This window comes from Phoca vitulina, unplaced genomic scaffold (genome assembly GCF_004348235.1).
Source record: "Phoca vitulina isolate PV1807 unplaced genomic scaffold, GSC_HSeal_1.0 scaffold89, whole genome shotgun sequence".
In the NCBI taxonomy this organism is placed as follows: Eukaryota; Metazoa; Chordata; class Mammalia; order Carnivora; family Phocidae; genus Phoca; species Phoca vitulina.
In genome coordinates this window covers 1,201,881-1,325,249 of record NW_022589792.1, presented here as the reverse complement: position 1 = coordinate 1,325,249, position 123,369 = coordinate 1,201,881, and the positions used below count along the sequence as shown (strand labels likewise).

Sequence of the window (123,369 nt, the reverse complement as noted above, 5' to 3'; positions counted from 1 at the left end):
CTCGGAGAGCGAGGCACGTGAGTGTCCTCATAGTGGCCGGATTTCGGTCGGGGAGGTTAGACGTCCATCCGAGGTTACCTGGCGGAGCTTCCTCCTCTCTCTCTGCATCTCTCGCTAGAGGCCAAGAAGACCCGAGATGCGGGTGTCAGCAACGGCCGGACAGATCTTGTTGCTGCCCCGGGACCGGCGCCGGTGAGCGCTCCAGTTCTTTGGTCCTGCAAACCCCCAATGTAGCGTCTGGCCGCCCTGCCGGGCCCGGTCTCCAGAGGACAGAGCCCAGCTGCTAGGGGTCTTCTAGTGTCCCTTTCACAGGTGGAGAAACAGGCCCAGCTGGAGGATTCACATCCTTGTCGTGTGAGAGCCGGGTCTGCGGTCACAAGCTCGGCCAACCACAGCTCGGGGTTGTTAAGTAAAGGCGCCGGGGACCGAGCGCTTTCTCTTTTCAAGCCCGTTGTTGTTGCATCCTCCCGGAGTTTCGTGAGATCCCCGATGTACATACAATCTGCCTAAAGTAAGCCCCGCTCCCCTCCAGTGTCAGAATCAAGCTGGCGCTTAACAGACCTCGTTATTAGGAACGTTGTCATGTGCGAGGTGGTTGTTCAGAAACTGCCGGGACTCGGAACAAGGAATTATTGAAAACGTTTCCTTCTTGAAAGTGAGTTAAAGACTTAACGGCATAGTAATGGTTTTTCCTAGCAGAAATGTAGGGATGTAAGCGCCTTTGTTAAGGATGCAAGACCCAGTATCTGCTCTAGGTTTGAGTCCCCCCGGTGTGACCAAAAACAGCCCACTTCTCTTGAGCCTCCGTTTCCTTATCTACAAAATGGTTACGATTTTTCTTTAAAGCACTTGGCACAATTCTGTGTGCGGAATAAATGCCTCAAAATGATGACTATTATTTAAAAGGTAAGATGTGGGACGCCTGGGTGGCTCAGTCGGTTGAGCGTCTGCCTTCGGCTCAGGTCATGGTCCCGGGGTCCTGGGATCGAGCCCCGCATCGGGCTCCTTGCTCGGCGGGGGGCCTGCTTCTCCCTCTGCCTGCCGCTCCCCCTGCTTGTACTGTCACTCTTTCTCTCTCTCTCTCTAGCAAATAAACGAATGGGATCTTTAAAAAAAAAAAAAAAGTAAGATGTAAAAATGTTACAGAAATGGGTGCATACTCTACCTACTGCTTTTCTCCTATTTACCTTTTATTTAGGGTTTTGAACAGATAATCTGTTCACCTGATACAAAATGTCAAATGTTCAAGAGTGTGAGGACTAAATCAGCCTCCCCTCCTTAGCAGCCAGTGTTAAGTTTTGTGTGTAACTCTACAACTGTGTTTTATTCATAGAGTTGCTTAGATTTATTTTTTATTTATTTTTGGCCGTTTTGCACACAAATGTAGACATTCTGCGTCTTGCTCCCCGCCCCCCCTTCCCCAATTTGGAGATCTCTCCTAAATAGAGTTTGAGACTGAAGAAAGTTTTGGTAAATTTAAGGGCCCTTGTATTCAGGTAAAATTGGTTAAAGTAAATTTAGATTGTTTAGGGTCATCATGACAAGCAAGGTGATAACTGGCTTTAACAAGTTGGAGACCAGCAATTCGGGACACTTCAAGGAACAGGCTCAGCGGGTGTGCCGACTTGACTAAGCTAACAGCGCTACCAAGTGGCAGAACGCGGAAGGTTTCTAGTTTTCCAACTCCCAAGTCCATAGATGGTTTTTGGGAGGGGCCAAAGATTAGATTTCTGAAGAACTTGCTTTTGAGGCTGTCAAGGCAGCCCCTGTCGAGGCGGCCCCAAACACAGAAAGGGGTAGATAGGATCATGGTTATAAGCAAAGGCTTTAGATCAAACTGCAGTCTTCACAGAGGAGCCCAGGACAGATTTGAGGAGTTTTTCAGTCTCAAGGGTTTGCTAAGGATGCATGGAATGAGTGCCGGGGAAGCTGGTGTGGTTCTGATTGTTACCTATTGGACTGGTGGCTCATCCAACCTGGATTTTGTAGTAAGAGCTGCCGGGCAGCAGTTGGAATGTCAAGGAAACCAGACTCCCTTAAAAAGTGCGGTCTGGGGGCGCCAGGGTGGTTAGGTATCTGATTCTTGGTTTCAGCTCAGGTCATGATCTCATGGGTCCTGAGATCGAGCCCCGAGTCGGGCTCTGCACTCCACGGGCAGTCTGCTTGAAAATTCCCTCCCTCTGCGCCTCCCCCCACTCACACATGCATGTGTGTGTGCTCGCTCTCTCAAATAAGTAAATAAGTTAAAAAAAAAGTACGTTCTCTTGGAGCCACCCCAACCCCACCCACGAGGAGTGGCAGGATGAGAGGTTTTCAGCCCAATCTTCTGACAAGCTACAATCCATCCTGCTCCTTGTCTATGTTCTCTTTGGTCACCATGCAAGATTGAAGCCCCAAGGTGCCACCTGCCCTCTCTTGTCCCTTCATCTCCACCCTGACGCAGCCTCCCACTACTGCCCTTGCCTTTCCAGCACTACATGGTTATCAATCCCTGTATGCACAACCATTCTCTGACTTCCCTGCCCTGACATGCCCTGTCATCTGGCTATGCACCCCCTGTCCCCATTACAGCCTCTCCCTCAACAGTTGAAGAGTAAGGTCTGTCCCCTCCTCTTGCCTTCCCTCTGTCTAGCCAGGTTCTGTCTTCCTCAGGGACTTCAGTGTTCTCATGAACATGCTCTCCATTTCTTGCCTTCCTCCTCTTCAGAGATTTCTCACACTTCAGCCCCCTACCCCCAATCACACTGAGGAACTTTTCCTTCTGAATCCTTTTTGACCCATGCCTGTTGCCTTCCCCTCTCAGCGGAGTGGACATGGGTGGACCACAGTGCTTTGGGGAACTTCCCCTCTTCCTTGCTCAGTCTGGAGTTCAGTTGACGAGTCCCTGCTATCATACTCTGAAACTAGGTCCATGGCATGGACACAGTGATTGGCTTAGGAGTAAGGGACCCAAATCCAGCCAGTCAGAGCCAGTGAGCCCCAGGCCGGGGACTCTGGGGCATGAGAAGCCCTTGTTCTAATCTTGAAGCCAGGGAAATACCAGGTGGGGTGGGGGTGCAGCTGGGAGTAGACCTTGATGAAAGAACTTGACAGAATGTAACCAACCAGGAAGAAAGCTCAGCTGAAAGATGGAGCAAGGAAACAACATGGTGTTTTCTCCCAAAATTAAACAACATATCCAGCAATTCCACTTCTGAGTATATGCCCACCAGAAATGAAAGCAGGGACTCAAGATACTTGCACACCCCTGTTCGTAGCAGCATGATTCACAATAGGCAAAAGGTGGAAATAACCCAAGTGTCTGTCGATGAACACATAAACAAGTTGTGATATATGCAGACAAGGGAATGTTAAATATTATACAGCCTTAAAAGAGAAGGAATTTCTGACATATGCTACAATGTGGATGAACCTAGAGGATGTTATGTTAAATGAAATTAGCCAGACACAAAAGGCTAAATACTGTGTGACTCCACTCATACGAGGTCTCTGGAAGAGTTCGATTCATAGAGGCAGGAAGTAGAATGGTGGGTGCGTGTGGGAGGGGGAGTTTGTGTTTAATGGGGACAGAGTTTTCATTTGGGAAGAACAAAATGTTCTGGATGTGAAGGGTGGTGATGGTTGCACTAAAGTGTGAATGTACTTCATGTCACTGAGCTGTACACTTAAAAATGGTTTGGGTGGTGATTTTTATGTGTATTTTGCAGCAACATATATATTTTAAAGATTTTATATTTGGGGCGCCTGGGTGGCTCAGTTGGTTAAGCGTCTGCCTTCGGCTCAGGTCTTGATCTCGGGGTCGTGGGATTCCCTGCTCAGTGGGGAGTCTGCCTCTCCCTCTCCTTCTGCCCCCGCCCCGTTCATGCTAGCGCTCTCTCTCACAAAATAAATTTAATTTTATAAGTAAACATATTTATTTTGACAGAGCACGCGCGTGCGCGCGTGTGAGCAGAGGGAGGGGCAGAGGGAGAACGAGAATCCCAGGCAGACTTCCCGCAAAGTGCAGAGCCCAATGCGGGGCTTGATCTCACGACCCTGAGATCATGATCTGAGCCAAAACCAAGAGTCTGACACTCCACCGACTGAGCCGCCCATGCGCCCCAGCAATATTTTACATTAAAAGAACGAGTAGTGAAAGTGGAGCCGTATCATGGCCACATCAGTTTGAGCCCCAGGATGTTGAGACGTGGGGAGAAAAACCGGCATGGCCACACAGCGATGCTGTCATACGGGCCAAGTGTATGTAGGACCCCAGCCACCTGGAGTTCATCATCTTCGCCTGTCAGGGCCCTCTAGGCCGTCCTGAAGTTCCTGCTGTTTTAGCTAGTTCTTGCTCTTGCTCTCATCCCACAGAGCAGCTGGCTGCCGGTGGCTTTGGCCTTCTGGGTCTCCATTCCCCCTTTGTTCTAAAAACCAAGGTTTTCCCTTGGGGAACCACCTCTCCCTCACTGTGTTTCCACCACCCAGTCTCTGCCTTGGATCTGGCTGATCAAAACCCCACTTCTTTCCTGGTCCAGTGACTGGTGCAGAAATGGTGTTTCACCAGAACTGGCCAAAGACTAGGCCACTCTGGGACTTGCCTCTAGTCATCTGAGAAATAGAAGGTCTTTCTGCTCGGGCAGCTGGGCTGGGAGGGTGTGAGCCTGGGATCTACCGTTTGACGTGTCCTTTCACACCTTCCTCCATTCACTCAAGCATCCTGTCACCTCGGGGCCTTTGCACTGGCCATACCCTCTGCCTGAAACACTCTCTTCCCTCAGGTATTCAGAGCTTCCTCCCTCACTTCTCTGAGCTCTCTGCTCCAGCTGCCCTGACCACATTTCTCAAACAGCACTGTCAGATTATCCTGCTTTATTTTTCTTCAAAGTGTCTATCACCACTTGTTACATATTTAGTTATTATCTATCTCTCTTGCCAGAGAGTAAACTCAGACCAGGGAACATGGTTCTGGTTCACCCTGGCTTGGAGCACTCGATACAGTGAGTAAATGCATGAGTGGGTCACCCACCACACCTGGCCCCCACTGTGCCCAAGTCAGTCCAACCTCACGGACAGGAGCCAAAGAGGAACTCCCCATTTCCCTGAAGCCACTTTTTTTTTTCAATGAAGGTATAATACAATCATTTACGTGTACATCTTGGTAACTGTTTACGTATGCATCTGTGTGAGCACCACCCGAATCAAGGTAAGGGGTGTCGGCACAGCCCCAGGAATCTCACTCCTGTCCCTAGCCAATCCCTGGCCCTATTACATCCCCAGGATTAGCTTTACCTGTTCGAGAATGTTACAGAATTGGAAGACCTCTTTGTGTTTGTCCGTTGCCGGAGCCACTCTGTTTTCCGCCAGCCTGTAACTAGCCCGCACACCCACGCCTGCAGGCCTCCTTTCCGCTGGGGCAGCAGGCTCCCTCCCCTTGGCCTGGCCGCACCACTTGGAGTATTCTGGATTGGTACCTCTCAGAGCTGCAAACCACAGAAATGAATGCTGGCCAACCCAAGCAGAAAAGAGCTTGCGTACAGCCCACCGGTGACACAGACCATCTGGGAGGGTGGGAGGAGCTGGCCTTGAAGCTGTGCAGCGCGGAGCTGCTGCTGGGGACACAGCGAACAGACCATCCCATGGCCCTGCCCTTGTGGAGCTGACCTCGCTGGGGAGGCAGGTGATAAACAATAAGCAAGGTAGTGGCGAGTGCAGTGGATGAAAATAAAGCAGCGCGGTGGTGACGCGGGGCTGGGGCAGGTGACATTTTGAGTTGGGCAGTGCACAGCAAAGTCCTTACGGGGAGCAAGGCACTGAGGCCACGCAGCTTGCTGGGAGATGAGCATTCCAGGCAGAGGGAACAACCAGTACAAAGTCCCAGAGGTTGACCGTGCTTAGGGAAGGAGCAGCAAAGAGGTCTGAGGCACTGGAAGGGGGCTAGGGTGAGAGGTGGGAGGGAGGGCCATCCAAGAAAGGGTGGATAGGTCCTGCAGGGCCCCAGAGACCTTGGCTTTCACCCCGAGTGCTTTGAAAGCTGTGGGCGGTTTTTGGACAGCAGAAAGCTAGCATCCCTCCTGCATCTCCCCTCGCACATACCCTCACCCTCACGCCCCTGCGCCTCTTTGTCAGCCCCAAACTAAATCCACCTTCTGCCTGCACCTCCCACCTTGGTGAGTTTGGGGGAGAAAAACCCCACAGTCCTAACATTGCTCATTCATGCGGTGTTCCCCCAATTTTTCACACCTTGTTATGGCTTCCAACATCACACGCTCTGCCCTCCGCTGACGTCCTTCTTCCCGCGCTAGAAAATAGTCGCTCCATTCATTTGCTCCCACACTAAAGCCAGGAGCACTTATGCCCACACTTTCTGCCTTCCACGCAGCTCCAGACGCTGCCGCTCTCTGGCTCTCCCCTGAGTCCACTTTTTTTCCTTCTCCCCGGGGCTCAGACCTCGCCTTTCTGGACACTTAACTCCCCAGGTGATCTCAGCCATCCCCACGATCTCAAAGACCATCAAAACACACTCCCGATCACATGCCTCCAGCCTAGAATTCTCCTGTGAAGTCCCGACACATCCAACCATCTACGTGACCGCTTCCCTTGGAGATTTTGTATGAAGCAAGTCAAAATACACCGACCTGCCTGGATCCCTTCAGCCCGGCTTTATCATCTCTTTGCCCGGGCTTTACGGGCTTTTGCACAACTGCCTGCCCACCAACTCTCTTCAGAGAACTACCCTGGGCTTGGGACCACGTTGCCAACACTCCCAAGAGGATCAGACTGGGTCATACTGGACACTTTGCCTCCACGCCCAGGAGAATCAGATGTGCCTGGGATCGTAAGCTCCTGGGCCACCATTAGTCCGTGACCTACCAGTTCAGGACAGCTCTGAGATGTCACTTATTCTCCCAAGCTCCCTGCGGGCTCAGGCAACAGGTGCCCGCCACGGGACTCTGCCTGAGCTTGCCCCCCTCAGCCCTGCTTCCTCCTGCTGCTTTGAGTCCTCTCTCTTGCACATGCAATCAATCAAGTCGAGCTCCGTCTTCAAATGACATGCAAAATCTGCGTGCTTTTCATCATCTTCACCAAGACCACCTGAGTCCAGTCCACCAGCAGCACGTGCCCAGATTAGTGCAGTAACCTTTTTTTAATTTTTTTTAAAGATTCCATTTATTCATTTGAGAGAGAGCGAATGTGCATAAGCAGGGGGGAGGGGCAGAGGGAGAAGCAAACTCCCCACTGAGCAGGGAGGCAACATGGGGCTCAATCCCAGGACCCCCCGAGATCATGACCTTAGCCAAAGGCAGACGCCCAACTGACTGAGCCACCCAGGCGCCCCAAAAATCTTTTTTTTTTTTAAAGTAGGCTCCACATCTAACCCAGGGGCTCAAACTCACGACCCTGAAACCCAGAGTCACAGGCTGTACTGACTCAGCCAGCCAAGGCGCCCCTCCAGTAACCTCCTCATTGGCCTTCCTGCTCCCACTTTTGTATGGTACCATCTCCACACACAGCAGCCAGAGAGTTTCGAGCATGCATAAAAGACTGGAAACCTACATGCTGGCGTATGCTAACACACTAGTAACAGTGGACACGCTGTGCACCAGGCCAGGCACTGTGCCAAGCCGTTTGCAGTCATTCAGCTGTTCTGTGCGCGTTGTGTACCACGCACTCTGCCCTGCTCTGGGATAAGGTGGCGAAAAAAGGAGGCCAGATCTCTTTCCCCTTTGAGCGGACACGTTGGGTGGGGAGGCTAACCATTATGAAGTGAAAAGACAAACACTTGCAGATTGTGACAAATGTCATGAGAAAAATAAAGAGGGTGATGTGTGGTCACCAAGAGGGGCCTTTGATGAGCCCAGAAGCCTTCCTGGAGGAGGTGATCCCTGAGCTGAAAGCCGAAGGATGAGGAGCTAGCCACACAAAGAGCCAGGTGGGGAGCATTTCAGGCACAAGCCCTGGGGCCAGGGTGGCTGGACGAGTCAGCAAGGGGGAGCCCCTGAGGCAGATGGGGGCAGGGCCTCATGAGCCGCAGTGAAGACTTGGGCTGCTATGCTGAATAAGGTGTGAGCCATGGAGGGTTCTTGAGCAGAGAAGGGGTGTGAACTCACTAGAGTGTTTACAAGCACCCTTTTGCACCTGTGTGAGGAACCGTGGAGAAGGGGAGGTGATGGCAGGAGCCAGGGACCTGGGTAAGGGACTGCGTTGGTTCAGGTGAGTGATAATGGGGGCTGGGAGCTGAAGATGGGGAGGAAGTGGGTAGGTTTGGGAGGTATTTTGGAGGTGGGACTAACAGGAACTGGGGATAAGGAAAAGAACAAACTCAAGACAAGGAGGCGACACTGTCTGGGGTCTGTACAGGGTAGCAGGTAAGGGCTTGGGGTCAAGGAGACCTGGGTTCAAGTGCCTTCTAAGCCACTTTCCCACTGGCCACCTTCAGAAATGTAACCCAACCTCCCGGCCTCAATTAATTATCGAGGAGAGTAAGGGACGCCTGGGTGGCTCAGTCGTTAAGCGTCTGCCTTCCGCTCAGGTCATGATCCCAGGGTCCTGGGATCAAGTCCCACATCGGGCTCCTTGCTCAGGGAGGAGCCTGCTTCTCCCTCTCCCTCTGCTGCTCCCCCTGCTTGTGCTCTCTCTCTCTCTGACAAATAAAAATCTTTAAAAAAAAATTATCGAGGAGAGTAATAAAAGTGGTATATATGGTATGCAGAGAGGAAGTACTCAAGAAATGGTGGCTATTGAAGAAAAATTCCAAGGGTGGGAGTGCAGAGAAAGGCAGTGGCCCAGCTAGCTGACAGTGACAGATAGCTGGCAGCAGGGGGCAGCAGCGAGCCTTCAGGCAGCAGGGCAAGGCTCAGCTCTTGGCAGCTTTATAGGTTCAAAGAGACTGCACTAGACTGTGGGCGCCTCAGGTGCCTGGGCCTGGGGACAAAGCAGGCCTGGGGGCATGTGTCCAGGCCGTGGGACTGAGGAGGTGGGCGGGAGGTGGACAGGCCGTCACCGCCTTCTGGAGTCTAGGGATCAGACCCTAATAAGAGGCATTTTGGGGGCACGTGGGTGGCTCAGTTGTTAAGCGTCTGCCTTTGGCTCAGGTCATGATCCCAGGGTCTTGGGATCGAGCCCCGCATCGGGCTCCTGCTCCGCGGGAAACCTGCTTCTCCCTCTCCCACTCCCCCTGCTTGTGTTCCCTCTCTCGCTCTCTGTCAAATAAATAAAATCTGAAAAAAAAAAAAAGAGGCATTTTGTTCAGGAGAAACCTGAGCTGCCTGCGTGGTGGGATTCAGGCAGAGATGGGGCCGGCAGTCGGAGGGCTCCCCGCCCTCCCTCCTTCCCCGGGGAGACTCGCCCCAGCTCAGAGACTCAATCCCAGGGCACTCGAAGCCGGGGTTCCTCCCACCAGCCTCCTACTCCCTCCACAAACACTCCAGGCCCGGGCTCTGTACAATAGGCACTTTATTAGTGGTTGGAATGCAGTTAACACGCAAGAGTGTGCAGACAGAACGGGGGGCCTGAGGGCTGGCGGGCAGGCACAGGAGACTGGGACCCCAGGCTGGGTTTCTCCCTCTCTGGGGTGCCGCCGTGGTGCTGATGAGCAAAGACATGAAGTCAGGGGCCCGGGGATAGGGCGAAGGGGGAGCCGGGAGACCAGGTCCCCGGAGTTCAACGAATTTGGCAAAAGGATCCCTCAAAGTGAGGGGACGGGGGGGGGGCCCGGGTTTGCCCACAGCATCTGCGCCAACCCCTTCCCCTGACATCGTCCCTCGGGTGGATTCAGCTGCTTGCTCTCTCACGGAGAGAGCTGTCGGTGCTGGCAGGAGAAGGGGGGACACTGGGCCGGACGCCTCCAGCCAGCCAGCAGGTTTCCATTAAGCAGCTGTTAGCAGGCTCCTCCCTCCTGCTCTGGTCTGTCCACACCGGTCTGCTCCCCGATCCCAGCGGCCCTCCCCCGACAGACTCACTCCCTCTCCTTCCAGGACACCCCTGCCGTGGCCTCCCATGCCAGGAGCCACCCCCACCCGGCCTCGCCACTCCCACCCCAGCAGGGAGGGCACGACACAAGGCACTCCGCAGCTGGCCCCATCTCAGCCGTGGAGACAGACAGAAAAAAGCTAATAGACCCTTTAATGCATGTCCGGGTTAAAAAATAATAATAAAGAAACGCGTATGGCAGCCTGTGAGGCAGCTGTTCAGCCGTCGAGAAGGTGCTCGGTCCTGGCCAGAGCAGACACGAGTGAACGGGGGGCCTCAGGGGCCGGAGCTTGGTCATCACTCTTGCAGACACAGATGCTGCCCCATCGGAGAGGAGAACAGGAAGCATGAGGCGGCCCACAGAGGTCGGGCCCCCCTGCCTGCCAGACCTCAAGAGGCCTCACCGGACTTCTCCCCATCCGGGCCAGCGAGGGCTGGAGTGACCTATGCGTGCAGTCCTGGGGCGCCGCCTGTGAAAACTCCAACTGCCTCTTGGCATAGGGAGGAGAGGCCCCAAATCTTCCAGGTCCCTGGAATCCAGCGGTAACTGGATGGCTGGGGGGGGGGGGGTGGGGGGAGGCGGCAGTGATCGGACTTCAGGTGAGCCCAGGCGGCCAGGGGTTCTGACCCAGCTGCCGAGCACCCAGTGTGAGACTTCTGGAGAGGTGGGGGGAGAGCGGGGGGCCTTTAGGACTCAGCCAGCTTCTTGTTGGTCTTGTTCAAGAGCCTCTTGAGGTTGGGAGACATGAAGTAAGGCCTCTCGGCTGAGCCATCATTCCTCTCCAGGTCCTCCACTGTGGAGAGAGGCCCCCAAGACGGTGGCATGAGGGGAGCCCATGGGCAGCGGCCTCCGGGGACAGGGTGGGAGGATGAGGGCCACAGAGAAGGCTCAGAGGGTTAGGAAGCAAGACACACTGGGACTGGAGAGGGGCAGGCTGTGGTGGGCTCGGGAATGGGACACGTACACGCTCCCCACACTCCCCCGGCAGGGTTGCCCCGCATGCACCCCCGGTCTACAGGGAGGAAACGAGGAGGCCTGCCTGGCCCCCACGCCTCCCTCCCTCTCTACTCCTCAACTTCTGCCCGCTTCCCCTCCTCCGCACTCCCCTTCAACAGGATGTCTCTCAGCTCGGGCGACATGAAGTAGGGTCGCTCCTGAGAGCCGTCATTCCTTTCCAGGTCCTCACCTGGGCTCCCCCCAGGAACCGGCAGGGGGAAAATGGGGTGGTCAGGAAGGGAGGGAAAGAGGGAGGCAGGGAAGAACAGGGAAGCCAGCAGGCATGGAGTAGAGGAAAAGAAAAAAAAAACAAAAAAAACAGACAGATGGAGAGACCAGAGTTAGTAGCGGCCACAGACCCCCCCCCCAACAAAGCCGGAAACTCCAAAGCCGAGGGCCCAGGGGCACAGCGTTCTAGCTGCAGCCTGGACCAGGGGGCAACAGGATGGAGCAGCTCCGAGCAGAGGGAGGAGGCCGAGAAGGCATGCCAGGGCCCTCTGACGCGGAACAGCCAGTCCCCGGGGAAGCTGGGGGGCTCCTGGCCGTTGAATACATAGCCCCATCAGATGTTATGCCCAGAGGGGAGAAGGCTGCCAGGGCCTGGCAAGGTTGGGTTGAAGGGTCACTCACAGAAGCAGAGGAACAACGTGTCCACACACATGCCGTAGACACTGAAGAAGCCATGGGCAATCAGGTAGGAGCCGATGATCACCGTCTAGGCAAGGGGAGCCAAGCTGTTTCCACCCCAGCTCCTAGAGCAACTCCCACTCCCCACACCCTCCCAGGCTCGGATCCTGTCATTTCCCTGCTGACAAGCCCTCCTTAGAATAACATACTAAGTCCTGCCGTTCACTCCTTGTTTTCTTCAACCCCAGGGCCTTTGCACATGCTGTTGTCCTGACTTAGTCAAGTTTTTGTCTTCTTAGTCCTTCTGTTTTCAGTTCAAACATCAAGTCCTCAGATACCACCTCGCCAAGAAGTTGCTTCTGACATCTAGACCCCGTTTTATGCTCTCCTAGCACTGCGTGCCTGTCCTCTGAGACCTTTGGCTGGCTGCAATTTTATGCGTGTTTAGGGCGTTACAGGCATAATGCCCTCATCCCCACTAGACTGTATCTGTCCCACTTACGGCCACACCCCCCAATAATTTGGAGACTCACAGGGCCTTGGCAGGTATCTGATAAACACTTACGGATTGAAGTGAGTGGACCATGGAGAGATTAAATAACTTGCCCACACTGACTCATCTTAGAGCGAGCAAATAGAGAACTCAGATAAAAATCTAGGTCATTGGGCTCCAAGGCCTGCACTGCTCTCAGGGTGATGACATTACCCCTTCATGGCCCCACCACCTCCCTGCCCTTATCCCCACCTCCTCCCCCCTACACCAGTCTCCTCACTATTCCTGGCATAGGCCCACCTCAGGGCCTCCGTATTTGTGGATCCCTGTGCCTGGAGGTTCCCCGTATCTCCCTGAGATCTTAGATCCGACATCACTTCCAAAGTGAAGACACCTGGCCTTCCAGGCCTGCCCAGATCCTCCACCACAGGCTCTAACAGTTTAACGGTTCCCTGTAACTCTCCCTTGTGACACGGATCAGTCTGTAATCATGAGGTCTATTTGCCTCTGAAAGGTAAGGTCCTCTGGAGGGAAGCCTTTCCTGCCACCCCTCCCCCCCGGCCTGGTACACAGTAGGTGCTTACTACATGTTTGCGGACTGAATAAATCATCAATCCCCCACCTGTGATCTCCATCCACATCTGTCTAGTCAAAAGAGACCAGGAGGCCCCAGCACCTCCTTCTCCCTGGACCCCCACGCATCCCCAAAGGTCCATACCAGTATAGGGACCCAGTAATAATTGAGGGGTGGTGCTGTGTCCTGCACAATCCTGATCCGGTGGGTGAAGAAAAAGAAAGCCAGGATCCCTAAAGAGAGGGAGGAAACCAAGATGGATGAGGGTTCTGGCTAAAGGAAGCCCCCTGCCCACGACCTCAGAGAACATGACACTCGTCACAAAAGAAGGGGCAGGCCAACAGCACTGCGCAAGTCACCCCGAAACGCTTGTCACAAAAGAAGATGTGGGGGCCCAAAAGCACTTCGCAAGTCACCCCGGCAGGCTCCCACAGCCCCATGGGCTGGCCAGCAGGACTCACCCACACTACCCACGATCAGAAGTTTGCCCAACAGGAAAAGGAAGTCGGTAACTTTGTCTAGGACGGCCACTCTGCAGGGGACAGTGAGAAGCAGGCATGAAGGCGGGCTCAGGGACTAGGGGAGGAGGGAGGCAGCCCGAGGGCCATGCTTTCCCTGACCTGATGATGTTTCTCATGAGCAGGAAGAAGGCATTCCTGGCCGAGGTGCAGAAGTTGGTGCCATAGATTGCAATCTGGGGGGAGGAGGTGGAGGGAGGATCAGTCCCACTGGCTGGGAATGAGGGTTCCTTGTCCCCAGCAGGAGCTGGTGGGCTGGTTCTGCGTCCCAGGCCTCCTCACCATGATGTAGGCATTCCTGTTGAGGAATCGGATGAACTTCTCCAAGCACCAGAAGCAGCATTTGAGACAGGTCATGAGGAACTTAGCAAACTTGTTCTCGGCGGCTAAGAGAGAAGGGAGGGATGCAGAGGTGAGGGGAGACCCCTGGTAGGGATCCACCCCCCCACCTCTTCGTTACATGCACACAGTCCAGGATTCCCGGAGCCCACCTACTCAAAGAGACAGGGAGAGGAAACCTGATGCAGAACCCCCGGGGTCCTGCCCCTCACCCAAGTAGGAACCAACAGGGCCCAGGACTCTCAGCCCAGACCCCGAGGAAGGGCCCTACCATGAAGCCTTTCAACCCAGCCTCCAGGGAGGAACCAATCACAACCCACACTACTGCCCTGGCCCCGCCTCCCAGGCAGAAGCCAATCATCGCCGCCTCCTTGGCCCCACCCCAAAAATAACCAATCCCAGCCCCGCCGCTGTCAAAAAGAAACACGCCTCGGCCCCGCCCTCCTCTACACAAACAAATCTTTGCCTCTTCAGGAACCAATGGTGGCCCAGGCCTCTTGGTCCCGCTCCGCCCCCATCCCCAGAAGTAAGAACTCCACCCAATGGGCTCCCTCAGCCATTCCTCCACCTTGGGAACTAATTGCTCAAACTCCCCACTCCACCCTCCTCACCCCAAGCAGAAGCCAATCACAGTCCCATCGCCCTAACCCCGCCCCCCTTAACCAATCCCCGATCTGCCCATCAGCCCTGCCCCCCAGCAGCCAAAGCAAGCCACTCGAGGGCCGCACCTTTCAGGCGCTGATCCAAGTACTCGAGCATCACTCGGATGATCTGCACAATGGCCAGAATGAGGGCACCAAAGGCCAGGGAGCCTGTGTGGTACCTGAGGGCCAAGGGGGTGGTCAGCGGCCGCGCCAAGGCTCCTCAACCCGATCTCGCCCCCACTCCCAGGCCACCTGGAGTCCCACCTGAGCGCCCGGCCGAAGGCAGAGAAGAGTGGGAAAGCAGGGAGGTCGTCTGGCTTGTGCAGGGCCCAGTAGTAGGAGGCGAAGGCCCCAGCTAGCGTGACCTGGCCCAGGGCCAGCACAAAGTTGGCCAGCCAGAAGAACATGAAGGCATTGAAGATCTGCAGGCCCAGCAGGGCCCGATGGTAGCCCGACTCACCCCCGTAGAAGGCGAACTGGCAGTGGGCACCAGGGCACAGGCGGGATTCATTGGAGGAGGCGAAGGTCTGTGGGAGGGATGCAGAGCTGGGTCACAACACAGGGGCCGGGGGTCAGAGTGGCTTCTGGGCATCGGGTCTGGGTCAGATAGACCGTGGGGTGGGACAGGAGTCGTGGGAATCAGAGGTAACTCAAGGGACTGGGGGTTCAGGATAGGGCCTTCTAAAAGGGGTTCTAGAAGCAAGACAGGATCGTTGACTTCATGGGAGGTGGTTAGTGAGGCAGGATAAGCTACCCTGGGGATCAGGGCTGGGTCATGCATCAGGAGAGTGGCCACATGGACAAGAGTGGCAGAGATCGGTATGAAGACCACAGGGATCAGGAGAGGGGCTTGTGAATGGCAAGGAAGGGGATCTAGAGGCAAGACCTGGCTGTCACTGGGTTAAGGGAGGGGTATGGGGCAGGAAATGAAGTCAACGGGAGAAAGGTGGGTGGTTCAGTAGTCAGGGTGGGCTGGGGGCTGCCAGGTTGGATCTCTCCCCCACCCTGCTCCCCACATCCAGCACTGGGCATACAACAGGCACCGAATGTTTGCTCAATGGTCCCCAGGCAGGGATGAGAGGTTTCAGAGAGTCTGTGGGCTGCTGGGGAAACAGTCGACCCCCACCTCAGGGTTGCAGGTTTTCCCAGCAAATTGGCAGGTGCCGCCATCAAAGATCTTATAGATGGCTTCGTTGGAAGTGGACAGGAAGCTGGAGGGTCATTAAGGAACCTGAGGTTTGGGATTGGGGCCCCGGCGGCTTGTGAGAAAGGATCCATTCCCCTACCGGGTTCTGGTCTGCCCCCACCCCCCGAAGCTGCAGGTCACTTCCAGGCCAGTTTGGCCCTTAGCCAACCCCCGGGGGCAGGGATCCGGGTCTGAGGGTGGATACACAGCAGTGCTAGCCCAGTAGGCGATGCAAAGGCACAGCAGGAGGAAGGTGACCAGTGGGTACAGCAGGGAGCACATCACGTATCCCACAGCCCTGGGGAGGAGTAGAGACACAGGCATCAGGGCCCAAGCAGCCCCGGGACCACCCCAGCCCAGCCCCGGGGCACCCTGGCACCCACCTGCTGGCTTCTTTGATGAGCGCAATGGCGATGAGAATTCTCTTCCGCAGGAAGATGAGCAGCAAGATGATAATGGCCTCAAGGATGCTCAGAATGATCACTGTGGGGGGCAGAGGGGGGCCAAGTCTGCCAGCCGCCTGTCCCCACTCCCTCCCAGGCCTCACCGGGGCAGGATGGGGGGAGGGGCTGGGACTCACTGAAGGCCATCCACGTCTGCCGCAAGTGCAGATACACGCGGAGGTCTGTCTGGAAGCCAAGGTCCACCAGGGAGATGTCGGAGCCAGCCTCGCCCCGCAGTCGCACGTACTCCATGTAGCAGTGAAATATTCCTGCACAGGGGACCGACCTCAGCCCACTGGCTGCTCCCCCAATGTTGCAGAGCAGGTGGGAGCACCCCCATTTAGCAGAAGCAAGAACCAAAGCTGAGAGCGGCTGCCATTGCTTGCAACTGCCTCCGAGCCTTTGTAAAGATTGATTGATTGATTATTTGTGAGAGAGAGAGAGAGAGCGGGGGGAGGGAAAGACGCAGAGAGAGAATCCCAAGCAGACTCCCCAATGAGCACGGAGCCCGATTTGGGGCTCGATCCCAGGACCCTGAGATCATGACCTGAGCCGAAATCAAGAGTCAGATGCTTAACCGAATGAGCCACCCAGGCGCCCCGCCTCCGAGCCTTTGTTCTTGCTGTTCCCGCTGCTTAGTACTGGATTTCTCACACCCTCCTGTCTCTACTCAAATATCACTTTTTTTTTTTTTAAAGATTTTATTTACTTATTTGTCAGAGAGAGAGAGCACAAGCAGGGGGAGCTGCAGGCAGAGGGAGAGAGAGAAGCAGGGTCCCCACTGAGCAGGGAGCCTGACGCGGGACTTGATCCCAGGACCCTGGGATCATGACCTGAGCTGAAGGCAAACACCTAACCCACTGAGCCACCCAGGCATCCCTCAGAAGTCACCGTCTAAAGAGACCTTCCCAAACCACTTCTCCCATTTCGAATTACCCCCCCTCACACTCAACCTCTTGGCCCTTCTCTCTGCTTGGACCTTCTAGAGGGTTTTCTGGTTTATTATTATTATTTTTTTAAGATTTTAAGTAATCTGTACACCCAACATGGGGCTCAAACTCACGACCCCGGGATCAAGAGTCACACACTCCCCCTCGTTTATTATTTCATGTCCATCTTCCCCACACCCCCAGGACCTAGAAAACTGCCTGGGACACACAGGCACTCGATCCAGGCTTGATGCACACATGCATAAATGAGCGGCTGAATAGGTGCCAGGTTGCTCTGTGACCTGAGGCTTTCCTTCCCACCCGGTAACAATGATTCATGGGTGGGGACCAAGGATGTGGGTATTAACATCCCGTGGGGTGGCATCAGGGATTTTCAATATTCCCCTTAGTTTTTTGTAGAATAAAACTGTAAAATGCAGATAAAGTAAAAAACAAAACAAAACAAAACAGGGGTGCCTGGCTGGCTCAGTTGATAGAGTATGCGACTCTTTTTTTTTTTTTAGTATGCAACTCTTGATCTGGGTGTCATGAGTTCGAGCCCCACGCTGGGTGTAGAGATGACTTAAAAATAAAATCTTAGGGGCACCTGGGTGGTTCATTTGGTTAAGCATCTGCCTTCGGCTCAGGTCCCTGGGGTCCTGGGATCGAGCCCCGTGTCCGGCTCCCCGCTCAGCAAGAGTCGGCTTCTCCTTCTCCCTCTGTGCCCCCACCCCAGCTCATGTTCTCTCTTTCTCTCTCACTCACTCTCTCTCAAATGAATAAATAAAATCTTTTTTAAAAAATAAAATCTTAAAAACAAACAAAAACCATTTGCCTAAAACGCCAGCACCCAGCTAGAAACCATCATTAGCGTGAATATTTTAATATCTGTGTCCTCACGTTGGGCTGCCTATGAGACATCTTTCCCCCTGGAATGTTTATCTGAAGAATCAGAATGTGAAGCACTGGGTTTTGTGCATTGCCTCTGGGCTGCACGGGCCTGAGACCTACAGGGCTCTCCCCCCATCTCGTCTGTACACTTTTTCCCATTAAGCCTCCTAACTAGTAAATACTGATTAGCCCCACTTTATAGAGGAAGAAATTGAGGCATGGGGAGGTTGAGTCACCTGCCCAGGGTCACAAAGGAAGGAACTGGCAGAGTCGGCCTTTAAACCCCAGCTGCTGGGGCGCCTGGGTGGCTCAGATGGTTAAGCGTCTGCCTTCGGCTCAGGTCATGATGATCCCGGGGTCCTGGGATCGAGCCCCATATCGGGCTCCTGGCTCAGTGAGGAGCCTGCTTCTCCCTCTCTCTCTGCCTCTCTCCCTGCTCATGCTTTCTCTCTCTCTCTCTCTATCTCTGTGTCTCAAATGAATAAATAAAATCTTAAAAAATAAATAAATAAATAAACCCCAGCTGTCTGGTGCTAAAGCACACATCTTTAACCATGTAGTCTACTTGAGAATGCTTTTGGATGTAGACAAAATGCAGATCCAGGTCCCACCTGGAAGGCTATGATCTAACTCATCCTCCGTCGATAAACACGGAGGTTATTTCTAAGTGCCTACTCCCATAAACAAGGCTGAGATGCACATCTTGACAAATACGCCAAATAAAAGACAGATGGCTTAGGACAAGATTCCGGATGGCCACTGTCAGATCAGAGAGCAGAGGCATTTTGCGGGCTGTGGGGTGGGGAGGGTGCAGGGAGGGGGAGACGTACCGTAGCCCAGCACCAGAATCACCATGATGATCATCACCCAGACCATAATGCCGGCCAGGAAACGGAGCAGGACAATGAAGAGGAGGCTCATCAGCATGGCGATGACCAGGCCTCTGGGGATAAAATGGGGGCATGAGCAGACTGCACCCTCTCACCAGCCCCAGGCTACACAGACTGGGGGGGCCACTTTCCCTCCCAACTTACATAACTATCCAGTACCAGGAGACCGTGTAATCTTCAAATATCCGCATGGCCAGCTGCCGTGCCTCCAGGACCCCGTTGGCCTTCCTGGGACAAGCAGACAAGGCTCATGTTGGAGCCCCTCCCCGACTGGGTCAGCCCCAGGGGACACCCTGGCCCACCCGGGGAAAGTAGGACCCCGAAGTAGGACCCCGATGTGGGCGGGCTGCGGTCCTCACTTGGCGCCCTCCACCAGCTCTGTGATGTTCTTTCGAGAGCCGTGCCCATCCTCATAGGTCGTCTCGTTGCCCACCATGAGGACCCCCTTGTGGGCGTGGATGGCTGGGAAGCATCGCTGGGCCACTGCGTGGAGCAGGGAATGAGACCAGTCAGGCTGAGCCCCTGAAACCTCCCCCCCCCCCTCCCCCCCCCCCCCCCCCCCCCCCCCCCAAGTTTGAGGAACCCCAGACTCACAGGGTTTGCTGGGGATGAGGACAGCAGGGCAGTCACCATCCCGAAGCACTTCAGCTACACCCTAGCAAGAAAAGGGGAGAGGGGTTCATGCCCCAGGCCAGGACCCTCCACCCACCCCCCCTCCCTAGGCTCCCCTCACCTTGGTGTTCTGGAAGCCAGGCACACAGAACTGTTTGTAGTACTGAAAGTCCTGGGATTTGTAAGCGTTCAGGTAGGTGAGATAACGGTCGGGGCATTTCTCCACGCAGATCTTGGAGGGGCAGGAGGCAGGGGTTGGGTGGGATCAAGACAGACACCCGATCCCCACACAGGACAGAGGCCCCACCTCCCATTCACCGGGGAAAAGAAAGGGCTGAGAGAGAAGCTGTCCCTCGGGAAAGAAAAGGACCCGGTGATGGAAAGCAGGGGTAGCAAAGAAGATAGGGGAGCGGCCGAATTACCTGAGGGGTGGGACATTGGAATTCCAGCAGGACCAGGGGGCTGGCACACTTCACAATGTTGAAATAAAACAGGTAGGGTTTGTTCCTAGAATTGGGGAAGGGAGATGAAAACTCAAGATTTCTCAACCTCCCTATGTGTAATATCTAATGCAAACAACTCTAGTAGCAGCAACCCTATTCTAAGCTCTGCCTGGTGGCTCATCTAACCATCCCAACAGCCTCATGAGGGTGGGACTGTGATGAGCCCCATTTCAGAGATGAGGAAAAAAAGGCCCAGAGAGGTTGGGACACTCGTCCTAGCTCATACAGCCAGGGAGTGGCACAGCCTGGATTGAACTTGCTTTTAGCTCACCTGTTTAGCTCACCTAGCCTGACATCAGATCCAGGACGGTCTCCTCTCTGTCCCTCCCCTAAATCGTGAGCTCCCAGAGGACAAGACTCTTAATGTCTCATTTAGTATAGTGTCCTCAAGGCCTAGAACAGCGGCTGGGGATGGTGGGAGCCTAGAACCTTCTCCCCAGTGCTCATGAAGCCATCCTGCCCACACCTCTCCAGTCCCACCAGGCCCCAAGGAGCCAGACTCACGCATTTTTTGTGCCCTTCTGCCCGCAGAACTCGCCTCGGCTATCAGTGGGGTAGATCACCTTCCGAGGGTCCCCATGGGTCCAGGCTGTGGAGGGATCCAGGGACACTGAGGCACTGTCATTCCTCACCACCATCCCCATGTCTGCCCTAGAGGCTGTGGCTTGTCCTCCCACCTTGGAAGCCCAATCCTGTGCCCTCCTCCACTCACCTATGATGCCCACTGCCACGTAGCCCACAATGGCCAGGAGGAGGAACACACAGCAAATGATATCTGTGCAGCCCCTGGGGAACAGAGAACAGCATCAGGGTGGGAGCCTTGGGGCCCTGTGCATCACGGACCCCACCCTGCCCTGCACATACACCCACATTCATGTGTTATCTGGACACGTGTCCTTAATGGCGTGAATGCTGTACCAAAGAGCACGTACATTTCACTTTTTTTTTTTTTTTTTTTTAAAGCAAGCTCTACGCCCAACACCGGGCTGGAACTCACAACCCTGAGATCAGGGGTCATCACCTGCTCTACTGACTGAGCCAGCCAGGTGCCCCTTACATTTTGATACCTAATGCTACACTGTGTTTTGTTTTTTTTTTAAAGATTTATTTATTTATTTATTTGAGAGAGAGAGAATGAGAGACAGAGAGCATGAGAGGGAGGAGGGTCAGAGGGAGAAGCAGACTCCCTGCCGAGCAGGGAGCCCGATGCGGGACTCGATCCCGGGACTCCAGGATCATGACCTGAGCCGAAGGCAGTCGCCCAACCAACTGAGCCATGCAGGCGCCCGCTACACTGTTCTTGAAGCAGTCGGCCACAATGTTCAGCTCTCCTTTGACTGAGAGTGCCCATTTCCCCCCACCTTTAATAGCAATAGGGATTCATGTTTTTTAAAATTTAAACTATTTTATATTTTAATTTTTATTTTTTTAGATTTTATTTATTTATTTATTTGAGAGAGAGGGAGAGAGTTGAGTGAGTGAGAGAGCACAAGCTGGGGAAGAGGCAGAGAGAGAAGCCGGCTTCGCCTCAGTCATGATCCCAGGGTCCTGGGATTGAGTCCCGCACTGGGCTCTCTGCTCAATGGGGAGTCTGCTTCTCCCTCTCCCTCTGTCTACTGCTCTGCCTACTTGTGCTCTCTCTCTGTCAAATAAATAAATTAAATCTTTTTAAAAAAATTCATATTTTGGGGCACCTGGGTGGCTCAGTCAGTTAAGTATCAGACTCTTGGTTTCAGCTCAGGTCACGGTCTCAGGGTCATGGGATCGAGCCCCAAGCTGGCTCCTGGCTCAGCATGGAGTCTGCTAAGGATACTCTCTCTCCTTCTCCCTCTGCCCCTCCCCCCCCCACGTGAGCCCACATGCATGCTCACCGCGAGCGTGCTTTCTCTCTCAAATAAATAAAATCTTTTTAAAAATTTTCGTATTTCCAAATTCCCTCCAAAATATACTGAGCCACTTAGATTCAGAGCAGCCTATGTGCCAATCTTTTTAATCTTTGCTAATCTGTGATGGGGAAACTATTTGGTTCCTGTTTTAAATCTCATTCCTTTACCTTTCAGTGAGTTTGCACACTTCCCCGTAACTTCACTGTCTATGGTATTTCTTGTTCTAGAAATTCTCTCTTCCAGTCTTTTGCCTGAGTTTAAAAATTCATTTGTGGGGCACCTGGGTGGCTCAGTCAGTTAGGGGTCTGCCTTCAGCTCGGCCATGATCCCAGGGTCCTGGGATTGAGCCCCATGTTGGGCTCCCTGCTCAGTAGGGAGCCTGCTTCTCCCTCTCCCTCTGCTTGCCACACCCCTTGCTTGTGCTCGCTCTCTCTCACTCACTCTCTCTCAAATAAATAAATAAAATCTTTAAAAAATAAAAAAAAATAAATAAAAATTCATTTGTAAAGACTTTGGGGGTACCTGGGTGGCTCAGTTGGTTAAGCGTCTGCCTTCAAGCTCAGGTCATGATCTCAGGGTCCTGGGATCGAGTCCCCAGTCAGGCTCCTTGCTCAACAGGGAGCCTGCTTCTCCCTCTCCCTTTGCCCTCCGCTCCTGCTCTCTCTCTCTCACTCTCTCTCTATCTCAAATAAATAAATAAAAATCTTTTTTAAAAAAGACTCTATATTTGGGAAATTAGTTCTTTAATTGTCAAGTCGCAAATATCGATCACCAGTTTGTTGGAGAGCAGATGTGGTAAAGAAACATCTGGGGCGTAAAGAAATAGGGGTTGAGGCAGTGCTAACACAGACCCTTCTCTCCCAGGAACCCAGAGCCCTTACCTGTGGTAAATGGGTCCTTTGAAGGTAGGGTCATACTTCTGTGGTGTTCCTGAAAATCGGCAAGATTGAGCAGGGTGACCAAGAAGGGGCTGCAAGACTACCCTCCCCCAGAAGCCCCTAGGGGTATCTCTGGCCCAGAGGAAGAGTGAAGTCCATAGACCCAGTGGATTTTCTGCCTCACCCCACCTCCCGGCGACCACACCCCAGCCCCCAGTACGGGCAGGCCGAGGCAGGGGGAGCCGTGGCTGATGGAGACCAGCCCCGAGTTACCACCTGACGGCCACCCACTGCGGAGGGGGCAGGACTGGGGGCCACCTACTGAGGAAGGGGCTGGACCGGGAACTGGGAACGGGGAGCCAGGCAGGGAGGGGGGGTTCCAAGGTGGGATCTGGAGAAGGTTCCTGCAGGAGTACAGGGGAGGGGGCTTACGAAGACAAACCCTTCAGTGGAGGGGGTCTGGAGGGGGCTCTGAGAGGCAGCTCCCGAAGAGGACTAGGGTGAGGGGCTACCCGCAGAGATGGGCAATTCTGCTCCCCACTCTTGGCTCCCGGCCGGGTCTTCCCGCTGCCCCCTCCAAGTGGCCAGGCCCGGGGGCGGGCGGGGGGCGCTGCCTACCGTGCTTCCCGTAGTAATGCTGCCGCTCGCCCCCCATCCCCGCGGGCGCCCAGCCCCGGCGGCCGGCTGCCTGCTCCGAGCCCCCTCGGTGCTGGATCTGGAAGCGCGGGCGTCCCGTGGGAGGGACGGCTGGACCGACGGGCGGCGGCTCCTCCCAGCCCGGGGCCAGGCGGGGCGGCCCAAACCGGTCTGACCGGCCCTAGCTGAGCTGCAGCCTCGGGACGGACTGGCCGACGGATGGACGGAGGGGGGAGGGCCGCGCGGGGCGGCAGCTGCTCCCGCCGCTCACCCGCCACCCGATTTAGCCCTCTCCGCCCCCCCCCGCCCAGCCCCCACCCGGGCAACTGCGGCTTCACCCCGCGGCCTCGGCATACGTCCCAACCAGGCGACGCCGCCTACAACCCCTCTCACCCCGGGAAGGGCGCCTCATGTTGCCCCATTCTCCAGGTATGGAAACTGAGGCGCGCAGGGAGGTAACTCTAGATATAGGCGCCGCAAAACAGGCAGATGGCTGAACCCAAACTCCCAAATACAGAGTATTTGCGCTGAAAACTCTCAAGCCAGTGGACGCGTTTTATTTCGGTCTGCATTTTTTTTTTTTTTTTAATGAAATGCCAACAGTGAAACATTGGGAGACTCCGTATAAAGACCCACATCGCTATTCTCTTGAAGACTGGCAAAATGGGACTGGCAGCCCAGATGCCCCATCCCTGCCTGGCACTGCCCTCGGTGGCCCCCAAGGCTAGACAGCCGAGCTCACCACCCCTTCACACATCCCAACCGTGAATCCTGAAGCCATTGTTTTGTAGAACAAGGATTTATGGAGCACCTACCCGGTGCTGGCCCCGGGCTGGGCACTAAGTACGGTGGCAAACGAGAGACCCAATTTTGTGGGTCTGTTCTCGTGGAGCTGACATCCTAAATGCATGGCCTAGATTCAAATGCTCCCTCGGCCCCATCCAAGCCAGAGGACAATTCAGCCAGTGTCTTGCCTGCCCTGAGCCCCCTCAACTGTGAAATGGGGCTAAAGTGTCAAACCAAAACTGGTCACAGACCAATCACAGGATACCAGGAGGCATACAGTTGGCTTGGCAATTTATGGCCGGCACGGATACACTGCAGTGAGTGTAGGGGTGCTTCACGGATGTGGGGGCACAGGCATGCAGGGGCCACGGCTGGTGTGGAGGCATACAGCCCGCAAAGAGGGTGTTTAATCAGTGTGGGGGTACACAGCAGGGGTGGGGGCGTATATAGCTGGGGCAAGGTGTACAGTCAGCTGGCTATACTCCCCCCCCTTCCTGTATTCCCCCACACCAGCCATCGGCTCCCCGAGCCAACTGTATGTTCCCTCGATCATGTGCCTGTTCGCACTGCACCGCCCCCAACAGCTCTTTGAGGCGAGCTGTATACTTCATAGTGTAGTCGATTACGTAGTTGGAGCCGTGGCATGATCAGCAGGAATATATATTCAGTGCGAAGCGTACAGTCAGCGATGGGGTTCTACAGGGTGGTCATATACACCTGGTGCTCAGTAAGCTGCTACCTCAGAGTCAAGCATCCCCTGGCAGGGCTCTGGTCACTAAGTCAGCTTATCCCTAGAGGAATGCACCTCCCCCAAGGGGCCTCCAGCTGTGGAAGCCCCACCTGACCCCTAGCCCACAGGCTTTAGCAAACAGGGGAGGTTCAAGGCTCCAAGCCATGCCCTTGGGTGACCAGGCCTCCCAAAGAAACCCTGTGGTTCCCGTGGTCTCTGCCAACCCCAAGGCTGGCTGGTCCCACCCACCCAGTCCAAGCAGTGGACAAAAAAAGCGGGCCCGGCACAGGCTGCGGCCTCTTCCCAACTACACTAGGTCCCTTGGGGACACTCCCGCAGAGCCCGGACTTCAGCCACCAGCTCCACCCTGACGATCCCCCAACGTTGGTCCCCTGAGCTGCACATCCCTGTGACACCCGTCTCCTGGAGGCTTCATGGGTGTCTCATACTCAGCACAGCTACATCCAAGCCCCTGATGGGTCCCCAACCTGCCCCGGCTCAGAAAAGGCAGCTTCCAGCTCAGAAAAGGCAGCTTCGTCTTCCCAAGTGCCCAGACCAGAAACCGGAGACACCTCGCTTTACTTCACGCCATCTCTGCCTTCAGAATCTATCCAGAATCCAAGCACTTCTCACCCCCACCCTTGTCACACAGCTGTGGTTTCCTGCCTGGACCAGTGCAGGCAGCTCCACCCTGCTCTAGCTCCCACCCTCCCCCTCCCCTCACTGTCTGTTCCTTCCGTGGCAGCCCGAGAAGCCTGTGAACACCTCTGCCCAGAACCTTCCATGGCTCCCGCCTCCCTTGGAGGAAAAACCCAACTCTTCACCATGACCTTTAAGGCCCCCTACGCTCTGCCAGGTCTCCTCCCTCTCTCCCCTTCACTTGGTTCACCTTCACTGGCCTCATTAACTATACCACAAACTCACGCGTGGTCTCACCCCAGGACCTTTGCACTGGCTGTTCCCTCTACCTCGAAATCTCTTCCCAGAGATGTCCATGTGGCTCCACTTCATTCAGGCCTCTGTTCAATCATCCCCTCCTCAGCGAGGCTTTCTCTGACCATCCTATCCAAAACAGCATCCCTTTCACCTCTACCCCATCACCCTATTTTATTTTGTTTTTTTTTTTATCACCACCTGACACATCACACATTTACATACTGCTTGTTTATTGTCTGCCCCCTTGCCTGTTCCCAGCACAAGGGCAGGGATTTATGTCTGTTCTGTTCACAACTGTTTCCGGGGCCCAAAATAGCACCCGGCACTTGGTGTTTGTTGAATGAATAAACACAGTACACAAACCATTTATAGATAGCTAAGACTGGGGGCGCCTGGGTGGCTCAGCCAGTTAAGTGTCCAACTCTTGATTTCAGCTCAGGCCATGATCTCAGAGTCCTGAGATCAAGCCCCCTGTGGGCTCTGCGCAGCTTGGAGTCTGCTTGGGATATTCTCTCTCCCCCTGCTCCCCACCTCCCTCCCCGGCCCCTGTACCCAGCTTGAGTGTGTGTGTTCTCTCCCTCTCTTTCACATAAATAAATAATACCTTTTTAAAAAGATAGCTAAGGGGTGCCTGGGTGGCTCAGATGGTTAAGTGTCTGCCTTCGGCTTAGGTCATGATCTCAGGGTCCTGGGATCGAGCCCTCCCTCTCCCTCTACTGTTCCCCCTGCTTGTGCTCTCTTGCTCTCTCTGTCAAATAAATAAATAAAATCTTAAAAAAAAAAAGATAGCTAAGACTGAAAGTAAAAACATAGCTTAGAGTTTTCCAGGTGCATGTATTTAAAAAATTAATTTGTGAATTCCATATGTAAAGAATTTAATACATGATAAATGTGGAATTTTCACTGGGCAGGGAAAGGATAAATCAACCTGTCAGTAGCCTTGATTGCATTAGGAAAGAAAAAAAGTTAACTTCACCCCCAACCCATAGCAAAATAAATTCCACACGCATTAATCATGCAAAATAGATAAAAACTCAGAACTATTATGAGTATGAAGGGAAAACACAGGAACATATTTCCACCATCGGATAGGAGGCAAGACCGGTAAGGGTGGAGAAGAGATAAGGGAGCACCGGAAGTTTCTTGTGTCCCCTGAATGGCAGCCAGACTGGCAAAGGGGAAGCAACCATATAAGAATGGCTGGTGCTGGGGCCCCTGGGTGGCTCAGTTGGTTAAGAGTCTGCCTTCGGCTCAGGTCATGATCCCAGGGTCCTGGGATCGAGCAGAGGCGCCCCCCCCTCTCCGTGCTCAGCAGGGAGTCTGCTTCTCCCTTTCCCTCTGCTCCTCCCCCTATTCATGCTCAAGTTCTCTCTCCCTGTCTCTCACTCTCAAATAAATAAACAAAATCTTAAAAGAAAAAAAAAAAAAGGTGCCTGGTGCTGACTGAGGAGTATCTTTCAGACTCTAGCTCTGTCCTCATTATACTGAAGGTCCTATCATCAACCCATTTTACAGTGGAGGAAACCAAGGCTCAGGGACGGGAAGTGGCTTGCCCAGCCACCTAGCAACAAGTAGAAGGTCCCTACTCCAGGTTTGATGGGTGAGTGGAAGCCACTGAGAGTCTCTGAGCAGGAGCATGACCTGGCCAGGCCGGGGAGGGGAAGACACAGAGAGAGGTTTCAGCTCTCAGAGAAATTGGTGGCTATGGATGGGACAGCGGGGCCATGACCTTGCTGCATGAACCTGAGTTGTCCCTCTGTAAGATGGAACTAAAGACACAGGGCAGCGCCTGCCAGAGGCTTGGTATTGGTATTAGTATCTCTCAAGAAATACCAGCGAGAGGGACGCCTGGGTGGCTCAGTGCGTTAAGCATCTGCCTTCGGTTCAGGTCATGATCCCAGGGTCCTGGGATCGAGTCCCGCATCAGGCTTCTCGCTCTGCCTGCCACTCTCCCCGCTTGTGCTCTCTCCCTCTCTCTCTCTGACAATTAAATAAATAAAATCTTAAAAAAAAAAAAAAAGAACTTAAAAAAAAAAAAAGAAAGAAATACCAGAAGAAACATTGGTACAGCCATCTGATGGGTTCCAGTAGCTCTCATTAACTTTAGCGGGGTGGGGTTGGGGGGGCAGGTTGAATACTCCTGGATTCTATCACTGAGCCCGATCCAAACCTGTAGGGTGAGAACTTGCTGAATCTTTGCAACAATACCGCAAGCTAATAACAGTACAGATGCCCGGATGCCTCCATTTCACTGCCCTTTACCAATGCCAGGCACTTTTCCAGAACGTCACATGGTTTCCCTGGGTTCCTCCTTACAGCAACCTTGGGAGATGGATCCCATCCTTACCTCCATTTGAGGGACGCAGACCCGGGGGCCCCCAGCGAACCATGTACCCATGGTGAGCAGCAGAGCAGGGCGACCCAGCTCGGGAGTGAGCATCCAGATGAGTTGCCTGGGGCTGCTGCAGCAAATGGCCACCCACTTGGTGGCTTCCAACAACACCAACTTGTGGCGCCGGGATGGCTCAGTCGGTTAAGGTCTGACTCTTGGTTTCAGCTCAGGTCATGATCTCAGGGTCATGAGATGGAGCCCCATGTGCTCAGTGGGCTCTGTGCTCAGTGGGGAATCTGCTTGAGATTCTCTTCCTCTTCCCCTACCCCCCCCCCCCCCCCCCCCCCCCCCCCCCCGCTCATGCTCTCTGTCTCTCTCTCAAATAAAGAAACCTTAAAAAAAAAACCCACACAGACTTATTATCTTATGGTTCTAGAGGTCAGACATCCAAAGTGCATCCCACTAGGCTAAAATCAAGGCGCTGGCAGGGCTGTGTTCCTTCTGCGGGTTCTCGGTGAGAATCTGTTTCCTTACCCATTCCGGCTTTTAGAGGCTGCCTGCACACCCACATTCCTTGGCTTGTGGCCCCTTCCTCTGCCCATCCAGCCCACATCCACGGACACTGCCATATCTCCTTCTCTGACTCCCTACTGCCTCCCTCTTCCCTTTATAAGGGCCCTTGTCCTTGGATCCACCTGGATAAGCCAGGATAATCTCCCCATCATAAGATCCTACATTTATGTATGTATGTATGTATGTATGCATTAAAGATCTTATTTATTTATTTGTCAGAGAGAGCACAAGCAGGGGGAGCGGCGGGCAGAGAGAGAAGCAGGCTCCCTGCTGAGACTTGATCCCAGACCCCGGGATCATGACCTGAGCCGAAGGCAGATGCTCAACCGACTGAGTCACCCAGGCGCCCCATAAGATCCTACATTTAATCTCAGCTGCAAATTTCCTTTTGTCCTGTCAGCTAACATAGTCACAGGTTCCAGGAGTTAGGACATGGACATGGACATCTTGGGGTGGGGGGGGAGGCATCACTCTCCCTATCACGCTGCGTAACCAGGGGTTGAGAAATTGTAATGGGACGGCGGGGGGTGGGGGCTTGAGGGGGTGGGTATGGGGGAGGAATCCACCCACTCCATTTCCAGATGACCCAGAACTAAGAATGGTCTTTACATTTTTAAAGGGCTGAAAAACATCAAAAGGGGAAGACTAGTTTGCCATGTGAAAATTACATGAAATTCAAATGTCAGCGGCCATAAGTCCATTTTTCTTGGTACACAGCCATGCTGGTTCCTTTTCATGTTGTTTGCGGCTGCTTTCAGGCTATGGCAGTGGAGTTGGGAAGCCGAGATAGACCGTACGTGGCCTGCAGAGCTGAAAATGTTTACTCTCTGTTTCTTTGCAGAAACAGTTTGCCGCCCCCGGTCTTGAGGCCACAAACCAAGTGTTGAGCCCCATTCTGTGCCAGCAGGTTTCACATGCTCTCTTTGTTTTTTTGTGGGTTTTTTTATTTTGTTTTTTTAAAAGATTTTATTTAATTATTTGACAGAGAGAGAGAGACAGTGAGAGAGGGAACACAAGCAGGGGGAGTGGGAGAGGGAGAAGCAGGCTTCCTGTCAAGCAGAGACCCCAATGTGGGGCTCGATCCCAGGACCCTGGGATCATGACCTGAGCCAAAGGCAGACACTTAACAACTGAGCCACCCAGGCGCCCCTGTGGGTTTTTTTTTAAAGATTTTATTTATTTATTTGAAAGAGAGAGAGGGCACGAGTGGGGGTGGACAGCAGAGGGAGAGGGACAAGCAGACTCAGGGCTCGATCCCAGGACCCTGAGATCATGACCTGAGCCAAAGGCAGATGATTAACGCACTGAGCCACCCAGGTGCACCCACATGCACTCTCTGTAACAACCAGGAGTGGTATTATTGCCCTCAAAAGGGCTGGGGGCATGGACATGCCCTTTCCCTCTCCAGGCTGCTATTTTCCTGTCTGGAGAGTGGAATTAATACTTAACATTTGCTTCGTGGGTGTTAGGATTCAATGCTCAAATAGCACTTAGCACAGGTCTGGAATTCAACAAACACTAGCCAGGGGCGTGGTCCCATTTGACAGAGAGGGCAGAATGACGCCACATGCTCAGACCACGTAGCTGGTGAGGGATGGAGCTGTGTGAATCAAACCAAGGCCCCCCTGGCTCCAACCCAGGCCTTTTCCTTGGCAGATACTGAGAGAGGCAGAACTAAAGATGGGCTAGCGGGGGGAGCAGGTGGGGGAAAGCTAGGCCAATAGACCAGGCTGGGTGGGGGAGGCGGCCCTTGCTAAAGGCCGTCCCAGCCGGTGCAGTGGGTGTAGAAGATAAGGAGACCGATCCAGGCTGCTGAGGCCCAGTGCTGGTGCCTGGCATCAAGTGCCACCCAGCCCCCACGGCCTCCAGATAGCGGCCAAGTCCCCAAGGCTTACGGCGGCCCAGGGCCTCACCCATGCAGCCGGGCCAGCTCACCCCTGCCTTCCCAGAAGTCTGTGCCTAGGGAACGGGATCCCAGCCACCCACATGAGTCCCTTTGACAAAGAGTTTGGGGATAGCGTCCGGGTAGGAAAGCCAAGTGTGACATTCCTCGTCACAATGCTAAGAGCAAAAGATAGAGCTCCTACTATGTGCCGGGCCTGCGCTGGGCACCAAACCAGACATTTATTTCTAGAAGCTCATGTCATCCTCACAAGGTTCTGAGAGTATAGGGCCAAATACAGAAACCAAGGCCCAAGGATGCTTCATGACTTGCCCCAAATCGCACAGCCGGTAGGAGCTGGGATTGGAACTCTGCTCCTGACAACCATGCTCTTGAACTCTATGCTCCGTGATGACCCCCACCCACTGGGCATTTACCATGGACCAAGCTTGGCAAAGTGCCGTACCTGCATCAGTTCACTGAACCCTGGAGGCAGCCCCAAGAAGGAGCCAATACTGTTGTTCACCCCATTGTATGGATGGAGAAACCAAGGCTCTGGTATATGAAAGGTTCAGGGACACAAAAGGTACAGGTGGTCAAGGGCGAGGAAGAATGCAGCTGGACTGCAGCAGAGGCGATGCCGGGTTCTAGAACCTGGGTGAGAGTCAGAACTCCGTGGTGAGCTTTTCTGTAGATGTGCTTGTTTACTTAGCAACTCGGTGCCAGGTGATTCAGGCGTCTGGATAAGCGCTATCACCTCTGTCCTGGTCTCCCGGCTTCTGCCATTGCACCTCATAGCGGCCAGAGGGCGCCTGTGAGCACCTGAGTCAGGCCAGTTCCCTCTGCTCAGAACTCTCAATGGCTCCCATCTGTCTCAGTACAAAAGCCCACGTGCACAGGCCGTACCCTCTGCCTGAAATATTCTACACGGCTCCCTCCCTCCTGCTCCCGTCACCTTAGGATGGTCTTAAAATTTTCAACTCTGCCTCCGGGCCCTGCAGATGACTCCCACCCCTCTTTCCTGCATTATTTTTCTCCTGAGCCCTTCTCTGCCATTCTAAGAATGTCCCTCATTTATCTTAATACCTTGTCTGTTTCCCTTTCCAGAAAGTCAGCTACCCCACTACAACACCTGCTGTGTCTCTGGGGTCTAGAACACAACCTGGCCCACGGTACCCGCACAGTAACTGTTTGAAGGGAAGTTATGAATGAACTCGTTTTTAGTAAGTAACCTCTATGCTTATCAGGGTAACAAACTTCAACCAGAACAAGCCTGCAGACCAAAAAAATCACTCTCCCTCTCACCATTGGCCCAAAGCCCAACTTCCTCTGCCTGGTTTCCCTTTCCTCCTTCTAGACTGTGTCTAAGTACACATGCATAAGCAAACTTGTAGCTCTTTACCACCCCCCCACCCCCTGTTTTGTTACACACACTGTTCCCAACTTTGCTATTTCGCATGCTAACATAATCGGTCCTTGTTTCCCATCAGGGAAGTTCCTTAGACCTACGTCAACTATTTTACAAGGCAACATAGTATCCCACTCTGGGAACAGTACCATTTTTCATTAAACCAGCCTGAGGAACTTTTAAAAATACTGCCCGGAAGCCACACATACACACAGAAATTAATAGGCTAAGCTCGTGCAAACGACTTCGTGGTCATGTTACCTCTGGGATGAGGACAGTTGGCCGAGGGTATGTAAAGGGCTCTTTTCCTTGGAAGGCTAAAATTTTCCGTGTGGTTGAGGGCTTATTTTTAATTTTCAGCACCCCTCTGCCCCCAGAGAGAGAACATACTAATTTTATTATATAAGAGATTAAAATCATATGTAAAAACAACTCCCCCGGGACACCTGGGTGGCTCAGTCAGTTAAGCATCTGCTTTCGGTTCAGGTCATGGTCCCAAGGTCCCGGGATCGAGTCCTGCATCGGGCTCCCTGCTCAGCAGGGTGTCTGCTTCTCCCTCTCTCCCTCTGCCTCTGCTCGTGCTCGCTTGCTCTTTCTGTCAAATATAATCTTAAAAAAATTTAAAATAAAAACAAAAACAACTGTCCCTCTGGGGATTGACTGGGGAGGAGCACAAGAGAACTTTCTGGGGTAATGGGAAGGTCCTTACTTAAGCTCTGCAAATTTTCTTCTGTTAAAGGACACATATTTAAGATTTTAAGCTTTGTGGTTCACATATCATCTCGGTCACATATTCCTTTTAATTTTTTTTAACAACAACTTATAAACAATGGAGCCATTCTTAGTCTATCGGCTTTACAAAAACAGGCCTCAGCACAACAATGAGAATATACTTAGCACTATTTTTTTTTTAAAGATTTTATTTATTTATTTGACAGAGACACAGCGAGAGAGGGAACACAAGCAGGGGGAGCGGGGGGAGGGAGAAGCAGGCTTCCCGCCAAACAGGGAGCCCGATGTGGGGCTCGATCCCAGGACCCTGGGATCATGACCTGAGCCGAAGGCAGCCACTTAACGACTGAGCCACCCAGGCGCCCCAGCACTATTTTTTTTTAAGTAGGCTCCATCCAGCATGGAGCCCAACACAGGGCTTGAATTCAGGTGACCCTGAGATTCTGACCTGAGCTGAAATCAAGAGTCAGAAGCTTAAATGACTGAGCCACCCAGGCACCCCTATACTTAACACTATTGAAACATACAACTTTACAAATGATTAAGATGGTAATCATTAGGGGCACCTGGGTGGCTCAGTCATTAAGGGTCTGCCTTCAGCTGAGGTCATGATCCCGGGGTCCTGGGATCGCCCCGCTTCCGGCTCCCTGCTCAGCGTGAAGTCTGCTTCTCCCTCTCCCACTCCCCCTGCTTGTGTTCCCTCTCTCGCTATGTCTCTGTCAAATAAATAAATAAAATCTTAAAAAAAAAAAGATGGTACGTTTTATGTGATGTTTCTCACCACAGAATAATTAAACCTAAAATAACAATACTGATTGGCCCCTCCCTGGACATGAGGGGCTTTTGGGGGGCTGTTAATATTTTTGTTCCCCCCAAACAAAATCTGGGTGCTGATTCCACGGGTGTGTTCACCTTGAGAAAATCTCTGGACCCTCATACAGTTAGGATGTTTCCTTTTATGTATGAATTGTCTGCTTCAATAAAAAGCTTAAAACATTCCCCTTGATTGGTTAAACATAAGACTGGTTCAATATAAGACGGTCCATCCACAAATGCACTATTTTATGCAACTGTCAGAAAACACTGAGGAGGGGCGCCTGGGTGGCTCAGTCGTTAAGCGTCTGCCTTCAGCTCGGGTCATGATCCCAGGGTCCTGGGATCGAGCCCCGCATCGGGCTCCCTGCTCGGCGGGAAGCCTGCTTCTCCCTCTCCCACTCCCCCTGCTTGTGTTCCCTCTCTCGCTGTGTCTCTCTCTGTCAAATAAATAAAATCTTTAAAAAAAAAGAAAACACTGAGGAAACTTACCAGGCGCTGACATGAGAAATATCTCCAAGACATATTAACAAAGAAAGCAACCAAAAACAAAAAAACAAACAAAGAAAGCAACATGTGAAACAAACACCTTTTCATTCACAAATGTCTGTTGAATACCTACTAGGTGACAGGTGCCGTGAATATACCTTCAGACACACAGACACACAATCCTGCCTCGTGGAATTAGCACGCTAGAGATTTGCTGATATTTTTGTAAAAGGAAAAAAAAAACCCAGCCACTAGATAAAATATATGTATATAATCGCACGTAAAGTTCTAAGGCCCAGACTCCATTTGGAAGAAAGCACAAGATGCTGGAACAGTGATGCATGCCAAGAAGGGTGTGTCACACTGGGAGAGGGAGCAAGAGGGAGATTCTCCATGATAAAGCTACACCATCTTTTTATCTTTTGTATTTCGAAACATATGAATACTTTTGAAGTACAACTTTTGGAAAGAAATAAACAACAACAACAACAACAACAAAAACCCAACTTTCAATTAATAAGTAAATATCCCCTCCCAACAATATTTTTTTTAAAAATCAGATGCCAGATCCCCACGGTCACCTGAGTTGGACTCTAGCAAACGGGGCCAGGGAATCTGCTTTTTAAACAAGCACCATTACTGTTGTCTCACCTACCACTGCACCCCACCCTCCTGACGGAGTCTATTGTCTTGGGTTCTAGAATCTTTTTCCATGATCATGCCAAGGGTGGACGGGAAGGATGGCAGTACACATTGCTGTCATCCAACAGGGCCAGGAGCCATTTCTCTGGTCTGCTCCATGCTGCTGCCTCCTCTTGATGTGGTGTCTGCTGAGGAGGGAGCTTCCTGCCCTGCCCAGGCCAGCCAAGTCTATGCCTTGACAGAGGGCTGCTTTTCCATCAGCTCATGGAAAATCCATGTCCCTAGGATTAGGGGCCCCAGAGGCCTCTTGAGCAGGTAGAGCCTACCAGCCACTGTGCAAAATGCTGCCCCCCAGTGAGCGTGGTCTGCCCAGCCCTGCAGACAAGGATCCAGAGTCTAAGAGATGTCACCAATTCTCCCATGGCCACATAACTCCTAAGTGTCAGAACCAGGATTTGAACCTGGGTCTGTCTGCCGTCATCCCCCCCCGCAAATTCATGGTAACTGATGGATGGGAAGGCATTGGGATACAAGGGATATGTGAGCATTGGGATTTGTGTGCAACTCTTGAAACACCATTCCCAAAGGAAAGCTCCTCATTATCTGGCAGGGACTCCGTGTGGCAGCCTGAGGGCCCAAGATTTTTGGTTCTGATAAGAATGGACTATTTACAAACTAAGTGAGATCTGCCCCCCCTCCCCCCCTTCAAGGAGTCAAGCCAGGTGGCCCCTCTAGAGGAGCTGATGATGGCCTGGATATAAGACCTAGCTGAAGTCTCTACCTCAGGCTTCCTTGTGCCTTAGAGAAAAATAATTAAGTAGCTGTATGGTTTGTTTGCTGTTCCTTCTGCCTAGAACACGCTTCTCCCAAATCTTCCAGCAGCCACTGGCTCTAACTCCAGCCCTTGGTCACCTAAAATAATCCCAGATGATTCTCCCACACACATGCTGTCCTGTTTAATGCTCCACAACACTTGTAACAACCTAAAATCATATATTTATTCAAAGATTTTTCTGCTTTGTTCACTGCTGTGTTCTCAGTGTCTGGACCCTGCCTGTAAGAAGCTCAATAAATACTTGTTGATGGAATGGGCTTCTGGCACCCAGCACAGCCTCTGTTGGGCACAGAGGTCCCCTGTCTAGAGTGTGGGTCTGGCAGGGCCTGAGAGGGTTTGCTTGGGCCCATCCAAGGCTGGCTCCCTTTGGCTAAATTCAAGGCTTGGTGAATCACATCACTGTCCACTCTGCCATCCCCCGCCCCCAGCCCTGCCTTACAGAGACCCAAGATCCCTCAGGTGCTTCCCACAGGAAGGCAGGGCCTGGCCAGGACTCCAGGTTGAGATTCCCAGATCAGAGACAGCCAGCCACACCCAAGGGATGCACAGCACCCACAGACTCAGGGTCTGAGGCTTGAACCCAAAACCAAAAGCAAGGAGGCCCCTGGAGGTTGGGCCTGCAGCTTCAGGCAAGGAGAGGAGTGGCTGGGCGGTGGCCAGGTTCCTGTGTTTCCCTCTAGGCTGGGCTGGGCAGGGAGGGTCCTAGCCTCCCCCATCTATCTGTCTCTGCAACCTGCTGAGGCCACAGTCCCTGGTGGCGGCAGCCAGGAGGGAGGCACATCTCTTGTCAGCTTGTTTTTGTTGATTATTTTTGAGCGGTTTCCTGCCCCCTCCCCAAAGCTTTCTGTCTCATAGTTTCCAGGAAGTTCCTGTCACACGAGGAGGGGCAGCGGCGCCCCTTCGCCCCAGGGGAGTGCTACGTGGGCCATGTGCCCAGCTCAGCCCTGGGACCCAAAATGGAGAAGAGAAAAGAGAAACTGAGGATGGCACTCCCCTCCGTGGGAACCCAGGGGAGGGAGGCACTGCAGGGCGTGGGTAGGGAGGAGCCTCATCTTGGCCCCAACCCCTGGGCACGCAGGCGAAGGCCACCCTCAGAGGTTCGCGGAAGGGGGGTCCGCGTCGCAGGGACCTCGCGAAACGGTAGCGGGCACCCCCAGTCCCTTGCACACGGCCAGGAAAGTTTCTCAATGGTTTCCTGCTTCTTTCCTGCCACCTCAGCGAGGGCGCCCTTCTTTCCGTCCTTCCAGGCCGCTGGCAAGAACTGATGGGCTTCCACCCCCCCCAGCAATCGGTCTGTCCAGGCTTGCCTCAGTTTCCCCATCTCGCCAGAAGCCCGGGACGGCTACTTCTCGGGGGATGCGGGCAGGAGAAAGAAGTGGACTAAGGCAACCAGAAGAGGAGGGGGGTTGGGGAAAGTCGGGGCCCTATCCCTTTTCCCGAGCCCCGGTTGCCAAGCCTCCCCTCCCCCGCCTGGCATCTGAGCCGCCCAGATAACCGGACCTCCCCGGGCGGAGCATGCGCCGTGCGTCCCGGCCCATCAGCCGGATGGGGTGCGGGGGCTCCCGGGAGAGGGGACGCGGGGCGACCCGGCGGGAGCAGGGGGGCGTGGGCTCCGCGCCGAGCGGAATGCTGGGCCGGGAAGCAGGAGAGGGCCCCCAGCTGCAGCGCGGGTGTTTATGATCTCGGAGGTACCCCTCCCCCAAGGCCCCCCAACTCAGCGGAGGCGACCGCGGGCCCGAGGCGGCTCCTACCGTAGGCTCCGTCCTTGCGCTCGTCCTCCATGGCCGCGTCGGGCGGGGAGGGGAGTCCGAGCCGGAGCGACCCCAGCCCGCGCGGGCGGGAGGCTCCGCGGGCTGCAGCGCCCCGCCCCGGGCCCGGCCCCGCCCCGCCCGCCGGGCCAGCCCCGCACGCCGCCGCCAATGGGAGCCCGGAGCAGGCCGGGGCGGGACGTGGGGCGGGGCCGGGCTCGGGAGAGGGTGGGGCCCCAACCTTTGTTTCCCATCTGCGCTCAAGGGAGACTCTCTCATCGGTGTGTTCGGTGCGCTAGGAGCAGTTGTCACCCGTTCATTCATCCACCTATTCACTCATCAGATAGATACTGAGCGCTGACCGTGTGCCAGTGAACAGACCAAAAAATGCCATGTTTTCATTCATCAGATTGGCAAGAATTTGAGCGTCCGGTAACAACCACCGGGCTGAGCACATGCTGTGGGTCTAAATGTTATCTGGCAGAAACGATTAAATCCGGGGCACCTGGGTGGCTCAGTCGGTTAAGCGGCTGCCTTCGGCTCAGGACATGGTCCCGGGGTCATCGGGGCTCCCTGCTCAGGGGGGAGTCAGCTCCTCCCTCTCCCTCTCTTCTGTGCGCATTCTCTCTCTCTCAAATAAATAAATAAAATATTTAAACAAAACAAACACTTTATCACAGCTTTATTCATAAGGACCAAAAATTGGAAGCAACCGAAATGTCCATAAACGGGTGACTGGCTCAGCACACCGTGGTCCATCCGTATCATAAAATAGTCCTCAGCAATAAAAAGGCATCAACTACTGATAAGTGCAATAGCACCGATGAGTCTCAGAAAAAAGGATGGTGCTGAGTGACAGAGGCCAGGGACTTCTGAATGAAGTTCTAGGACAGGCATAGCTAATCAACCCACGGGAACTGGTAACTGAAAGTGGATTAGTGGTTGCCTTTATGGGTGGTAGGGCCTCTGGGGCAGCTTCTGGGGGAAGGAGGGTGGACAGGAAGCAAGACTGTGGTTACACAGGTGGGTTCAGTTTGTGGCAATCACTTGACTTCTGCACTTTCTTAACATGTTTCATTTTAAAATGGAAAAATTGTAAATAGGAAAGAAGGAGGTGGCCCTGCAGGTTGTAACAAGAGTGAATGTTTATAGGGAGCTTACTCAGCTTCAGAAGAGGGATTACGTGCTTTATATTCGATCTTTATAATCATTTTCCAGTTGAGGAAAGTGACACATAGAGGTTAAGCCATTTCTTAAGTGCTTCCTATTAAATCCTCGCAACTCTTTCCCAGTTGGAGAAGATGACACAGAGAGGTTAAGTAATTTCCCCACAGTCACCCACGTAGTGAGTGTGGGGCTATACATGGATTTGAACTCATGGAGCCTGACTTCACAACCCACAGGCACTCCGTAACCCTGCCAGAGTAGCCTGGCTAGATTTCCAGGTCCCAGTGGTTAGTAAAAATAGCAAGTTGAAAAATAGCAAGTTGTATTTAGTTGGTTAGTTGTGAACGGTATGGGGAAAAGAGAGAGAAATGACATTACAAACACACACACACACACACACACATATATCTGCATGTAACTTAATAGAAAAAGATCTGAACATACCAGCCAGTTGTTGTCAGAAAGACCAGGATGGAGGGAGTGGGGACAAAAGGGACTGTTTCCCGATCAACAATGTTCTCTCTTTCCTTCTCTCTCTCTTTTTAATATTTTATTTTATTTTTTATTTTATTTTTTATATTTTTTAAAGATTTTATTTATTTATTTGACAGAGAGAGACACAGCGAGAGAGGGAACACAAGCACAGGGAGTGGGAGAGGGAGAAGCAGGCTTCCCGCGGAGTAGAGAGCCCCATGCAGGGCTCCATCCCAGGACCCTGGGATTGTGACTTGAGCCAAAGGCAGATGCTTAATGACTGAGCCATCCAGGCATCTCTCTCTCTCTTTAAAAGGAGAAAATATTCATGTGGGTAATTAAAACTATTGAAAAAAAATAGATTTAGGGGCTCCTGGCCCAGGATTGAGCCCCATGTCGGGCTCCTTGCTCAGTGGGGGGCCTGCTTCTCCCTCTCCCTCTGCCTGCCGCTCCCCCTGCTTGTGCTCTCTCTCTGTCAAATAAATAAATAAAAATCTTCAAAAAAGAAAAGAAATAGATTTAACGTGGAGGAAAAGGAACCCTTGTGCGCTGTTGGTGGGAAAGCAAATTGGTGCAGCCCTACAGAAAACCGTACAGAGGTTCTTCAAAAAATTAAAAATAGAAATACCATATGAGCCAGGAATTCCACTGCTGGGTATTTACCCCAAGACGACAAAAACACTAAGTATAAAAGATATACGCATCCCTATATTCACCGAAGCATTATTTACAGCAGCCGAGATATGGAAGCAACCTATGTGCCCATTGACGGATGGCTGGATGAAGATTCAGTGTATACATACAATGGGATATTATTGAGCCGTAAAAAGAATAAAATCTTGCCATTCTTGACACCTTGCATGGACCTAGAGGGTATTATGCTAAGGGAAATCAGTCCGAGAAAGGCAAATACCATATGATTTCATTTCCATGTGGCATCTAAACAAAGGCACAAACAAACAAAACGAAACAGAATGATAAATACAGAGAACGGGTGGTGGCCAGAGGGGGAGGAGTGGGTGCACATAGGTGAAGGGAATTAAGAGGTACAAACCTCCAGTTATAAAATGCCTATGTCACGGGGATTAGAGAGTACAGCCCAGGGGGATACAGTCAGTAAGATCGTAACGACATTGGATGGTGACAGATGGCAAATCCACACTTACTGCTTAAGATACAGAATTGTCAGTTTGCTGTGTTGAGCGCACCCAAAGGCAATAGAACATTGTCAACGATACTTCAATTAAAAAAAAAAATCATAAAATTAAAATATATTTTAAAAATCGGTTTAATCAGGCTGGTCACAAAAGGATAAATGCTGTCTGATTCCAGTTATATGAACTCCCTAGAGGAGTCAAATTCATGGAGACAGAAAGTAGATGGTGGGCGCCAGGGGCTGGGGAGGGGAAGGGGAAGGGGGGGTTTGGGTTTAATGGCCCAGAGTTTCAGTTTTGCGAGATGAAAGGAGTTCTGGAGAAGGATGGTGGTGACGGCTGCACAATGCTTGTGAATGTGCTTCATACCCCCGGATTGTACACTTGAAATGGATAAAATGGTAAAGTTTATGTTAGATAGTTTTTTAAAAATAGATTTTTAAAAACAGGGTGCAACACAGCTATGACAGGGGAGCGTGGGACAATCGAGAGAGCCCAGAGCAGGGATGTGACCTAGACATGGATTGAGAGATCAGAGAAGGCTTCCTGAAGAGGAAACCTTATCGCTGCTGGAGGCTAGGAAAGCAAAAATGAGTAGGCGTTGTGCATTATTGTGCGCTGTGCGGTTAGGTGCCGGATGAAAAAGAGAGGAACCGAAATTAAGGAAGTCAGTGCGTCTGGGGCAGTAGGTTCAAGCTCAAGCGGTGGTGGCTAGTGAGAGAGTTCAGCTGGGGTTGTTTCTCACTGTATCGGCCCCGCAGGCAGCTCCAGGGCAATGGGAGCCACTGGGGATATGAGAGTGAGGGAGTGTCAGTTTCAGACCACTCCCTTGAGTAGTGTGGAGAAGGAACAGAAGGGGGTGCCTAGAGGCAGAGTCCCAGAGGGGAGGCTGGGGTGGACTCTAGGCATCCAAGAGGAACTGGGGCAAGGCCACAGCCCCTGGGAACAGGGGACATTGCAGCTGAGGGGGGGCCATTGGGCACACAGAGCTGCTCTGTTCTCTGACCCCACTGAAGCTTTTGGGTTCATGCATTTTTCAGCCAAACAGACCTTGAGTTTCAGATTCCAGGGCTCTGGGCCCCGGCTTTTGGATTCTATTTACTGCCTGAAAAACATCTCAGGGACCCAGGAGAAGGGCCCTTGAGAGGGTCGGTGATGATGGGCTGGGGCAAGGGCCTGGCAGCGTCCGCAATCCCCCTGGGTCACCTTCTGAGCAGGGAGCAGATGGGATGGAGAGTGGCAGCAATGCCCCTCTTTTGAGCAAAGACAGCATAAAACCTTGGGCTTTGCAGGACTGGATTCCAGCCCTACCACTGCTGACAGCATAACTTTGTCCAAGTCAGTCCGTTTTCTCCTCCCCTGGGCAATGCTATCTGTCAAACAGAGATAATAGGCCTCCCTCACTCAAGGCTTTGTTTCTAGAAGGATTCCCACAGGGGAGACACTAAGGGCATGGCCTGGGTAAGCTGAGTGCCCCACTGGCTGAGCTGTTGTTAGGAATAGGAATACTTGTATGTGGCAACGCAGCAGAGCAGTTGGGAGTGGGTGGGGATTGAGCTCTTGACCTCCGCGAATCAAGTTCAATTTCTGGCCCAATTGCCTCACAGCTGTGTAGCCCTTGGGCAAGTGCCTTGACCCCTCTGGGCCTCTGCTTCTTCCAATGTAAGAAGACAGGAAAGGTCTTCCCCTTGGGTCCTGAATTATCAGGAAAAGCAAAGATGGGAAGACCAGAGTCAACGAGAAAAAAAAAAAAAAACAGACTTGGAAAAAAAATCGATGAAGACAGAAAGAAGTATCGGGAGAGATGTGCTCGTGCTCGGTGAGTGTGCACTTCGGCTGGGCTGCCCTTGCCATGATATTATCCACGTTAGAGGCCCGCCGGGAGGAGAGTGGGTAGTTCTAATAGCAACAGCTGCAGTCTTTGCTTCCCTCCCTCAAGTCCCCGGTGGGGACACCCACCCCGCCCTCAGAGGCTGATAAAGCTGTGGGGCTGGGTTTGTAGAAGGAAGGAAAGATGATGCCTGGGTGAGCTAGGTGTCCAGCCCCCCACCCTCTGGCCCTTCAGGACCCTCCCTCTATTGAGCAGGATCAGTTCCAGCCAGGCTGGAAGTGAGTTTCCCTTTCCTTCTCCTGCTCATCCCGCTAGGAGGGCAGACAGTTGCGGGGTCTGTAATAGCTGATGTGCAGGGAGCTTCGGTGCTGTGCCAGGCAGTGAGCGAAGCCTGAAGAGGTGGCACCAAGACTCTCATGCCCGTTTAACAGAAGGGGAGACTGAGGCACAAGAGGTGCAATCACTAGCCGAATGCCTCAGAGCCAATTGTGGAGTCAGGATTCAAAGTGGCCACCTGTGTCCTTTTTTTAAAAAAAATTTTTACTTATTTTATTTATTTATTTTTATTTATTTTTAAGATTTTATTTATTTATTTGACAGAGACATAGAGAGAGAGCACAGATAGGCAGAGCGGCAGGCAGAGGGAGAGGGAGAAGCAGGCTCCCCGCTGAACAAGGAGCCCGATGTGGGGCTCGATCCCAGGACCCTGGGATCATGACCGAGCCGAAGGCAGACACTTAACCGAAAGAGCCACCCAGGCGTCCCGCTGCCACCTGTGTTCTTAACTGCTTCACAGTAAATAATAATAGCAATGATAGCAAATAATAATAATAACATTATAGAGTGTTGGCTACATCCCATGTCTGTTCCAAGAGTCATCCTGGGGGTAATAACCCAGGCATCTACATGATAACCTAAGGAGGAAAGAGCAGTTACCTCTATTTCTCAGATGTGTAGACAGGAATCCAGGCAGGGGAGGGCAGGTGCCCAAGGCCACCCAGCTGGCTGGTGGCAGAGCCAGGACTTGAGGTCCAAGCAGCTGGCTCCTGAGGCCTTGTAGAAACAACATAGAAACAACAACAACAAAAACAGTATTAGTACTCCCTTTATGCAGGCTCTGCATGAGGACTGTTTCCGCTGTCTTCTCCCTGCTCGTAAAGTCATGGTGGGAAATTTCCAAATGTCAGCCTCTTCTCTGATTTCCCCGTCTCACAGTGCCCCCCCAAAACCTGCCACCAGCTCAGTTGCCTTCTTCTTTATTTTTTTTTAAGATTTATTTATTTATTTATTTGACAGAGAGAGAGAGCACAAGTAGGCAGAGCAGCAGGGAGAAGGAGAGGGAGAAGCAGACTCCCCCCTGAGCAGAGAGCCTGATGTGGGGCTTGATCCCAGGACCCCGGGCTCATGACCTGAGCCAAAGGCAGACACTTAACCACTGAGCCACCCAGGCGCCCTTCACTTGTCTTCTTGATCAGAAATGATCAGGATCAAGATGATTAAGACGATCTCCCGTCATGATCAGAGATGATCTTGTTTTTTGGTTTTTATGTTGTGTGCCTCTCACCCTCCGTTGAAGAGAGCAGTGGAGTGGCTTGGTCTATTTGCCATCCATAGCGGCACAGGGGGTACTCGATAAATATTCATTCACTGCATGAATCAGCCTCAGCAGCAGCATTACCGTAATGAAAGCAGCCTCCATATGTTCGGTCCAGCGCCCAGGAGGTACTCAATGTTTGGTGAGAATATAGTCACAATAATAATGACCACTGATCTTTTCACCATTCTATCAACATCTTAGTGTCTCATAACAGGAGCTTGTAAGTACTTTTGGAACGAATAAGAGTAACATTAGGAATAATAATAAAAGTAGTTACATTTGTTCTGCTCTGAGTTCTACCCACAGTTCCTCAGTGAAAGAATTTACTAGTCAGTAAATATCTGAATGAAAGAATAAATTAATTAGTAAATCGTTATTGTATGAATGAATTAATGAATGAATGATTTGCACAAATATATTTTTTCCTCCCCTCCCCACGGACCTGGACAGCTATTATTTGAGTACCCAGTGTGGGGCACTGGGGACACAGACATAAACAGGACAAAATTTCTGCTCTACTGGGGCTGATGTGCATGTGGGAGAGACAGAAGAGAAACAAGATGAATGGTTAAATGGGTGGATGGATGGAGATGGATGGATGGGTGGGTGTATGAATGGGTGGGGGGGTGAGTGGGTGGCTGGCTGGCTGGGTAGACGAATGGATGGGTGGGTGGGTGGACGGGTGGAGATGGATGGATGGGTGGGTGGATGAATGGGTTGGGGGTGAGTGGGTGGCTGGCTGGCTGGGTGGACGAATGGATGGGTGGGTGGATGGACGGGTGGGTGGACGAAGGGATGGTTGGTTGGTCTGGAGATTCCTCCCATCAGCCCTCCTGGGTGCAAAGGGAAAGGGAGGCGGGGCAGCTGTCCCCTCCGAAGCCCCGCCCTGCAGCAGCCTTCGCGTCGGCCAACAGCGCCGCTCACCTGGAGGCCTCCCCTTTAAGACGCTCTCACCTGGGCACTCACCTGCGCGCGGCTGCTTCCGCAGGAAGAAGGAAGCGGCGCCGCCGTCGCCTCCCGGCGCTCCCTCCCCGCCTCCCGGGTCCGCCAGCCGCCACCATGTCCGCCTCGGCTGTCTTCATCCTCGACGTCAAGGGCAAGGTGGGCCGGGCGCGGGGGATGCGGGTGGGGGGGAAGGACAGGTGAGGCTGCGCTCCCCTGGACCCAGGGGCGGCTCCTCCTCGCGGGCGGGGAGGCTTCAGGAAGCTCCGGGAGCGTGGGAACACCCCTCCCCCAATCCCTGGAAGTCCCGGGTCGAATCCCACCTCCACTGTTTACCAACCGCGCGCCGCGGGCCGGGGACTTTGCCTTTCTGAGCCTCAGTCTCCCTGTCCGTAAAAATGGGAATAACAGAGGTCCCCACCCAATAAGAATGTATGCCACTGGATGGGTGTAAACTACTTAGCACAAGAACCCTGCTGCAAACATGAGGCGTTCAGTCCACTGAAATTATTTCTATCACCATCTATTCCATCATCCACACGATTCATATTTGGGGAAGACAGCAGGGGCAGGAGACCCTCTTTCCCATTTGGGGCTGCCTTGTCCCTTTCTGAAGCCCCCTCTCATTCGCCTTTTCATTTCAAATCAATAAAAACGGTGGTGGTGAAAAGCTAAGGTGTTTGAGGACCAGCTCTGTGCCGTCATGGTTCTCACCCTTGGTCTAAACCAGCTCAGGAAGTAGGTACTGTTAATATCGAGTGCTTACTGCCTGCCAGACAGCAGCTATGTGGATATCATCTCTCCCTCTCTTTCTTTCTAGAATGTTTCTTTTTTCTTGGCTTCCTTCCTTCCTCCCCACCCTTCCCTTCCCTTCCATGGGCCCCACCTCACCAGCTGGGTGCCTGTGAAGCCCTGGGCAGGAGTAGGAATTCCGGACCCAGGTGTCTTGGTTCAATTCCTGGTTTCCCCACCTGTTAGAGACATGGTTCACACCTTGGTGTCCCCATCCTTCACATGAAGACATATGAAGATGAAGCTGCTGCCTACCCGACAGGCTGTAGTGAGATCCAAATCAGTTAGCAAACATCCAGTCTTTAGTAGGACACGGCTGGTCCTCACTGAGGACTCTGGGACGTTTGCTGTTGTTATCATGTACCCATTTTACAGAGGAGGAAACCGAGGCATAGAGCAGCAGAGTCTTGCCCCTGCCCGGCACCCAGGAAGTAGAGTCAGAACCAGGCACTCTGATGCCCCCGGATGAAGGGGCCCAGACCCCAGCGATGACCAGGCCTTCTCTGCTCACCCTTAGCCCCTGATCAGTCGCAACTACAAGGGCGATATCGCCATGAGTGAGATCGAGCACTTCATGCCTCTGCTCATGCAGCGGGAGGAGGAGGGCGACCTGGCCCCACTGCTGAGCCATGGCCGGGTCCACTTCCTGTGGATCAAACACAGCAACCTCTACTGTATCCAGCCCCTAGCTGGGTTCCTGGAGGCCTGGGGTGGTGGCAGCTCAGGCCCGGAGACGGTGGGACTGAGGATAGAAGTTGCACAGCACATCAGCGGCTTGGGTTGGGGGGGGGGGTGGACAGGGTGAGGTTTTAGGATCTGTGCCCCACTTGAGACCTCCAAAATGGCACCTTTTCCTTAACTTTGCTGCCCATAGTGGTGGCCACCACACTGAAGAACGCCAACGCCTCCCTCGTGTACTCCTTCCTCTACAAGACTGTTGAGGTAGGTTCTGGCTTCCCATTGGCTGGCTGGTCTGTCTGTCCAGCCGGTTTGCCCTCCTCTTTCAGGATCCATCTCTCCTAGGAAGCTTTCCCGGACCTCCATCGAAGCCCATCTCTCTGTTCTCATTAGCTGCTAGGAGATCATCTCTCCCTGTAGGGCAAGGACCAAGGAGGTTTCCAAGACGGTGACTGCTCAAATCTGAGCCAGAGAAAACTGGGTTCCAATCCCAGCACCGCCCCCCCCCCCCCCCCCCCCCGGCCAGCCGTGTGACCTTGAGCAAGTCACTTCTCTCCGTTTCTCTAAACTGGGAGTTAAAACAAGTCCTGCTTCAGGATTGTTGTACAAATTAGTCAAATTCATATTTATGAGTGCTTAAAACAGTGCTTTGTATACAGTAAGTGCTCAATAATGGTTTGGTATTATTGTTAGCATTAGTACTATTTTTAGAATCATATAATAATTTGAATGCTTGCTAGATGTCATTCTTGACTGAGAAGGTGCTCAGTAAATCCTTTTCAACTATGGTGAGCGCTGTGAATGTGTAAGGCTGATGAATCAGACCTGTACCCCTGAAACAAATAATACATTATATGTTAATTAAAAAATTAAAAAAAAATACTTTTCAACAAATAGGGAATGTGTACTGATCTGTCCCCTGCCAAGCAAAGAGGGGACACAGCTGTGCACAAGACAGGCACAGTCCCTGCCTGTCCTGAGGAGTCCAGGGACACGAAGGAAATGCAACAGGACATTATGAGACCCAGTGACTGGGGTGCTAGCCTCACCTTGACACTCAAGGGGGAGGAGGGGTGGTAGTGGCTTCACTGAGGAGGTGACATTTGAGCTGAGGCCTGAATGATAAGAAGGCCACTGTGAGAAGAATGTCCCAGGCAGAGGGGACAGCATATGCAAAGACTCTGAGGAGAGAACAGAGAGAAGGCCAGTGGGGCTGGAGCAGAATGAGGGGTGGAGGGTTTTTCAAATGTCAGATGACTGGTAGGTTCTCTGCTGTGGTTATGCCTACACCTTCCCAGAGGCCCTGAATTTGGGGTCCCAGACCCCTAAAGCTCGTGGACTCCCTGAATTCTTTTTTTTTTTAATTTTTTTATTGTTATGTTAATCCCCATACATCATTAGTTTTAGATATAGTGTTCCATGATTCATTGTTTGTGGATAACACCCAGTGCTCCATGCAGAACGTGCCCTCCTCAATACCCATCACCAGGCTAACCCATCCTCCCACCCCCCTGACTCCCTGAATTCTTAATGTCCCAGCACTGGTATGCAGTAGGCACTCAATAAGTGCCTGTTGGGTTGCTGGCTGGATGAGTGAGGCCCCAGCCACACCTCTGCTGGTGTCTGTTTCCCCGCACCCCCAGGTATTCTCTGAGTACTTCAAGGAGCTGGAGGAGGAGAGCATCCGAGACAACTTTGTCATCGTCTATGAGCTGCTGGATGAGCTCATGGACTTTGGCTTCCCACAGACCACGGACAGCAAGATCCTGCAGGAGTGAGTGGGCCACAGGGGCAGCCGCTCGCGGGAGGAAGGCAGGGAGGGTCCGGGAAGCGTCTCCGGGTCCAGCTGCTCATCGCCCCTGCCGTCCCGACAGGTACATCACGCAGCAGGGCAACAAGCTGGAGACTGGCAAATCACGGGTGCCGCCCACTGTCACCAACGCCGTGTCCTGGCGCTCCGAGGGCATCAAGTACAAGAAGAATGAGGTCTTCATCGATGTCATAGAGTCTGTCAACCTGCTGGTGAGACCCCCCTCCTCTCCCCTACTCCTTCCACGGCCTGGGGGCAGCAGAGGAGGCCCTATGCTTGTTGACCCCTGTATGTGCATCCTCAGGTCAATGCCAACGGCAGCGTCCTGCTGAGCGAGATCGTGGGCACCATCAAGCTCAAGGTGTTTCTGTCGGGAATGCCAGAGCTGCGGCTTGGCCTCAACGACCGTGTGCTCTTTGAGCTCACTGGCCGTAAGCATCTGGGGGGGCAGGGGCGCAGGGGCGCGGGAGGGAGCCGACCCTACCCCATCCGGGGACCCAGAGAATTGCAGCCCGTTCTGAGCTAAGCACTCGAGTGCCCTCTGCTGGTCACGGCCGGTGCCGTGGCTGCTGGCTCATTGGCGCAAAGAGTGCTTCATTATTGGGTGCCTGGCACAAGTACAAGGGTAAAAAAGACAAATCACTGTCCTTGTGGAGCTGACATTCAAGTGGGAGTAGGAGGACAGAATCGCATCCTATTTAAAAACCTGACAACAAGAGCCAGATTCCCTGGATTCAGAGCCTAGCTCTGCCCCCCCTGGCCAGCTGGGTGACCCCGGGCAAGTTACTCATCCTCTCTGGGCCTCAGTTTCCTTACCTGTAAAATGGCAGGTAATGGCAAGTGGTAGGCGGTGAAGGCAGGGCTAGCGACCTGGGATAGGGTCTCTAGCCCAGGCCTCCAGGGTCACCCGCCGGCCCGCTCGGCTCCGAGTTTCAGGGAGCAAGAACAAGTCCGTGGAGCTGGAGGATGTGAAATTCCACCAGTGCGTGCGGCTCTCTCGCTTTGACAACGACCGCACCATCTCCTTCATCCCACCCGATGGCGACTTCGAGCTCATGTCCTACCGCCTCAGCACCCAGGTGAAGCAGGGTGAAGCAGGGTAAAGCCCCACTGCAGAGGGTGAGAGATGACCCCAGAACCTCCAAGAACTTCCTCTTCTGCTGTCTGCAGGTTAAGCCATTGATCTGGATTGAGTCCGTCATTGAGAAGTTCTCCCACAGTCGCGTGGAGATCATGGTTAAGGTAGGCCCAGGGGAACAGTTGATTCCAGTGCTTGATCTGCCCCTCCCCGCGATCACCCCCCTAACCTCATCTCTCCCATCCTCCCTGGCTCCTTATTCCCCTCCAGCCTCACTGGTCTCCTGGCTGGTTCTCAAACATGTCAGGCACGGTTCCCTGTAGGGGCTTTGCATTGGCTGTTCCTTCTACCTGGGCTGCTGTTCCAGCAGCCATGCCCACAACTTCGGCTCCCACCCTCTCCCACCCCCTTTGGTTTCTGCTCTGCAGGCCATCACATCTCCTTCTCCCCTGCGTGATTTCTTTTCCCCAGTGTCAGGCACTTAGTAGGTTCTCAATAATGTCTAAATGATGGACAAAGTATTAGCTATTGATACTATGATTTTAATGGAGCCTCTACTTTGTAAGGGAACTAAGGGACAAGAAGGAAGAAATAAAAGATATGCTGTCCTCAAGGAGCTTGCAGGCCAGCTGGGGAGACAGACAAACCATCAGCAAATCCTGGGCAAAATAGATCCCTAATCTGCCCACTTCACCCTCCCTCCACTGCATCTGCCCTGGTCTCCCAGCTCCTGCCCTCACCCCCCACCATCTGTTCCCTTAGAGGGCACCTGTGAGCACTTCAGTCTGGCTGTGTCTCTCTTCTGCCTACAACCTTCCATGGCTCCCACTTCACTGAGAGTAAAAGCCAAAGTCCTGGCAGCCCACAAGGCCCTGCGACAGTCTGCCCTGTCACCTCCCTATCTTTACCTCCCTCCACTGTCTCCCTCCCTCCCTCCATTCCAGCTATATTGGCTTCCTCTTTATTCACACCAAGCAAGGTGATACCTCAGGGCCTTTGCACTGGCTGTTCCCTTTGGATCATACTCCCTCCCTGCCCCAGATATCCACATGGCTCCTTCCCTCATCTCCTTCAGTTTTTTGCTAAATGTCACCTCCTCAGAGGCCTTTCCTAATTGCCCTATTTAAAATTGCAAACCCCCCCCCTGCCCCCCATGGGGCACCTGGGTGGCTCAGTTGGTTAAACATCTGCCTTCAGGTCAGGTCATGATCCCAGGGTCTTGGGATCGAGCCCCGCATCAGACTCCCTGCTCAGTGGGGAGTCTGCTTCTCCCTCTCCCTCTACCCCTCTCCCCCAGCTCGTGCTCTCTCTCACTCATTCTCTCTCAAATAAATAAATAAAATCTTTTTTTTTTTTTAAGATTTTATTTATTTATTTGACAGAGAGAGACATAGCGAGAGAGGGAACACAAGCAGGGGAAGTGGGGGAGAAGCAGGCTTCCCGCGGAGCAGGGAGCCCGATGCGGGGCTTGATCCCAGAACCTTGGGATCATGACCTGAGCCGAAGGCAGACGCTTAACGACTGAGCCACCCAGGCGTCCCAATAAATAAAATCTTTAAAAAATACAAAATAAAATTGCAACCCCCTATCATTCCCCACCTCCCTCTTTGCTCTATTTTTCTCCTATGACTTAACACCAACTGACATGTTTTATTTACTTGCATATCAAATATACATATATAATGTAATATTTACGTGGTTTAAAGAAAGTACTCAGCATATTCACTTTATAATTTTGCCACCCACATTTTTTAAAAGATTTTTAACATTTTTTAAAAGATTTATTTATTTGACAGAGAGAGACACAGCGAGAGAGGGAACACAAGCAGGGGGAATGGGAGAGGGAGAAGCAGGCTCTTCACTGAGCAGGGAGCCAGATGCGGGGCTCGATCCCAGGACCCTGGAATCATGACCTGAGCCAAAGGCAGACGCTTAACGACTGAGCCACCCAGGCGCCCCTTAAGACTGATTTTTAAGTAGTCTCCACACCCATCCTGTGGCTCAAACTCACAATCCCAAGATCAGGAGTTGCACGCTCCACCAACTTGAGCCAGCCAGGCGCCCTGCTGCCCACATTTTTAACCATAACTATTTTGTTCTGCTGGTTTCTGATTCTATCAGTGGACTGACTTGCTTTGGTTGTGTAAGATTGATTTGAACATGAGTCCCAGGAGCTTTAGCTTAGTGTATCCCTTTCTGTAGTTGTAGAATATTCCACCATGGGGATCTTTTCTGTTCCTTCTCTTGCATGGATTGTTCCAGTTCTTGGCTACTCTAGTTCTCATTGCCATGAACAGCTCTGTGCATGTCTCCCAGCGTCCCAAACAAGAGCTTCTGCACAGCTTAGAGTGAGCCCTCTTTTACAGATGGGGAAGCTGAGGTTCAGAGGGATGCAGATGTCCCCCATCTAGGAAGGGAGGGGACCTACTTTGAACTTGGGTCTGCCTGGCTCGAGAGTCTGTGTTTTTTAGATTTGACTTTGTTCCCTGGTCTCGGGGTGTCAGGGAAGCTGGATTGCGAGATGAATGAACAGTCACCAGGGAGGGTCTTGACACCCCTCAATATCCCCATCCCTGCAGGCAGGGAAGGGGAAGGGGCCATTAATGCTGGTGCTTCCTGGAAAGAATATCCCCTCTGGTTTACTTGGAGGTCCTCTGCGCCTGATTTCACCTCTCAAACATCCCTCCCCAAATTCATCATTAGTGGTAGTTACCATAATGCTAGCTACTGTACACAGAACACTTAAAATCCTTGTGTTCAAAGTTTGTCCCATGTCACGTGCTAATACAGATGATGTAACTTATTCATTTATTTGTAAGGAAGGCATGCGATGGTTGACAACACAAGCTCAGTTCAAGTCCCTGCTGTGCTAGGTACCAGCTAATTGACTTGGACAAAGTGCCTCATTCTCCTCATCTGTAAAATGCACCTTAGGGATGGATCCTACTTTAGGGAATTAGTGAGAGGACCAAGTGGTTGGCTCGGGGCCTAGCACATGCTAGGGGCTCATTAAATGCCAGCTCTCAAATGAAAACTCCTCTGTGAGGGCACCATTAGCATTTTGGACCAGGCAAAGGTGTAGGACACTTTGCAAAAGGAAGGCACTCACAGCCTCTGGAGTCTCCTGTGGGTGTGACCCCCAGCTCTGCCATGTGTTGGTCGTGTGTCTCCAAGCAAATGCCTTAGCTTCCCTTCGTCTCCATCTTCTCATCTGTAAAATGGGCAGGCCGATCGTTCCCACTTCAGGATTGCAGAGGCTCTCCCCGAGGTTGTGCGGGGGATAGGGCTTGCTGAATATTTGCAGAATGCAGGAGGGAATTCTTCACGCCCCACACCCTCTCCCCTGACAGGCCAAGGGGCAGTTTAAGAAGCAGTCGGTGGCCAATGGCGTGGAGATATCTGTGCCCGTGCCCAGTGACGCCGACTCCCCCAGGTTCAAGACCAGTGTAGGCGGTGCCAAGTACCTGCCAGAAAAGAATGTCGTTATTTGGAGTATTAAGTCTTTCCCGGTGAGTACTGGGGCGGGTGTGGGATCTGAGGGACCTGCCCTGTGGCTCGCGAGCAAGGCAGAGAACAAATCAGAGACCCACGTGTGTTTGCATATGGTTATCCTTTAGGGGTAATAAAGCTGGAAACCAGGTCAGCAGGGTGGTTAAGCTCCCCGCCTCCCAGGTCTCGAGGAAACCAGCCCTTGCCTCTCGCAGCTAGACAGCCTTAGGAAACCCACTTCCCTTCATGGAGCCTCTGTTTGCCCATCTGTGAAATAGACAGGATCACGTTACCCTCACCCTTGGGCTGCTGGAGGATTTGGTCAGTGCCGGCGAACGGGGTGGTGTGCGGGGTCCATCAGGGCCTGGGAAATGGGGAGATGGTCATTGACGCCCTCTGACCAGGCTTTTTAGTTAGAAGCTTCAGCTGTATCTTGGCCAGGAACCTTCACTTTCTGGTCTGAAATGGACAAAGAACAGAGCCTGCTCTGGGGGCTGCCCTGAGGATGGTCTGGGGCAGAGAGAGGCCTCTTGGTGTGTCTGATGCCCCCATGTGCCCTCAGGGGGGCAAGGAGTACCTGATGCGTGCCCACTTTGGCCTCCCCAGCGTGGAGAAGGAGGAGGTAGAGGGCCGGCCCCCGATTGGGGTCAAGTTTGAGATCCCCTATTTCACCGTCTCCGGGATCCAGGTGAGTGTAGTGAGCACATGTCTTCTCTCCTTGGCCTCAGTGGGTTCCCCGTTTTCCTATACCTTGGCTCAGGTCACATCTGTTCCCTGGCCTGTGACACCTCGTCCCCCCCCCAAACCACCCTGTGTCTATTCCCTTACACTGTGCCATCTCTTTCCCAGGGTCCTGGACTGCCTCCCTGCTCTCCTCCTCCCACTGCCCGTGCCACACATTTTCCCCCACACATGTCACCTCACCACTCCCAGACCGTGTCACCACATTCCCCCTGAGTTCCCTCACCACAGCCAGCCTCTCTGCCCAACCCGGGCCACCTCATTTCATCCCCTTTCAGGTCCGATACATGAAGATCATTGAGAAAAGCGGTTACCAGGCCCTGCCATGGGTTCGCTACATCACCCAAAGTGGTGGTAAGGCAGCCCGCTCCCTGGGACTCTGGGGTCAAGGAGATCCAAAAGATGGTCTCTGGGCTTTGATGACACGCTGGCTCGGAGGGCACCAAAATCCAACAGGCCTGGCTTCAGTTTGCCCATCTTTTTTTTTTTTTTTTTAAAGATTTTATTTATTTATTTGACAGAGAGAGAGATAGCGAGAGCAGGAACACAAGCAGGGGGAGTGGGAGAGGGAGAAGCAGGCTTCCTGCAGAGCAGGGAGCCCGATGCGGGACTCGATCCCAGGACCCCGGGATCATGACCTGAGCCGAACAGTTTGCCCATCTTTAAAGTGGGGGCAGGTGCCAGCTCTTGGGTACTGATAGGGTTTGGACAAGGGACTGAACACAGCACCCCCATCTGTATCTGGAGACAAGCTTGTTGCTATGGTTACCTTCCCTGTGTTGAACCCCATTCTTAGCCTTGTTACATACCCATGGAGTTGATCATGAGCACTGGGGTGGGAGATAAGTGCGGGAGGGGTCTTTCCCTCTGTTCCCTTTCCCCAGTTCTGAGATGGTCTCTGCTCATTGTTTCCCTGCAGATTATCAACTTCGTACCAGCTAGGAGAGAGAAGAGGTGGGGACTTGGACATGGGGCCTTCCCTCTTCCCAGGCTGGGACTTTAGACTTGGGAGGGAGGAAGATGGGGGATGTGTGTGAGGGAAGGCCCCTGACTTAGCAGTTTCTTGTTCCCAGCACCCAGCACCTGGCTTCCTCCCTGCCTTTCCCTCCACGCATAGGCTGGGGAGGAACAGTTTCCCTACCTCCTGCCTCTGGGCTCCTCCCTCCTCCCAATTTTATATGAAGAAATAGAGGAGGGTCTTGAAGCCCCCTCGTGAGTGCCTTCTTGCAGTGACCTGCCTTAGGGGCGTTGGGGCCCCTCCTTCACAGCTGCTGAGCCCAGAGGCCATGCTGGCCCACCCTGAGTTTTAGGATGGTATTAAAAAGAATGAATCTAGCTGCTGTGTATATTCTTGGCCGGGGACTGGGGATGCCGGGAACACCCTGAAGTGCTGGGATGGGAGCGGGCAATGCAGATCCGTTTCTCAGGCCTGGGCATGGCACATCTAGGGCCGTGCAGTTTCCCCCCCTCGGTTCTTGGGCTCCCTGTTTGACGATCTTCAGTTTCCCTTGTAGCAGCCAGAGGGCGCCTCTTAACTTCTAAGTCCCGTCGTGGCTCTCAGCACCCTCCCACCGTTCCCTTGTGAAAAGTAAAAAGTGCTCACTGCAGTCCACAAACCCGATCTGCGATACCTCTCCCTCCACTTAACCTGTCCTCACCTCCTCCCACTCTCCCCCTCTAGTCCTCATGCTTCCTGTGCACAACAGGTGCTCCCACCTCGGCCATTGCATCTGTAATACCTGTCACCTGGCATGCTTTCCCCCAGATATTCACCTGGCTTCTTCCCTCACCGTCAGGTCACAAACGTCACCTCCTCCGGGAGGCCCTCCCCGACCTATTTCAACGGCCTTCCTTTCCCAAGAGACTATCACTTACCAGTTTTATCACCTCCATAGCGTTTACCCCTCTGAAAAGATTTTTTTTTTTTTTAAAGATTTTATTTATTTATTTGAGAGAGAGAATGAGACAGAGAGAGAGAGCATGAGAGATGGGAGGATCAGAGGGAGAAGCAGACTCCTTGCTGAGCAGGGAGTCCGATGCGGGACTCGATCCCGGGACTCCAGGATCATGACCTGAGCCGAAGGCAGTCGCTTAACCAACTGAGCCACCCAGGCGCCCCAAAGATTTATTTTTTAAAAAAGATTTTATATGGGCGCCTGGGTGGCTCGGTTGGTTGGGCGACTGCCTTCGGCTTGGGTCATGAATCCTGGAGTCCCTGGATCGAGTCCCGCATCGGGCTCCCTGCTCGGCGGGGAGTCTGCTTCTCCCTCTGACCCTACCCCCTCTCATGTGCTTTCTCTCATTCTCTCTCTCTCAGATAAATAAAATCTTTAAAAAAGATTTTATTTATTTATTTGACAGAGAAAGACAGCGAGGGAGGGGACACAAGCAGAGGGAGAACCGGACTCCCTGCTGAGCAAGGAGCCCAATGTGGGACTCGATCCCAGAACTCTGGGATCATGACCTGAGCCAAAGGCAGACGCTTAACGACTGAGCCACCCAGGCGCCCGTGAAAAGATTTAATTACTGTCTTCTCCCGACCTAAATGGTGGGGGTCCTGCAGCGGGAACCACCTGGCTGGCTCGCTCTCCAGTTGCGAGCCTAGTACACAGAGGGTGCTCAGTAAATGTTCGAAGGCAGGCATCTGTAAGTGCCTCCTCCGACCTCGACTCTCGCCTCCCAGGCTCGTCCACGTGGCGGCTGCAGCTCGCAGCGTGTTTTGTCCTCGCCGTGGCATTTGCTGTGCCAGGTTTGGTTCAATCTGAGCCAGAACGTGATTCCCTCTCACCCACCCCATTTCCCCGTTTATTTTCTTGACGGTGCTTAACGCTACCTAAAATTATGTAGATGCCTGAATGCGCGCTCCCCAGCGCCGGGACAGGTTCCAGCACACAGCGGGCGAGTGAATGAAACAAAGCGCTCTGCACATACTAAGAGCTAATAAATGCTTATCGCGTGACTGAATGGTGAAACTCCGGCCTGGACTGCCCCAGCCCTGCCTCCCTTCCTCCCAGAGGTGCCGACCGCCCGGGGCATACCGCGCTACCCTGCCCCTGACCTTTCTCCCGCGGGTCAGTTAAACCGGCTCTCTTTCCCGCCCGCCTGGCGAGTTTGAAAACCGAAAACCCCGCCATTGCCGGCGGTCCACCGGTCGCCGCGGCTCGGCCAATCAGGAGCGGCACCGCCCATGCCGGAGCGTAAAACTCCCCCGGCGACGCGTGGTCATTGGCTGCGCTGGCCCGCGTGGGCGGGGCGCCGCCGGGTCGCGCGCCGGGCAATGCGGCTGGGCGACAGTGTAGCGAGTTCATAAGAAAACAAATCCGCAGCGTTCGGGGCGGGGCCTCAAGCGCGCTGGCACCGCCCCCTGACGGCCAGCTTGGCAGCGGCGGCGACGCCGCCTCAGACCAGACGTCGAGGAGGAGGGAGGGTGAGTTGGGGGGAGACCCGGCCCCCAAGGGGCGGGCGCCGGGCCGGGCCGTGCGGGCGGCGGAGGGTTGGGCCGGGCTGCCAGCCCCTGGCGACCCGCTGGCCGACGGGGGGGAGGAGCCCGCCGGGAGGGCCGGGGTCGCGCCCGAGAGCCGACTGGTGAGCCGCGCTGGGAGCCTCGCCCGGGCCAGGTGCGCCTCGGAGGGGATCTGCGGGCCGGCTTCGGTGGCTTTCCCCGCACTGACGGCGCCGGGGTGGGGCGGGGGGCTTTGCAGGCTGCGGGTGTCGACATGCTGCTGGAGGAGGTCCGCGCCGGCGACCGGCTAAGCGGGGCCGCGGCCCGAGGCGACGTGCAGGAGGTGCGCCGCCTTCTGCACCGCGAGCTGGTGCACCCAGACGCCCTGAACCGCTTCGGCAAGACGGCGCTGCAGGTGAGGCCCCGCGGGCGCGGAGCGGGGGCGGGGCTAGGACCCCAGACCCTTTCCCTTACGTTTCCTGGGTCGCGATGGGGTGGCTGACTGGGGGTCCCGTCCTTTTTCCCTGGGCCGATGTTGCTCCCTGATGTCCCTTTTCGTGGGTGGATGGGGTTAGGTTGGGGGAGGGGAGGACTTTCCATCTTCTCTGGAGGATTTCTTATTCTCTGGGTGCGGAGGATTCGGTTTCCCTGGGGAGGTTCTTATTCCGTGGTGTGAGTTCAGCTTTTTTGGATACTGGTTTCATAGGGATGGCTCTTGTTTCTTGGAGCTTCTGTGGGGGGGAATCCAATCACTGGAAGGAAGGATTCATGTTTCCAGGGGGTCCCCATTTTCTGGAGGGTTCTCTGAGAGGTACCCAGTTACTTGGGGGAGATCTCCATTCCTGGATTTGTTTGTTCCCCCAGATGCCTGGTATATTAAGGGAAGTCCTAATGGGGGCACAGTTACACATTGCACGGGTCTCCTTATTCCTCGGGGGGGGCATTTTACAAGGGAACCCCATTTCTTAAGGGGGTCAGGTACACTGGGGATTATCCCCACTATATGGGAGGAGTTATTAATTGGAGAAGGGATTTCAAATTCCCTGGGCATCTCCTTTCCCTTCAGTCGGCTGTCAAGTTCTTTGGGGGCATTTTTCATTCTATGAGGCCTATTTCCTGGGGGGTTCCATATTTCCTAATGATTTCCCCTATGGGATGGGGCGTGTCTCTGCTTCCTTGGGGAGGGTCTTAGGTTCCTTGAAAGTTTCCGTGGAGGCTATTCCCTAGACGATTGTCTTATCCTTAGGGGGTGACCAGCTTTTTGGGGGTCCCTCTTCCTAGGAGATGTCTTTCTCTGGGGTATCCAACAGCTGTCTGAGAGCTTGTGTTCCCTGGGTTTTCCCCTTTCTTTAGAAGACCTCTAGTGTTCCCTATTCTTGAATGACCCCTCTCTTCAGTGACTCCCTTTTCCTGGAACCTCTCCCTTGAGGACCTCTTACCCTCTGCCCCCACACAGGTCATGATGTTCGGCAGCCCCACCATTGCGTTGGAGCTCCTCAAGCAAGGTGCCAGCCCCAATGTCCAGGACACCACCGGCACTACTCCAGCCCACGATGCAGCACGCACTGGATTCCTGGACACCCTGAAGGTTTTGGTAGAGCATGGTGCTGATGTCAACGCGCCTGATGGCACTGGGGCACTCCCCATCCATCTGGCAGTGCGAGAGGGCCACACGGCTGTGGTCAGCTTCCTGGCTACAGAGTCTGATCTCCATCACAGGGATGCCAAGGGGCTCACACCCCTGGAGCTGGCGCAGGGGATAGGGGCTCAGGATCTCATGGACATACTGCAGAGGCACACGGTAGTACTGCTGTGACCTGGGGCCACCCACTCCAGCAACCCGACCCAGCAGGGTTCTGTGTCAAAAGAGGAGGGAAGAAACACTTTCTCCCCTCACTTCTGCCCACTGTCGAAAGGGGAGGGGCACCAGTTTGTGGCTTGTTGGTGTTGATTTGCGGGGTGTGTGTGTTTGAGGGACATTTCTCATTTGTTTTTCTCACCCCTTTTGATGTGTTGGGCGGAGAAGGGCTCCTGCAGGCAACAGCCATCTAAACGGTTCAGTTTTCTCTGCGCCTCGGATTGCTGGGGCTGCAGACGCCCAAGGGCAGAGCGTTTAAAGCCCCAGCCCCAGAGTGAGGTCATCACTTCCAAGGCTCCTGGAACCTGGCGACCTTGGCTGGCTGTACCCAGAGAGAGACCTCAAGTGTGCACACTGCTTTCAGGCATGGGGGAGGGGGGAGAGTTTCAAATCAATAAAAGGATAGTATGAGTTCATTCATATTTTGTTGGAAGCTTGTTTTCCAGTCTCTTGTACAGCGTTAAAAAAAGAGATTCTATTTATTAAGCTTTGTGGAAAAAAATTGTTGTGTGATAACTTAATGTTTTTACCCATTAAATTAAGACTTGTGCATGATCACAGAGCTGGTGGCTTCTGATTTTTGAGTCTGCGATGGAGAGCCGCGCGTCCAGGATGTTTGTCGGGGGTGGGAAGGGGGTCGCAGATCGTGGGTGCTTTGGGGGAGGGGAGAGAGTGGTAATTCCCAGGGTGCCAGAGGTGAGTGAGCTGGGTGGGGCAGCGGTTTACGCTGTCGGAACGGAAGGGAGGCAGGAAACCGCGAGTGGAGAAAGGGCCCCCAGATGTCAGCTGGGTGCCGGGAGCCCCGGGCGGGGGGGGGCGGGGGCAGTGGGCGGTGGCTGCAGTCTGACCCGCAGAGGCGTGACCCGCGGGCGGGGATTATGGTCGCACGGCGTAAGGGATCCGGGAAAGCATGGGGACAGGATTAGGTGCGGCCCGCGAGGCTCCTCCTCCTCCAGGGCTCGCCGGGGCCGGGGCGGGGGCCGAGAGTAGCCCCGCCTCCTTCGGGACACCCGCCGCACGCGTGCGCAGTGGGCCGCAGAGTCGCCATGCCGGAACCGCGCGGGTCGTCGCCCCTTCGTGTAAACGCGGCGTTTGCCGCGCGGTACGGCCGCTACCGGGAGCGCGAGGAGCTGCAGCGGCGTGAGTGCGGGGCGCATGCGCGCGGGGCGGCGGCGCGTGCCGGGTAGTCGGGAAGTGGGGGTTCAGCTGGTCCTCCACGCTGACCTGGGGGGCTCCCATCTGTGCCCCGCAGTTAAAGATCGCTACGGGGAGCGGGACAGCGGCGGCGACTCCAGCTCTGAGTCTGACTCTAGCGACGAGCGCGTGGTGAGCTTTCTCATCCCGGTGCCGTACATTCGGGAAGCATCCAAGCCCCCCACCGCTTCCCGACCCCGATATACGGAGGGCGGCTAACCTCCAACCGCACTTCACCCGACGGGAGTTTCCATCCACCTCTTCCTAGTCCCGTGAAGGACACACAGCTCCCTCTCCATCCCCAGGCGGTGGCCAGATGCCCCCCTACTTCCCCTCTCCCGCCACCATCCACCTGTCCATCCTGATGTGTGAGGTGCGACCGCAAGAGTTTAACCATTTGTCAGGGCCGACTCAGCCCCGGAAGTGGAACATCCTTCTGCCACATGGGGCACTCACCTTCTCACATCAGCCCTGATCTTGGGGGCCTCACTGTGCAGCCCGGCCCCTGCTTGCTGTCCCACATATGTCCTCTCTGCTCACCAGCCCCCACGTCAATCCTTTGTCCCCAGGAAGTATCCTCCCCTTGCCCATTACCTTCCTCTATCTCAGATCCTGTACCTTTGTGTGGCTCGCCCCAGTCCGCCCCCACGAGGGCCCCTCTTCCTCTGTCACCTGCTTCACATCTTCCCACCGCCCCTCTTACCCACCCTCCATCCCCCAACCTGCCTCTGTCCAGCTGGATCTCTCTCCTTCCTCCTAATGTATGCCCCCCCACCCTAATTTCCACACCCTCTCAGCCCACCTGCTCTGTTACTTAGTGTCCCCCAGCCTCCACCAGGGCTCTCACCATCTCCCTTCTGAAGTCATCCCCGATCCTTCTCATGCCTTAGGAATTTGACCCCCAGCAAGAGCGTGACTTTTATAGGACTCTCTCCTTGTTGAAGAAGAAGGACCCCCGCATTTATCAGAAGGATGCCACCTTCTATCAGAAAGCAGGTCTGAAAAAAATAAAAAATAATAAAAAAAAAAAAGCAAAAAAAGAAAGCAGGTCTGGGGTTGCGCCTCCCTAAAGCCCGGGTTCCTCATTGCCTTACTGGTTTTTGTGACGACGAACCCTCATACCATATATGTTTTATGTTCTATGCCAGAAGTGCTTAGCGGAGTGTTTTAGGTTATTACTTGTTAATAATGACTGTGTGCTTGACCCTGTTCAAAGCATGTGTTACTGAGTGAGCCCAGCCAGCTACTACCATGTAGTACAAGTGTGATATTTGAAATCGTGGTCTGACCCTGGCCCCGCCCGGTGGGATTGTCCACCTGGGGAAGGAAGGGGGTTATGGGTGATGGCGGGTGTCTTCTGGCAACCCGACAGTATCGTCCTCGGAGAGCGAGGAAGCTGAGGAAGCCAAAGAGAAGCAAAAGAAGATACGGCCTATGTACCTGAAGGACTATGAAAGGAAGGTTATCCTGGAGAAAGAAGGGTGAGGAGAGATCCTGACCCCCCGCCCCATCCCTCCCCCGAGCCTTCCCAGGGCAGGCGGATGCATGGGAGTCTTAGAAGAGATGGGAAGAAGCTGGTGGTGACTCACCAGGATTGAGGGAACCCCAGAGAACAGGAGTGTCCGTGACCCATCTGCACCGCACTGCCCCCCAACTGCTGCTCGTAACAGCTCCCCACCCCGTGGGGACAGACGAGCTGTGGGGAGTCTATTCTGAAGCCCCCATTTGTCCTTACACAGCAAATATGTCGATGAGGAAAATTCAGATGCAGAGACCTCCGATCAGAGATTCCAGGTAGGTGGAGTGGAGGCCCCGGTTGGGGGCTGAGGGGCCTGGGGCTGGGCCTGAGGCCCACGTCGCTCTCTCTGCAGCAGATCTCGTCGCAGAGTTACGTAGAAGAACAGAAACAACTCAAGGAAAGGTGAGCCTGGGCCTACTGAATAGCCAGATGGATCAGATTTGAGCCTGAGTTCAAATCCAGCCCTGTTACTTCATGGCTGTGTGCCCTTGGGCACATCACTTAGTCTTTCTGTGCCTCAGTTTCCCCGTCTGTTAAATGGGGTTGATGACGCCCTCTATGTCACAGTACTGCTCTGAGCTTATTGAGGAGAGCCCAGGACTTAGTAAACAGGGTTCATCTTGGGACTGTGGGCAGGGACCAGGCTTCGTCTCCTGAGGCGTACTCTCTCACATGGGCAGCTTCCGGGCATTCGTGGAGGACAGCGACGATGAGGACAGTGCCGGGGAAGGTGGCTCTGGGTTGCTGCAGAAACGGGCCAAAACCAGGGAGGAGAAGGTGGGTGCTGGGCCTGGCTGGCTGGGGGTTGGTGGCAGGAAGGGGTCCCCAGACCCTCAGCGCTGGCCTACCCGCAGGCCCAGGAGGATGCGGACTACGTGGAGTGGCTGAAGGGGCAGAAGGAGATTCACAACCCTGACACCCTGAAGGAACTGGTGAGTTCTCAGGTCTGGTCCGTCTCCAGGCTTTTTCTGGAAACCAATCCTTGAGGGAGTAGCCAAGAGCCCCTAGTCTGAAGACGGGGTGTGCCCCTCTCTGGGTGCCAGTTTCTACTCCTGTAAAATGGAAATTGTCCCCCCTACTTTATAGGCTGGCTGTGAAGTTTCAGTGACTTAAGTCCACATGGAGCCAAGCCCACCCTCCTTCCCTGCCCACAAGTCCCTGACCTGGGTCCTGTTCCCCACCCCCCACCCCCAGACCCACCTCAAGGAGTACTGGAACAACCCAGAGCTGGATGAAGGAGAGCAGTTCCTGCGGGATTATATCCTCAACAAACGCTACGTGGAGGAGGAGGAAGGCGAGGAAGAGGAGGCAGAGGAGGAGGAAGGGTAAGCAACCATGTCCCCCAGGGGCCTGGAGCCAGTGCCAGAAGGCAAAGGGCACCAGGTGTTTACTTTTTCACACAGATGGTAGCGGAGTTACTGTTCTGTGAGGAGGACCTGCGGCGTGTGGGCTCTGGAGCTAGGTGGCCCTGTCACTGGATTTTGTGCCTCAGTTTCCCTATCTGTAAAATGGGGGTGCCTCCAAAGTAGGGCTCTTGTGAGGATTCAGTGCGTTACCACAGCTGCTACACAGGAGTGCAGGGGCTCAGCTGACCCCCAGCCCTGCCCCATTTTTGTCCCTCAGGGGCCCCAGCCTCCCGGTCCAGCTAGTCGTGGACGATTCCTCAGATGAGGGGGAGCTGTTTCTGAAGAAGCAGGAGGACTTTGAGCACAAGTACAACTTCCGCTTCGAGGAGCCGGACTCGGCCTTGGTGCGGGACCCGGGGCTGGGGCTTGGGGGGCTAGGGGGGACCTGGGCCTTGGGCCCCGGGCCGGGAGAGCCCAGAATCATCTCTGTGGCCCTTCTGGTCTCCCCTGCTGCCCACAGGTCAAGACCTACCCTCGAAGCATCGCGTCCTCTGTGCGCCGCAAGGATGAGCGCAGGAAGGAGAGGAGAGAGGAGACACGGGAGCGAAAGAGGAGGGTGAGCGTGGGGCTGCCGGGCTGGGGAGGGCTGCCCACCCTGCGGGGAGAGCTCACGCCCTCCCTCTCCCCCGGGCCTGCCACCCGCAGGAGAAAGTGAAGAAGCAGGAAGAGCTCAAGCAGCTGAAGAACCTGAAAAGGAAGGAGATTCTGGCCAGGCTGGAGAGGCTGCGGCAGGTCACAGGCAACGAGACACTGGGCTTTGAGGAGCGGGACCTCGAGGACGACTTTGACCCCACCCAGCACGACCAGCTCATGCAGGTGCGGCCCCTGCGCCCCACCCCAGCCATGCAGTGCTGCTTGGGACAAGGCTCTGGAATCCGTGCTTGCTTCCTGGCTGTGTGGCCTCAGAGAAGTGACTTGCCGTCTCTGAGCGTGTGTCCCTTTCTCCCTGTAAAGTGGGTTCAACCATACTGTGTACCTCAGGGCCGGTGTAAGGATAGCCTGAGAGAAGTACACATAAAAACTGGTAATGCTCAGGGAACAGGGAGTGGCTGTGGGTCCTTGAAACTTGTTGCCATTAATGTTTATTGTTGGTTTGAGGGGACATAGCATCCGGCCACAGAAACAGGCAATAGGGCTGTATGGGGAAAGCAGCAGGGACCCTGTGAACCCCAAAGAGACCCCTGACCAAGCCTACGAGCTCAGGGGAGGGGACTGAGGATGCGTAGGCTTCAGTTTCTCCGTAAATGGAGGTAGTTTCTGTCTCTTGGGAGTGCTTGTGAGAATGCAGAGAGATGCAGCCCAGCATTGGGCATATAGTAGGTGCTTAATAAATGACATGATTTGCAATATCTGCCTTTGCCAGGCACCCACTGGGTGCTGGGGTTCCATCAAGGGCCCTGCAGTTTCAGCCCTCTTGGAGCTCATGGAATGGCAAGAACCAGCCTCATAGTCACTGAGCACCAGGCCACAGAGCGGTCGGTCCCTGCCCTCCCAGAGCTCCCAGTCTAAACTATACAGTTATAACCCCCAGCGATCAGAGTGGTGGGGGGGACGTGCAGGGGGAGGTGGGGTCTTAGAGGAGTCCCGGATCGACTTTGTCGGGCGTGGTGGTGAGTGGGTCAGGGCAGGCAGCTGAGGCCTGAAGAGCAGTTAGGCAGCCAAGGAGGGAGGGAGCGCACCAGGCGGGGGGCACCGCAGGGGCAAAGGCCTGTGGGAGGGAAAGAACGGTGGCTCTGTGGAACAGAATGGTGCCCAGTGCAGCAGGGGGCACTGGGGCATGGAGGGGCCTGGTCACACAGGGTTCCCCTCACGTCAGCAGCTAGGTCTGGAGGGTGCTGGGAGCCACGTCAGGTGTAGGAGTACCACTGTGGCGGGGACTGGGCCTTGCTGATCGTCCGGGCCCTGACCCTCCAGAGGTGTTTTGGGGACGAGTACTATGGCACCGTGGAGGAGGAGAAGCCGCACTTTGAGGAAGAAGAAGGGCTTGAAGGTGAGGGCCCCGGGGGCACCAGCCTGGGGGAGCTGCTGGGTCTGAAGTCCGAAGTTCCACCCTGACCCCCTACCTCTGTGGCCTCTGCAACCAGATGACTGGAACTGGGACACGTGGGCTGGGCCTGAGCAGGGTGGAGCTTGGAATCAGCAGGAGCTGCACTGCGAGGACCCCGACTTCAATGTAGGTGCCATGGGCAGAGGGGGACCTGGGGGGGTACACGGGGCCGCCCCTCCCCGCCGACGGCTGGCCTGACCTTGGCATCTCGACAGATGGATGCGGACTACGACCCCAGCCAGCCGCGGAAAAAGCCGCGCGAGGTCCCCCTGACGGGCAAGAAGAAGCGCAAGTCACCCTTCGCCGCGGCTGTGGGACAGGAAAAGCCGGTGTTCGACCCTGGTGAGGCCCGGGCTGGTGGCGGTGGGTGGGCGGGGGCTCCGCAGGGCCCGGCGCACCCTGGCAGCCTGGCTCCCGCCCTGCACAGGAGACAAGACGTTCGAGCAGTACCTGGACGAGTATTACCGGCTGGACTACGAGGACATCATTGACGACCTGCCCTGTCGCTTTAAGTACCGCACCGTGGTTCCCTGCGACTTCGGGCTGAGCACCGAGGAGGTGGGGCCCCACAATGGTGCCCAGCGTGGGGGGGGGTGCCCCGTGGGCAAGGGGGAGTGTGCAGCCAGCAGATGCTGCGACCCCCCCCCCCCCCCCGTCCCTTCTCTGGAAAACACCAGTACTGATAACGTTCCCCTGCCTCGGACGGGGGGCTTCCAACAGTGCTTTGCCCTAGAACGCGCCGTAAATAGTACTGTTAAATCTATTAGCTAATATCCGCAGTTGGGTGGCCATTAGGACTGGGTGGGCTCTGGAAACAGATGGCCCAGATTCAAATCCTGCTGTGGCCACTCACCAGCTGTGACCCAGGACGCTGTGCCTCCATTTCCCCATCTGTAAAATGGGCCTAACCGCAGCCCCCACATCGTGGCTGTGGAGCTTTAGTGAACGTGTGCGGCTCCTGGAGCGGCGCTCGCCCCTCAGCCGTGGGGGCCGTGGGGGCTTCACCAGTCATGGCCAGCAAAGCCCACGCTTATGCCCCCCGTACTTTCTGCATTCCCTCAGTCTCCCCGGCAGCCTTTCAGTAGTTTCTAAGGGGCTTGCCCACCTCCTGGTTGAGGAAACTGAGGCCTGCAGCTGGGAGCCTCAGCCTCATCTGTAACTGGCAGACCTGGCCATGGCGCCGAGCCCCTTGCCTGTTCTGAGGCTGCTGGGACCGTGGTGCCCGAGTGAGGCTCTGGGACCCCCTGGGCCCAAACTGGAATCTGAGGTCAGCCACTTCCCGACCACCTGACTAGGGCAAGGAGCGCCTTGCCGAGCCTCAGTTTCCCCATCTGATGCCCGCTGCCAAAAACATCCAGTGGCCTCCACAGAAAGCAGTCCTCTCCTGCTGTGGTGACATCCCTGCCGAGTGGTAGTAGCATGACCCGCCTTTGACCAGTGAGGCGGCTAAAGCTGCGAAAGCCAGCCCCCCGCACCCCCGACCCAGGGCTCACACGGCAGGACCCCTCCCTCCCTTCCCGTGCAGATCCTCGCTGCCGACGACAAGGAGCTGAACCGGTGGTGCTCCCTGAAGAAAACCTGCATGTACAGGTGACAGGGCTGGGCCAGGTGTGCCGGGGGGGGCGGGGGACCTCCCAAAGCTCCCGGCAATAGGCGCGTCTGTGGGCACCCCCAGGTCAGAGCAGGAGGAACTGCAGGACAAGAGGACGTACAGCCAGAAGGCCCAGAACTCCTGGAAAAAGAGGCAGATCTTCAAGTCACTTTGCCCAGAGAGGTGAGTGTCACCGGCTGGAGGAGGGCGGGCTTGGGAGCCCATTGGGCCTGGGAACGGGGCCTCTTTTCTCGTCCCGGGCCACAGCTGCGTGACCTTGGGCAAGGCCTTTGCCCTTTCTGGGCTTGCTTCCTCATTTTAAAAATGAGGGTAAGGGGTTAAGATGGCTCGTTTCTTGTTGGTTTTTGAGGATTAAGTGAATTCATATAAAGTGCCTAAAACATAGGAAATACCATATAGGTATTATTATTATTATGCCCATTATTTCCTGATCTATAAAGCAGGGGTGATAGGACCTCAGAGAGCTGATTTAAAGCTGCAATAAATCAATTTCCACGAACAGCTTAGTATAGGCTCAGGCTCAAAAAGCCAGAGTGCTCAGCAATGCAATCGAGTCTCAGAGTTCAGTAGAAAAGGCCCAGTTTTGGTGTCAGACTTGGGTTTGAACCCGACGCAGGCCCCGGATTTGGTGCCTTGCCTCTGAGCCTCTCCTTTCCTCATCTGGAAAATGGGGGATGTGTACTCAGGAACTGGCCTAATCATGACCAGCTTGGGCTCAGCCTCCACTTTTCTGCTCAGGACGGAGACGCTTACGGAAGCCACAGGGAAGCCACAGAGAGACAAAGATGGCCCGCCCGGGCAGCTGCTGGCACCTGCTGGGGCCCGCAGGAAGCAGCCCCAGCCTGGGAGCCCCCCAGCACAGGAAGAAGCAGTCCCCGTGTCACACACCCAGAAGCCAATCCCCCAGAGGCGGAGGAGGGGCAGGAAGGCGCGTCTCCTGGGCCCCACCGTGACACTTGGAGGGCATGAGTTTAGCCGCCAGAGGCTGCAGGCCTTTGGCCTCAACCCCAAACGGCTGCACTTCCGCCAGCTGGCCCGGCAACGGAGGAAGCCGCAGGGTCCCAAGAGCGGCCCCTGAGCTCCAGGGAGCAGGCAGGGGCCCTGGCGTTCCTCCCTTCCATCGCACTCCTCATGCATGTCCCTCATGGACCGTGTGGACTCATGGGCAGAGAAGTCTTCCTGTCTCACAGACATGGAAGCCGAGGCCTACCTAACAAGCTCCCCCCCCCATCTCCCCTTGAGACACACCTCGGACCCCATCCCGCAGATGCTGGGCCAGCCACAGTCAAGTGAAACGGCTTTATTAGCCCCCAGTGGCCGCAGTTCCCCCCACCACCCCTGGACTTTGGCAGGGTGGGAGCTTTGGGACCAGCGAGGGGCACAGGTGGTCCAGTGCAAACTACAGTACTTGAGTCAGGCCCTGAGTGGGTGTCTGGGAGCCCTCCCTCCCTGCCCTGTGCGGAGGGCCCAGCCGGCCGGAGAGAGGCATACTGGCTCTGCCCCTGTTGGGATGGCCCCCAGTTCCGAGGTTTCCTGGACTGGTCTCAGCTGCACTTGTCAAGAGGGTGAGAACGGGAAGACCCATCACCTCCAGATTTCAAGCTCCCACACCCAGCATGACATAAATAAAAAAATAAATAGTGCGCATCTTCTCCCCCAACCCCACCCGTTATAAAAACACAAAGTCCTCAGAGCTTGGGCGTTTGGCTTTGAGGAGCCGCCCCGTGCGAGGGAGCCGCAGTGTTGGCTGGGAGAGCTGGGAGCAGAGGTCGTCCAGGCTGTGGTCCTGAGCATGGCCCTCAGCTACGGTGAACATGGGGTAGCGCTCGGTGGCTGAGGAGGAGCTGAGGACCTGGCGGGAGGAGGGGGAGAGTGGCTTGGAGAGTCCCCAAACCATATTCACTGTCCTACAGGTATAATTATCCTAATAGGTATATTTATCAGGTACTTCCTGAGCTCAACTCTCATCCCTCCAGGGCGATGACCCAGGCCAGCCAATCAGCACCTTCCATTCCCTGGCCACTGTGATGGGCACATGACCCAGGGTGACCAATGAAGAGCAACCCTAGGATTTTTGCTGCATCTTCTGGGAGTGTAGGGCTCCCTTTCCACTGAACAGGGAGGTGGGTGCCCAGAAAGGCCGGTGGCCACCCCTTGCCACTATAAGGGTGAGGCCCTGATGGGACAGTAGAACCGTGAGACGGGGAGCTCATGGATGCAGCTGTCCTTCAAGCAATGATGTCCCTAACTTTTCATCTCCTGCCCTTCTTTTGGTCCAATCAGTCCTAGCCAGGCTTTTGTAGCTTGTGGGCAGGATAACAGTCTTGATTCCCCAGGTCTGCTGGACTCGAGGTCTCTCTTCCTCTTCTACCCCCTCACTGCCCCCTGCCCTCTGCCCTCCACCACTCCTGGCTCACCCTGGTCAGCTCTGAGCAGAGCGTCTCAAACTCCTTCTGGTCTGCAGCATAGAACCCCACTGTACAGCTGGGGTCCATCTTGGCGAAGGCCATCTTTCGGGGTGAGGTGCAATGGAAGGACTGGGGCATACAAATGAGGGAAGCTCAGGGCCCCGGCCTCCTCCACCTTCCCCAGCCCCACCCTAGGGATCTGACCCGGCTCACCTCCAGGGGGAAGTCAGCCTGACTGACATCCACAGTGGGCTGGCAGTAGTGGGGATCCAGGTAGAGCAGGAAGTCATCTGCAGGGGTGGAGGCGTGAGGGGGGCTGAGGAAGGGTAGGGTGGGGGGGCAGGATGGAGCGGGATGGGGCGGGCCTACCCTGATAGCCGATGAAGTACAGTGAATGCCGTGGCTTGCCCCCCATGATGCCCAGGCATAGCTCTGAACGCAGGAGCTCCTGCAGGGAGAAAAGCGGCGGGGAGTATACTCCGGGCAGGTGCTGTCGAACAGGCCCTTGGGAAGCTCTTAGCAAACCCCGCATGTGTGCAAACCCAGCCCCTTCTCATGGAGCTGACGTTCCAGTGTAGGAGATGAATAAGGAGTAAGACGAGTAAGTTCTGCCATGTGTCAGTAGGCAGTAGCACTGGGAGAAGAATAAAGAAGGGAGAAGGGCTTTGCAGTTTTAAGTAGGGGAGTCAGAAAGGCCTCACTGACAGGTGACGTTGCAGCAAAGGCCCGAAGGAGGTAAGAAAGGGAGTTAGGAGTGCATCTCTGGGGAAAGAGCACTCCAAGCAGCTGGAACGGCGAGTGCAAAGGCCCTGAGGCCTGTGTGTTCTGAGAACAGTGAGGAGGTTCATGTGGTGGGGGCAGAGAGAAGTGGGAAGGAGAGTGGGGGCAGATGAGGTCAAGGCATGGGCAGGGGCATGGTACAAAGCCTTGCAGGTGTAGGGAGAACTTTGGCCTTTATTCTGAGTGAAAACACCCCAGGGTTTTTCCAGCCTTGCCATTCCTTTTGCCTGGAGCACTCTGGCTCCTCATCTGCCCTGGCTGGAGAGGGGCTTTCCTAGGCTGTAGCCAACCCCCTCTGCCCCTCGCAGTGTTAGTTTTCGTTCCTCTAGAATCTAAGGTTCAAATGCCACAGCTATCAGTTTGGTTTCAGACCCACTGTCTGTCCTTCCCCCAGTAGAATGTCTGCTCCCAGAGGGCACGAACGTTTGCCTCTTCGCCTCTGAAACCCAGCAGCTGGGACAGCGTTTGGCACGTACTGGGTGCTCCCTAACTACTGGGTAACCAGATGGACGGATGAAGGAAGCAGGAACACCTGACCCAAGCTACAGAAGCCTGGGCGGCTCCCAGGGGAGGCTTAGTGGAACTTGGCCGAACCTACCTTCACACAGGGCACATACACGGGGTTGAGAGTCTCGCCGCCCAGCCGCACTGGCACCAAGATGACCACGGCCTTCCAGTCGGCCGTGGGGTCCGGCCTGGCCACCAGGCGTGCCACATCTGCCTTGTACACTGGGAGGATGATGCAGCAGGTTACATTCTTACCCGCCCTTCGAACCTCAGAGCGGGGCCCTCCACGTGCCCTTGCGACATCGGAGGGTCCCACTCCTGTCATCAATGGAAACGGAGGACTTCCTCATGCCCCACCCACCCCAAACTCTACCCCCCGACAATTCCAGGGCCTCCGGGCAGGTGTAGACATCCCCGTTTTACAGAGCGGGTGACTGAGGCCCTGAGATTTAGATGAAGAACATAAAACCAGGAGGAGGCAGAGAGCCTTCCCCGCAGCCCGGAGCACCTCCCCAGTTCCAGGCCTGCTTAGTCTTTACTTACTCAGCGTGTGAGTTTGCCAATATGGAAACGGGAGCTCCACGCAGTCTGCCCCTCTGCTGAATGTCCCTGCGTGTCCCTCCTCCTCAAGTCCAATCTGCTGGTCTCCATTCTCCCACGTCCTCCCTTACTGCTACGTAAGCCCCTTCCTGGCTCCCAGAAAAGTGGATTCAACCCTTCTGGAAACACAGCTGCTATGGTCAGAATGCTTGTGTCCCCCCAACATTCAGATGCTGAAATTCTAACCCCCAAAGTGACGGGGCCTTTGGGAGTGGACTAGATCATGAGGGTGGAATCCTCATGAGTGGGATCAGTGCCTGTATAAGGCCCCAGAGAGCTCGCCGGCCCCCCATCATGTGAGAACACGGCAAAATGAACCAGGAAGTGCGTCCCCACCAGACACCGAATCTGCCGGTGCCTTGATCTTGGACTTCCCAGCCCCCAGAACTATGAGAAATAAGTTCCTATTATTTATAGGCCATCCCGTCTGTGGCATTTTTGGTATAGCAGCCCAAACGGACTAAGATAGTGACCATCTGTGAAAATCAAATATCACCCCAAACATCTACAATTTTATATAAAAATTCATAGGTTTTGTAGATTCTCTGACACTGATCCATTGAGGCTCCTATTAATGAAGACCCTATCTAAACTGATTTGGAGGAGGGGCGCCTGGGTGGCTCAGTCGGTTAAACGTCTGCCTTCAGCTCAGGTCATGATCCCAGGGTCCTGAGATCGAGCCCCATGTTGGGTGCTCTGCTCGGCAGGGAGCCTGCTTTTCCCTCTGCCTCTGCCTGCAGCTCCCCCTGCTTTTGCTCTCTCTCCCTCTCTCTGTCAAATAAACAAATAAAATTTAAAAAAAGAAAGAAAGAAAGAAACTGATTTGGAGGATAGTGGGGAACAATAATAATAATATCTAATATTTGGCGAACACTCACTATGTGACATGCCCTGCTCAAATGGTTTAACTTGTGTTATTTACTCACTTAATCCTTATAACAATCCTGTGAGGCAGAGAGCAGACTTTTGTACATGTTAGAATTGTTTACAGAGTAAGAGTAGATTGGACCTGAGAGAGGGAAGCCTTATGTCCTCTATTCTATCACTGGCAGAGAAACCCCTAACGTTTCCTCTGCTGGTTCCAGAGGCAGCGGAGGGGTCCTGAGCACCTCCCACTGTGTGCGCCTCGAATCCTTTCCAAGGCTTCCTCTGCCCCAGAACTCGTTTCAGCCTCTGAGAAGGTAGGTCCTCAGACGCAGCTGAGGTAGCGACTGGCTCAGGGTGAGAACTCTGGGACCTTGGTTTCCAGTCTCTTACCTGTGCAGTCCTGAGAAACATACACCACCAGGCGGGTGACCTCTGAGCAGCTCTCCACAGCTTTCCTGGGGGGTGAGAGGGAAGGCCTGAGTGCCTGGGGGAACCCAGTGGCTCCCGTGTCCCCTGCAGCGGCCCTCACCTGAGTATGTGTGCCACCAGAGATGGCCCATACCAGTCCCCCGCCTTCTTGCCTGAGCTCTGCCCAAGCTCCACCAGCCGGTGTAGGCCAAAGGGGGCCTGGGGGTGGTCGGCGAACCAGGACACTATCTGCCGGTGCCGACGTTCCTGCTCCAGCTCAGGGGTGCCCTGGGCCCAGCGCGGGGGCATCAAGCGTGCAGGCCCACGGTAACGGTTGGGAGAGGCCAACCCTGATGGCTCAGAGGGGCCTGGGCCCGTGCCCTCGGCCCATGTCCAGTCTGGTGGGGATGGAGTACAGAGTCAAAGGGTGCTGGTGGGGCGGTGGGGGTCACAGTTCCCATTTGCTCATGCTTTCTGTACAATTCTAATGCTCCTGAGACCCCAGGTTTACCAACAATATTCACATTCCTGCAACTTGTATCAACTCTCACTCCCCCCCCCCCCCCCGCCCTGCAAAACATACCTTGCACACAATCTCACATACATTTAAGCTTAGTTTACAAACAATTCTGACCCTGCTGCTCTGTGTGCTTGGCAGGACGCTCCTAGGGCGCCCTTCCCTTCCACCACTCACCTCGGGGTAGGAAATGCAGCAGCAGGCCCTGGGCCAGCATCATCTGCCCACTGCGCAGCATGCATCCCCAGCCACAGTCCGAGGTTAGGCCACCTCCGGCCAGGGGCGGGAAGTCCCGCCGGTATGTGAGCCACAGGCGGGACGCGAAGTCCCGCTGGAAACGCTGGATGTCACCTACAAGAGCAGGCTTGTCAGCTGCCACCAGGCACACCAGGCCCCCCTCAACCCCGGCCTGGGGCCACCGGCTCACCCTCGCCCTCAAAGCGGTAGCGGCGGCCACAGAGGTGGACGCTGGAGATCTTGCTAAAGCTGGTCCGGCTTTTGACTGCCCAACCTGGGGAGACGCGGGGCAGCACCCAGCCAGATGAAGCGCTGGCTCGACAGACATGTAACACAACAGTTACGACAGCAGCAGCGCTTCCATCCCCCACCCCGGTCTGTGAAGCGGACACCACCCCACGTCCCATCTCAGGGCTGGCCCTGGGCGATCCATGCCGGATTCCCCTCGGATGGAGGCAGGGACCCTAGTAACGGCCACGTGAGTGTTTGCCATCAATTCAGGATGAATAAAGCAGTTCTGATGATTGTATCCGTTTTACAGAGGGGAAAAATGAAGGCACAGAAAAGCAAAAAACCTTGCCCAAGGTCACCCGGGAGTGGCTGAGACTTGAAAACACATTCCTTTTTGGACCTGCTGCAGGTCCGCCCGGGGCAGGGCAGGGCGGGGGACCCACAGGTGAGTCACAGGAGGAGGGCACATGGTGGAATACTCGGCAGGGCCAGGGTCTGGCTCCCCTCGCCTCCCACCGGCCTCTAAGCCCCCTGCCTGGCCGAGCCCTCGGCCCGCTCCTATCTCAGAACACAAGCCCCGGGCCCGCCCCCTCCTCACCGTACTTGACGTTGTTCCAGGCCGTCAGGAACTTCGCCTTAAACTTGTCCACTTCGTCCGGCTCCCCGGGGGCGGCCGCGGGCGAGCCAAGAGCGGGGCCGCTGGCTCCAGAGGGCCTCAGGCCGTTAGGGTCGGGGACTCGGGGGCCCCGCGGCCTGCGGCCCTCGGGGCGGCGCGCGTCCTCCGGGCTCCCGCTCCGGTACTGCGCGGCGGCCGGCGACACGGAGTTCATGGGCGCGCCGGGAGGGCGGACCGAGGGCCCGGGCGGGGGCCGCGCGCGAGCGCCCAGGGGGGCGGGCCGCGGCGCCCGGGAAGGCGCTAGTCGGCCCCCGACGCGGCGGCCAGGCCCCCGGCCCCGGTGCGGGACGCTGTCACCGCCGCCGCCGCCATTTTAGCGGCCCTGGCTCCGTGAGCCAGGCGGGCGCGACACGGCCGGACGCCCCGCCCCGCCCGGCCCCAGCCTGGGTCGCCGGGCCCGGTTCCGGGTGGACGCGCCGGGAGCTTCGGCCGCGGCGCCTCCCCGCGGCGCCCCACGACCACGCCCCGCCACCCTATCGCAGCGCCCAGGCGCGCCCGAGCACCCCCCCCGCCCCGCAGGCCCTTATCGGAGGCCCCAGAGCCGGGAAGCCCCGCCCCCGGCCCGCCCCCGGCCCCGCCCCCGGCGGCGCGCAGGGAGAGGCCGGCCGGGAGGGGGGGGGGCCCGCGCGTGAGTGCACCTGCCCGCGTCCCACCCGCCAGAGCGCCCCTCGGCGGCCTGGGCATCCGGGACCCGCGCCGCTCTGGGGCCGAACCTGTGTGACACCTCCTCCTCCTCGCGCCCCCAAGTCACACCTCCCTGTGCCTCAGTTCCCTCAGGAGCAAAAGGGGCTCAAATACAAAAACATAGACGAATCTTCGTGATAATTCTGCGGAGGAAAAGAAGCCAGATAAAAAAGAAGAGTATATACTCTCTGGTCCCATGTACCTAAAACTCCAGAAAATGCAGCCTCATCTCTAGTAACAGAAAGCAGATCAATTTCTGGGTGTCTGGGGGTGGGGTGGGGAGAGGCTAGAGGGAGGGACAAAAAAGGGCTAGAATATAACTTTTTGAGATGGTGGATGTGTTTACTATCTTGGTCGTGATGCTGGGTTACAAGATGTGAAAACTCATCAGATTGGACACTTGAAATGTGTGTGATTTGCAGTATGTCAGTTATAACTCAAAGCTGTAAAAAAATTTGTCAATGCATCTGACTCGGGAATGTTAGGAGGACGAGCTGAGCCCATCAGTGTAAAGCGCTTTAGCATGATATTACAGGCACAGTCAGGGGTGAGAGTAAACAAGCCACAATCTCAAAGGTGGATGACAGTGGTTGTGACCCTGTAAATGGCAGAGAGGGTGGCCTCTAGTGGCCAGCCCGAGGGCACTGTCCTCAGCCAGCTGCAGGAGATAGGATGAGGCTGTGGGATGTGAACAGGGTACAAAAAGATGGTCACTTCCCTGACTTTTCCTCCGCTCTACCCTCACTGCACCTCCCTTCAGCCACACCTGCCTCCTTTCTCAAATCCAACAAGTGCAATCCCACCCCAGGACCTTTGCTCGAACTGTTCCCCCTGCCCACCTAGGCCTCCCATCCTTGCATGGCTGGCTCCTCCTGGACCTCTGTCAGGAATTTATTCAAATGTCATCCCAACAGTCTGACCATGCTCAAAATCTACCCCACCGCCTCCTTTGGACTCCTTTCCTGTTCCCTGCTATTTTTTTTTTTCACAGAGCAGTTACCACAACCTGATTGAGTTCAGGCTCCTGTAAAAAATACTGCAGACTGGGTGGCTGAAACAACAAACATTTCTTTCTCATGATCCTGGAGGGTGGAAGCGTGAGATCAGGGTGCCACAACCACCAAGATCTTGGTGAGGGCCCTGCTCCTGGTTATGTCCTCACGTGGCCTTTCTCTGGTGTGTGCAGTGAGAGGCAGAGAGAGAGAGAGATCTCCTGTCTTCCTCTTGGCATTAACCCCATCATGGAGTCTCCACCCTCATGAACTCATCTAACCCCTGATCATCTCCCAAAGGCCCTGCCTCCTCATACCATCACACTGGGGGCTAGGGTTTCAATATATGCATTTTGTGGGGAGACACAAACATTCAGACCAGAGCACTGATCATATATATATATATATGCTATATTTATTACCTCTGTCCCCACCACCAATAAATATATAGTATATTTATTACCTCTGTCCCCACCACACCACGAGGCCAGGGGACTCTGTCCGTCTTGGTCACTGCTGGCTCCTCAACACTCAGCATGTGTCCTGCATGTACACAGTAGGTGCTCAACAACACAGTAAGTGCAACAAATAATATATGGAATGGAAAGAGAACTTGTTGCAAGGGGCAGATGGTATGTGGGGGCCACAGGTGACCCCCTTCCATTTGATCTGGTGGCTGACCACCCCCTCCTCGGGGGATACGGTGGGGCCCTGGATTCCTTGCCCTTCATTCCCCCTTGCCAATGAGTATAATCACCTCATCTCCCCACCTGGGTCTCTGGCCCCAGCCCGGGGTCCAGCCTCCACATGTGTCCCCCTTGGAATGTCCCTCAGGCTCCCCAGGTTCAGTGTGCCCCTAACTGGTCCTGCATTTCACCCCCGCTGGCTTTTCCTCCCACACCCTTGCCCCACCCCCACCCCCAGCCTCCCTTGCTTCCTTTAGCAGAGTCTGTCTGTTCCCAGTTGTCCTCATACTCCTGAAGCAGCACAATAGTCATGGCCACTTAGGCAGATGTGGTGATCAGGCCTCTTGGACAGGTGACCCTGCCGCCCTACACCTCAGTTTCCTCATCTGCCAAATGGGCTTAGCAATAGTGCCTAATTCCTCGGGTTTGGGAGGATGAAAGGAATACGCAGAAGGCTAAGAACAGGGCCTGGCTCACACCAGCCACGACTTCCGTGTGAAGTGTTGCTGCTATTGACATTCTTCCCACGACTTCCGTGTGAAGTGTTGCTGCTATTGACATTCTTCTTTTTTTTCTTAAAGATTGTATTTATTTATTTATTTATTTATTTGAGAGTGCATAATCAGGGGGTGGGAGGGGCGGAGGGAGACAAGCAGACTCCCCACTGAGCAGGGAGCCCCACGCGTGTCTCGATCCCAGGACCCTGAGATCATGACCTGAGCCAAAGGCAGATGCTTAACAGGTACCCCTGCTATTGACATTCTTATTCACCGCTGCCCTCCCGGTCTGGCCCCCAACGCTAGCAGCCGGCTGCCAACTCTGAGTCCTCTAATCCACCCAACAGCTGGAAGAACCTATTTATCAAGTTATTTATTTTTTATATTTTTAGAGAGGAAGGGGGAGGGGCAGAGGGAGAGGGAGAGAGACAATCCCAAGCAGGCTCATGCCCAGCACGGAGCCCGAGGCAGGGTTTGATCTCACAGCCCTGAGATCATGACCTGAGCCGAAATCAAGAGTGGACGCTTAACCGACTGAGCCACCCAAGTGTCCCTATCAAGTTATTTTTATGAACAGTTTCTATACACCAAAGAAATCTAGAGCAGTGCTTTTCGGTAGATACATAATGTGAGATATAATATTCAAAATTCTAGTAGCCATGTTAGAAAAATACAATCTAATTAAAAAAAATGGGCAGAGGATCTCAATAGACAGGTTTCCAAAGAAGACATACAAATGGCCAGCAGGTACATGAAAAGGTGGGTAACATCATTAATCATCAGGGAAAGGCAAATCAAAACCACAATGAGAGATGGACTCTGAAAAACAAACTGAGGGTTCTAGAGGGGAGGGGGGTGGGAGGATGGGTTAGCCTGGTGATGGGTACTGAGGAGGGCACGTTCTGCATGGAGCACTGGGTGTTATGCACAAACAATGAATCATGGAACACTATATCTAAAACTAATGATGTAATGTATGGGGATTAACATAACAATAAAAAAATTTAAAAAAAAAACACCACAATGAGATACCACCTCACACCCGTTAGAATGGCTATTATAGAAAAGATTATAAGTGTTAGTGAGATTGTAGAGAAAAGGGATCCCCGGTGCAATGTTAGTGGGAGTGTATGCTGGTGCAGCCATTGTGGAAAACAGTATTGAGGATCCTCAAAACAATTAAAAAGAGAGATACCATATGATCCAGCAATCCCACGTCTGGGTATTTATTCAAGGGAGACGAAGACAGGATCTCGTAGAGATATCTGCACTCCTGTGTTCACCACAGCATTATTTACAATAATCAACACCTGGAAACAACCTAACTGACCATTAGTGGATGAATAGATAAAGAAAACATGGTGTGAGGGGCGCCTGGGTGGCTCAGTCGTTAAGCGTCTGCCTTCAGCTCAGGTCATGATCCCAGGGTCCTGGGATCGAGTCCCGCATCGGGCTCCCTGCTCAGCCAGGAGCCTGCTTCTCCCTCTCTCACTCCCCCTGCTTGTGTTTCCTCTCTCGCTGTGTCTCTCTGTGTCAAATAAATAAATATAATCTTTAAAAAAAAAAGTTCAGGGGCGCCTGGGTGGCTCAGTTGGTTAAGCGACCGCCTTCGGCTCAGGTCATGATCCTGGAGTCCCAGGATCGAGTCCAGCATCAGGCTACCTGCTCTGCAGGGAGTCTGCTTCTCCCTCTTCCGCTCCCCCCTCTTGTGCTCTTTCTCTCTCTCACTCTCTCTCTCAAATAAATAAATAAAATCTTTAAAAAAAATTTAAAAAAATTAAAAAAATTTAAAAAAGTTCTCATCGTAAGAAAAACAGTTTGTAACTATGTGAGGTAAAGGATATTAAGTAAACTTAGTGTGCCAATTATTTAGCAATATATACAAATATCAAATCATGTTGTACACTTGAAACTAATACAATGTTATATGTCAATTGTATCTCAATAAAAAATCAATTTAAAAAACAGGTAAAATTAATTTTTTAAAATTTTATTTTTAAGTAATCTCTACACACAATGTGGGGCTCAAACTCACAACCCGGAGATCGAGAGTCGCGCGCTCCACTGACTGAGCCAGCCAGGAACTCCAGGCAAAATTAAGGGGGTTTTTTTGTTTGTTTTTGGTTTGCTTTTTAAGATTTTATTTATTTATTTGTTAGAGAGAGAGCGCACAAGCAGGGGGAGCGGCAGGCAGAGGGAGAAGCAGACTCCCCGCTGAGCAAGGAGCCTGACATGGGGCTCAATCCCAGGACCCCGGGATCACGACCCAAGCAGAAGGCAGATGCTCAACCGACCGAGCCACCCAGGCACCCCTAAAATTAAGTTTAACAATACTTTTTATTTAACTCAGTATATACAAAATATGATCATTTCAACATGTACTAAGTATAAAAAATGATTATTGAGCTATTTTACCTTTTTAGGTGCCGTCTTCAAAAGCCGATGTGTATTTCACAATTTGGACTGGCCACGTTTCAGGCGCTCACCAGCCCCATGTGGCCAGTGGCTACTGTATTGGACGGTGCAGGAAATATAACCATGGCCCACGTCCAGACATGTGACATCCTAGATGCAGTTGGTCCCCTGGGCCCTTCCTTCCCCAGACAACCTCTGCCTGAATCAGGGCTGACCCCTTGGAGCTGTTCAGCTCCTGCTCTATATCTCCATCTGTGCTGACCCTGCTCTTTCAACTCCTTCTTCCCTTCCTCTCCCCCTCCTCCTCCTCCTGCAAGGTCCCATCCTCTTAAGCAAACCAGTCGCCAGGCACCCCCACCCCAGGACCCCCCACTGGGCTGCACCAGACTTGTTTGGTGCCAACTGGCGCCACCACCTCAGATCCCAAATCCCAGTGTTGTCCCGGGCCAGCCCGCCTTTGGACTGTATTGTTTCTCCCAGAAAGACATGCTGAAGTGCTAACCCCAGCTACCTGTGGTTGTGACCTTATTTGGAAATAGTTTGCAGATGGCATTAGTTAAGATGAGGTCATCCTGGATTAGCGTGGGCCCTGAATCCAAGACGACTAGTGACTAGTGTCCCTGTAAGAAGAGAAGACAGAGAGACACAGACACCAGGAAGAAGGCCAAGTGACCACGGAGGCAGAGATTGGAGTTATTCACCTACAAAACAGAGGTGCCAGTTACCGCCAGATGCTAGGAAAGAGGCAAGGAAGGAGTCTCTCCTCTGCCCTGGCGCCTTCAGAGAGAGAGGGACCTGCTGACACCTTGACTTTGGGCTTCTAGCTCCCAGAACTGTGAGAGAATACGTTTCCGTTTCAAGCCAGCCCTTTGTTCTAATTTATTACGGGCAGCCGTGGGAAACTAATATCGCCTCTTGGTGCCTCTTCCCCTTCAGGCCTCAGCTTGCCCAACCTCTGCCCTGAGGCCTGTCCTGACCTCCATGGGGCTAGGGTCATTTTTTGTTTTTTAAAGATTTTATTTATTTGAGAAGGAGAGAGAGGGAGAGAGAGAATGAGCACAAGAGCCTGGGGGCAGGGGGGACAGAGGGAGAGGAACAAGCAGACTCCCCTCTGAGCAGGGAGCTGGACATGGGGTTCGATCTCAGATCGACCTGAGCTGAAGGCAGACACTTAACCGACTGAGCCATCCAGGTGCCCCGGGCTAGGGCCCTTTATCTGTTCTCAGTCTCCCCCTGACCACAGCTGTAATAATTCCTAATCAACTGTGTCATTGCTCGTGAATCCTGGTGCCCCTGTGAGAGTGAAAGCCCTAGAAAGACAAGAGCTATGACTCTCTGACTCCATTATTCTCTCAAGAACATCCATCATCCCTTGCAACATGCCTGCACCTAGAGCTGGCGATGACAAGAGAAAACCAGACATCCCCACTCCCTTGTGTCTCTTGTGTTAGAACACAACTGATGCACAATAACTGTTTGTTGAATGACGAAATGATTATAGAACTTAGCCATCCTCAAAGCCTCCTCCCAGCTGTTTCTGAGTCTCCACAGCTGGCTTCTCCAGGGCTCCAGATCAGTTCCCTACTGACTTTACCTGTCTTTTATTTTATTTTTTTTTAAGATTTATTTCTTTATTTTAGAGAGAGAGTGAGCAAGAGGCAGGGGAGGGGCAGAGGGGGAGAGAGAATCTCAAGCAGACTCCCTGCTGAACATGGAGCCCAACTCGGGGCTCAATCTCATGACCCTAAGATCACAACCTGAGCCGAAATCAAGAGTCGGACGCTTAACTGACTGAGCCACCCAGGTGCCCCCTGACTTGACCTGTCTTAAGTACTTAACACTCAGCACTACCCTACAAGGTAGGTACATTTATTATCCCCCTTTTACAGATGAGGAAAGAGAGGCTCAGATATAGAGGTCATCCAGCAGGGGAGCTCCTATTATCCCCAGGGATAATCTTCAGAGTCACCATGCATTTATTTTTTATTTAAAGATTTTATTCATTTATTTGACAGAGAGACACAGCGAGAGAGGGAACACAACCAGGGGGAGTGGGAGAGGGAGAAGCAGGCTTCCTGCCAAGCAGGGAGCCCGATGCGGGGCTCGATCCCAGGACCCTGAGATCATGACCTGAGCTGAAGGCAGACGCCTAACGACTGAGCCACCCTGGCGCCCCACCATGCATTTAAAAAGTAGAACGTAACCCAGTGAAAACACTGGTAAGAGCTTTGAACAGACTTCACAAAAGAAGATACACGGATGCCAAATAAGCACCCGAAAGATTCTCAACATCAGCAGCCGTCAGGGAAATGCAAAAAACAACGGGACAACCAGATCCCACAACAAACCCACCAGAAGAGCTACAGTGAAAGAGACTGCCCACACCAAGCGCTGGAGAGGACGTGGAGGAACCAGAACATCGGAAACACGAGCGGTTTGTTGTATGTCAGCGACGGCTCAGCAAAGCCGAAGGAACAAATCGGTCAGGACACAGCCGCAGAAGTGCACTCGAGTGGAGCCCAATACGGTAGGACTGTCATCTCCCGGTGACTGCATCTTGGCGTCGCTGCCTGAATTTCCTTCTGGGTCTCAGCAATTCCAAGAATGCCTCTATGCTTCTCCACCCTGTTCCCATGCCCCTCAGTGAAATACATCATGCCCTGGAAATCCCTCCCGGGCTGAGCAGTTGCTAGAATAAATTACACACTCTTGAAGAGACCTAAATACGCAGACAGATGCTTTCTCACCATCAATCACGCTCCTTGTCAAACTTCCTTGCCTCCTTGAGGCCATCCTGTGCTGTCTCTCATGCCTCAAGAGTTGTGTGAGGAAATGTGCTAGAAATACACTCTGCTCATTGCTGTCTTTCCGGCTGAAAGGATGTAAAGCTCTTCTGTCATTGAGCAAATGGTTCCTGGGGCGCCTGGGTGGCTCAGACAGTTAAGCGTCTGCCTTCGGCTCAGGTCATGATCCCAGGGTCCTGCGATCGAGCCCCGAGTCGGGCTCCCTGCTCAGCGGGGAGTCTGCTTCTCCCTCTCCTTCTGCCTGCCGCTCCCCCTGCTTGGGCTCTCCCTCTGTCAAATAAAAAATAAAAAGTCCTTAAAAAAAAAAAATGGTTCCTGAACATCTACTGAGGACCAGGCTCTGTCCTGGGTTCAAGGCTGCAGCGCTGGGTAAGTAAGCCAAATACCACTCTCTCTCCTCTTGGGGTCTTGGAGGGGGGATGCGGGAGATTGATGCTAAACTCGTTACACAAATAATTTCACAGTTATGATAGCAGTAAGGGTCACGTCGGGAACTACAAGCTGCCAAGAGGGGGAAGTAATCTTAGTTCAGTGGCTGCGACCCAGGAGGACGTCTCTGAGGAAGCCACATTCAAGTTGGACTCTGGATTAGCCTAAGTCCAGTTTCGCTGCAAGAACAAACATGTCCAAAGCACAGTAGTTTAACACAACCAAAGTTTATTTCTCCCTTGTGTTACTCATCCTCTGTGGGCTGGCAGGGGCTCGGCTCCACACCGTCAGGCAGGGGCCCGGGCTGCTGAGGCACCCACCATGTTGTGGCTGCGCCATGCTGGACTCCCTGCCTCAGATGGCTCAGAGGGACAAGAGGGAGACTGGAGAGGCGTGGGTGGGCTTTTCGATGTCTCTGCTCAGAAGTGACTGACATAGAGAAGGGATTCTACTTCCACTTGCATTCTGATGGCCAGAATTAGTCCAGGCAGTCACAGAATTGGATGAGTTTTCCAGTTAAGAGCTATTGGTTTACCTTCGAAATGTCCATCATGGGATCAAAAGGATGAGGAGGAATGAGCCAGAAAAAGAAAGGAAGGGAGTGCATTCCTGGCAGCACAAACAGCAAAGTCAAAGACATTGGAAATAAACAGACAGTGGATCTATGGTCTCAAAATTCTGACAGAAAAGGCCTTTTACTACAGACCACTATTTCCAGCCAAAATAGTGATCAAGTGCGAGGAGCAAGCAAAGACATTTCAAAACACGGAGGGGCTCAAAAATGTTATCTCCTGTGCTCTTATGTTCTTAGAAAGTTATTGCAGAATGCACCCCACCAAAACAAGGGGGCGAACCAACAACAACAACAAAAAAGGAAGACACGGGATGGAGGAAACAGGTGTCCCAATATGGGAATTGAAGATGATTCCTGGGACGGTGGCAAGAGAAACTGCCCAGCAGAAAGAACTCAGGAAGACAACAGAATGCTCCCTATACATTATCTGGACGGCATGATCATTTGGAAAGCTGAATCGAGATGTGCTGCCAGAACTTCTAAGAAGGAAAAAAAAAAGGCAATTATCTCCAGGTGGAGAAATTATACATCATAATAATTACACTTTCCAATTGTATCCTTCAAAGGGAAATCAAATTACCTTTCCATAAAAGCAATAAAAGGAATGTGAGCCACCAAGACACCCGGTGAATGGTATCTCCTATCCAGTTGATGACTCAGGGGCACCATGCGATGCCTGGGAGGCATCTCAACTCAAATGGCCCAAATTGAACCTACGAACGTAACTCCTGACTTTTCCAACGCTCCATGCCTTCCCATCTCAGACGCCTGAAACACAACCTACCAAGGCTTGAGGACTCATATTGGCTCAGATGGAGATGCGCAGACAAATTTGGGATGACCTCCTCTCTGAGTCGGCCAATCAGAGCAGTCCATCCCCTAGGCCCGGTGACTGGTTTGGTTGTGTCATGTGATCCTTGCTGGACCAATGAAATGCAGTACTAGGACATCTGTTGAAACCTTGGGGGCAGTTGAATATCTCTTTCCAAGTAGCTGCTTAGTGGAAATCATGGGTCTGTAGTGGAGACAGGATCTCTGCCACCCAAAGGGGAGCCTGATGAGATGAAAGCCCAGTTGAGCCAGGAAGCAGCAAGTTAGATTCCTAGTGGCACTATATAGCTTCTTGATCCAGCCATGCCTAGAGTCAACGCAACTCCTAGACCCCTAGATTTTTAGTTACAGGAGCCAATTCGTCTCTTCTTCTTCCTCACATGAGTTTGAGTTGTTTTTTAGTTGAACTTAGTTTTGTTTTGTTTTTCTGGAACTTCCAACTAGGCAAATCCTGGTCCATAGGGCCCCTACTCAATGCTAGACATTGCACTGAAGAATTGACATGAGGGGCGTCTGGCTGGCTCAGGCAGTAGAGTGTGTGACTCTTGATCTCGGGGTTGTGAGTTCGAGCGTAATGTTGGGTGTAGAGATTACTTAAAAAAATAAACTCTTAAAAAAAAAAAAGAAAGAGTTGACATGAACTGATTCATTGACCCCTATAAGAGAGGGAATAATCTGATTCCCATTTAACTGATTGGTACTGAGGCTCACAGAGGTGAATCTTTCCACCCAAGATCATCAGAGCCAGGATTCCAACCCCTATCTGCCTGACCCCAAAGCTTGCCTCTCTTTGACCATGAGGAGCAGTTGCCAGATTTGGAGATTCAGAGGCAGGAACTATGCTATGGGGTGAAGTGGGTGGGGGGGAGAGCCAATACCAACGGCCAGGACTTTTTGAACTTTCTTCAAAGGGTACCAAGGAGTAATGGAGTGTTGTGAGCAGAAGGACAGGAGGAAGGGCGCCTGGGTGGCTCAGTCGTTAAGCGTCTGCCTTTGGCTCAGGTCATGATCCTGGGGTCCTGGGATCGAGTCCCACATCGGGCTCCCTGCTCGGCGGGAAGCCTGCTTCTCCCTCTCCCACTCCCCCTGCTTGTGTTCCTGCTCTCGCTATGTCTCTCTCTGTCAAAAAAATAAAATCTTAAAAAAAAAAAAAAAAAAAAGGACAGGAGGAAGGATGGACTGAAGTGTGAAAAGTGTATCAATAAAAACAGTAACAAAAAGTAATAACTACCAAAACCACAATTGGATGCCACCTCACCCTCATTCGGATGGCTATCATAATAAAGGACAGACAATAACAAGCATTAGCAAAGATGTGGGGAAATCAGAACCCTTATACATTGCAGCTGGGAATGCAAAATGGCACAATCGATTTGGAAAACAGCCTGGCAATTCCTGAAAATATTAAACAAAGAGTTACCATATGACCCAGCAATTCCACTCTCAGGAATATACCCAGTGGAAACAAAAATATATATCCGCACAAAAACGCTACACACCAAGGTTCAGAGCAGCGTTTTCCTAGCTAGCCAAAAAAGGAGAAACAACCCAAGTGCCCACAAGCTGATGAATGGAAAAACTAAACGTGGCATAGCCATACCATGACATCTTATTTAGCCATAAAAAGGAATGACGTAGGGATTCATGCTATGACACGGCTGGGTCTTTTTTTTTTTTTTTTTAAGATTTTATTTATCTATTTGACAGAGAGAGACACAGCGAGAGAGGGAACACAAGCAGGGGGAGTGGGAGAGGGAGAAGCAGGCTTCCCGCAGAGCAGGGAACCTGATGCAGGGCTCGATCCCAGGACCCTGGGATCATGACCTGAGCCGAAGGCAGACGCTTAACGACTGAGCCACCCAGGCACCCCGACGTGGCTGGGTCTTGAAAACATGCTCGGCTGAGTGAACGAAGCCAGACACAAAGTATTACATACTGTATGATTCCATTCACATGAAATGTCAAGAATAGACAAATCCATAGAGACAGAAAGTAGATGAGTGGTTTCCAGGGGCTGGGTGGAGGGGAGAAATGAGGGTGATGGCCAGTGGGTTTGGAGTTTCCTTTGTGAGTGCTGCAGCATTCTAAAATTAGATGTGGTGATTGGTGACACACTCTGTGAATCCACCAAGAACCATTAAAATCTAAAATCCACACTTTAAGTGGGTGAATTGTATGGTAGGCGAATCGAGTCTCAATAAAGTGGTTAAAACATAATATCTGACATTTATAGCGTGGTTTGCTCTGTCAGGAGAGGGTTAACACGGCACTGATGACTGCATCCGTGTTCACAAGATCACTGTGTGGAAGACCCCAGTTTACAGAGGGGGAGACTGAGATCAGAGAGGTTTGGCAAGTCATCTAGTGAGGTGGTGGTCAGACAGCAGAGGCTTGGCATTTCAGGCCCCACCAGACCTGACCTTTACCCCACCCCCAACACACCCCCAACCCCCTCTTCTTCGCTCTCCCTAAGCCAAGCTCCTGCCCAACTGACCTCATTTCCTTTTCTTTCGCACATTCTTTGCAGCCTCCAGGCCTTTGCCTGTGCTGATCGACTGCCCTGCCCAGCTGTTCTTTCCCTTCTACCTAGTCTGTAAAATGAATGTCTAAGTGTGAGGGGGGGGGAAGAGAGAGGAGGTGCTGACTCCCAGTTTCCAAGCCTACGTGAGAAGGTGCAGGGAGGAGGGTACCTAGAGGGGCGGCCTGGGGGAAAGATCAGGGCCTGCCTCCTCCTGTCTCCCCAAGGACTTGGCCCCCACCCACATCAACAGATTTTGAAGTCCTTGTCCTGAGTTTAACCAGAGCCGTAATTGGGGACACAGGCAAGGGAGAATGAGGTCAGCTTTTCCCCCCTGGGCAGTTGGCCAGGCCTGGGATGAAAAGGTGAGGAGAGAGAGGTGTGTGGCTCCGCCCAAGTCCTGCCCATCATCTTGGGACAAAGTGATGCCCCACCACCAGGCTGCCTTCTCCCTTTCCCCTGACAACCGAAAGTCTCTTCTCTGAGCCTTTTAGAACCTTTAAGAAGAAGTCCACAAATACAATAAAATACTATTCAGCTGTAAAAAGAAATGGACTCCCGGTGCCTTCAACAACTGGAAGAACCCCAAAAACATGATGCCAAGTGAGAGAAGTCAGATACAAAAGATCACAGATTGCATGATTCCATTTACATGAAGTATCCGGGGAGGGGGCAATGAGGAGTGGCTGTTTAATGGCTGTGGTTTCCTTCTGCGGTGATAAAATGTCTTTTTTTTTTTTGAAATGTCTTAAAACTAGACAGAAGTGGTGATTGCATACCATTGTGAATGTACTCAAAGTCATTGAATTGTTCCTTTAAAATGGCTAATTTTATGTTATGGGAATATCACCTCAGTTTTAAAAAAATAAAAGGAGTATTCTAGGTCTTTGCTCAGGACGATTCCTCTGCTGGGAACCCCCTTTCTGTTGACCTCAGCTCCCTTCACCTCCTTAAGGAGGGATGCCCGGCTCTCTGGATCTGAAATGGTCCCCCCAGTCACTCTCCTATCACACCATGATATCTGATTGGTTAATAGCACACATCACCATGTGGAATTTGCTTATTGACTTGTATGTGGGTTTTTTGGTCCCCCCACCAGAAGGTGAGGTCCTAATGGCAGCAACTGTGTGTCCCTATTTTCAGGTGAGGAAACTGAAGTGCAGAGAGGTTTAGGAACCTGGAAATCTCCCTGCTATCAGTCTGCCCCCAAGTCCATGACCCTGGCATCTCAGCCAGGAATCCCAAACTCAAATACCTCCAGAGGCCAGGCTGGCAATCCACATGGCCAAAGCCACCAGGCGGCGTGGCCTGGGAGCATCCGCCCACTTGAAATGGCAAAGGTGTTTTGAAAAATTAATAAACTTATTTTTCAGAGCAGTTGTATTACTCTGAAATTAAGTGGAAAGTACAGAGTCCCCATATACACCCTGCTGCCCCACAGCCTGCCCCACTGTGGACATCCCACATCACAGTGCCACATTGGGTAGAACTCGTGAACCTAACACGACACGTTATTATCACCGAGGGTCCACAGCTGACATTAGGCTTCACTCTTGGGGTTGTACATTCTATGGGTTTGGACCAACGTATAATGACATGTATCCACCATCACTGCCATAAAAATCCGCTGCGCCCCACCTAGTCATCCTTCTCCACCCCTTACCCCTGCCGTCACTGAGCTTTCTACCATCTCCACACCTTCGGCTCTTCCAGAATATCATAGAGCTGCAATCAAACAGCAGGCAGCCTTTTCTTTTCTTTCTTTCTTTTTTTTTTTAAGATTTTATTTATTTACTTATTTGAGAGAGAGAGCAGGGAGAGGAGCAGAGGGAGAAGGAGAGAGAGAGAGGATCTCCAGCAGACTCCGCGATGAGCGCAGAGCTCGACGCAGGGCTCGATCCCACGACCCTGAGATCATGACCTGAGCGGAAACCAAGAGTGGGGCGCTGAACTGACTGAGCCACCCCGGTGCCCCACATGTAGCCTTTTCTGACTGGCTTCTTTCGCTTAGTGATATGCATTTAAGGTTCCTCCTGCCTTTTCATGGCTTGATAGCTCATTTCTTTCTTTTTTTTTTTTTTTTAAAGATTTTATTTATTTATTTGACAGAGAGAGACACAGCGAGAGAGGGAACACAAGCAGGGGGAGTGGGAGAGGGAGAAGCAGGCTCCCCGCGGAGCAGGGAGCCCGATGTGGGACTCGATCCCAGGACCCTGGGATCATGACCTGAGCCGAAGGCAGTCGCTTAACCAACTGAGCCACCCAGGCACCCATGATAGCTCATTTCTTTTTAGCACTGAATAATATTCCTGTGTGTGGGTGTCCCGCAGTTTATCCATTCCCCTACTGAAGGACACCTTGGTTGCTTCCAACTTTTAGCAATTACGACTAAAGTCGCCATGAACCTCTCTGTGCAGTTTTTTCTTGTACTATACTCTAGTCCTGTGAAGCAAGGCACCAAGTCCATTCCCCCTCAAGGACGGGGCAACTTAGCTCCACTCCTTATGGGAAGGAGTATCAAGAATTTGTGGACAAAGATTAAGGTCATCAAGGTGATTTTTTTTTTTTTAAGATTTTATTTTTAAGTAAGCTCTACACCCAATGTGGGGCTTGAGCTCAAAACCCGATGATCAAGAGTCACATGCTCTACCAACTGAGCCAGCCAGGCACCTCACAAGAGATCAAAATGATTAATAAATATTTAGGAGTAGAAACTTTGAGGCTATGCAAATGTCCTGTTTCTCCTTAAAGTTTTATCCATTAAATTTCTCATCCATCAGTGGATTCTGCCTGCAGCAGTCATTACTGTGGTATTCTTATGGCTAGTTTCTATTTTCATCGTTCATTCTACATTTATTTTTTTTTAAGATTTTATTTGCCTATTTGAGAGAGAGAGCTTGCGTGGGCAGAACGGGGGAGGGGGAGAGGGAGAGGGAGAGAGACTCTCCAGCAGACTCTGAGCTGAGTATGGAGCCCCATGTGGGGCTTGATCTCATGGACCCTGAGATCACCACCTGAGCCAAAACCAAGAGCCAGACACTTAACCGACTGAGCCACCCTGGCGCCCCTCATTCCACATTTATTAATTGAAAGTCTCCAGTCAGGGAGATTTGACCCTTCTCCTCCATTTTTAAATGGATTTAATCATGTATTTTTAATCAGTATGGACTTGTGGACATTTATTTCATCGTTTGGGTTATAATCCAATACTACGCTTATTCACTTTATTCTCAGATTGATCAGGCTTTGGCCAAGAGAAGTTCTTTCAGGTTGGCTCCTGTGTCCTTTCAGCTTGGTTTAAGGACTTTCTGGGAAAGTCTCCAGGCTTGGTATTTTCTCTGCCCTAGCCCTAGAATCAGCCATTTCTCCAGCCCTGGGTCCCTGCATTGGAAAATGGTATTTAAAGACCAAGACCCAGGGGCTGAGTGTACTCATTTTTTTTCTAGAGTATCAACGCTTCTGAACCTTCAGCAGATAGCACTAGGGAATATGTGTGTGTTTACTAAGCCATGTATACACACATTTATATTTATTTTCATATCTGTCTTTTTAAAAAAAGATTTTATTTATTTATTTGTCAGAGAGAGAGAGAGAGAGCACGCACAAGCAGGGGGAGCAGCAGAGGGAGAGGGAGAGGGAGAAGGAGGTTCCCCACTGAGCAGGGAGCCCGATGTGGAACTCGATTCCAGGACCCTGGGATCATGACCTGAGCCAAAGGCAGACCCTTAACCGACTGAGCCACCCAGGCGCTCCTTATATCTATTAAAATAAACATGTCATACTGCTAACCACAGTTCAGCACCACATTGCTTTTTTTTTTTTTTTTAAGATTTTATTTTTAAGTAATGTCGACACCCAACGTGGGGCTCAAACCTACCACCCTGAGATTAAGAGTTGGTACGCTCTACTGCTCCACCGCCTAAGCCAGCCGGGCACCCCCACCTTGCTTATTTGCAACTTGCCTCTGCAACAGCGTGAAACCTGGCCGTGAGGATCTACCATATGTACTTATTTGTGCAACACTAGCATATAAATAGTCCCAGAGCTATTAATCTGTACCCCTTCGAGCAACAAATTTACCAACAAAAAAGTACAGTGTTTCTGGCCAGGTCAGAGGGTTGTTTGAATGGGAAGACTCTGAGCTAAGCAAACAGGCCTGGGGTTGTGGGCCACACTTGGCCCTTGGGCCTCCAGTTTGAGATCCCCCAAACTGTGACTGCTCTGGTCTCTGGCCAGGGGGAAAGTTGTCAGTTTGCACCTCCCTGCCAGCCGCATTCATGCCTCAGGATTGGTCTGAAGGGGGTGGAGAGGGCAGAATGGACCGCCCCCCCCCCCCCCCCCCGCCACTGTGGTCCTCCAGCCCTCTAGGTGGGTGGGGGTCTGAGGGGACCATGTTAGACATTTTGTCCTCTTGCAGGCACTGACTCTGCTGTGAGACTGAGTGCAGACCCGGGTGGGGCAGCCCCTGTGTGAGGGCCCTGGGAGCAGAACCTGCTCGGTGGGTGTGCCGGCCCAGGCATGCATCAGGTGAGCTGCGCTTCCCCAGGGAAGAGACCAGGCTTGACTTGGGGGGGGGGGGGGTGTGCAGGGTGGGAGGGAATGGGTTGGGGCTGGTGGTGCTTGAGGCCCATGGGGCCTGAGCTGAGTCCTCTCCTAATTCGTCCTCAGGGATATGGTGGTGACCAATAGTACCCAATATTTACTGAGCTCTCACTGTTCGTCCTGCCTCTGGTTTTGTTTTGTTTTTTTTCCTCGTTCTGGTTCTGTTCTAATACCTTTCATCCTCAACAATATCCCTCAGAGTGGACACTGTTATTAACTCCATGTTACAGATGAGGCCACTGAGGCTCAGAGAGGGCATCATTTGCCCATGGTCCTAGACTACAAAGTAGCTGAGCCTGGCGACAGACTCTGAACCCTTTATATTTAGATGACATTGGGGCAGAGGAACAGACAGGGTCTCTGCCTTCCTGGATCTGGGGATCTGGGGCACAGACACACAATAGGTCACATGAATAAATAAATAATCAAGGTAATTTCAGATGGTGCCAGATGCCATGTGGGATTGGGGAGGAGGGAGAGAGATCAAGGAAGGCTTCTCTGAGGAGGTGACCAGCTGGGAAGGGTTGGGGGAAGGGTGTTCTGGGCAGACCTATCCCCAAGTGCAAAAGTCCTGGAAGCGTGTGAGGAATTGGGAGGAGGCCAGCGGGGCTGGAGGGCAGTGGATGGCTGGAGGCAGGGATAGCAATGAAGTAAGTAAGGAGACACCAAGCAGAGCCATGGGGATGGTGGTGAGGACTTTGGCAGTTACTTTGAGTCACCTAGGGAGCCATGGGAGAATTTAGAGCAGGAGAGGTACCTGATCTGAGTATTAAGAACTGTGGCCACAGGTGTGGAATGGTGGATAGGGGTGGAGGAACAGAGATGTCCAGGCTCCTGACATCTGCTGGAGAAATCAGGGTCCCAGTCTACAGAAAAGAGGCACTAGGAGGTAGGGGGTGGGTGGCGATTGGAGGGCCCTGGACAGCATAGAGCCCAGGGAGGTGTGAAGAGGCCATCTTCCCAAGAGGGGTGTGGCTTCCCTTTTGCAGAAGGGGGTTATTTATCCAGCATCTGGGTGGCCCCACTGCATTTGGGGAATCTTCAGGGCTCATCCCTGCTGGCTTGGAAGGCAAGGTTGTGGAGCACCATCACCCAAGCATTCCACATCCCCCCACTCCAGCCCCACTGCACTGCCCTGCCTGTGTCTTTGGTCGGAGCAGGCAGGAACCGTTCTGTCTCCCCAAGGAACAGCGGGGGTAGAAGCCTCAGGGATCCCCAAAGGGCTACATAAGGATATGATCAGGCCTGGGTGCCCCTCACGATCCCTCACCTGGGGGCAGCCCCTAATCCTCCCCTCATGGCCCCTGGGACACCCTCATGTCACCCACAGCTGAGTCAAAGGGCACCATCGCGGTGAAGGTCGCAGCCACCAGGCCCAGCCCCCCTTCCTGGCTGGAGCCTCTGGTCTGAGGGTGGGGGAGCTGGGCCTGGCCAGGAAACTCCTGGGAACTGGGAGTGGGGGTGTGGGGCCAGCTGGGACTGGCCCGTTGGAGGAGCGGAGGCCTGGGAGAGGCGTGGGAGAGCGACATAGACAAAGACACAGCCAACGACTGAGAGAGACACAAGAGAGACAGGGAGAGAGACAGACCCCGAGAGACCCGATGAAAGAGATACACACACAGAAAGCGAGGGTACACTCATTCATTCATTCACTCACTGGGCAGATAAGTTATTGGGCGTGGGCTGTGTCCCGGCAGTGCCCACGACAGACGCAAACCCTTGCCTCCGTGGGGGCTGACCGTCTGGTGGGGACACAGCCCAGAAATATGTTAAATGAGTAAATCACATCGTTGGGAGCAATAAGGGTAGCAGAGACGGGGTGGGGGGAGCCAGGAGGGCATATGAGCCCGATCTCCCTCATCTGGGGAGAAGGAGGTTCCCACCAGAATCCTACCTTCACCTGCGCCTCCCCAACTCCCTCTAAGCCCGGCGTAGGAGCGGGGGAAATGGAGAGGGGCCTGCGCCCCGGAGCCACCTGGACATAACTGCTGGGGTGAGGGGACTGAGGCTATCGCCGCCCTGCTGAAGACCCCTCCTAACCTGCGCTGCCGGGGGGTCCGTCGCCGACGGGGCGTTCTTGGGGTGCAGCCCGGAGGCTCAGCTGGAAGGTAGGCGGGAAGTGGGCAGCAACCAGTGTCCAGGCCCCAGAGGACAGACGGGACCCCTCTGCTGGGGGGCGGGAAGAGGCTCAGGCTGCGGCTGCCCCCGCTGAGAACCTCCCCTTCCCCGCTTCTCGGGGTCCTCCCACCGCGACGGAGCCTCCCTGGGAGAGCAGTTCAGGCCCGGAGGGGGGAGCCAAGGGCTCGCCGGTGCCAGTCGCCGACGGGGCGCGTTCCGGTGCCGCGGCGGGTGGCACAGGCTGGCAGCCATGGGCTGGGTGCCCGGGCCCCAAGGGGAGGGGGCGACTGCTGGCGACCGCCAGAGGTCCGCGTTGTGGGCCCTCCCCCTCGCGGGCCAGCTCCAGCCCCGCCCCCCGAGCCGCGTCCGCTCACTCTGCTCGTGGCCGCGCGACTGCCGGGGGCGCACGACCAGGGCGCACGGGTGAGTGCACTGCCCTGGGTCTCCAGGTGCGCGGGGCTCAGCCCGGCCCGCAGGGGGTTGCCCCGACCGCAGCCCCGGTCCCCTTGTTTGGATTTCCCCGGAGGTCTATGGGGGCGGGGGGGGGGGGGGGGGGGGGGAAAGCGGCAACTTCCGGGATGGATGCGGGGAGGGGGGGCGGGGATCGGGGTAGGGGCGCCTGGACTCCCCCGGCCTCGCCCTCTCCTGGCTACACTGCAAGCTTCGCTCCTTCAGTCCTGTTTCCAGGAAATCCGAGGCGAGGCGGGAGATGCAGAGGCTGTGAGCCTCTGCTCGGTGTCCCCATCAGAGCGTCACCCGTGTCTGCATGCATCTGATGTCTCCCTCCCCGCAGCGTGGCTGAGTCCGTGACTCCCTGGGGCTGTGTTTGCGCAAGGTTCCCTGAGTGCAACCGATGCCGCCCGGGATGCATTTGTTCCTGCCCTGGGCAAATAAGTCCGTTTCCCTTCCCAAGCCTCGATTTTCTCATCTATTAAGTGGGACTCGCGCGACTGTGTAACCATTTCTGAGTAACTGTATTTGTGTTGAAACACGAGAACCTTCCCGTCCGCTTCTTATGCGAGGAACTTTTGAGTCACAGCTTCCAGTCTGTAAACTGGGACTAAGGGGAAGGCTGTCGAGGAGATTAGAGGGTGAAGTCTTGGGCGGGAAGTATTATTACACTCTAATGACACGTGTAGCCCCTCTGCAAAAGCCTGTCTGTGCCTTCTGGATCCTGTCTGTTGCCCTCAGGCTCTGCCTCTGTAAAATGGGAGGACAGACAGCTTTCTCACGGGGTTTTTGCGGTGGATGAAGGAGTGCGTGCAGCACACAAAGCCCTGCGAGCAGCGCGGGACGGAGATTGTGAGGTTCCGGGCTCCAGGCTGGCTGTGGGTGGAGGTTGTGAAACTGGCCTGTAACGACTGGGCTTGACCCTCTCTGTGGCTGAATTTGGGTCGCTGTGTGTCTCTGTCTATGTCGCTCTGCTCAAGTGTGAATACATTTTCTGGTTTCCCTCATGGGGTGTGACTGTGTATTTTTGCTCTAATTTGTGACTGGGTGTACATTTCTTGGCAGCGTGTCACTGTATTCGTGTGTGCGTCCCTGTCTGCTTATGATTGAATCTGCCCCTGGATAGCCCTGATGATGTGTGAACTTATGCGTGTCCCTTTCCTGGGGGACTCTGTCACCATGTCCCCTCGTGATATTATTTGCGTCTCTTTGGGTCGGCCTGTCTCCATGGCCACCTCCTTTCCATCCCTAACTCCCTTTGGGCCCCGGGGTAAGTGTGGAGTGGCGGGTAGGGGGTGAGGGCCCCTTTCCCAGGGCTGCGAGGCCCCGCCCCACCGTGCCCGCCTCCTCAGGCCTTTTACTACACCTTACCTCTCCGCAGCCCTGGGGCAAGCGGCCCATGGAGCCGAGGCTGCTGCGGCCGGCGCCGGTGAGCGAGGTCATCGTCTTGCATTACAACTACACTGGCAAGCTCCGCGGTGCACGCTACCAGCCCGGCGCGGGGCTGCGTGCCGACGCCGTCGTGTGCCTGGCGGTGTGCGCCCTCATCGTGCTCGAGAACTTGGCCGTGCTGTTCGTGCTTGGGCGCCACCCGCGCTTCCACGCGCCCATGTTCCTGCTCCTGGGCAGCCTGACGCTGTCCGACCTGCTGGCGGGCGCGGCCTACGCCGCCAACATCCTGCTGTCGGGGCCCCTCACGCTGCGCCTGTCGCCCGCGCTCTGGTTCGCCCGTGAAGGTGGCGTCTTCGTGGCGCTCGCCGCGTCCGTGCTGAGCCTCCTGGCCATCGCGCTCGAGCGCCGCCTCACCATGGCCCGCCGAGGACCCGCGCCCGCCGCGCGTCGGGGACGCACGCTGGCAATGGCGGCTGCCGCCTGGGGCGTGTCGCTGCTCCTCGGACTACTGCCGGCGCTCGGCTGGAATTGTCTGGGCCGCCTGGACACCTGCTCCACGGTCCTGCCGCTCTACGCCAAGGCCTACGTGCTCTTCTGCGTGCTCGCCTTCCTCGGCATCCTGGCCGCCATCTGCGCGCTCTACGCGCACATCTACTGCCAGGTGCGTGCCAACGCGCGGCGCCTGCGGGAGCGGCCCGGGGCTGCCGGGGGCGCCTCCAGCCGGGCCCGCCGCACGCCGCGCTCGCTGGCGCTCTTGCGCACGCTCAGCGTGGTGCTCCTGGCCTTCGTGGTGTGTTGGGGCCCCCTCTTCCTGCTGCTCTTGCTCGACGTGGCGTGCCCCGCGCGCGCCTGCCCCGTGCTCTTGCAGGCGGACCCCTTCCTGGGCCTGGCCATGGCCAACTCGCTTCTGAACCCCATCATTTACACGCTCACCAACCGCGACCTGCGCTTCGCTCTCCTGCGCCTGGTCTGCTGCGGCCGCCGCCCCTGCCACAGAGGGCAGGACGCCTCCCAGGGGTCCGGGAGCCCCGCTGGGGCTTCGGGAGGCCTGAACCGCTGGCTGCCCCCCGGCTTGGACGGCAGCTCCAGCCGCTCCGAGCGCTCGTCACCCCAGCGGGACGGGCTGGACACTAGCGGCTCGGCTGGCGGCCCTGGGGCGCCCACAGCCGCCCGGACCCTGGTACCCGCTCCGGCCGCGGACTGACGCCCTTTGGCCTGCCAGTACCCTCCCCGAGAGCTGTTTTGCAGACTTTTTCTTTTTAAATAAGGGAATTTGTAGGAAAAGCAGTTGAAGATGGTGGCGGCAGAAGAGACCAAGGGAAACGCGTTTTATTTGTGCTAAGCCCCACAGCAGTAAATGAAACAGACAAAAATCACGGCCCTTGTGACATTGACATTCTGATGGGGGACACAGGCACTAACAGGGTGAAGACATCACGGATATGATTCCAGCTACAATACAGTGATGCGGTGGTGGTCAGGGGATGCTTCTCTGCAGAAGTGGTGACATACGATGTAAGCTGAGACGTCATTGCCCTGGGAACATTTGAAAGAAGAGCTTTGCAGGGTGAAGGAACAGCAGTGCAAAGGTCCTGAGGCTGGAACATGCCTGTGTTTTCTCGGAAAAGCAAAGATCCCCTTTGCGGCTGGAGCAACAATGGAGGGGGGTGGTGGGAGGAAACAAAGGCAGGAAAATGCTGGGGCAGAGTGGGCAGAGCCTTGTGGGCCCCGTCCAGCACTTTGCTTTTTCTCTGAGTGAAGTGGGAGGCGGAGGACAGACTTGATTTGCTTGAGATGTTCACAGAGGGTGAACATCTGTAAGGGTGAAGGTCAAAGCTAGAACAAGGTGAAAGTGCCTGCACTAGCCCAGGAGAGCAAGGATGGGGCCTCAGACTATGTGGATTCTGAATAGATTTTGGAGACAGCAGGTGGGAATTACTGAGGAATTCAGTGTGGGCGTGAGAGAAAGAAATGAATCAAGTTTAGAGGAGAGAATGCCAAAAACACGGCACCCTAAACTAAAATTTGACTGTGAGAGACAGCCAATTCCTATCTGAAAAAGATTTCTTTGAGTGTGGTGTCAGATCCTTCATAAAAAAGTAAAACATATAATAAAATAATTAGAACAATTACAGCTTACTGTGTCTGGCTAGTCATCCCCACGGTGGTAGGCCCAGGACACACCTTTTCCTCACCCTTACTGCAACTTTGGAAGGTGGTTTCCTCACCCCGATTTGACAGATGAAGAACCTCCAAGCGGTGAGTACCTTGCCTAGTGTCTGAGCCAGGATACTAACCCAGACTGCCGGGCTCCCAGGCCCTAAGAGGCACAGGCCTCATGTCTGCTCCTCTGGAGGGGGAGCTATTCTGTGGATAAATGAGCTGACAGGTAAACACCTCTCTCTTAAAAACAACAACAACAAAACAAACAAAAAACTTCTTTTTTTTATACAACTTTAGCACTGCTTTGCATCTTGCTTTTTCACTTAATAGTATATCTTGGAATTGTTGCACACCCACAGATTTTGTACTGTCTTACTGTCTTAGTTGGCTCAGGCTGCCATAACAAATATCATTACCTGTGCAGTTGAAACAGCAGAAATTTATTTCTCACTGTTCTGGGGGTTGGAAGTCCAAGATGAGCGCACCAGCATTATCTGGTGCTAGTGAGGACTCTCTTCGTGGCTTGCAGATGGCTACCTTCCTGCTGTGTCCTCTCGTGGTATAGAGAAATCAAGAAGCTCTCTGGTGTCTCTTCTTACAAGGGCTCTAAGCCCATCATGGGGCCACACCTTGAATGGCCTCATCCTCCCCAAAGCCCCATCTCCAAAGACCATCGTGTTGGGGTTAGGGATTCAACATATAGTTCTTGTGCGGGGGGGGGGGGGGGGTGTGGGACAATTCAATCCATAGCACTAAAAAAAAATTTTTTTTAATCAAGATAAACATCCATAAGGCAAATGTCTTAATCTCTTTCACTGGCTCTATACTATTTCACAGGATGGAAAGGAATTAATTACAACAGGATCCTATGGAGGGCCACGTGGGTTGAGTCCAATCCTTTGCCTTTATACACAGTACTGCAATAAACATCCGTGTACATACATCCTCCTGCACGTGTACAAGTGTACCTTGGATGAATCTCTACAAGTGGTATCACTGGGTCACAGGGCCTGTAGGTTTGATTTTGAGATAGGAGAGATTGCTTCAGACACATTCTAGGAAGGTGCTGGTTTCCGCGGAGCCCGGGCCACTGCCTATTCGCTGACTATGCTCTGGCGCCCCTTCTGGAGCAGCCCAGAACTGCAGCTTCACGCAACACCCCCTTCCACCCTCTGGCTTGGATTTAATCCTAGACTTGAGCAGGGATGTTGAATCTTTTTAAAATTCACTCCTAAGGCTGGCAGAATCTTTTCTTAGACCAACATCTTTTTAGCCTGGCATTTCCTTCGATTATTCGCCTAGTTTTCGTTTAGATGGACTCTTTTTTTCTTTTAAAGAAGATTTAATATAGAGTATCTTTAGGAAACAGACTTCCCAAGTACAGCTGAAATTTGGGTCAGTTTATCATCTAGCTTTTCAGGAATGAATGTATATCACATATGGCAAGAATTATTCCTATGAGATACTTTTTTTAAAATTTTTAAATTTTTATGAAGCCATTTTATTAGAAAACTGAAAGCGTCGTATCCTTGATTGTCTCTTCAAAGATACATAGTCTTTCTTAAAAAAACAATTTTAGGGGTGCCTGGGTGGCTCAGTTGGTTAAGCTTCCAACTCTTGATTTCGGCTCAGGTCATGATCTCAGGGTCATGAGATCCAGCCCCGCACTGGCCTCTTTGCTGAGTGTGGAGCCTGGTTAAGATTCTCGATCTCTCCCTCTGACCCTCCCCTGCTCCCCTGCTCATGCTCTCTCTAAAAAAAAATTTTTTTTTAAAGATTTTATTTATTTATTTGACAGAGAGAGTGAGAGAGCACAAGCAAGGGGAACAGCAGAGGAAGAGTGAGAAGCAGGCTCTCCGCTCAGCAGGGAGCCCGATGCGGAACTCGATCCCAGGACCCTGGGATCATGACCTGAGCTGAGGGCAGACGCTTGACCGACTGAGCCACCCAGGCGCTGTAAAAAAATTTTTTTTTCATTTTTATTTTGAGGGGTGCCTCGGTGGCTCAGACGGTTAAGCATCTGCCTTGGCTCAGGATCCTTAATCTTAAAAAAATAAACTTTGATTCCAGTGTAGTTACCATACAGTGTTGTATTAGTTTCAGGTGTCCAATATAGTGATTCAGTAAGTCTATACATTACTCAATCCTCATCGTGATAGACTGACTCTTAATCCCATTCACCTAGTCCACCCATCCCCCCACCCACTTCCTCTCTGGTAACCACCACTTTGTTCTCTATAGTTGAGAGTCTGTTTTTGGGTTGTCTCTCTCTTTTTCCTTTTTATTTTTTATTTTTTTAATATTTTATTTATTTATTTGACAGAGAGAGACACAGCGAGAGAGGAAACACAAACAGGGGGAGTGGGAGAGGGAGAAGCAGGCCTCCTGTGGAGCAGGGAGCCTGATGTGGGGCTCGATCCCAGGACCCTGGGATCATGACCTGAGCCGAAGGCAGACGCTTAACGACTGAGCCACCCAGGCGCCCCTCCTTTTTATTTTTTAAGTGGGGGGTGGGGCAGAGGTAGAGGGAGAAAGAATCTTAAGCAGGCTCCTCGTCCAGCATGGAGGCCATTGTGGGGCTTATCTCACAACCCTGAGATCTTGACCTGAACCAAAATCAAGAGTCAGATGCTTAACCAACTGAGCCACCCAGGAGCCCCATCCTTTGTTTCTTAAATTCCACATATGAGTGAAATCATATGGTATCCATCTTTCTCTGACTGGCTTATTTTGCTTAGCATTATACCCCCTAGCTCTATCCATGTTGTTGTACATGGCAAGATTTCATTCTTTTTTATGGCTGAATAATATAAATATATACCACATCTTCTTTATCCATTCATCTATGGATGGACACTTAGGCTGCTCCCATAGTTTGGCTTAGATGGGCTCTTTTAAAAATAAGTACATTTAAAAATGAACTTCAGGGGCGCCTGGGTGGCTCAGATGGTTGAGCGTCTGCCTTCGGCTCGGGTCATGATTCCAGGGTCCTGGGATCAAGCCCCGCTTCGGGCTCCTGGCTCAGCGGGGAGTCTGTTTCTCTCCCTGCTCATGCTCTCTCTCTGTATCTCTGTGTCACAAATGAATAAATATTAAAAAAAAATAAAAATGAACTTCATATCATAATCAGCATAAATGGCAAATCAGTATCCCTTGCCATGAAAAATAACAATTGTTCCTATCTATTGGGCACTAGCATTTGCATTTCGTCCTCCGGACGACCTAGCAGGTAGGTGCTAGTATTATTACCATTTTCCAGGGAGGAAATTGAAGTGTAAACAGGTTGAGTTATGGACCTATCCCTGAAGAGCTAGAAAGTGGCAGAGCCAGGCTTCAGACCCCTGTAGGCCAGCTTCACGCGCCTCTAGATTGGAGGTAACTAAAAAATAAAGACAAGGAAAAGCCAAATAGGTAAATAATTCAAGCAGGATCCTGCGACCACTGGACCATGAGGCCTAAGCTGTGTGGGGTTAAAGGGAGAAGAGCGGGGGACGCCTGGGTGGCTCAGACAGTTCAGCGCCTGCCTTCGGCTCAGGTCATTATCCCAGGGTCCCAGGATCGAGTCCCACATTGGGCTCCCTGCTCAGCGGAGAGCCTGCTTCTCCCTCTGCCTGCCGCCCTCCCTGCTTGTGCGCGCGCTCTCTCTCTGACAAATAAATAAAATTAAAAAAAAAAAAAAAAAAAGGAGAAGAGCGCGTGGGGGAGAGGAGGCACGCGCCGAGATGACGAAATTGGGCGGATGGAAGAGACAGTGCGAAGTGGGGACAGACCGGGCCGCCCCCTCCACCCCCACCCCCCGGCCTTGCGCCCTCGCCCGCTCCTTGCCCAGGGGCACCGGGCACCTGCGGGAAGGGCGGGGAATCCCGGCTCCTTCCCTACCGCGCTTCTCCGCCCTCTCCCTGCCTCCTTCCCGGCGGACCCGAGGCCGCCCCCCACCCGACGTCCAAGACCCCGCAGGCCTTGCCGCCCCCAGAGCCAAGGTCCCCCGACTGCGGACGCGCCCGCGGGCGCCCCATAACGAAAGTTAAGCGGGAGCCGCCCCGGCCGGGCCGCGGACCCTCGGGTTTCCCGGAAGCTCTGCGCGCGGGTGGCACCACTGTGCCGGGAGCCGCCTCGGTGCCCCGGGCACCCCCACCCCGCGGCAAGAGCTACGAGGCTACGCGGGGGCCGAGGTGAGCGCGCCGGCCGGTAGGGCTGTCCACCGATCTCCAGCGCAGGCAGGGGCGCGCCGGGCCTCGAACCCGAGGCTCTGATTCCCCGCGGCTCCGACCACGCGGCTGGGTGCGCCGCGCAGCGCTGACGGGCGGAGTGGTCGCCGCGCTGGGGCTGCGCAGCTCGGTGACTGGCGGCGGGGGCGGGGGCGGGGGGAGCGGCCCCTCTGCCCTCCCCGCCGCCGGAGGCCCGGGGCCGCGGGGACTTTTATTCTGACACGGCCGGCGCCCGGCTCTGCTTAGTCATGGTGACCTGCGCGCGCTCCGCGCCTCCCCCCCGGCGCGCAGCGATGGAGGCGCCCGGGCCTGGGCGACGGAGGCGGAGCTCGAGCGCGGCCATGGCGGGGTGAGTGAGGCGCCCTGCGCCGGGGCCGTGCGAACGGCGGGCCGGGAGTGCCCCGGGGGTCGGGGAACGGGGCGCCGCGGGTCCGGTCGCCCTGGGGGTCCCGCGGCCTCGCGGAGGGCCAGGAGGGCGCGGCTCGAGTCCTAGGCTTTTGTTGGACGGCGCGACTCGAGAGGTGGCCCGGGAGCTACGCAAGCCGGGCGAGAGGCCCAGGGAGTGCCCCTCGGACCGAGGGCCCGGGAGCCCGGCGCGCTGGGGAGCTCGGTCGGCGCCTTGGGGTTGGCAGTGGAAAGGCCGCGCGGCAGGGGTCACTTCCTCCCTTCTCCAGGCCTTGGTGGCGGCTCAGGCAGGACATGCGCAGTCCCCCGCTTATCGCTTCGTGGGTGGGAGGGGGGAAGTGCCCAGTGTCCAAGGGGCGCCGTTGACCGACTGGCCAAAGACCAAGAAGCAGGACAGGGGCCTCAGCCGGCGAGAGGCGGCCAAGCGGCGCCCCGGGCCCGGTGGAGGAGGGTGCTCCGGCAGGCACGGGGGAGTGGGCAGCCGGCCAGCCACTCGCTTACTGACCCCTGAGCTAGGCCCCAGGCGGGACGTGGGGGAGCACATGCGAGGGTGGGCACAGCCCTGACCTACACGGGGCTCCCTGCCTTCGTAAGCCCTGGGGCTGAGGACCAGAGGCATGGGCCATCCTTCAACACGCAAGCCACGGAGCTCATTTCGGTTTCTGACAAGTGCTGTGGCGGAAATAAAACAGGGAGGAGATGACTCTGCTCTGAGTCCGGGAAAGATAAATGGCCAACCTGGGGAGCCTCTTGCAGATCCCCCTCTTCTCCCAGCCGGATCTTTCAAAACACAGCTCATGCCCTGGCCCTCTGGACTCTACAGGTTTCATGGAAACCTGCCCTTTAGTAGTATTTCTCATTATACTCCTCCCTGATTCTCCAGATTGTCTCTCTCATTCTGCCTCTGAGCCTTTGCACTTGCCATTCCCTCTGCCTGGAAAACCCCTTTCACATGTACATCCTTCTTGTGTCAGCTCTAACAGAGCCCTGGACTACCGGATTTAAACTAACTGCCCCAAGTCACACTATCCCAACGCTGTTATCCTTTTCTTCACAACCGCAATTTCTACTCAAGTCTTGCTTATTTTACTTATGGCCCATCTCTCCCCAGGTGTCATCTCCAGGGGGGCACAGTTTATGTCTGCCTTTCTCCACTGCTGTGTCTCCAGTGCCCAGAACAGTGCCTGGCACACAGTAGATACTCAATAAACGTTGGTGAGGTAAATGAAAGAATGAGCTAGACATGCTCTATCTAGGAAGGGAAGGGCCACCAGCTAGCTGGAACAGAGTGAGCAAAGGAAAGAGGTGGACAGAGGCTGACTGTGTACGGCTTAGTAGGACATTGCAGAGTTTGGTTTTACTCTTTGTGCCGTAGGGGGATTCTGAGCAAGGGAGGGACATCATCCGACCTGTGTTTTAAGATGGACTCTTGGGCTCTGAGGCCATGTGGCAGTTAGTGAGCACAAATGGACATTGCTTCATCTGGGCTTGGGAAGGAAAACTGGTCTAGGAGTCACTTTATCTTAAAAAAGAGGAGGCCTGCCCCCAGGCCCTGCCCCCAGCCCTGTGCTCTCCCTCCTCCAGGCCTCTGAGTGCCAGTGGTGGTGTTGTCCCTTGTCACCTGGAACCCCATGCAGCCGGAACCCAGGCTTAGCGGGGCTGGGGCCCGCACGCGATTCCTTCCCCTGAGGTCACAGCGCCCTGAGGGGGCAGGGGACACGGTGATGTACGCCTCCACCGAGTGCAAAGCCGAGGTGACGCCCTCCCAGCACGGCAACCGCACCTTCAGCTACACGCTGGAGGACCACACCAAGCAGGCCTTTGGCATCATGAACGAGCTGCGGCTCAGCCAGCAGCTCTGTGATGTCACACTGCAGGTCAAATATGAGGACGCGCCAGCCGCCCAGTTCATGGCTCACAAGGTGGTGCTGGCCTCATCTAGCCCCGTCTTCAAGGCCATGTTCACCAATGGGCTGCGGGAGCAGGGCATGGAGGTGGTGTCCATTGAGGGCATCCACCCCAAGGTCATGGAGCGCCTCATTGAGTTTGCCTACACGGCCTCCATCTCCATGGGGGAGAAGTGTGTGCTCCACGTGATGAATGGCGCCGTCATGTACCAGATCGACAGCGTCGTCCGCGCCTGCAGCGACTTCCTCGTGCAGCAGCTGGACCCCAGCAACGCCATTGGCATTGCCAACTTCGCCGAACAGATCGGCTGCGCCGAGCTGCATCAGCGTGCCCGCGAATACATCTATATGCACTTCGGAGAGGTGAGTGCCGGGAGGAGACATGGAGCCAGGGCCTGGGGGCGGGATCGGAAGGACCAGGGACAGATGGTTGGACATCGCTGTCTTCCCTTGAGATGTGAAGGGTCCGATCTGGGACGCCTGGGTGGCTCAGTTGGTTAAGCAACTGCCTTCGGCTCAGGTCATGATCCTGGAGTCCCAGGATCGAGTCCCACATCGGGCTCCCTGCTCGGCAGGGAGTCTGCTTCTCCCTCTGACCCTCCCCCCTCTCATGCTCTCTCTCTCTCATTCTCTCTCTCAAATAAATAAATAAAAATATTAAAAAAAAAAAAAAAGAGATGTGAAGGGTCCGATCAAGGAGCTGGAGAAAAATGGGGTTCTGGGGTCCTAGTCTACACATCTGGGGTGACTCTGGGAAACAGCTGAGGAAAGTGAGAGCTTCCTGGGTCTGTCTCGGGCTCCCCGGCTTCTCTGGGGCCAAGGGTAGGGAAGGGTGCAGTGAACACGGACAGCAGCTCAACCCTGGGGTGCGCTAAAGGAGGGCCCGATATTTCAGACAGCCTGCAAATATTTATTAAACACCCATGACATGCTGCCTCCCTCAAATGTGACCCTTAGACGTGTTTTCTCTGGTCAGCGCAGTGTTGTCCTTACACTGTTCTTGGTTTCATTTTCGTTTTTAAGTGGAGGAAGTTGTGAGCAGAAGATAACAGATTCCTTGTAAAATCACAATGAAGAGCCCAAATTCTTGGGTGGCAGCCACTAGAGGTTGTGCCCTTGGGATGATGATGATAATAAGTGTTTGTTGAGCACTTGCTGTGGGCCAACCCCTGTTCTAAGTGATTTCCATTCTTTAAATCATTGGATTTTCCCAACTATCCTGTGAGGAAGTACCACCCTAAGGTGTGGCCCAACAGGGCTGTACCCCAGGCCCCACGCCTTAGGGAGTCCCGTGCTTTAGAGGGCCTTCCTGGAACTTTTCAAAGTCTTCCCGCAGTGGCCGGGATCAGCTGAGGTAGATACCGCCCTGGTTTCCATTTCTCTCCTTAAGGGGTAGATGTTCTCTTTCCCTCTACCCCACATGTGGGGTTGACCAGATGAGGAGCGCTGGCATTAGTCCGAGGGCCTATGGCTTCCAGGAAGGTGGTCTGTGAGCAGGGCTTTTCCACAGGCCTGCACAGTGTTTCTTTAAAGGGATTGCGTGGGCTTGGGGTACCAGAGTGTTGGTGACCTGCTGATGTCGGGTGACTGAAATTATTTATATAGACTGGTGCCTGACAAGAAATACTTGCCTGGGGCCCTGGATACCCTAGGAGTAGCCCAGCTATGAGGTAGCTACTAATATAATCCCTCTTTTACAGAGGATGAAAACCAAGGCACGGAGCGTTTCCGATATTTGCCCAAGATCACCTAGTTAGAAAGTAGTGGGCCAAGTTGCAGCTCAGCCTTCTTTTTTTAGAGCCTACACTTTTCTAGAATATTCTATGGCTATTACTTTTTCCTTTTTTAGTCAATCTACCCTTTTGAAAAAGTAATTTTGTTTAAAAAAAAAGGTAACAATCTTGTAGTTCAAGCACAAAATGATACAAAAAGGTACATAGTACATTGTGTCTTTGCCCATTCGCCTGAGTACTTCCGCACTATATGCCTGGCATGTAGTATTGACTCATTTAACCTTCACAACCTATGAAGTTCATGCTATTTGAATCCCCGTTTTACAAAATAGGAAACTGAGATTGTCAGAGGCAGGTTGAGTGACTTGTCTGCGATCGTACCGCCGTTGAGGGGAGTCAGCCTGTCACAGTAATGCCCTCCGCAGGTGGCCAAGCAAGAGGAGTTCTTCAACCTGTCCCATTGCCAGCTGGTGACGCTCATCAGCCGAGACGACCTGAACGTGCGCTGCGAGTCCGAGGTCTTCCACGCCTGCATCGACTGGGTCAAGTACGACTGCGAGCAGCGGCGCTTCTACGTGCAGGCGCTACTCCGCGCCGTGCGCTGCCACTCCCTCACGCCCCACTTCCTGCAGATGCAGCTGCAGAAGTGCGAGATCTTGCAGTCGGACTCCCGCTGCAAGGACTACCTGGTCAAGATCTTCCAGGAGCTTACCTTGCATAAGCCCACGCAGGTGATGCCCTGTCGGGCGCCCAAAGTCGGCCGGCTCATCTACACCGCTGGTGGCTACTTCCGCCAGTCGCTCAGCTACCTGGAGGCCTACAACCCCAGTGATGGCACCTGGCTCCGACTGGCAGACCTGCAGGTCCCTCGCAGTGGCCTGGCCGGCTGCGTCGTGGGCGGGCTGCTGTATGCTGTGGGTGGCCGGAACAACTCGCCCGACGGCAACACCGACTCCAATGCGCTGGACTGCTATAACCCCATGACCAACCAGTGGTCGCCCTGTGCCCCCATGAGCGTACCACGCAATCGGATCGGGGTTGGGGTCATCGATGGGCACATCTATGCCGTTGGTGGCTCCCATGGCTGCATCCACCACAACAGTGTGGAGCGGTGAGTGGCAGGGCCCGGAGGGGTGGGCTCTGAGGTTCCCATTGCTAACAAGGGCCGAACCCATTGGCATTTGGGGATTCCCCCTGTTGTTGAGTGCCTGTCTCTGTGCTCTGCCTTCAGGGAGTGGAAGCCTCAGGTGAAGCTAAATCCATGGGAGATTTATGGTCAGTGACGTTGGATGATGTGTCTGGGCCTGGGAATTGCTCACAGGGCTGTCACAAACCCATAACAACTGCAGATTTGGAAAGAGTTCTTTCAGTTTGAAGTTGTTGTAAAACGCTAATTTTATTACAACATGACACCTCACTGCCATCTGCCCCCAGACTGCCATAATAAACAGATGTTTGAGGTCTTCTATGTGGAAGGTGCCCCCTTGTGCAGTGCACAACCGACACAACCGCATGGTGACCCTGTGTTTAGAGGCTGAGCAGTTTTGGCTTCCAACTTTTGCACAGCCAGTCCTCTGCTTTCTCCTCTTCCAGAAGCGTGATCCATGATACAGTTCTCAGCTGGAGAACTTGTTAAAACAAACTCCCTGGCCCACTGCTGGAGATCTGGCATTGGTGGGTTTGGAGCAAGGCTGGGGAATGGGAATTTTAAACAGACACCACACTTTGAAAAAAACCATCGTGGGTGGTAGCCTGGTTGTTAGAATTAGGATTCTGGTGTCCTAGAAGGCTGGGTCATACCCCCAGCCCCACCTCCTTGGTGACCCAGGACATGCCATTTCCTCCCTCTGTGCTTCTGTCTTGTCGTCTGAAGATGATGGGGAAGTGGGAGATGATGAGAACCACCTGCCCGACCGGCTAAGTGGGGTTTTGGGGAGCTAACAACACGCAGTACAGGGCCTGGCAGGTGGTGTATGGTCGTGCTACCACCAGCGTCCAGCAGACATGCAGGTAACCTTGAGCAGATGATGGCTGTGAACCTGTTTCCTCAGAGAAAAGCTATGAGGAGTAAAGAGTTCAAGTGCAGAAGGAACTAGCAGCATGTCAGGTCATAGTGTTCCACACAGGTCAGCTGTGATCGCTGTTGTCATCGTTCTTATGCCCTTGCAGGTATGAGCCAGAGCGGGACGAGTGGCACTTGGTGGCCCCAATGCTGACTCGAAGGATCGGGGTGGGAGTGGCGGTCCTCAACCGTCTGCTCTATGCCGTCGGGGGCTTTGATGGAACAAACCGCCTCAACTCAGCCGAGTGTTACTACCCAGAGAGAAATGAGTGGCGGATGATCACACCCATGAACACCATCCGGAGTGGGGCAGGTGGGTGGGGACTGCCGGGAGGGGAGCGTGGAGGAACCCTCTCCCACTCCTGGGCTTGAAACTGGGCAAGACCTGGGAGGCTTCCCGTTCCAGTCTTAAACCCTGGGGCACGCACAGGAGAGCTAGATCCTGACAGTGGGAGCTCTTGTCTTCCCGCTTTGTTTCTGAAGGGCGCCCCGGGAGAGGGGCGAGGGGAGAGGGGTGGTGGGGCCTGGGGCCCCCAGAGCCAGGCCCTGGAGTCACTCTGTGCACGGTGTGTTTAGGAGTCTGTGTCTTACACAACTGTATCTATGCTGCGGGAGGCTACGATGGTCAGGACCAGCTCAACAGCGTGGAGCGCTACGACGTGGAGACAGAAACGTGGAGTTTTGTAGCTCCCATGAAGCATCGGCGAAGTGCCCTGGGGATTACTGTGCACCAGGGAAGGATCTATGTTCTCGGTGAGGCCCTGGGGGCAGGGGCCTGGGTGGAGAAGACCGATTAACCCCATCTTTGGGGGGCGGGCTCACATCCCAGGAGGAAAGCTCCTTGGGGTTCCTTCTCCCTCTTTCTTTCCCCTCAGAGGGGGTGACTGTCTCCTCTGCTCTCCCGGCAGGAGGCTATGATGGCCACACGTTCCTGGACAGTGTGGAGTGTTACGACCCAGACACAGACACCTGGAGTGAGGTGACCCACATGACATCGGGCCGGAGCGGGGTGGGTGTTGCTGTCACCATGGAGCCCTGCCGGAAGCAGATCGACCAGCAGAACTGTACCTGTTGAGCCACTTGAGTTTCTTGGGCAAAAAAATGGTCTGATCGAGAGTATGGTTGTTTTTGTACAAAAACAGGGACAAAAAGAAAAGGCGACAGAGCAAATGCTTATCCTCCAAGATGGGAGGCTGAGATGCCTCAGTGTTCAAATGACAACTAGAAAGAAAAGAAGGCCAGAGCGGGAACCCATGAGCCTGTCAGAGTCGTCCCAGGAGTGTCCAAGAGAGCCTCCCTGGGAGGGGGGGTGCATGAAGGGCAGGCTCCCAGGAAGAGAGGCCCCTGCACCCACTACCCTGAGAATAGGCCTGGGTCCCACACCAGCAGCCGCCACCTCCCTTTGCGGTGAAAGCAGGTGCTTAGGTCAGGCCGGGTTTTTGTTTCTTGTGTCTTTGTGGTTGGTTCCTGGAGGCCTGGGAAGGAGCCAGCTGAGGCCTCACGGGTGAGGCTCCTGTGGAGGTGTGGACCCCAGGGATGGGCCTGTACATAGAAACCACTGGATATCTCTGCCCTGGACATTTTGTTGATAAGTAACCATATAACTTTCCAATGAAAATAAAGAACAAACTAACTAGCGTCTTCCACCCGGGCTCTCAGCTGGAGGTCTCGAACCCGGGGACAGAAAGGACTCTTCCGAAACGTACTCAAGTCTTTGATTTTGAGTTTGAATTTGAAACCAGGTCGTTATCTCTGCCCATCGCATCTTGACATGTAGGGCATCTTTCTCCCCGGAGGCAAGCCACACAGGGCTCACTTTGTCACATTGGGCTGCCTTGAAGACAATGACCTAACTCCTTGACACCTCTCTTTTAGGGCTCCCTGGAGTTCTATTTTAAGGCAAACCATCCCCAACATGCCTTCCAAATCGGTGAAAATCTATCCAGTCATTTGTATGCGCTTCAATAACACAGACAGCCTTTTATTTAGGACAAAAGGGGTTCTTGGGAATTTTCTTAGGCAAAGGGCTCAATATAACCTGGTCTCTTCTGAACAATTCGTGTGAAGGCAACATACGGCCTGGATCTCTTCTTAAGCCAATTAACTATTTGGTTTTTTTTTTTTTAAGATTTTATTTATTTATTTGACAGAGAGAGAGACAGCGAGAGAGGGAACACAAGCAGGGGGAGTGGGAGAGGGAGAAGCAGGCTTCCCGCTGAGCAGGGAGTCCGGTGCGGGGCTGGATCCCAGGACCCCGGGATCATGACCTGAGCCGAAGGCAGACGCTTAATGACAGCCACCCAGGTGCCCTGCCAATTAACTATTTGTATTGGGAGAGTGGAGCGAAGAGGTCTCAACTATCAGGAATGTCCTAGGTTCTCCCAGGGAGCTTAGTGAGGAAACATTTGATTCCTTCCCTTACCTCTCAGCTCTGTAGCTTCATTCACTCAATTCACCTGAAGGTTTTCTTAGTTGCACTGCTTCCTTGGTCCTCTTCCTAAGGTTTTATTGGAACAAGAAAAGAAATCTGCATTGGCTGCATTGAATGGATGGGGGAGGACTAGGAATTGTAAACATAGTATCTGGATAGCCTTTTAGCATTTGCAGTGTTTTTGCACATTATTTGATCCTCAAGAGTGCTGTGAGCCAGGAAGGGCCAGCCCGAATTCTTTACAGATTAGAGGTTTAGAGAAGTGACTTACCTAAGGTCATGTGGCCACTAAATGGTAGGGTTTAGATTCGACTCAAGTGGACACCAAAGCAGCTACAACTCGTTCTAACACCGTGTGTGAGAAGGGACATAAAGAGGTCCCGTGGGGTCAGTGTGTATATCAGTGAAAGCTCCAGAAACAGCGATCTAATCTAGAGTCAAGAGGAATTTGCATGTAAATCCGTTGCCATAAGCCACACAGCCTATCCCAGAGTGGGGTTTCCTTCTACAAGGGCTGGAACCCTGGTCTTGAGGTCAGGTTTCAGCTGATTCAGTAAAGCAAGGTGAACAGTTTCTTACCTGCAAAAATGGTACTTGGACACCGGCTGGGCCTCAGGCCCTGTGTAAGCTGCTGGACCAACAAAGGTGAGTATTTACATTCACTTTCTAACTCTGCAAAGACAGCTGTTTATAAAAAGACCTCACTGTGCTAGGTATCGGGGCTAGGGTAGTGAACAGGCCCCAGGTGATCCCGGCCCTCATGGAATTACAGCCTAGCAGAGGAGTAGTGTGACCAACTCGTCCTGGTTTGCTCAGGACAGTCCCAGATTGAACACTGAAAGGCTGGCATCCCCAAGCCCCTCAGCCCCCCGGGTAAACCGGGTCAACTCTACAGGTAAGCCAGATGCTGAAGCAATATTACAACCGTGCTGAGTGACAGGCAGCTGAGGGTCGTGGTTAAGTTCCCATTTGGAAGTCGATGGCTCTGGAAGCCATGTGGACATGGTTTGGCTGCAGAGCGGAGTGCACTGGGGAAAGCGAAGCAGCTATTGCGTTAGCCAGGTGAGAGGTTGGCAGTTTGGATTAGGCTGTGGGAGTAGAGAGAGGTTGAATCTACAGCTGAGGGGACTGATGAGATAAGAAGGGCGGAGAATTAGGAATGCTCCTGTGTGGCTTCAACCTTAATCCCAGCCAGGGGTAGAGAAGCTTTGAGGAGGCTGCAGGTATAGAAGGGAAGTGGCAATGTTTTGGGGTGTGTCGCATTTGAGGCCTCAGGATACAACTGTTTTAGGAGAGTGCACAGTCATTTTGCTCGCCTTCAGGCTTTAATGCTTCCAACAGGTAGTTCTCGAATGGCTGTTCTACCAGACCGGAAGTGAGGTGTTCAGACACAGTGAGAAACAGGCATGACACCGTCTCTCTCGGAGAGCTAGAATTAATGATCACAAAAATGCCTATGTAATTAGGTTCAAAGGTAAGCCCTCTGAAGGCCAGGAGCTTGACCTAGGTCAGAGGCCCTGAGAAAGCATTGTTGAGGAGGTGGTTTTCTCACAGAAATCCAAAGGAACTGATAGTGTAAACTTAGTGAGGAAAGGAAGGGCAAGCTTCGGGACAGAAGAAGCATCACATGCAAAGGTCCTGTGGCACCAGGAAGCAACCTAGATGAACTCTGAGAGGGAGGAGGAACATGGTGTCAGAAGAGGCCCCGTAGGCCATGCTCATTTCAATCTAATTCTTAAATACCTAAGTATTACCTTAAAAAAAAGAGAACATTATAGATAAAGCTGAAATCTTACTATCTTTCCATTCCAGTCCCCTCTCAATTTAAAACAAACTGCAGTAATGTTCTATGTATTTCCTTACAAAAATGGCATAATGTTGCCTGTATTATTCTGCAACTTGCTTTCCCCCCTCAGACTTCTAGATCTTTTTGTCTGTGACATCACATTCCTTTTGCCAGGTACCTATGTTCTGTTTTATCTCTTCTAGTACCGACAGACATTTAGGTCTTTTCATTTCTCAAAATTACAGATAAGGCTGAAATGCCTACTCTTAACCATGTCTCCTCGGGCACAAATATGTATATTTCTCCAGGGGGATGCTAAGAGGTGGAACTTACTAGATCTTAGGGTAAGCACAGCTTTCCTTAGAGGCTGCCAGATTGCCCTCCAAAGTGGTTGTAACAAACCATGTTCTTTCTGCTTCTAGAAGTTCTTTTTAAATTTCACACAGTCAAATTTATCACTCTCCCTTGATGTTTTTTCTCTTCTGTGTCATATTTAAGAAGGACTTTTGGTTCTTGCCATTTTCTGTGGCTTCTCACCCATTTGTTAAGTTGTTGTCTCCTGCCCGTACATTTGTTTCTGCCTAAGTTAACCAGACTCGGTTTTTGTTGGTTCTGTTAAAACCAAGAATCCTGACTAACAGAGACATCAAGAAATTTTTGTACTGTTTTTCCTTCGGATATTATTGTTTTGTTTTTGTACTATTTTTAAATCCAACAGGAAGTTGTTGGTATGTATGGTATCAAATGGGAATTTAATTTTGTATGGATACCTATTGCTCAACCATTTATTTTTCAAACCATTTCTTGACTCATTCATTCTTTACCCATAGTTCTTAAACGCTATCCCAATCATATGCAAATTTCTCACGTTTGTATGGGACCCCTATTCCGTTATATTGACTTTCTGCAGTTTTACCTAAATATCCATTTTTGCATCAATTTCATCATTTTAATTACTAAAGTTTTAACATGTCTTAATATCAGAATAAGTCCCTTCTCCCTTTTTCTTTCTATTAAAAAAAAAACAAAACAACCCTGAGCTATTCTGTTACTGCATATTTATTCTTTGCTCCATGGATGAAATTCCATGAAAAATAAATATTTTAATTGGGTTGCATTAAAATTATCGAGTTGGGGTGGAATAATATTTTTACATTAGGCCTCTCCGTTCATGAACTTAGTGTATCTGTTTAGTGAAGTCTTTGCTGTCCTCAGGAAGGCTTTTTTTTTTTTTTTTTTTAAAGATTTTATTTATTTATTTGAGAGAGAGAGAATGAGAGAGACAGCACATGAGAGGGGGGAGGGTCAGAGGGAGAAGCAGACTCCCTGCCGAGCAGGGAGCCCGATGTGGGACTCGATCCAGGGACTCCAGGATCATGACCTGAGCCGAAGGCAGTCGCTTAACCAACTGAGCCACCCAGGCGCCCCTCAGGAAGGCTTTATAATTTCTCCACAAAGGGCTTGCGAAGGGTTTATTCATGGGAGTTTTATGGGCCTGGTTGCTGTTGTCAATGAGATCTTTACTCCTTGATCCTTTACAATTGGTGTTTCTGAAAAAAAAATAAAATTGGTATTTCTGGTATATGGGAAATTTGTTGATTTAGGTATCTTGATCTTCCACCAGCCTCTTTCTAGTTTTCTAGTTTTTTTTTTTTTAAGCAGATAGTTAAATTGTCTGCAAGTAAGAATAGTGGAATGTCATCTTTTCCAATAGTTACGCCACTCATTTCTTGCCTTACAGCATTAGCTAAGACCTTTGAAATATTAGTTAGTTGTGGGACTGGTGGGGAATAGTTGTCTTATTCCTAATAATAACGTGAGTGCTTCTAATGTGCCACCATTAAATCTGATGTTTGCCAAACGATTTTCTGTAACTTATACCTTAAGTTTTGCTGGAACTTTTTTCAAGTTCAGGAAGCTCCCCTCTATACCTAGTTTGCTACATGTTGTTGTTTTTTAAATCATAAATGGGTGTTGAATTTTCCAGAAGTCTCTCATTCAATAGGTGAGTTTCAAGAAATTGCATTTCTAACATTCCCAGTTGACGCTGATGCTGCTTGTCCAGGGACCACACGGCAAGACATACGGGTATAGAACAAGAACAGTGGGTTAAAAGCACATTCTGAGAAACACTTAAGGAATAAATGGAAGAGAAGCCCCAACAAACAACAGCAGCAGAAAAGCATGAGGAAAACTAAGAGAAGTATAGTGTCACAGAGGCTAAGTGGAGGAAAAGGTCGAGCACAAAAATTTTAAGGAACAATGCTATGAAGTGCAAACAGCTTCAGAAAGACAGACCCCTTCAAATGCCCACTGGATTTGGTGACTGGAAAGTAATCTTACTGAGAACCATTTCAGGAGACTTGTGAGGGTAAAGCAACCGATCCCTTCAGTAAATATTTATGGAGTGCTTCCTTGGAACAGGTACTGTTGCTGAGAAGACAACACTGAATCAGTGAAGGAAACTGAGGAAGAGAATATCTCTTCTGAGGCATTTGGATGAGAAGAAGCAGAAAAAGACTGGCTGAAAGCTAGAGAGGAACAAAGAATTCAGGGAGGGTTTGGGGTTTTGTTTTTGAGATTCAGAAAACAGCATGTTTATAAGCCGAGGGGAAGTTTCAGTATAGAAAGATTTTCAAAGATGAGGTGAAAGAGGTTGGATTCATAGTGATGGTAAGCAAATAACTTCCCACTCTCAATCAAGTGGACAGTGTCTAAGGTAACCTTTAGCTCTGTGAAGGGCACTGTAGTTCTGGACGCTAGAGTCCCTTGCTTTGTGCAATACAACATGCTGTCAATTCAATGAATATCTTCTCCCTTGAGTGTGCATTCTGGTTTTAAAATATAAATGTTAGTGGAACTAAATTTTGTGGAAGATAGAACTTAAGGGGTGGGGGGAGGGGAAGAATACACTGGAATCAACAGACTAGGCTTGAGACCCATATCTGGCACTCAAACTTGGTGCAAATCCTCTCTGTGCCTGGCTTTCCTCATCTGTAAAATGGGGATAATAACTACCCTAGCAGCTGGCACGCAGTAAGATACAATAAATGTAGTATTACTGGTAGGAATGAGGCTTAAGTACTGGAAACCTGATGTGCTAACATTAATCGGGATTATCAAGGTTGTTAAGGTTAGCAAGATAATGGTAGAACATTTAGTGACCTCAGACCACTTTACCTGTGCTGCTTAAAATTCCTCACTGGCTCTCGTAACCTGTGAAAAATCCGAGCTTCCACCAACCCATCTGCCTTATTTTGTGATGATTTTGTAGCTCCGCCTACTCTCTGGGCTGATACGGGAGGTGTGGTCTAAAAGGAACGCAGCACCCTCTTGTGGGCTTCGAGGCAAAAAGAGGAACTGTTGCCAGAGAAGGAGAGCTAGAAAAGGAACAAGGTTGGAGGAGCCCAGGGTGCAAAATTACCCGACCTTGGCTTGTTCCTTTTTTTTTTTTTTAAATTAGCATTCTTCAAAACTTCTGGGTAAATTATATTTGTAGTAAATGAAAGAACTGCAAATGCATCAGGAAGCTTCCCCCTGTTTAAAGAGCTCTCCCTTCCATGAGCCCCAGCATCACATCCACACCTCAGGGTCATAGCTTTGATTTTCTTAGGCCACATGTTAAACAGGGCACTCAGGAACATTTTTCAGACTACATGTCCCAGGATCTGCCCGGATCAAATCAGCTGCTCTAGACCACTTTGGTGGGAAATTTTAAACCGAGCTGCTGACTTCAGCTGCCTCTTTGCCTTCACTTGCTCTTAGCCTCAGGGTCAGGAAAGATGAATTGCGTCAGCCAAGGAGTTGGTGTTTAAATCTCAGCTACGGCAGGTGCATCTCTTGCTTCTCTACTGCGTGTCTTCCCCTTACTCATCATACTTCACCCTCCCTGGTCATCTCTCAGTTCCACTAAGGATTCACCAAGTGAAGCGTTGGGGCATGGACTACGTCCCAGGCACTGGGTAGTGACAGCTAGGAGCAGACAGTTTCTGCCCTCCTGCACTTGTAGTCAACCAGGCGGGAGACAGACTGATCGTTCCTTAATGAACAATGAGGAAGAAGTGGCGTCACTTGCAGAAGTCATGAGCACTGTATTTGTGGGCCTCGTATTCAGAATTATTCTTCTGTCTTGTTCACCATTTGACACATACAACAGGAACCTCACCCGTATTTGAATATGGACGAGACAATTCGTGATCACGGTGGACGGACGATGCATCTTTGCGGGATTGAATGCAACTGGCCAGGTCTTCCAGGCTGCGGATTTTGCCAGCTCTGTGCTCAGCCTTTTAGGATTTCAGTTCAACACTGGGAAGCCCTTTCGACCTCCCTCCAACCCTTACCATCAGATCTCTTGGGACTTCATGGACCAAAGTAATCCCTCTTCCAGGGGTCAGTCGTACACATATCCAATCACTCAATAAGGACCTGCTGACCATGTCAGGGACCGTGTGAAGCACTTGAAAGATTTTTTTTTTTTTTTTAAGATTTTATTTATTTATTTGACAGAGAGAGACACAGCGAGAGAGGGAACACAAGCAGGGGGAGTGGGAGAGGGAGAAGCAGGCTTCCTGCTGAGCAGGGAGCCCGATGTGAGGCTCGATCCCAGGACCCTGGGATCATGACCTGAGCCGAAGGCAGATGCTTAACGACTCAGCCACCCAGGTGCCCCTTGAAAGATATTTTAAGGCAGCTTTAGATCTTTCGCTCGGCTCCCATTTTAGGAGAAACAGCCCCAGTTCCTTAAACAATTTCTCAGGTGACACTGTGAGTTCCTGTGTCAGCTGGTGTCCCCCCCCCAACACACACTGACACCCGGGTCCCCTCAGGAAAGGCTGATGAAGCCGGGGTCCACCCAAGGAAGTATGAATGGCTCTGGCGTCCCTCTCAGGAAGACGGGACAAGGCTAGGGTTCACCTCTAGAAGGACAGAGGACGCCGGGGTCCTCCTCAGGAAGAGGGAACATCTCAGGGGTCCCTCTTGGGAAAAAGGGTTGACGTCTCGGGAAAAAAGGGGGCAATGACGCCAGGGAACTCTCAGAAAAGGAGGTTGACGCTGGGGTCCCCTTAACGAGTGGGAACGACGCTGGGGTCACTCTCAGGGAGTGACGCCAGGTCCCCTCACCCGCCTTGAGGTTCGCGCACCTGCAGCAGCGGGACAGCCTCAGCTCCCTCAGCCCTCGGGTTCCCAAGGCGAAGCGGCCGCGCCCCTCATTGGCGGCCTTCTCGGCTAATGACAACCACGACAGCCAATCGTAGTGCAGGGGGAAATCTCCCGCGCGTTCTCGCCACGCCTTCCACTCGGTCTGCGCGTGCGTGCATTTCTGAACCTGCTGTAATTCCCTAGCTCCGCTCTGGGAGGCGCTTGGGGGCTGGAGTTCCCAGTCTCGCCTTCCTCCCCGCCTGTGACCCATTTATAGTAGAACCTACTTTATAAGGCTGCTGTGAAAATTCAGTGCAATAATTTACGTAAGACAAACAGCGTCTGGCACATAGTAACCTGGGCAGTTATTATTTGCATTTTACAGCGAGGGAAACTGAGGCACAGAACAAGTAAATAACCTGCTCCCACGAACCCAGTCATTAACTGGAGACGTGGGAGCTAGAATCCAGGCAAACTGAATCCAGAGTCTGTGTGCTTATCTACCATGCTTTTGTGCCTCCCAGATAACAAATACCGCGTATTTCTTTACCCTGATTATAAAATAACTTTGACCTTGATTATAAAATTAATACCTGCTCACTGCTAAAGGTCAGAAAATATCAAAGACTACAGAACAGAAAATACATCTCTCTCTTAATCCTACCACTGGAGACATTGTTAATATTTTTTAAAATATTTTTTTATTTATTATTTGAGAGAGAGAGCGCGAGAGCACGAGCAGCGGGAGGCGCAGAGGGAGAGGGAGAAGCAGACTCTCTGGGATCGTGACCCCAGCAGAAGGCAGCCGCTCAACCTACGGCGCCACCCACGCGTCCCTAATGGTGGACATTTTTCATAGGTCTTCACTATTCTGACCAATACTAGAATGGGCATTTTGTGCCTTCACCTTTAGGTTTTTATCCAACTGTTTCTTTCGGATAAATATTTTTAAAACTGCAATGGGTGGGTCAAAATGCATGCAGTTACATATTTTTTAAATTTTTAAAAAAAGATTTTATTTATTCATTTGAGACACAGAGATAGAGAGAGAGAGCATGAGCAGGGAGAGAGGCAGAGGGAGAGGGAGAAGCAGGCTCCTCGCTGAGCCAGGAGCCGGATGTGGGGCTTGATCCCAGGACCCTGGGATCATGACCTGAGCCGAAGGCAGATGCTTAGCCATCTGAGCCACCCAGGTGCCCCTAATTTTTAAAAAGATTTTATTTATTTATTTGAGAGAGTGAGAGAGAGAGAGCACAAGCAGGGGCAGGGTAGAGGGAGAGGGAGAAGCAGGCTCCTCGCTGAGCAGGGAGTGTTAAAGGCAGACACTTAACTGACTGAGCCACCTAGGCACCCCCATGCAATTCTATTTTTGATAACTATTGTCAGACCACTCTTGGAAAGCTGTATGTGCCAACTTCCACCAACACTAACGAGCTATGAAAGTTCTTTGCCTACCCAAGGATGGTCCATCTCTTCATTATTTGCCAGTTGATTAAAAAATATATATATATAGGGACGCCTGGGTGGCTCAGTCGGTTAAGCATCTGCCTTTGGCTCAGGTCATGATCCCAAGGGTCCTGGGGTCGAGTCCCACATCAGACTCCTTGCTCAGCAGGGTGCCTGCTTCTCCCTCTGTCTGCCGCTCTCTCTCTCTGACAAATAAATAAATAAAATCTTTAAAATATATATATATATATATATTTAGGGGTGCCTGGGTGGCTCAGATGGTTAAGCGTCTGCCTTCAGCTCAGGTCATGGTCCCAGGGTCCTGGGATCGAGCCCCGCATTGGGCTCCCTCCTTGGCAGGGAGCCTGCTTCTCCCTCACCCTCCTGCTGTTCCCCCAGCTTGTGCTCTCTTGCTCTCTCTGTCAAATAAATAAATAAAATCTTAAAAATAAATAAATAAAATAACATATAAATATATATAATATATATTATATATAATATTTATATAATATATTATCTATTATATTATATAATATATAATATAATATACTGGCTGGCTCAGTCGGTGGAGCATGTGACACTTGATCTCGGGGTCTTGAGTTCAAGCCCCATGTTGGGTGTAGGGCTAAAAAAAAGGGGGAGCAATAATAATGAAAGTATCAGGTAGTTATCTAGTAGCTATCATTGTGGGACAGACAGTAGGTGAAATGAGGTCTCTGCCTTTTCTCGACAGGGTTAGAACCTGGCCTCAGTTTCCTATAATGGTATATATCTCAAGGACTGCTGGAGAGCCAATAAGATAATCCACCTAATGAGTTTAGCACAGGGCACAGCCCGCGAAAGGCTGGAAGAGCCAGAGCCTTTTGTCCCAGACCACATTGCTCGTTTGCAAGTGGCTGATGTCAGCTTCAACGTAAACCACCTCCACCCCTTCCCCAGGTCTCCCTGTCCTATTCAGATTATAAGGCCCTGCTGCTGTGCCCTGTTGCCCTTGGTCACCTTTGCCTGAGGAAAGATGAACTCCCCATCACGAGGATTTTAAAGAGCCAGCTGATGGTCACATACCCACCTCTGTCCTTTGACCCACATTCTCAGATTGTCACGTGTCCCAACAGAGGAGGCATCTGGGACATCATGCCTACACTTGGGGAAACTGAGGTCCAGAGCAAGAAGTCTTATCAGCCTTCCCCTGCAGCCTGGGGCTAGTGCTGTCGCCTCCTGACCCTCAGCCCGACACCCTTTCCCCGACTCTGCCTCCCTTTGAAACACCCTTGGGAAAACGTCTGTGTCTCCTCTTCTTGCACAAAGTTCAGATTTCCTGGAAACTTCTACCTAGTTTTCCAGCTTTTTTTTTATTCCCCCTCTCTGGGTCCAGGCTGGCCCCCACTCTTCTGGGCCAGGATATCTACATACTGTAAATCTTCAAAACCACAGTGAAACAGGCAAACCTTTGTACACGCTAAATCCTATACATTCACCCTCTCAAGTTCCAGAACTGTATTCTCAGATGGTAGCCATTGGTTGCATGTGGCTACTTAATGGAAAGGAAAAGGAAAACTCCAGCTCCTCAGTGGCACTCACCACATCTCAAGTGCTTCACAGCCACGTGTGGGCTAGTGGCTACCACGTTGGATAAGCACAGACAGAGCATTACCCACTGTAGAAGGTTTCACTGGTCAGTCCTGCCCTAGACTGACGGGGATTTTTGTTATCCTCATTTTACAGATGAGACAACCGAAGGTCAGAGAGATCACGCCCAAGGTCACACAGCAGGAGCTGGGATCTAAACTACTGATAAGGACATGAATAGAGCAGAGTAGGCAGGTCAACCTTTCCTTAGATCCAAGGAAGCTGCCCTCATTTTATTTCAAAACACACATGTTGTGAATATATACATCTATTGATCTCACTGCGTTTAACCACTTAAGCACTGAGTGTGTGTGTATCTCAATTTATTACACCCCAGAGGCTGCCAGTATTCTAAACTAAAAGCTCGAATCACAAACACTTGTTATCCGTATCTTTATCAACGTGGGAAGTTTTGCTCATTAGCATAATGAATATCAGAAACATTGGTGAAATCAAGGGTTTGTTAATTACCCTGATAAAGGTGGAGAAAATGGGATCCCTTGAGTGGAATTAACAGTATTCAAATATGTGGATTGGTTAAAACATCTGAGTCGTTCCCTCCCCAACCTCGAATGAACACGTTAACGAAACAGCTTCAATCCCAAGCCAGTCTTGTGTGAATTTGGACGGTTTAGCTCGCCTGATACCGACCATAAGGCTACAGGCTCAAAGGAACACAGAGCCCTGCCTTTAAGATATGATTCAGGTTTGGGGGCATCTGTCTGGCTCAGTCAATAGAGCATGCTACTCTTGATCAAAGGGCCGTGAGTTCAAGTTCCACGTTGGGTTGTAGAGATTACTTAAAATCTTTAAAAAAAAAAAAAAAAAAAGATATAGATATTCAGGTTCAGGTTTGTTTTTTCGTTTTCTTTTAATGCAACATGAAGGTTGCAACACCAAAATGGCCAGGATCCTGGGAATTCATAGAACTTATAGGGGTAAATAAATGCCCTTGTGACTGTTTATCAAGTTTAATGTCTGCACGGCAGAATTTGACCAGAGACCTTTTATCATAGCCTGGCAGCCAGATGGTGGAGGTGTTATCAATCAGGCCCCCTCGAGGTTTCCAGGAATGACTCTGAGATTTCAGAAGTACCCAAGAGGTCTGTCAGAGATGCTGTGTAAGAGAAGTGGGCTTTACCTGGGTCTGCTGGCCTCCAAAGACTGGTCTGAACCTCCACTTTACAACCTGGAGTCCTTGAGCAAGTGCCCGGTCCAGGCCCCGGGGCAGGGCGGGGGGCGGGGGGCTGCCTCCTGCCACATTGCTGCCCCCCTTCAGGTTCTATCTGCTTGGGGAGGGATAGGGACAGAGCCTCCCTTTCCCCTTACCCCCACCCCAGGCAGACAGTGCAGGAGAGGTAGACCTCCCAAGAACAGGGTGGGAAAGGAAGTCAATAAGCCAGGAAGATCAGTGAAAGCCTCGATTTAATTGGAGACAAGATCGAAGGATTGATTATCGATCAACGGACCGACTGATTGATCGTCGAAATGGACAACACAAGAGCAGCTCAGGGGGGTCCTGTGCCCCCCCCCCGGGAGAGGAGCCCTGATTGGGGGTGGGGTTCCAACTCACCAGTCACACCTGGGGAAGGGGGAAGGGGTAGGCTCTGCTCAGCCCTCACCCCTTACAATGACACGACTTCCCATCAAGCGGCAGCGCGGAATCCACCCTTTCGGGGTCTATTTTACAGTTTGTATAATACAGTGGGAATGGGGACTCTCTCTCTGGGAGACCCCACCCCTCCTTCCCCTGACCGGGTCTGCTGGGGAAGGGCAAGTTTATTTTCCCTTTTTGCCTCTGTAGAATAATTTACAAACCAACCATACAATATGTACAAAAAAAAAAAAAAAAGAGAGAGAGAAAGAAAAGAAAGAAAACCAAAAAGAAGTCCCACTCCAGTCACTGGCTGGGACAGAAACTAATGTCGCTACAAAAAGGAACCCTGTACAGCATCATGGGGGTGGGAGTGGGAGGTACTCCCCACAGGGATGGACAGACAGATGGAAGGCTGCGGGCAGCTGGGGGCTACAGTACCGTGTGCTCAGAATTGGGGGTGGGGGAATGAGAGAGAGGCCCTGCCTTGCCCAGCTGCAGAACTGGGCCAAAGGGCATAAAGGAGGGGGAGGGGGGGTCTTTCCTTCCAAACAGTCCCCCATGGCTTGGAGAAAAAGGGCCTTGCATCTGTCTGTCATATTGCTCCAGGAATAACTAAGGGGTGAAGGGGAGGCGTGGCCAAGTGGGGGCAAAGGAGAAATGACTTTGGTTGGTGCCAGGGTGGGAAAGGGCTGCCCAGAAAGGGGGTGTGGGTGTACACTGTTATTGCTTCCTCCTAGGGCAAAGGGTCATGACGGGGGTCAGGAGGATGCTGGGGCGGGGGAGGTGCCCAGGATGGGGGCTCTGGGCCTGGTCCCACCCCACCCAAGGTGCAGGTGGGAGCCACTGCAAACCCCTCTCCTACGGCCGTGGGGATCATTAAGGCAGAAACAAGAGGAGAAGCAGCTGGAAGGAGGGGTGTGGTTCAGAGCCATCTCCCCCCTAAATGGAGAAAATTCAAACAGAACCCAAAGTGGAAGGGCAAGGGGATGGCAAGCGGAGGGGGGATCAGGCCCTCCTCGAACCTCAGACCCCAGGTTAGTGGTGTGAATGTCCCTCCAACACCTTCCCTCTGCTACATCTGAAAGCGCACAGCTCCCCTGTCCCCGTCTCTGTCCCTGTCCCCCAAGTTAGTATTGCCAGGTTTGTGCAAAATGAGGCGGAAGACTTCTGGGGGTGGGGGTGGTGGGCAGTGAGCCAGAGAGGGGCTGGAGCTGGGGCCTCCCCTGGTGACAGCCCCCCAGAGCCCCCGCCCAGAATGGCTATTCCTGGTTAGGTTCCAGGGACCCTCCAAAATTCAGAGGAAAAGCCTGGAGGGAGGGAGGGAGGCGCGATGCCTGCTTGGGCCCAGGAGGGGAGCCCTAGGAGGCCGGAAGACTGAGCCTGGGACCTGGGGCGGGGGAGGCGGCCAGGGAGGGACACGAGGGGTTTAGTCCGGAACAGGAGCGTCTACAGTGGCTGTGTTTTATCCTGGTTTTTTTTTTTTTTTTCTTTTTCTAAAAATGTAACAATTAAAATTCCAAAAATAAAATCCCTTCCGGGACCTCCGCCCCTTGTTCCCCAGCCCCCACCTCCAAAAAGAGGCCCCGTGGGTGGGGGTGGGGGGAAAGAGGAAAAAAAGAAAAGAGAAAAAAACCCACTTTTCTGTTTTCTTTTTTCTCAGGAGGCCCAAGAGTCTTTGAGGCAGTGGAGGAGGTGGTCGGGGGGTGATGGTGGTGGAGGGAGGCGGGGAGAGCAACAGGGTGGAGGAGCCGGGGCTCAGGTAGGACCTCCAGCTGACCCCCACCCACCAGGAGCTGGGAGTGGGGGGGGGTCCTCGCCAGATGTTCCTGTGCAGGCACTGCACGCCCTCTTGGCAGCCTGATGCTCTTTTTGGGCCCCCACCTCGGCCGCCATGGAGGGGAGGCCCAGGAGGCCCGGGGCTTCCTCTGGAGGGGGCAGGGTCCTCAAGGCAGGCAGAGGGGGACTCTCAGCAGACAGGGCCAGGGGTCTGCTGCGGCCCCCAGCCTCCACGGATGCATCTGGGGACATGAACTCGTCCTCGCCCGCAGCCACACTACCTGCTGAGTCGCCTTGCGGTGTGAAGCGCGGTTCCTTTACCTTCACCTCTGTGGCCATAGCCTGGCCATCCACCTCCCATAGTTCCTCAGCTGCGGATGGATCCTGAGCCAGGGACAAGTCCCGCACTTCAAATGCACCTGGGGAAGTAGACAGCTCCTCCTCCTCTTCTTCCTCCAGCGTCAGCTCAAACTGGAACTTATCCGGTGGGGGTGGGTGGCCTGGCCCTCTGGGGTCCTCCTCGGGCGGTGGTGAAGGGCTCTGCCGGATGGCACTGTAGTACCAGTCCCGGTTGTCCTCCAACGTGTCCAGGATCTCTTGTGCATCTGGGTGGACCAGGTCAGCCCACGTCTCCCACAGCGGGTGTACAATATAGTCGATGAAACCCACCTGGGAGAGAAGGGAGAAAGGTATAAACTGGTGGCCCGCTGGTGCAGATCATCCTGCCATGCTGTGCGATCTAGCAGAATTTAAAAGAGGCTGATAGCAGTTAACCTTGTAATCTTGCTTCTCCAGATCCACCCTGGAAAAACTCTTGCACGGGTAAGAAAAAAAAAATCTTTACGTATGAGATGCCAACAAATACTAGAAACCTCCATATATCTGTCAGTTGGGAATTCGTTTTTAAAAATTGTGGTACACCACAGATATTAATAATGACATTTTTTTTTTCAACAAAGAAAAACTAGAAATAATTCCATGGCAGGGTATTGCCTAACCCACTTTGATATTATCTTCCCTCCTTATTTTTTTTAAGCTTTTAAAAAAATATTTTATTTATTTTTCAGAGCGAGAGAGCAAGAGAGAGCACAAGCAGGGGGAGCGGCAGGCAGAGGGAGAAGCAGGCT

The 123,369-nt window shown here is 53.1% G+C and overlaps 8 protein-coding genes and 1 long non-coding RNA gene across 20 annotated transcripts in view; 5 read left to right on the top strand and 4 right to left on the bottom strand.

Moving 5' to 3' along the window:
* Window positions 1-9,418: 9,418 nt before the first annotated feature.
* SLC44A2 (solute carrier family 44 member 2) lies at window positions 9,419-37,029 on the bottom strand. 3 transcript variants are annotated; one of them, XM_032396032.1, is made up of 22 exons: window positions 36,907-37,029; window positions 22,365-22,413; window positions 20,310-20,383; window positions 20,102-20,186; window positions 19,517-19,601; window positions 19,216-19,326; window positions 19,077-19,137; window positions 18,842-18,965; window positions 18,627-18,710; window positions 18,423-18,535; window positions 15,910-16,041; window positions 15,713-15,812; window positions 15,535-15,627; window positions 15,270-15,354; window positions 14,408-14,670; window positions 14,228-14,322; window positions 13,443-13,546; window positions 13,263-13,336; window positions 13,104-13,174; window positions 12,787-12,875; window positions 11,579-11,663; window positions 9,419-11,138 (listed from the first exon to the last, which is right to left on the bottom strand). In XM_032396032.1, exons 1-22 carry the CDS (start codon window positions 36,935-36,937, stop codon window positions 11,017-11,019), a joined length of 2,130 nt encoding a protein of 709 aa, XP_032251923.1. In that variant the 5' UTR covers window positions 36,938-37,029; the 3' UTR covers window positions 9,419-11,016. The 3 variants fall into 3 exon arrangements, with proteins under 3 accessions (XP_032251923.1, XP_032251922.1, XP_032251924.1); XM_032396031.1 differs by lacking the exon at window positions 36,907-37,029 and adding an exon at window positions 22,980-23,179; XM_032396033.1 differs by lacking the exon at window positions 36,907-37,029 and adding an exon at window positions 22,980-23,178 and having other exon boundaries at window positions 9,419-10,745.
* Window positions 37,030-44,056: 7,027 nt separating this feature from the next.
* AP1M2 (adaptor related protein complex 1 subunit mu 2) lies at window positions 44,057-53,960 on the top strand. Of its 2 annotated transcripts, none has more exons than XM_032396049.1 (12): window positions 44,057-44,227; window positions 45,378-45,534; window positions 45,735-45,802; window positions 47,182-47,312; window positions 47,413-47,560; window positions 47,653-47,779; window positions 48,285-48,427; window positions 48,519-48,590; window positions 51,777-51,935; window positions 52,478-52,603; window positions 52,935-53,010; window positions 53,576-53,960. In XM_032396049.1, exons 1-12 carry the CDS (start codon window positions 44,186-44,188, stop codon window positions 53,596-53,598), a joined length of 1,272 nt encoding a protein of 423 aa, XP_032251940.1. In that variant the 5' UTR covers window positions 44,057-44,185; the 3' UTR covers window positions 53,599-53,960. The 2 variants fall into 2 exon arrangements, with proteins under 2 accessions (XP_032251940.1, XP_032251939.1); XM_032396048.1 differs by having other exon boundaries at window positions 48,279-48,427.
* A 2,020-nt stretch (window positions 53,961-55,980) lies between these two features.
* CDKN2D (cyclin dependent kinase inhibitor 2D) lies at window positions 55,981-58,518 on the top strand. Its single transcript, XM_032396002.1, has 3 exons — window positions 55,981-56,083; window positions 56,358-56,513; window positions 57,555-58,518. The coding sequence occupies exons 2-3, from the start codon at window positions 56,373-56,375 to the stop codon at window positions 57,912-57,914; spliced, it is 501 nt and encodes a 166-aa protein (XP_032251893.1). The 5' UTR covers window positions 55,981-56,083; window positions 56,358-56,372; the 3' UTR covers window positions 57,915-58,518.
* Window positions 58,519-58,978: 460 nt separating this feature from the next.
* On the top strand, window positions 58,979-69,490 carry KRI1 (KRI1 homolog). Of its 3 annotated transcripts, none has more exons than XM_032396060.1 (19): window positions 58,979-59,096; window positions 59,209-59,282; window positions 60,041-60,146; window positions 60,523-60,631; window positions 60,890-60,944; window positions 61,022-61,071; window positions 61,350-61,446; window positions 61,524-61,601; window positions 61,864-61,994; window positions 62,293-62,419; window positions 62,536-62,631; window positions 62,721-62,891; window positions 63,990-64,065; window positions 64,160-64,248; window positions 64,338-64,464; window positions 64,550-64,680; window positions 65,648-65,712; window positions 65,798-65,896; window positions 69,317-69,490. In XM_032396060.1, the coding sequence occupies exons 1-19, from the start codon at window positions 59,003-59,005 to the stop codon at window positions 69,363-69,365; spliced, it is 1,824 nt and encodes a 607-aa protein (XP_032251951.1). In that variant the 5' UTR covers window positions 58,979-59,002; the 3' UTR covers window positions 69,366-69,490. The 3 variants fall into 3 exon arrangements, with proteins under 3 accessions (XP_032251951.1, XP_032251950.1, XP_032251949.1); XM_032396059.1 differs by lacking the exon at window positions 69,317-69,490 and adding an exon at window positions 66,473-66,836 and having other exon boundaries at window positions 61,025-61,071; XM_032396058.1 differs by lacking the exon at window positions 69,317-69,490 and adding an exon at window positions 66,473-66,836.
* ATG4D (autophagy related 4D cysteine peptidase) lies at window positions 66,987-73,119 on the bottom strand. The gene is made up of 10 exons (XM_032396061.1): window positions 72,888-73,119; window positions 72,249-72,332; window positions 71,999-72,172; window positions 71,426-71,702; window positions 71,287-71,351; window positions 69,521-69,651; window positions 68,512-68,590; window positions 68,356-68,432; window positions 68,152-68,271; window positions 66,987-67,586 (listed from the first exon to the last, which is right to left on the bottom strand). Exons 1-10 carry the CDS (start codon window positions 73,117-73,119, stop codon window positions 67,404-67,406), a joined length of 1,422 nt encoding a protein of 473 aa, XP_032251952.1. The 3' UTR covers window positions 66,987-67,403.
* A 458-nt stretch (window positions 73,120-73,577) lies between these two features.
* Window positions 73,578-92,266, bottom strand: LOC116626716. The gene is made up of 3 exons (XR_004298308.1): window positions 92,038-92,266; window positions 75,105-75,184; window positions 73,578-73,792 (listed from the first exon to the last, which is right to left on the bottom strand). It is a non-coding gene; the product is annotated as an uncharacterized LOC116626716 (long non-coding RNA).
* A 208-nt stretch (window positions 92,267-92,474) lies between these two features.
* On the top strand, window positions 92,475-96,035 carry S1PR5 (sphingosine-1-phosphate receptor 5). The gene is made up of 2 exons (XM_032396047.1): window positions 92,475-92,538; window positions 93,947-96,035. The coding sequence occupies exon 2, from the start codon at window positions 93,965-93,967 to the stop codon at window positions 95,159-95,161; it is 1,197 nt and encodes a 398-aa protein (XP_032251938.1). The 5' UTR covers window positions 92,475-92,538; window positions 93,947-93,964; the 3' UTR covers window positions 95,162-96,035.
* A 3,888-nt stretch (window positions 96,036-99,923) lies between these two features.
* KEAP1 (kelch like ECH associated protein 1) lies at window positions 99,924-108,069 on the top strand. 2 transcript variants are annotated; one of them, XM_032396052.1, is made up of 6 exons: window positions 99,924-100,292; window positions 102,318-103,003; window positions 104,799-105,484; window positions 106,543-106,748; window positions 107,012-107,188; window positions 107,344-108,069. In XM_032396052.1, the coding sequence occupies exons 2-6, from the start codon at window positions 102,365-102,367 to the stop codon at window positions 107,508-107,510; spliced, it is 1,875 nt and encodes a 624-aa protein (XP_032251943.1). In that variant the 5' UTR covers window positions 99,924-100,292; window positions 102,318-102,364; the 3' UTR covers window positions 107,511-108,069. The 2 variants fall into 2 exon arrangements, with proteins under 2 accessions (XP_032251943.1, XP_032251942.1); XM_032396051.1 differs by lacking the exon at window positions 99,924-100,292 and adding an exon at window positions 100,421-100,677.
* An 11,138-nt stretch (window positions 108,070-119,207) lies between these two features.
* PDE4A (phosphodiesterase 4A) overlaps window positions 119,208-123,369 on the bottom strand; it is a 53,125-nt gene continuing 48,963 nt past the window's right edge. For all 6 annotated transcript variants that reach the window (XM_032395944.1, XM_032395943.1, XM_032395942.1 and 3 more), the window contains one exon: window positions 119,208-122,911. In XM_032395944.1, coding sequence (XP_032251835.1) covers window positions 122,222-122,911 — 690 coding nt within the window. In that variant the 3' untranslated portion in view covers window positions 119,208-122,221. The remainder of the gene's footprint in view (window positions 122,912-123,369) is intronic.

What these genes read in the sequence shown, in the direction of transcription:
- KRI1 (XM_032396058.1), top strand. Translation starts at nt 59,003, where the DNA reads ATGCCGGAACCGCGCGGGTCGTCGCCCCTTCGTGTAAACGCGGCGTTT. An exon ending in GCGCGAGGAGCTGCAGCGGC is followed by an intron (nt 59,097 to 59,208) that starts GTGAGTGCGGGG and finishes TGTGCCCCGCAG; the next exon opens with TTAAAGATCGCTACGGGGAG. An exon ending in GAGGCAGAGGAGGAGGAAGG is followed by an intron (nt 61,995 to 62,292) that starts GTAAGCAACCAT and finishes TTTGTCCCTCAG; the next exon opens with GGGCCCCAGCCTCCCGGTCC.
- CDKN2D (XM_032396002.1), top strand. Translation starts at nt 56,373, where the DNA reads ATGCTGCTGGAGGAGGTCCGCGCCGGCGACCGGCTAAGCGGGGCCGCG. An exon ending in TCGGCAAGACGGCGCTGCAG is followed by an intron (nt 56,514 to 57,554) that starts GTGAGGCCCCGC and finishes GCCCCCACACAG; the next exon opens with GTCATGATGTTCGGCAGCCC.
- S1PR5 (XM_032396047.1), top strand. Translation starts at nt 93,965, where the DNA reads ATGGAGCCGAGGCTGCTGCGGCCGGCGCCGGTGAGCGAGGTCATCGTC.
- ATG4D (XM_032396061.1), bottom strand. Translation starts at nt 73,119, where the DNA reads ATGAACTCCGTGTCGCCGGCCGCCGCGCAGTACCGGAGCGGGAGCCCG. An exon ending in GTACTTCATCGGCTATCAGG is followed by an intron (nt 68,433 to 68,511) that starts GTAGGCCCGCCC and finishes CCACCCCTGCAG; the next exon opens with ATGACTTCCTGCTCTACCTG. An exon ending in AGGCTGACTTCCCCCTGGAG is followed by an intron (nt 68,272 to 68,355) that starts GTGAGCCGGGTC and finishes TGTATGCCCCAG; the next exon opens with TCCTTCCATTGCACCTCACC.
- SLC44A2 (XM_032396031.1), bottom strand. Translation starts at nt 23,016, where the DNA reads ATGGGGGGCGAGCGGCAGCATTACTACGGGAAGCACG. An exon ending in CGTGGCAGTGGGCATCATAG is followed by an intron (nt 20,187 to 20,309) that starts GTGAGTGGAGGA and finishes ATCCCTCCACAG; the next exon opens with CCTGGACCCATGGGGACCCT. An exon ending in CACGTTGTTCCTCTGCTTCT is followed by an intron (nt 11,139 to 11,578) that starts GTGAGTGACCCT and finishes GGGGGAGCCCAG; the next exon opens with GTGAGGACCTGGAAAGGAAT.
- AP1M2 (XM_032396048.1), top strand. Translation starts at nt 44,186, where the DNA reads ATGTCCGCCTCGGCTGTCTTCATCCTCGACGTCAAGGGCAAG. An exon ending in CCTACCGCCTCAGCACCCAG is followed by an intron (nt 48,428 to 48,518) that starts GTGAAGCAGGGT and finishes TGCTGTCTGCAG; the next exon opens with GTTAAGCCATTGATCTGGAT. An exon ending in GCGTGGAGATCATGGTTAAG is followed by an intron (nt 48,591 to 51,776) that starts GTAGGCCCAGGG and finishes CTCCCCTGACAG; the next exon opens with GCCAAGGGGCAGTTTAAGAA.
- KEAP1 (XM_032396052.1), top strand. Translation starts at nt 102,365, where the DNA reads ATGCAGCCGGAACCCAGGCTTAGCGGGGCTGGGGCCCGCACGCGATTC. An exon ending in TCTATATGCACTTCGGAGAG is followed by an intron (nt 103,004 to 104,798) that starts GTGAGTGCCGGG and finishes TGCCCTCCGCAG; the next exon opens with GTGGCCAAGCAAGAGGAGTT. An exon ending in CACCATCCGGAGTGGGGCAG is followed by an intron (nt 106,749 to 107,011) that starts GTGGGTGGGGAC and finishes CGGTGTGTTTAG; the next exon opens with GAGTCTGTGTCTTACACAAC.